Below are 144,179 nucleotides of genomic sequence, written 5' to 3' on the forward strand. Positions count from 1 at the left end.
TTCCATGCAAATGCATGTTTTTATAGGAACATAGGACATAGCTCAAACTTGGTACTTATCCATTTCATTACTTTCCGGTTCCAAATATGTGTACTTTTCCCGTGCGTATTTGCATGTTTTCGACTTTTTAGGGATAAAAACATGGATAATGCATATTTAGGTAATTTTTAACTTAATAATGCATATGATATACATTACATTCAGTTTAAATGCATGTTTTAATGGTTTTGTGTGGACACCTCAGTTTCTCGAGTTTATATTCCATATTTTGGCTTCAGGAATCAAGATTGAAGAATAAAAAGAAAAAAACTAAATAACAGAAAATTTAAATAAAATGTTAAGATTTTCTTCAATAAGGTGTTAGAGGACCTTTCCCTGGACGGAAGTCCACTTTTACAACACTTTACCGACGACCCTCTATACACTGCGTGTCATAAATGAATTTATTACGTTGGATATTTTGAGAATAGTAAGTAGAGAGGAAATATAGAGGGTTCAAGGAAATTGCCGACAAATAATTTAGGTCAAAAGCATCCTCTTTCAGGGAGGTTGTAAATTCTCTTCCTTTTCTAGTACTAGTAGCAATTTAGATTCTTCTAAATTTGGAATCATCGTTAAACTGTGTTTGTTGTGTGTGAATATCGTAAGTTGTTAATGTGCTTGTTTATTCTGTTTGCACGTGTTAATGTGCTTGTTTATTCTGTTTGCACGTGTTAATGTGCTTGTTTATTCTGTTTGCACGTGTTAATGTGGTTCTAATATGTTTCCAATTTAAAGATTCCAAAAGTGTACTCTTTGCACAGTGGATTACTGTAAAGGAAAAAATTTTATTAGATCAGATGAGGATGTCGTATTTTGCGACTGTTGGAGTAAAGAGTTAAGCAATGCTGTTCTGTTTCCGAACATTTTATATGACAATTGTTCTTTGTAAAAAAATTACAAAACTTGTTTAAAATAATTATTAAATTACGATGTCCGTTTTTAAATCGTATCTAGGTAACCGTAAGGTCTATTATAATTTCAGATGAAATGTACTAAAAAATTTCAAGTCGACCAGCATGTCGCATCTGTTTCACATATTGTAAGAATGGAACAAAAGAAAGAATCTGCAAAGAATTTCATAGATCTCTCACTTATGCCCGTGGGAAAGTGGATGTAGCGGCGAAAAACAAATTGGACAGGGTCATAAATGCTAACCCGGACTGCGGATTCTTTTGTTCAGTTATTTGTGGCGAAAACTTGAATTAAGAATTTGACCTGACACTGTCACAAATATGTTCAAGTTTAAACCCGTAACTTCTTGCAATATAGAGAGGTCATTCTCTGCCTACAAAAACATATTGACTGACAAGTGCAGGAAAACCAATTTAAAAATGTTGTTAGGTTTTTAACTGTGCAAAAAAAGTGAAGTGAAATAAGACATTTGAAACAAAAATAAAAGTGCATATTTTAATGTATTTTTCGCTTGATCATGCATATTTCATTGTTTGATAGTGCATGAATGCATGCATATTTTGGGATTTTATAGTGCATGAAATTCTCGTCTCTAATAATAATAATAATAATAATAATAATAATCACTCACCAAAATTTATACAACTGGAGCACTTGAGCACTTTTGTTGACCAGGTTAATGTGCGCGATAGATAAAACCCATTCGCCGATTCTTCTGACTTGAAAATAAATCCATCATTTTTTGTTGAAGTTGTCTATTTTGAAAACAAAACTCCTCAGATCCATCGTGACCTGTTAGTGCTAAATCTAGCGCCCCACAAAATCGTATGCAATTTATTATTAAATTTAACACATATCTGTTTTTATCAACTTGCTCATTGTGTTTTGCAATCGCGAGTCTGTAGTGTGAATTTAACTGATTTTCAATGTTCACTTTACCCAGCATAGACAAACTGAAGACGTTATTCATATTAACCATTGACTTATGATGTGTTTTTATTTTACCCCATTATTGTACTAAATCTGTCACACCCACTTTTGACCAGCTAAGTTCACCACGGAACAGAACACACGGGAAACAGAAGAACGCATTTTTCACATCACATCCACACAACCAGTTGTTTTTTAAATAAATATCTGGGTTGAATTTGCGAGATCTATTAACTTTAGTACTTTGCTGCTTTTGATGAATATTTAAGTGCGGTATAGGTCTGCCTATTTCTTTAACACGAAGTTTGTTTTCATATGTTAATGTTGAAAACGGAGATTTCAATAAAGCGCCAATTGAGTTCATTTTTTCACAGTACATAACACGATAACACGACCACTATTACGATGACAACCTCACGACTTAACACGTTCACACTACAATTGGTACTGTTGTAGAAATAATAAAGTGAAAACTTTCTCAAGCAAGTTTTCAAGAAACCGGGAGAGATTTTATTATCTTATTGTTGCAGTCTTCGCTCTACGAAACTTGTTCCGACAGAGCGAGAGGTAGTAAGGGATCGGCGTAGAAAATGGGGATGTATACAGTTTTACAAGCATTGCAAAAGCCAGCGGCAATTTGTGCCTGGCACATTTTAGATTATGCTTTAGATGCTGAAAAGGACGAGCGAAGTAGGTACAAATTTGCCTGTCACGTCTCGAAGTCAGTCAGATGGTTTCGCTGTGAAGACGCGAAGTTTGAAGTTAAATCACTGTTCAAATTTAGTTATATTGATTTCAAAGGATCCTTTGAATAAAATATGAAAAAATGCTCAAATCCGACCCCTACTAATGGCGAATGAATCTATAATCTGTAAATAGTTAGTACAGGGAATAAATACAATACAATATTAATTTGTAATTGTTTGATTTTGAAACCAGTAAACATGAATGAACAAGGTATGAAAAAAAGAAAGTGCATACCAGTCAAGTGGCGTAAATAAATTGACATGAATGAATATGGTTTAAAGGCAGTAGTGTTTTTTATTTTGTTAATTCCCGTCTTTCAATCTTACTTGATAGACTATATTTTTCATAACTTCAATTTCTTTACAAAAAACGTCTATAATACAAATTTCCCTGTTTTCGTGAGACATTTATGATATACTTATCAGATGAAGTGATGGTGTTTTGTAAACAGATCAGTGCAGTGGTAATATTCAGAAACCGGCCGAATATCACCAAAGGATCCATGTCTGGTAAACTTTATGCCTCAGTCTTGCTAAACTTAGCCTAAATAAGCTTGTGAACATCCTCTAGAGGGATAGAAAAGAGAATCTAGATATAAAACTGAAACTCTACTGAGAGAAACGGCAATATTTTATTTCGTCACTATCATAAATACCGATAACAGATATCTCTCAAGTTGAAAAGTTAGGTTATGTCACTCTTTTATAATATGTGCTGAGAGATTAGTCTTATTTTCGTAACTGGGCGCCATATTTCATGTGGACAGTAGCTGTGGCACGAGTGGCGGGCTGTTGCCATGCCTATTTGAGCTCTCTCAACTTGGGTTGGCGCGCAGTCTGTGTCACGCACCCAGCAGGAGAACATCGAACGGCGAGCATGGCGAACAGAAATCCACAGATCAAGTACACACAGGTACGTGGTGCGATGCCTGATATTCAGAAGCCATCGTGTAATATGCTTTATTCTGTATGAGAGATTGTTCTGCTCATTGGAAAATGGAAGTCTGTACAATGACTTTCAGAGATATTGAATATGCTGTAGTGCAGGTTTATTTATACGAAGCCGTTGATGTCAGTGACTTTCGTGATTCGAAAAGCAGACATTACGTTTGAGGATTTGTATTTGTCTTTATGAAAATTGTTATACGTCAGTGCTTCATTATAGTAAACTTATCTATAGGCTATTTTATGCGATTCGCAATATTCCACTTTTTTTTTTTTTTAAGTTATTACTTGTTATGTTGCGAGTTTTAAATTTATTTTCTCTGTCTATCACTTAAAAGTCGTTCATAGTAAATGAGATTATTTATGATAGAAGATATATTTTCGTTTTCTGGCATCATGTCTTGAATCAGCGATATGGCATGAACAGTGGTTTGAGTCCAGTGGCCAAATCCGATTCCGTAAGCCAGCTATAAAGGCTGTGGGGATTTATTTCAGACTACACGTTAGTCCCGTTCTTGTTGAATTGATCGTTCACCCCCTGCTGAAGCTGAGGATCCCGACTGCACGCAAGATAAATTTCTACCTGTTTTAAAGCGCCCGACTGCGCGCGGCGGTCAGTTTAGGCCTTAGGGTATAGGCACAGTCTAGTACATACAGTCACGAAGCTCAATACGTAGGGAATATGCATCCAATGATAGTTGAACTTTAGTTGCTAACCGCTTGGAGCATTGTATCGCGAAAAATGCAAAAAATCACCTCAAGCTTCTTGACTATGTACCAGACTGTGGTATAAGCACAGTCTAATACATACAGTCGCGCAACTTATACGTATAAAAGATGCCAACATTTGACAAGTGGCGTGACAGTAGCGCTCCAGTGGCAGGGAAGTTAAATGTGTGTGGAGTATATAATATAACACAGCAGAGAAATAATGCTGTGTAGTTTATTTGATATTTAATACCATACAGTACAGTAACCGTATGTTTTTCTTAATAATTTTATTTTAGAAACCTACAGGACTTTTATACCCAGTGATGGGGATGCCAAGTAATATAGGTGTAACATTCCACAGAAGTTTCATTATTGTAGGCTTACAAATAAAAATAATCGGAACTTCTGTTCATTAAATCTAATCTTCTAAAACTTATCAATATTTTCTACTCCTCAAATAAAAAAAAATACAAGACGTAAGGTGGACAAGTAGGCCTAAAAGCAAATAACCTGTATTACTAAAAAAAAATAATATTACACCGATTGCAGCCTACGTTTTTTTTTTTCCACATGCATTTAAACTATTCTTCCTGACATACGAATAGGTAACTGATAACCAATAAATGTTTTATAGAGCATAATACTACCGCCGTGTTGGTTTTGATTATGAGTTATGACTTTATGACCTCTCTTGTTCTTCAAGGGATCTGAATAACTACTGACTCTGAGAGATTTTAGTTTGTTGTTACTACAGTTTACAGCACTATACACATGTATTTTATTCAGAAACATTATTAAACGTTATTAACAAACCACGCCCTTTTCGTAAGAACGTGCTGGCATTAGCAATATTGGTCTGTGGTAACAATCCTATGATCTATTGCTACAATTTATTTGTTAATTGAAATTTTTAAAAAATCTTCATCAAACCTGTGTATTAATTTGTTCGCATGTAGTCTACGTTATATTAGCAGTAAGTGAATGTAAATGTATCGTATAAGTAGGATAAGTTAAAAGTAGCCTACGTGTGGAAATTGGACATGTATTTCAAGTTGCAGTAAACTTAACATAACATATTACTCCTATTGTGGCTTAAAATAATAAAAAATGCCGGTACTTAAGGAAATAAAAAAAGTGAACTTCAAAATACATTCCGTGGATCTCGTATGGATTAAATCTCCCTTTTTGTTATCAAGTTTACATCAGCTGTTGAGTTTATCCCATTTTATGGCATGGAAAATAGTTAATTTCTGAGGAAATAGTGCGGAGTACCTGTTTACAATTCAGTTTCCCGCGCGCAGTTAGGCAAAAACTGACCCTTTTGTGCTCAGTCGGTACCGATCTTTCTGAAGCATGTGGACGTGACTGAGGTGAGGCCAATAGCACAGTCTAGTACATACAGTCACGAAGCTTGAGGTGATTCTGCTTTCTTGTAGTGCATTTCACGAGTAAAGAGGGTTGCCCCGCCAGCAGGTCAGTTTTTAAGACGGACGAGAGAATTACCGAAAGTTCCAAGAGAAACTTCATAGTTCTGTTTCGTGTAGGCGTATCATTTTACGTGATATGAATATATAGTTTGTTATACAGTATTAACCAGTGAAAACAAGGTCACATTTACATAGGCTCTCAAATGAATACTAATCTTACAATATGTTATGGATTTGATGGTACATTTTGTGTGAAATGTATTGCTTGCTTTGTTTTGAATAAATCATTATATATCATTATTATTATTATTATTATTATTATTACTACTACTACTACTACTACTACTACTACTACTACTACTACTACTACTACTACTACTACTACTACATTACCGGTTGTTCTGTATGGTAGTGAAACTTGGACTCTCACTTTGAGAGAGGAACAGAGATTAAGGGTCTTCGAGAATAAGGTTCTTAGGAAAATATTTGGGGCTAAGAGGGATGAAGTTGCAGGAGAATGGCAGAAGGACGTCTTCAGGTAGCTCGAGGCGCACACATCGAGTTGCACTGACCATTGTCCGAAACTCGGAGAGATTTTACATCAAGTTATACAGAAAGTTATGTTATAAAACCATTATTTATACTTGGAATGATACTTATTTCTCGATCCCTCTAAGTTAGACTAAATAATAAGAACAATATACTATTAAATAACACCGTTCTGCATGGATTTTGTTGTTTTGAAATAAATGAGCGTTTCTGATTCACAATTTCACACTGATTGCAAGAATGAAATCCGTTTCCGCGTACCACGTCAGAATTTTTTACAATTCAAAATTTTATGTTTTCAATATTTTTCGTAATATAGTAATATTACAGTGTGCTTGTCGTTTGTTAAAAAGGCACGACAGCTTATAATTTAAAAATGTGTTACTTAAAATGTATCATAATACATTTTATTATGTTTGTATTTGATATTTATTAAAATCTACTGACTGTATCCGCCCTTAGGGGATGTACAGAATTGTACCCTTCCCCTTAAAATGAACCGAGGTTAAGAGATCCGTTGTTTATTCTTGGATATTTTTATCTGTCTGCACCCAACGTTATCTATAAACAGGAAGTTGAAATGTTTTGTGTCTCAGGTCATAAAAAATTGTGAAGGAGATATTTACTCTTACAGATTGCTATTAAAACCAACAATTAATTAGAGAAATGACATAGGGTCCCTGTATATACTGTATATTTATTTATGGAAGTGCAATCGAGCTTACGAGGCTACAGATTTCCTTACTGAGATAATAAACCTAACCCCTTTTAAAAGTTGTTTTAAAATTTGAGGTTCAGTTTTGTGTTGTTGGTTGTCGTGTAAAAGTGAAGTGTGTGAGTTCTCATTTTTCTGCGAGAGTACAACATAATAGTGTTGTTACATAGAAATGTTGAAACTTGGTTGTGTAAATGATCCAAATTTGTTTTGCTATATATATATATATATATATATATATATATATATATATATATATATATATATATATATATATATGTGGGTCATATACGTTAGTAAAACAGAGACAGAATACAACAGCTTTAGTAAAGAAAAAGAATGCTTACTTTCAATATTTTGGCATTAAGTTAGGAGACCAGGACTAATCCTGGTGCCCCCACAAAGTGTGTCGTAGTTGTGTTGAAGAGTTGAGAAGTTGGAAAAATGGAAAAAGCAAGTCATTGCCCTTTGGCATCCCTATGATTTGGTGGGAACCTACAAATCATGGAGACAATTGTTATTTTTGTACAGTTAAGGTAGCTGGATATACTGCTAAAAACAAGAAAAAATATTCTATATCCTAACATTCTCTCTGCCATTCGGCTCATACCTCATGGCCCTGATATTCCCATTCCGCTACCCCCTGAATCAGATACATTGCCATCTAAATCCAGAAGCACTGAAACTGAATCTCCAGTGGATCATACTTATGAACCAGACAATACTGGTGATAGATGTTTTAATCAAAGTGAGCTTAATGATTTAAAGAGGGATTTAAATTTGCCTAAAGAATCAGCAGAACTGTTAGGTTCTAGGTTAAAAGAAAAGAAAGTATTGGCTGAAGGTACATATTTTTAATGTACAGGCATCGTCAGAAAGAACTTGTCCCTTTTTTTGCTGGAGAAGAAAATTAGAAGACATTCTTGCCGTCTTAAAATTCTATAACATAAACTATAATTCCAAAGAGTGGAGGTTCTTCATATATTCTTCTCAGAAAAGTCTTTAAAGGTGTTTTGCTTCATAATGGAAATATTGCGGACTATTGCTGGATGTTGAAAAGGGACTGCTCTGCACAACATGCAAGGAGGTCAAGGAGGACAAAATTTGAAGTGCAATATTGAGGTAAGGTTATGAAAGTGCTTATAATTATTAATTAATATTAATTAATGGTTAATTAGTGACAAATAGCAAATTGTGGCCTAGTTTTTCTCACAAAATTCTTGTTGAAAATAATTTTATGACGTTTCACAAAGCTATAATTTCATTTCTAGTTATTCATGAATTGTCTGAAAACCTGACGTGATGGGGGAAACTGGAGATTATTTTCGAATTCAGCACAAAAAATCCGTTTAGAATCGCCTATCAGATTGAAAACAACAGAAAATAAGTTCTGAAATGCAGAACGGTGATTAATTCATACTACTTTCATGCCGCAGATAACATTTTCTGGCATTTTCTTACAGTTAATTTTCTTTTCCTTTTCACTCTATTGAAAGAATTTTTTTATCTTGGTAATTTAATTACGCTGTATCAACTATTGGGCTATTTATCGTCGATAGAATTAGTGATAGCGAGGTGGTATTTGGCGAAATGAAACCGAGGATTCGCCATAGATTACGTGACATTCACCTTAAGGTTGGGGAAAACCTCGGAAAAGCCCAACCAGGTAGTCAGCAACTCCGGATAATCAGGCAAACGCGCTAGCGCCTCAGCTATACCGGTGGGGAAATAGTTATTATTACCTATAGTTAAAACAGTTAGTGTTGGTACTGCTGATGCGAAGATACTATTATTAAATTGATATTGTAATGGTTTATATTAATTTATGGACTCATATGTACTTAACCATTTGTTCAGTATCGTCTCGCAAGTTGAATGTTTTTATTTTTTATTTTAGTAGGTTATTTTATGACGCTTTATCAACATCTTAGGTTATTTAGCGTCTGAATGAGATGAAAATGATAATGCCGGTGAAATGAGTCCGGGGTCCAACACCGAGAGTTACCCAGCATTTGCTCATATTGGGTAGAGGGAAAACCCCGGAAAAAACCTCAACCAGGTAACTTGCCCCAACCGGGAGTCGAACCCGGGCCACCTGGTTTCGCGGCTAGACGCGCTAACCGTTACTCCACAGCTGTGGACAGTTGAATGTTAAACTGTAACAAATTTTTAATATTTTTGTTACTGCATATTGAAAATAGTATTTGGAACTATTTCCTACCGCTCTGGGACGTATAATGTGGAGAAGAGTAAAGAACTTCAAAGACTCCGCTTTTTCCTCGAGCAGAAGAAGAGTATAGTTTGAAGTGAGATGATCAGATCGAAATTTTGGAAAGCGGATATTTGAATTTAAAAATCAGGATATTTAGAAAGTAAAAAGCGTGACATGTTAAATTTATATTTATTATCTCATAAGAATGAAAACAATTGGCAAATACATTAAATACAGTCAACTCCGGATATAGTGAACCTCTGCGGACTTTCATATTTCGTTCACTATATCCGAAGTGTCTCTCCTCTAACTTTAAATGACAGAAATGAATGAAATTGTGAAGAAGAAAATAAAATATTTCGTTTTTGTGAAATGGATTATACTGTATACCAGCGGTCGTCAGCACAGAGCACCCTGGGGCTAGCGTCTCTTTACCGCGGAGAACACAGTGCACCATGGTGCACTCGTAGCTGCTAGCGGGTATGCTCTCTACTAGAGTCGGGCAAACAGCCTCTTACTCCCGCTCGCTCTCGTAGGTGAGACTAGCACTGCGTATTTTGCGGGCTACCGGCGGTAGCCCAAAGAAATTACAAAAGGAAAAGTTTATAATATAACATAATGTAATAATTTTGTATTATTAGTTTTACCATAGTAATTAAAATTAAAGTAATTGTTAGATATATTTTGTGTAATAATAGGGTCAGCGGTAGCCCAAACCCTTTAACCAGTATACGCCACTACGGCGGGTAGCTGGCCGATAATGCCAGTTCCGAGAATCGTATTCTCGAGATTGGCACTCTCGGGAACGAGGAATACCGGGTCCCGGCTTGTTATCGCACGGCCGACTTATCGTTATGAAATGCGTACACTGACTGCCGGCTTATTAATTGCCGCTCATCACTGCAATTCGTCACTCCTTCTGAAATATTAATGTTCATAAAGTAATTTAAGAAGGCACAGCAGTGTGGTATGCATTAATACAGCACATTATGATTGTCGACAATCTTACAGACGTCACACTATTTTAATGAACTATTTATTTATTGCCTTTCTGGAGAAGCAAAATAATGCAGCACTTTCAGTCGTTACCTAATCCTAAGCTAGTCTAAAACAATAACAAGTTATGGTTGGAGCTATGATATATTTTCTCGCTATCAGCATTTCGTTGACATTCCATATTTCATCATTCGATAGTGTTTTGTATACGCTATAGTAATGGATATCACACGACTGTATTATTATATTGCGCGTTCACATCTGGACGTTTCGTTGTTATTGCGCTGTGTAAGGACGAAATAAAATAATTAATACTTATTTATATTATTATAAGGGACCAAAGACTCTGACAAAAGATATTTTTGTTTCCCAACTGATAAAATGCTGAATGTGAAATGGAAACACTTTTGCAAGAGGAAGGACAGAATAACTAAATAGAGTAGATCCTTTCAAAAATTGATCATAATTACTTACAGACGCGTTTTAAGGAACTCGGAGGTTCATTGCCGCTCGCACATAAGCCTGCCATCGGTCTCTACCCTGAGCAAGATTAATCCAATCTCTACCATCATATCCATTTTTATATTATCTTTCCATCTACGTCTCTGCCTCTCCAAACGTCTTTTCCCTCCGACTATCCAACTAACACTCTATATGCATTTCTGGATTCGCCCATACCTGCTAGATGTTCTGCCCATCTCATACCTCTGAATTTAATATTCCTAATAATGTCAAGTGAGGAGTACAATGCGTGTAGTTCTACGTTGTGCAACTTCATCCATTCTCTATCCCTCTTAGCCCCAAATATCTTCCTAAGGATCTTATTCTCGAATAGCCTTAAGCTCTGTTCCTCTCTCAAAGTGAGAGTCCAAATTTCACAACCATACAGAACAATCGGTAATATAACTGGTTTATAAATTCTAACTTTCAAGTTTTTTGAGAGCAGGGTGGATGACAAAAGCTTCTCGACCGAATAATAACAGGCATTTCTCCCCATATTTATTCTGCGTTTCCTCCCGAGTGTCATTTATATTTGCTATATCATAACAGAGTATAAAAGAGGGAACGGTTATTATTATTATTATTATTATTATTATTATTATTAAATTAATTACTTTACGACGCTTTATCAACTGCTATCGCTATCTAGCATCTGAATGAGATGATGGTAATGCCAGTGAAATGAGTCCAGGGTCCAGCGCCGAAAGTTACCCAGCATTTGCTCTCAATGGGTTAAGGCGAGAAGACTCAGCCAGGTAAAGGCTGGTTCACAATAAACCGGGAACGGAAACGACAACGAGAAATAATGTTAAAATAAATGTATTTAAATGTGAGCATTCACAATTAACGAGAAGATTGCCGGAGCCCGGGAACGGGAACGTGAAAGTTAATTGTGAATGCTCATATTTAAATGCATTTATTTTAAGAATATTTCCGTTATCGTTGTCGTTTCCGTTCCCGGTTTATTGTAAACCAGTGTTAACTTGTCCCAACCAAGATTCGAACCGGAACCCGATCGTTTCACAGTCAGGTGTGCTAACCGTTACTCTACAGCGATGGATTATTATTATTATTCTTATTATTAATTGTTATTAATTATTATTATTATTATTATTATTATTATTATTATTATATTATTATTACTAGTATCACTGTTATCATCATTATCATTATCGTAATCATTAGGATGATCAAGAATATGATTATCAGGATTATTATGATGGTTATTATATGTTATTGTCTTGTAAGTTACCATTAGGTACAACGAATTAGAAATCTTTTTAATTCTTAATTTGTTATTCTCGTTCCTATAACATATAGGATAATTATTGTAAACCATATAGGCCTATATCATTTTATATTGCAACATGGCTACAATACAATAAGGATTGTTCTGTAACAATATTTTATAACGTGCACACCAGTAGAAAGTGTAGTTTTCTATAGTATAGGCTGGTTCACAATAAACCGGGAACAGAAATTAGAACGGAAATAACGTTAAAATAAATGTAGCCTACAGTATTTAAATGTGAGCATTCAGAATAGTTAATTGTGAATGCTTACATTTAAATACATTTATTTTAACAATATTTCCGTTCTAGTTCTCGTTGCCATTTCCCGGTTTATTGTGAACCAGCTTTTAATATTTTCATGTTTCATATCATTGTGTTACAAACTATTTTTTATTTAGTTGCTATAAAAGATAGCCTAATTACTGTAAAGTGTAAATCATCTTGGACTATATAGCCTCATTTTCAAATACCTATATTAAAATATCATTTAATACCATCCGTACAATAACGGGTTTTCATGCGTTGAAGGGTTCCGTACAAATTTTACGGAACAAACGTTTGAGTCATGAGTCTTTCGCAAACAGCTCTTTGGTTAACTCGCCGTTATTCGAGAACCAGTAAAGATTTTGAGTGGCCATTACTTTTAAAAGTAATTTCCATCCTTTCTCAACATTTCTCTCGCTTTGACCCCCCATCTAACGTGAAAAACAAAAAAGTTTTCAGCCTACAAAGGTGAAGTTGCAAATGTCTATTCTGAACACATCAATCTCCATCGAAGTTAATATTTTTTTTCTCACTTTCCAAAAAATATTTTCAGTTCGATTTTTTTCCTATGTTTTCCTTAGACATTGAGCTATCAATCCAAAAAATTACAGCGCGATTGATTAAGTATTATAGGAGCTACGACATGATATATATTTAAAGAACCGGGAAATGTATCAGCCATTGCTTCTTATAGGAGCACGGCCCGAGCGATATCGCTTGCTTATCAGTACTACAGTCCCGCCTAGACCTCCGAGACTGTCGGGAATGACCTGGTATCGGTAATCTCGGGACCAAGAGAATCTCGTGTTCTCTATCAATGAGTCATTTGGCTACGTTAGGTACTCGCGCACCGAGCGAGACTACGATGATTACGCAACCGAGAACGGGCGATAATATGAGGCAGTCTGCCCGACTCTACTCTCTACCTCTTCCTGCTGCACGACGGGGCACACAGGACGGCTCCGCTTACCCTTTGCACATTTCAGCGAGTGCTGACGACCACTGCTGTATACTGTCACTCACAGTTGATTTACTTAAACTATGCTGTCGACCCACGTCCGCTTGCGAAAGACCACGTTCGCCTTACCTTCCAAAGAAAACACTTTACGCTTCAACATTTTTATATAGTAGGCCTACATTCACTGTTGGAACACTAGAAACAGACTGGTCAGGTAAAAATGACAAACGCTGTTATGGTGTGACTGCGTACTTAGCCTTGGAATTTCCCGAATCACTTAATGGAAACTAGAAGAGGGTTGATGGAGATTGAAAGCTATCGAAATCTTACCTTCGTTTATGCTGTGGACATAATATCCATCCCCTTTTAATAAAAGAAGGCAATTTCATTTTCAGTTGCTTCGATGCTATCCGTCATAATGGAAAATGTTTCTGAGAACAAAAGGAAACCCTTTGACGATGGAGGATTAGAAATAAGAGTAGAGTAGAGTGCCTGAGAACAGACTGGCAACCCTTCGACGGTGGAGTGAGGCAAGGTTGCCTGGATTTACAGTACAGCTCATTGTCTAGGAATCCTACCTTTGTCCTTTGACTAAAGGAGTAATAAACTTAGAATGTTATCAACATATTCTTTCAATTTTTTACAAGAAGATCTGACTTCAAATAAGAATTTGTCAGGATAACAACTCCGGTAACTTCAATTTTTAAGGTTCACCATAACCGAAGCGAGGGTTCACTATAAACGGAAATATTAATGTACTTTTTAATGTATGCGGGTCGGGACCAACGATTAGGTTCACTATAACCGAGTTCGCTATATCCAGAGTTGACTGTATATGCATTTTTATTCGCCTTACGATCTTGTTATTGTTTGTACTTTGTGTAACTTTGGGGATTTCAACAAATGGACATAGAATTCAGTACATGTGAAATGTTTAAAATTATAATCCATAGTTGCAATATCTTTTACTGCTTCTACTGAAAATCTGGTCCTATCAAACCATTTGGTGTTGATTAGCGAAAACACCCTTTCAATATTTGCATTATGCGCATGTACATATGAACAGCAATTGCTGGAAACAATGTTCACAGCTTGTTCAAAAAACTTTTTCTGTACTGTGAATCTTCAGTCCGCAAGAAAAACTCTGCTTCAAGATAATTTGTTTTACAGCATAATTACTCACCAAAAAAATTTATATCATCTAATACAGCACATATGTTTTTTTAGATCAAAACTACAGTTCAGCCAATAAAAACACTGAAATTAATCAAATTGAAACAGCCCATTTCTCTAAATATCATTTACTTACATATACAATATAGTAACCTATTATGTAACGTGTTTATCTTTCCTTTGCGGTTTCATGAACTTACAGTGAAAGCAGTGGCGGCTCATAGAATTTATTTCTGGAGGAGAAAAGAGATAACGCCGATTCTATGAAATTATTTACTTAAATTTGTAATGCATCCTCTCTCAGATTCTCTAATTTTTGGGAAGCTTTTATTGACATAAATTTATTTTGTAACCTATTTTCCAGAGACTTTGAAACAAAGTCTTGAATCAGAGTACTGTCCAACAAACGATTGTTATTGTTTCAAATCTTTTACTGTTGTATGAAATAAGTTCATGGGTGAATGATCTACTGAAAAACAGAACTCGGAGAACTCTTCTTTCAAGAAATATTTCAATATTCTTGGGCCACTAGTCTGTGACAAAAAATATCTCAATGCAGGATATAGCTTAAGAATCCTCTAAATAGCTGGAAAAAGACTAGCCAACATATTTTGCAGTGACAAAGCAACTTTTCATAAAAGATGCTGACAAAATCACAGAACTCATGGAGAATATGAATAGGATATTCTATTCTTGTGAAGTCATTTGGAAAAAAACATTATTTAGAAGGGAAAGGGCATTGTTTCCTGAAACAGTTCTGTTAATGTCTCGTAAATTTACATTTACATTGTCCGCTCAAAATGAAATACGCTTTTCACTGGTATCGTGTTTTTCTAAGCCATTAATATTAGAAGATCTGAAATCGTCTTGGCAGTTTCATTCTCAAAGCTGTTTAAATATAGAATTTTAGACACTATCCCTGCTTTACAGTCAAAATATTGTTTTAATAAAACTAAAAAAGAACCATTTTTTCTTTCTTTTTTTTTTTTAGGAACGGATAAATATTTTTTTATCTTTAGATAGAAGTAGTACAAGGATTTTAATTTCAAGCCATCATGATTACTGTCATCTGTTGCTATATCCCAGGCCTGCAGAACTCGTAAGGAGGGGAAATATGACGTTAGCCTCACTCCACTTCTATTGGGGATGATCGATTTCCGCGTAGGGTTATTTACCTTCTCTTGTCGTCAAAGGTCCATCAGTGGCGGCATGTAATTTTCGAAAAAGATTGTAATAAATTCATTGTTTTTATAATGCGTTATCTCGTTTCAAGGTTTACAATTATGTTAGATTTCCTGGCGGTAGTTTCTTTGAGATTTCTTTGCACCTAACCTGTTTTAGATTTTCGAAAACTTTCCTCATACCATCACCGACGGAAACATAAATTTATAGCATTTAAGTAATGAACCTTGAAAGTCACTATTAATTTCAATTCAAAATGAACACAACGAGTGACGTCCTTAATTTTACGGTATATAAATAAATAATCAATATACAGTTCGTAATAATGAACTTACCCGAAAGTTTGTGCATATATGGACTTTGTTTAAATGTGGTTTAATATTGAAATGGCGAGTGGAAATAAATTGGATGGGACACAGTAAACAAGCAATTCTTTCGTCTTCAAGAACAAAATAATCATATTCCCATTTTCTTTGGAAGTAGCATTCCTTCACGGGTTTAGATTTTGCCATGTCCCAGTTCTCTTTGAACTGTAGTACGCGTATTATTTGTTTGTTTGTTTACTTATTTACTTACTTAGTTAGGCCTACTTATTTACTTATGTACTTTTTTACTTATTTATATATATATTTATTTATTTATTTATTTACTTTCTTACTTACTTATTTACTTATGTATTTATTTATTACCTATTTATTTGGCTGGAGTGCGTTACAATGTTGAATGACAGCATTGACATCCGGTCATATAGCTAACACTCACTTATCAACCTGCAACTTATTTATCGTCCTATTACTAGTAAAACCAGTTAAGACCAGTAACACAAGTTTTGTAAAAACAGGAATTAAAACTTTATTAATGCACGAAAAATCATAATAAATTCTTCAAATAAAGTAATTGGTTTGTTACCTGCAAGCAACATTTCGGACTTATTTCATTTTAGTAAAATACAGAGCCCGAAAAGACATGTCGGGGACTGTACTTAACTTATTTTACACAAAAAGTGGATTTAATCGGCTTTACTAGTAATAGGACGATATATACATAGGGAGACCTTTTTACATTATACGCACACATAATTTTTAAATTTATTTTACATGTCTTTTAATTTATTTATTTCCCTCATTAATTTTTCTCTTATTTTCTAAAGGTATGTTTCTAAAAATGTTGTTATCTGTTCATTTGTAATTCTTGATAGCGTATTGTATACCTGCCGAATGTTAATGCAGCCAAGCGTACCTAGAACGTCATGACCGCACTGGTAGAAAAGGTGGGTGAGGTAAGAAAGGGGAGTATAGCAGTCGCTCTCAAGAGCTACAGTTCTGCAGGCCTGCTATATCCGGAAATGTGTCCGAAGTGCACATTGGAGAGAATGCAGCTCCAGACATAATTAACATAGTTTCCGTTTTTGTTCATGCACATATCAGGTTCTTGGATATCTCAGACAGTGAGTCCTAAAAACACTTTTGATAATAGTTCTGACGTAGAGTCCGTAGATCTGTAAGTCTAATGGTGTTTCACAATCCATCTTAAGTTCACTTTCATGTGTTTTCGTGAGTTTTGGTGTGGAAAAAGATGTTACCACGCTGCAGGAAGCTGAACTTTGAAATCGCATACAGTAATGTGTTTGTGACGATCCCAATCTAACACCCCTCTTGATACCACAGGTACAGAACAACCACATCCATGCATTTTGCTTCCGTTTCTACACGATCCTGAGTGAAACATGGTTGTTTAGATCTGAATCTGATAGGATCGTTGAATTTAAACTTCATTCTGTTGTCATCTGGTGTTCGATCGTCTTTAAATGAAAAAGTTTGAAAACATTTCAACATAAAATCGAAAAGTAAATGCAATTAACTAAACAAAGTCACTATTAGCACGCTGCAAAATCATTGCTTGCATAACTGAATTCAGGAAGCGGAAATTGATCTGAACGCCATATCCTGGCGCGGCAACTAAAAACCGGAAGCAATGTCACCGCATGATTTTGTAATTAACCGCAAAATTCCCTTCAGTGTATACGTTTTTCTAATCGCGGCAGAAATTTTCGATCTTAAATTCTATTTTCGTTTCTGTATAGTCAGTTGTCCGAAGACGGGTTAGAACAGCATAAGTGACACCAATGATGCATCACTCATGAGGCAACTAAGCCAGGAGATAATTGGGTAGGGTGGCCAGTTCCTTTCCCCCTCCATTGCGTACAACCCTTACTACTAGCAATACTAATCAGACTTCAGATGTGTACAAACAATTGTTCTTTCTCTGACACATCGTCAAGCGAGATATAGGCCTACTGCTTGATAATTAGACTTCGGCCTAGAGACACAGAGTAACCAGTATGAGGTTTAGAGTACACGGAGTATAAATGACGTCATGACCGTGTGCAGTCACCCGACTGCAACAGCACAGGTGGGTCCGTAATGTGCATTATCGTTGTGTGTATTGCTGCTTGGCTGCGGTACGTGTAACAGGCTTCGGCGTAGGGACACCTGATTGAAGGTTACAACTCACGTTAATACTTTAATGGTAGACATTTATTGTCTACACTAGGAATTTACTGTATATATTTCATGTGTACAGAGTGAAATATATTTTGTGCCGTACTGTGACGGATTGTTTATATGTTGAGACACGAAGTAACGGCGCGCTCAATCTCCCACTCCATCTCCCACTCCACTCGACCAACACAACACTATAGTCTGTACGTTCTGAACTTCATGCGTTTCTGTGTCCAGGACCGAAGCCTGCTGATAATAGATGTACGAATCAGCTTCAACCTCAATCAGAGGTAATTATATTCTTAGGGGTACATTTCAATGCCTAGGACATTATGTCCTTGAAAACCGAACATTTTACTTCTATCGGGAAAAGCCGGCCGGTCGCTTACAAAGACAGCATGTCAGAAACCACATTGTTCATACCAGGAATGCTGAAAAAGTTAACTTCAGTGAAAATTTCGAAATTGATTTTTTTTTTGCAACATCACAATATTTTGTACGGCTTTTGACACGGAAAATGGTCGTCCTGGATGGCACAATCGGTAGTGTGCTGGCCTTCTGTGCCCGAAGTTGCGGGTTCGAACCCGTCCCAGGTCGATGGCATTTAAATGTGCTTAAATGCGACAGGCTCATGTCAGTAGATTTTCTGCGGGATAACACCTGTAACGTGATTTGTCAAAGTATCGTTCGTGTTAACGCAATATTCACACGGTGAAGTAAGCATCGATGTCCAAGATGAAGTTACTAACTAGCAAGTCGTAGCAGCGACATATCTGTATGTCACGAAAATACTTATTCCCTAATGGCTTAGTTTAGTGATAGAGCTCTTTCATCTAGTTATAATTATCGGGCTTCGAATCTCTCTCTATAAAACAAGTATGTAGGCCTAATCACAGCACACACGATGATTCCAGAGCTACGAGTATTTCGAGGTGGGACCACAGTCTACTATATACAGTCACGAAGCTTGGGGTGATTTTTTGCATTTCTCGCGATAGTTGCTAGCCGCTTGGAGCGCTGTGAGTACTAGGAACAATAGATTGTGTCACTGCCATCGTGATATAATACAGGCCGTAAGGCAGACCATAAGACTCGATTAATCCGATCACGAAGGGCGGTGTTTCAACCATATAGGCCTAAATTAATTGGAATGTATAAAGAGAACATATGTTTCTCTAAAATGTAGTGTAATTGCATTAATAAAATTTAAAACAATGATTAGGAGACACTTCAGACACAATTCCTTGCGAGTTAAGGTGTAATATTATTTTTGTGTGAAAATGACGTTGTTCGTATGTGTAATACCTGCTTTTATTTCGATTACATATTGCGAAATTCTTGTACATTCATTTATGCACGATTCAGTAATTTTCAGTTGCACCGCACGAATATTTAGATATGTTGAAATTATAGGTAATGTTTGCTGTACCAGTTGCCCATTTCTGTCTAATTTTAGTGGTCTCCAATGCCCTGCCACTACATATGTGTGTTATGTCATATGGAAATTACAGGTTATGTTTACTATATTTAACTTAGGCCTATATTCCTATATTCGCAATTTTGCATTATAATTAAACAAAATGTCATGTATGATACCCGTCGCATTCTACTTGTCTGTATTTTAATACTACAATTGAGTACTGAATTATTGTATTTATCTACTACCTAAGAGGCGAAGTAACACAATCGTACGTACACTAGTCCACACCTGTGGAGTAACTGTCAGCGCGTCTGGCTGCGAAACCAGGTGGCCCGGGTTCGAATCCCGGTCGGGTAAGTTACCTGGTTGAGTTTTTTTCCGGGGTTTCCCTCAACCCAATACGAGCAAATGCTGGGTAACTTTCGGTGCTGGACCCCGGACTCATTTCACCGGCATTATCACCTTCATATCATTCAGACGCTAAATAACCTAGATGTTGATACAGCGTCGTAAAATAACCCAATAAAATAAAAGTACGTACACTAATTTCATAGGAGTGGTATGGTAAATTTTCTGTCTACAATTAAGGAAGGTAGATGTGCTAAATTAAAATCACAATATAAATTCGTTTTTATTGAACCTCAAAATAGCTTCCATTCTAAACTTAAAATGTTGATGCAAACAGATTACGTTAACACGTAAAATTCTCTTCACATTAAAATAACACAGTTTCGTAATTATTTCTGCAACATATTATGCAACAAGAAGTAAACGGAACTTATGGACACATTACACTAAATAAAACTTAGCAATGATACGCAATAAAGTTATAATATAATAGTATTTCACTGAGCTCCATACACTGAAATAGAAAACCCTAACATATATTACGGCCTGGTCTAGATCGAGAAGGCATTGACTGTGCCGTATTTCGCTTTGTTGTGAAAAGTTGTGTAAACTGTGAAATGTTCGTTATCGGTTGTAATACTAATAAATGTAAATTGCTAAAATACAATGATTTGAATAATAATATGGGACAAGGAGACGTTTGGGGTACTATAAATATTGTAAGAAAAAGAGGTCAGATCAGAGGTATCCTTCTTCCGAAAGATCCTGGAAGGTGAGTTAATAAAATATAATATGAAGAGCTTTTTTTCAAAACTGAACATGTCCAAAAATTACGAAATCGTGTTTTGAATCGATTATGGTAGATCTGTCTGACATTTAACTAGAAGTAAATTTATTTTTCGAAGAAAGTGAATATATCCCATTGAAACAGCATTGTGAATATTGATTTTTACATCAAAGCTGAACATGTCTATCCAGTTCATTTCTTCCAGACATTTTTTCCCAAAACTGAATATCTCCAGTAATTACTATATTGTTTAATTGACTTTTTGAAAGCAAAATTGCACATGTCCAACTAAGTTCCAACAGTTGTCTAAATTTTCTGCTACTTTCAACTGTTCCCAATGAGTGATCAAGGTCATTTTAGAGCATTTGAACCTTCCAACAATGAGCTACAAAAATTTGGTTATTTCAGCAGTCTGCGGCATCGCGTTTCTGCAAATTTCAGTCGGCTTTCATTCCATTGAGAAGTGTTGCTCTCATCGAAACTATTATAATGGATGTTTCTGCCGGAGAAACGAGCAGTGGATCAAGAAAGAAAGGAAGATCAAAATATTTTGCAGCACAGAAGAGAAAAAATGAGAAGTATTGCAATCCTGATCCTCAACTAGTTCAAATAATACAAAAATCCAAGACCATGCTTGCACAACAGTAAGTCTCTCAGAATGGAGAAACTATGGTAAGTGCATATGACAAAATGAAGTGTAATATGTCTCTCAAAATACACTTTTTACATTCTCATTTGGATTTCCTTCCTCCTAATTTTGGAGCGGTAAGCGACGAGCATGGGGAAAGATTTCATCAATAAATATCTGAAATGGAAAGACGATATAAAGAAAGATCACCATCCAGCATGCTTGAAGACTATTGTTGGTTCCTTGCAAAAGAGAGTACCGGGTCTAGTTATAAATAGAAGTCCTCCAGAAAATTGTTTTAAATGTAAGTTCAAATTCCGAGATTTTTCTCATTATATGTATGAAATATTCTTATTTTTGTTGTGTTTTAAACTAAGTAACATCATTTTTGTATCCAGTACACATTTTGCAAGTATTATGAGAAATTTTGAATCCCTAGTGTGTTGTAATTTTATCAGTAGCAGTGAAAAATTAAAAACAAATAAGTCTTGTCACAAAAAATTTAATTCATTTTCTCCGGAAAATGGTAGGTGATGGGGCAAATTTGGATTTTAAATTCAGATTTAGGGCACACATATTGCTAATATTAATCTGTTTTTATTTCGAAGCAAGACAAAAAGTAAAAATTTGTTGTTCAGTGTTATTTAAAAGAATAACCTGGTAACTGAACTCTTACTTAATTTTGTAAAAGAATATCAATAGAATGTGTTCAATGTGTGAAATCATTAATTAATACGAATTGCTATTAGGAATAAATAAGAAATTATAATACGTTCAAATTTTATTTTTAGCAAAACTAAACATATCCATATTTTTATAGCAAACCTGAACATGTCCAAATGTTTTCTTGCAATTACGGGAGTACCGTTGGTCTCAGTCGTCTTAAATTCATTAAACATATCATGCTCTCTGTATACTTTTATTGTGTAAAAACAAAAATCAAAATATTTCTTTGTTTCAGAAGGTACAAGTTGTTTGCTTCTCCTGAAAAATTTAGTCAAGTGGACATGTTCAGTTTTGAAAAAAAAAGCTCTTCATATATACTTTACGAAAATAATATATAAACCTTATGTATTTCATATTTCAATAGTGGAAGGAAGGTGTTAATTTTTTCAAAAGAACACGATATCGAAAGTACAATACATTTTATCGTCTGCTGGGGAAAGGGTCTGTGATGAGGCGATAGTAGAGATCCTGGTGGTTAGCAACTATCTATGGATGCATATTTCAACTGTCTATGTTTGCGTATTTAGTAAGTATTGAGCTTCGTGACTGTATATACTAGAATGTGATGGGACTTGGTTTCTCAACAGAGACCAATTTCATTGTCAAATGGTGTACGTCGTATAATGTTCGTGATTATGGTTATGTGGATAGCGGGTGCATTTCCCAACTAAGCGGTCAGAGCAGAGGTGCTCACGATTTGCAGGAATCGGCGTGCCCTTTGCGAGGTGTGCATCCATCGGGCAGACAAGGAGTTCAGTGGCGGCCATTCAATCGCTAATCTCCTAGTGAAAGTGTTAACTCCTTGGAGGTCCTTGGATGGGCTTCAGGGGGTCCGTGAAAGTCACATAAAAATTAACATGTATATTCAATATATTATTTCAACGTGAAAAGCAGAACTGTATCTGAAATTGTTTCTCACTTTTTTACATTTTTCTAGGGAGGTGTCTACAGCTTTCACCAGATTTTTGAAGGGATCCGTGACTCAAAAAAGATTAAGAACCACTGTCCTAGTGGGATTGACAAGGATATTTTATCACTTTATTTCAATAGTATGTTTTATTTTTAATTATAAAGTTGTATTTATAATATACTTACATTATCTAAACAACAAAATATTTTGCTTTATACATTTTCTTTTATGTTTTTTACAACAATATTTAATTACTTTATTTCAATTTGTCTTTTCAAATATATTTACATTATCTATGCAACGAAATGCTAATATGATTTTGCTTTATGTATTTACATACATGTTTCGTTTTCTGTGTTTTGCAATAAGCAGGAAAATGTCTGAAACAATAATTTACTTTCCTAAAACAACTTACCTCATTGACGACGAATTGCTTTAACATTTCTATTAGGAACTTGCATGCCCTACAGTATTATTATTAATATATGTTCTGAGCATGCCTGGTGTTGTAATTTGCTCACCGATAGGCCTATATATATTATATAGTGGGCACTTGTTCTGTTCTTTTTGTAAATGGTTCTCTTGCTGTAGTATAAAATACGAATTGCTTTAACATTTCTATTAGGAACTTGCATGTCCTACAGTATTATTATTAATATATGTTCTGAGCATACCTGGTGTTGTAATTTGGCTCATCGATAGGCATATATATATATATATATAATATAGTGGGCACTTGTTCTGTTCTCTTTGTAAATGGTTCTCTTGCTGTAGTATAAAATACTTCAATCTCCAATAATTCCATCCCTATATAATATTATTCTACGTTTAATTTGTACTTCAGTAACTAATACTTTCTTTGTTCCTAAATTATACAATATATTGCCCAGTCTTTATTAATCGGGTAATGTTTTAGTACTCCGATTTTATTGTAACTGTAAATTTAATATTAATTGTAATTTTAATTTCAATTGTATTCTTGATATTGTAGTTGTAATCCCCTGAAAGAGGAGAAAAGAAGGCCTGATGACCTTATCTCTACCAGAATAAATAATAAATACATAAAGAAAGAAAGAACGAAATAAATAAATATAGAAAGGAAAGAAGAAATAAAGAAAGAAAAGAAATAAAGAAGTAAATAAATAGGAAATAAAGAATTAAAAAGAAAGAAAGAAAGAAAGAAAGTACCGGTAACTAAATGAGTAAACCGCCAGCAATGTTAAGGCTGGTTCACAATAAACCGGCAACGGAAACGACAACGAAAACGAGAACAGAAATGTTAAAATAAATGTATTTAAATGTGAGCATTCACAATTAACAGTTAACTATTGTGAATGCCCACATTTAAATACATTTATTTTAACATTATTTCTGTTCTCGTTCTCGTTGTCGTTTCCGTTTCCGGTTTATTGTGGACCAGCCTTTACTTCTTGGTTACGCTACGCTTGAATGCGCAACACTGTTTACGTTTGCAACAGGGTCCTAGCACCCGCCCACCGCGCTCAAAATGCAAAATTCCCACCGTGAGCAAGCCTGGGTTAGAGTTTCGATCCCGGCTTGGATAATGAAAGAGATTTACCTTCTGTTCACGGGACTGGGTGTGCGTCCGATGTCTTGTGATGTATCAGTGGTGGCCCTGCATTATGCCGATCCCTTGACCATACTAGTATACAATATATACTGGGTGTTCATTTCAAAGTGTGTCATGACGTCACTGTTGTGAGTCAGCGATTTGAAGCGAGTTTCAGCTTTTATGTCAGAGAAGTTGCCTATATTCAAGGCGTTCAATCTGAACTTGAGAACGTGTACGGTGTAACTTGAACGTCGTAGCAACATATGGCGATCTGTACGGTCTGTGTGCTACCATAACCTCTTTCGAACTGTGTTTTGCGCGGGCAAATCGTACGCAGGATATTTGTTATCATCGGTTGTGTACGGCAACATTCCACAATACAAATCAAATGCTCCGTGTCCACGTTGACCGTCGAAGTTAATGTCAACAAATACGTAAGTAATCGTCTTAACTCTCTCCCCATATCCTGACAGTAAGAAAAAAAACTCACCTCAGTAGACTACGTGTTTCTAAACAGTTCACATTCCTGCCACTACCGGCGTTACCGTACGTATCGGTACGTACTCTTCAGAATGAACGCCGTACTTGCTAGGCAACTTCTCTGCCACATAGGTAATTCGCCTTTGCGGAAGTGTAGGAAGATTGAATTCTCTAGGCTCATCGGCTAGCCACATGACGGCATACAGCGAGCCATGACACACTTTGAACTGAACACCCAGTACTGTAGTAACCTATATATGTAATGCGCTTATCTTTTCTTTGCTGTTTCATGAATTTTCAATGAAAGCAATGGTGGCTCATGGAATTTATTTATGGAGGAGAAAAGCGTGTCGTATTCGAAAGAAGAGCCGAAGCTTCGTCAGTGACATGGCTGGAATTTCAAAGAAAGATTTTCTATATCTTCCCTAGCTTAGCTTTTTTGGAGTTAAACTACCTACCTAGTATTATAAAAAATGTTCCTACGATTTAAATAGTGTGTGATTATAAAGTCCCAGGACATTTTTAGGAAATCGTTAACTAATATTAACAAAATAAATAGTAGTACAGTACAGACGAGACAGCGAAACACAAAATCAACGCTTTCCACTTGCATTCAAGGCGTAGTGAAACATTTTCGACAGTCTTCTGTGATATACCAAGTTCAATTTGACGACGGGTAAACGCCCGAGAACTACGGGGTCTCGGATATTTGCACTTTCTGATTGGATATTGTGGCCGACCTGTGCATTTCTCATCCGCTACGGATCCCGTGCTCATGAATTTGTTTACCAGTAAACGATTTTCCTCGTGCTGAAGCTGTTTTCCTGGAATTCAGGTCGAACATAAGATTCCTAACTTCCTTTTACACGTGTAGACAATAAATTGAAGACCGGTGCTAAAACCAGTCATTCTAGAAATGAAAATTTTACAGAAGATAAAATAAAGCTTTCCACAAAAGTGGAATGCATACTAATTTCAAACGGATTTTTACACGATAATTTAGAAAATTAATAGGTTTTTTATGTGATTACTAGACCTCGAATTTTAGGTTAAATGCGTATTATTTTCTGTAGAGATAATCAGATTAGTTGCTGTAAGTTTCTTATACTCTAAAAATGCCCTTGGTCTTTGACTGGTGTCTCGTAAAAGGATCTTTTCATATGCCTCTAATGAAGTATAGGGGGAGCGGGTTGGCCATTCTCCTCTTCCGATCCACCGCTTGGGGCATGCGAAATATAGAGTTACCATCTTTTTTTTTTTTAACATTTAGGCCCGTCACTGCTCCGGGCGCACCGTAGCCTTAGGCTTATTGTGCTATCTAGTAAAGTAAGTAAATCCATGGCGCTAGAGCCCATGAAGGGCCAAGAGGCAGAGGCAGAGGTGGACGATCATCCAACCAGAATAGACGTATCGTGTGGTTAGCACGATGATCCCCCTAGCCGTTATCGCTGGCTTTCGCAATCTGATTTCGCTACCTATTGTAGCTCCCCAACTGTATCACGATGCTGGGTGAGCACCGGTCCCATACACTGGCCGAAATTTCATGAGAAAATTTCTTCCTCCATGGGGACTCAACCAGCGCGCATTTCGTAACGCGAGTACTAGGCAGGATGCCTTAGACTGCAACACCACGGCGAGGGACAGATCGATTCAATAATTATGTTATATTTAAGCAGTATTTTTCCGAAATATATATATAGGAGACGATATGTTTGGAATTAACTGCATTTTCAATCATTTCTTAACATTTGACTGTTCATATGATGATAATCTTGAGCTACAGTATTGATGAAGTCCATTTCACCTCCAGCACCAACTACAACTACGATCCTCTGTCCAGGACAAGAGAAGTAGAATATTCTATTATTATAATATTCTATTCTACTCCTCTTGGTCCAGGACTCTATCCGTCAGTACACTTGCATTATCGTAATGTTGCCGACATTTTAAAAAAGCAATTCCAGATCTTTCAATCATTATGCATCTCATATAGGGTGATTGAAAACGGTGTGCTTAAACTGAAGGAGCTTACAGAGGTATTGGGATATAACAATTTTACAACAGGAGCTCATAGTCAAGAAAGTAATCCTGATTCAGTTTTAGCTTGTAATTGCCAGGAACTATATGATGGATAAAATACCAATGAAGTAATAGTAATTTGTGCAAAATTTAATTAAGCAAAGGTTACATGAACTTAACACTTACTTTTGTATTAGGCCTACACTGAAAGTTGTTCGAATATGGCGCACTGTCACAAATACTCTTACTCCAGACACTTCTCCAATCAGATTAGACGCTGTAAGTTTCTTATACTCTAAAAATGTCCCTTGGTCTTCGACTGGAGTTTTTGTAAACGGATCTTTTCATATGCTGCTAAAGAAGTACAGGAGGAGCGGGTTGGCCATTCTCCTCTTCCGATCCACCGCCTAGGATAAGCGAAATTTCGAGTTACCATCTGCTCTTGCTCTTCGCCTGTTTCGAAGGAACTATGGAATCCTTGTTATTTTTTTCTTCTTGAATCAATGAAAGCGGAAATGGGAGAATAAACATTAAATGGTACGCGAAAACGCGTCCTTGCAAGAGAGTTTGGGCTGAGAAAAACTGAATATGTGAGCTTCAAGCCTGTTAGCCACTTCTCTCACTCAGGGTTTCGCTGTTCCACTGAAGGAATTCTAGTGAATTTTGAAGGAAAAAGCCGAAAATGGATGCAACCTAATAGCTACAACGTAAAAGGGGATAGTTTTTTCCTCCTTCGCAGAATTTAATTATATCTATTTTTCCTTTGTGACTTTTTTTCTGTGGAGATTGTCTTTCATCTGACGTCCCATTGTGCAAAACTCACAGGTATAATCCATAGCCTCCATAGCCTACATATCATTACATTATGAACAGTCATACTACAGTATGATATTTAGTTCCCATAAATAATTATGTAGAGCAGCAGTCAAAGCCACTCCAAGAAAATTGATAGCATGAGTCGACAAGGACAAAGACATAACGGCTCTCCAACTAATGAGGGCTGGAGTTAGTCTTAACAGTAATACAGCAACGTGTTTTTCAGATGGCGAAAATTATACGGAAAAGTTAAAATAGTGCCGCAGGGCTCCGTATTAGGACCACTACTTTTCTCTATCTACATTAGTGACGTATCAAAGAACTTACAGTATTGCCGATATCACCTCTATGCCGACGACCTACAACTTTACATACATTCCAGACCCTATACGATCAATGAATCGATTGACAAGTTAAATTGTGACCTAGCCACTGTCTCCACTTGGGCGGCCAATTTCGGACTCGCACTTAACCCAAGTAAGACTCAAGCCATAATTATTGGACATAAGCGTGTAGTTAACTCCCTTAATAACAGTAATCTTTCAGTTGTTACCCTTAACAACACGCTAATCCCTTATTCATCTGTCGTAAAAAATCTTGGCTTCTTTTTTGATAATAATCTAAGTTGGAATTTTCAAGTTAAAGAAACGATAAAAAAAATCTGTTCCTCCTTTCACTCTTTGAGTCGCTTGAGAAACTTCTTGCCCCAGCAACTAAAACTTACCCTAGTACAAACCCTAGTAATGCCGCACTTCGATTATTGTGACGTTTTGTTAAGTGACCTAAGTTCTGAATTGTCAGTCAAGTTACAGCGAGCTCAGAATATGTGCGTCAGATACGTGTGCAACATCCGACGGTATGATCACATATCACCGTCCTTCGCAAGTCTCTCGTGGCTCCGACTTAAAGAACGCAGAACTTTACACTCTTTGTCTTTACTCTTTCGAATTCTGCACACCTCAACACCAAATTACCTTTCGTCTCGTTTCTCTTATCTATACTCTAACCACGACGTAAATACCAGATCACTTATCTGTGGCACGCTAAATATACCTCTTCATAGAACATCTTGTTATTCCTCATCTTTTACAATATCCACCTCGCGTCAATGGAATTCCTTGTCACAAAGTATTAGGGGCTGCAAGACAACAAACACCTTTAAGAACAGCTTAAAAGATAACCTTATTAGCATTTCACTCCAATCATACTGATTTAAAATATTACTGACTACACTGTTGCTTTTTTTCTTTAGACATCATCCTGATTGTGCTGCATTTTCAAAATTGTCTCATAATAATCTCTTTCTATTATCTAATATAATTTGAAATATATTAACATTCTATGTATTTTAGTTTAATTCTGCTACCCAGTTTATTTCAGTGTTTAATTAATAGTTCATATTATTTTGTTGTTTAATTCGTAAATAACTCTTGTATACATGTAACTCTCATCTAAATCAAATTGTTGAATTCTTTGTAAGTTCATGCATATGTATATGCACTTTTTGCTGGTTGTGTGGAAGAGAAGGCCTTACGGCCTTAACTCTGCCAGCTAAAATAAATCATTATTATTATTATTATTATTATTATTATTATTATTATTATTATTATTATTATTATTAAAATAGCAATCTATTGTAGTTTCCAAGCTTGAAATTACCACATCGGGACTCTGTTCGTGATTTTAATACATTTCGCGAGACGGATTCAGTGGATGATGTTAGGACTGGTAGGCCTCCTGTGTAGGGTTACCTTCCGTCCAAGAAAAGGAGAACATGTCCTCTTTTTTAATCATTTTATTCTGTCCGACAGGCATTTAAAAATTTTTTGAAATGTCCGGAATTTCGCATTTCATCTAGAATTAATATGAATATTAAATAATGTGCGAATTTATGCATAGAATAAACAAATGGTGAAAACCTATGAAAGAATTTAACTGCTTTCAATAGTTGAAGCTGGAACACATAAAAAAAAAACAAAATATGATGACCTATTGACATGCGTTGAATTCTTACACTTTAAAATTGTCACTATTCATGATTCTAAGCTATTTTATCAATTTTATTCTTCAATGTACAAAGATATGCCAATCAAGTTAATTTGAACAAGGATTTAAGTTTAGATAAACAATGGTGAAAATTCTTCAATTCCAATAGCTCTGCGAGTACTGAAACTTTCTCAGAACTCTTAAAAATATATAAATAATTCTATTTCTCTATCCCAAGTCACAATGGAAGTGCTGAGAGAGTATTTTCCCCAATACCTGCTCAATGGACAAAAGAATGAAATCGCATGCTAACAGAGACAGTCAGAGGTATCATCATGGTGAAATATAATTTCAACGACATGTCCATTGTTATTTGGTACAAGATAAAAGTTTGTCTCTTCAGGCTCTTGTGCACAGAGTGGGCTCCACCGATAAGTAGGGTACAGATGTAATACTGTTCCAGCAACTAGTGAGAAAAGTAAGGTGAGCCATTGCTTTTATCTTTAATTTTGTTCATACCAATTTTTAAAAAGTCCTTCTTTTTTCAGCACTGTCCTGTTATTTTAGATTTCATATCCTCCTATAGAATTTCTTTTCATGGTAACCCTACCTCTATTTCAACAGGCGATAAGCTTTTAGATTTAGATAGAAACTTGAAAGGTTCAACAAAATCTGAAACTGACTCATCAGATAAATATTTAATATTTTGCGACTGAAAAACAGTAAAAATAACTTAGTTTCTACCTTATAAAGTATCTGTCTTGTATGAACGAAACTTGCCGAATACGAGACACGTGTTATTTATTTTGAATTATTCAGATAATGATCAGACGCAATGGTGTTGAAGCAGGGTTTAAGCCACAGTCGCATTTTGCTACTCGACTTCTAAAAATGCAACAAACTTTGAATGTAAATGTGCAAAAATGCGACAACCACATTGGACTTCAGAAACGAAGATGGTAATGGAGAACATGAAATCTGAGATGTGTATGAACTAATCAATCTGGAGAATCTGAATTTAAATGAAATGCTAATGAAATGGGCAATGTTCGAAAAGATATTGAGCAATAGATGTTCAGGAATGAATTTCAAAGAGTTGGTGTAATTCATGTAAGTTAAGTGAACAATTTCTTCTAATTGATTTATACGATTCCATCGCATACTGTAAATTGTAAAAGCTTCTGATCTGCCGTAGTTAATATGCAAGCACTAGGTCATAATATCATACACTACCATATTTTCTTAGTTAGTAATTCAATTTTTAGTGGTAGGCTTGCAATATTCACTATTACTGTTATCATATCAATATTATTATTAATCTCTGTCATTATTGCATTACTATTAGTTTATACTAATTTAGTTTCTGTAAGTTGTCAGTATCGACTGCATCGAGGTGAATGACTTGCTGTCTGCAGCCCCTCACACAAACGACTTTCACTTTTCTGAATTCCCTTCCACAACCTCACCCCCACCCACTCCAGCCACCCCTAACCCACTACCTGCTCCTTCGACCAGTGCCCTGTTAAAATCGTCTTTCAGCTCGCATCCTAACACTTTAAAAGTAGCCCACATAAATTCTCAAAGCCTTCTCTGTCATTTCAATGAAGTTCAATCTATTTTCTCTCCTTTGTCTCTTCACGCTATTCTTATCTCTGAAACGTGGTTGAAGCCTTCCCTATCATCTTCTCTTGTAAGTTTAGATAATTACACCCTCTGTAGAAATGACCGAATCGGTAAACGTGGAGGTGGTGTTGCGATGTATGTGCGATCGGACTTACCGTTTAAAATTGTCTACCAGTCTTCGAATGAAGTCTTAGAACATCCTGAATATCTATTCATCGAAGTCGGTGCAAGCAACAAAAAGTGCCTCCTTGGAGTTGTCTACAAACCCCCTAAATCAGGATTCTTAAGTGACCTTGAAACACCTTTGCTTAATCTTGTGCCTCACTATGACCATACAGTTATTTTAGGCGATTTCAATGCAAACTTATTAAATTCAAGTAATTACGCTACAGTTCAACTTAAGAACATGTTTGAATCTTACAATATATCCATCCTTCCTTCCGCAGCTACCCACCACACCCAGGAATCGGAGACACTTCTTGACATTATTGCCACGGCTAATCCTCAGCTAGTATTAACGAATGGACAACTACCAGCGCCGGGTATCTCAGCACACGACATAATCTTTTTAGAATATTCCTTGTATTGTCCAAAATATAAACCTCGCATCACATCATACCGGGACTTAAAGCATATTGAGCATGATGAATTAATCAATGACGCACTTAGCCTGCCTTGGACTGAAGTGTAGAATTTACCAGACATTGACGACAAAATCGAAAAATTTAACGACCTAGTAATTCAGTTATACGATAAACACGCACCCTTGAAAACCAGACGAGTTGGTAGACACCCTGCGCCTTGGATGTGCGATGCCATAAAATTACTCATGACAGACAGAGACACTGCTTATCGTAAATACAGACGGAGCAAGGACGAATTAGATTTTAATACTTACAAAGTTTTAAGAAATAAATGTAATCAAGCAGTAAGAAATGCTAAATTACGCCATGCACATTCCCTTATTCTACCTTCGGTCAGTGCGAAAGAATTGTGGCGTAACCTTAATAACCTGGGTCTAACAAAAGCAAAGCCTCGGGTAGATAACATCAACTTGTCACTCAATAGTCTGAATGAACATTTTGTCACTGCTCCACCTGAACCATTACATAAGCAAGAGACTCTTGAATTTCTCAGATCTTACCCCCAACCTGTGTGGGATAAATTCTTCTTTAAATACATTAACCCGACTGACGTAATGAAGACGCTGCGACGTATGAAATCTAAAGCCCAAGGTATAGACAATATAAATATCACTCTCCTGTATAAAATAATAGATGCGATCCTGCCGACCGTCACACATATATTCAATGCATCTATTATGACTGGGTCCTACCCCTCACTCTGGAAAATGACATTAGTGAAACCTTTACCTAAATCTAACACACCTTCTACAGTAAACCAATACAGACCGATATCAATTCTTCCCACTCTTTCAAAAGCATTAGAACATATTGTACATGGACAACTTATGAACTATCTCGACGAACACAAACTCCTTGATGACTATCAATCGGGTTTTAGACATGGACACAGCACTTCTACAGCCCTACTTAAAGTGACTGAGGACATCCGTGAAGCTATGGATAGGGGTGAAGTAACGGCACTAACTCTTCTCGATTTCAGCAATGCCTTTGGTTCTGTTGATATCGACTTGCTTCTTGCAAAGATGAAGGCTTTGCACCTGTCAGACAATACCTTGAGCTGGATGGACTCCTACCTACGTGACCGCCAACAGTGTGTTTCACTTGATAATCAATTCTCCCAATGGAGATGCACAAAGGCGGGAGTGCCGCAGGGCTCCGTATTAGGACCACTACTTTTCTCTATCTACATTAATGACGTATCAAAGAACTTACAGTATTGCCGATATCACCTCTATGCCGACGACCTACAACTTTACAAACATTCCAGACCCAATACGATCAATGAATCGATTGACAAGTTAAATTGTGACCTAGCCACTGTCTCCACTTGGGCGGCCAATTTCGGACTCGCACTTAATCCAAGTAAGACTCAAGCCATAATTATTGGACATAAGCGTTTAGTTAACTCCCTTAATAACAGTAATCTTTCAGTTGTTACCCTTAACAACACGCTAATCCCTTATTCATCTGTCGTAAAAAATCTTGGCTTCTTTTTTGATAATAATCTAAGTTGGAATTTTCAAGTTAAAGAAACGATAAAAAAAATCTGTTCCTCCATTCACTGTTTGAGTCGCTTGAGAAACTTCTTGCCCCAGCAACTAAAACTTACCCTAGTGCAAACCCTAGTAACGCCGCACTTCGATTATTGTGACGTTTTGTTAAGTGACCTAAGTTCTGAATTGTCAGTCAAGTTACAGCGAGCTCAGAATATGTGCGTCAGATACGTGTGCAACATCCGACGGTATGATCACATATCACCGTCCTTCGCAAGTCTCTCGTGGCTCCGACTTAAAGAACGTAGAACTTTACACTCTTTGTCTTTACTCTTTCGAATTCTGCACACTTCAACACCAAATTACCTTTCGTCTCGTTTCTCTTATCTATACTCTAACCACGACGTAAATACCAGATCACTTATCTGTGGCACGCTAAGTATACCTCTTCATACAACATCTTGTTATTCATCATCTTGTACAATATTCACCTCGCGTCAATGGATTTCCTTGTCACAAAGTATTAGGGGCTGCAAGACAATAAACACCTTTAAGAACAGCTTAAAAGATAACCTTATTAGCATTTCACTCCAATCATACTGATTTAAACTATCACTGACTACATTGTTACTTTTTTCTTTAGACATCATCCTGATTGTGCTGTATTTTAATTGTCTCGTAATAATCTCTTTCTATTATCTAATATTATTTGAAATATATTAACATTCTATGTATTTTAGTTTAATTCTGCTACACAGTTTATTTCAGTGTTTAATTGATAGTTCATAGTATTTTGTTGTTTAATTTGTAAATAACTTTTGTATACATGTAACTCTCATCTAAATCAAATTGTTGGATTCTTTGTAAGTTCATGCATATGTATATGCACTTTTTGCTGGTTGAGTGGAAGAGAAGGCCTTACGGCCTTAACTCTGCCAGCTAAAATAAATCATTATTATTATTATTATTATTATTATTATTATTATTATTATTATTATTATTATTATTATAAATTGTGAGCGAGGATTTAATTGGATGAATCTTGTAAAAACAGGAATTAGAAACCATCTTTCAGTAAAAGTACTCTGCTAACAATAAATCTTGAAGGACATACTAGTAAAGAATTTTAATGTTTAGAATAAAATAACGTATTTTAATGTGATGTAAATTCAGCAGTAATTGAATCTAAACATACCTACGTCTAATGATTTACTTACATAAGTACACTACCGGTCAGAAGTTTTCAAAAACATATCACAACTATGGAGTTGTCGTTAAAACAGGGATTTCGTTTTGAATATTCCATCATATCATAATGCTAGAGAGAGAAAATACTTATTTTGTTGGTCTATTTACTTTTTCCGATGCGTTTGTACAGTAGTAGCAAAAAAACCAGACCGACGGAATAATCAAAGTCCCCGAAATGAGCCACTGCGCATGCCACGGCCGCATTCACAAGATAGCGAGTAATCTATTGAAATTGTTGTAGTTTCGACTGCTGACGTAGTCCATTTCGAAAGCCATTAGAAAATAAGCTGGTAAAATTCATGTTCTGAGAATAATAAGTTAATTAAATAATAAAAAATCGCTGCAATTGAAAAGTATTGGGAATAAATTTGAATAAGGAACAAAAAAAAGTTTCCTTCCCAGACAGGATTCGAATCACGAAAGTCTTAGTTACCACCATTCTATCGTGGCTCTGGAGTGAACAAGGCTCTGAAATCAGCTATAAGGCTCGGTCCGGTTTTTTTTTGCCACTACTGTACATTGAAATAAAGTATATAGTTGTTTTCGTAGCTGATCGAAGACTTTTGACCGGTAGTATATATCTAGAGTGTGGTAAGATGGATTGAAAGTAATAAAACTTCAAGAAACAAATTACATAACTTTTTGTTTCTGCATACCTTATTAATTTTATCGCTCTGTAAAATTATTTAGCCTATAACATTGCACAAAATTTTCGCAATTTGCACAAATATAATTTTTCATTTGTGCATTTTTGCGACAATTATTTATTTTCTAGTTTAAATTCTGTGTTGAAGTGTCAGAACATTGTTTGCGAAAGAGGAGTGGTTTCATCAGCCGGATTGTAACTCCAAAAATAACCTAATTCGGTAATTTTTAGTTGGTTATTTTACGACGATTTATAAACTGCTCAGGTTATCTAGCGTCTGAGTGAGATGAAGGTGATAATGCCAGCGAAATGAGTCCAGGATCCAGCGCCGAAAGTTAAACAGCATTTGCTCTTAATGTGTTGAGGGGAAAACACCGGAAGAAACATCAACCAGCTAACTTGTCCCAAACAGGATTTAAACTGGGACCCGCTCGTTTCACGGTCAGGCAGGCTAACCGTTCCTGTACAGCGATGGACCTTAATTCGGTTATCTGAAAATTCTCATGCAGTGAAAGAAGCCTAACTATATCCTGTGAAAATAAGCATGTGATGTACAAACTTATAAAAAAAAGTTTTGTCGCACAGATGCTTTGTAAGGGGGGATGTAGGGCGGATATGACCAAAAATCACATTTTTTAAAAAGTGGTTTAAAATAAACTTTATAGTCTTGAGAATGTGTCCACAAAATTTTACGGCCGAATTCCAATTATAAATGGGCTTTAAAAATTTAAAGAGCCATGGCCGCTCTGTGCCATGCCCACTTTTTTACCAAATACTCCAGTCATCCTTCATTTTCTCTCTTTTTGTACATGCAAACGCTTGGAAAGGCTATATGTTTGAGTGTAGATGGCTGTGAGCAGGAGTACCACGTGTATTTTAGGCGGGAAGAGCATGCTTGCTTTAATTTCTTGTTTGGAGGTAGTAAACACGTGTTTGTTGTGAAGTTGGTTTTGTAAGTTTTGTCTTCCACGAGTGTTATTTATACAGTATGCCTCGTTTCAGTAGCAGTGTGTTTAGAAAAGTGAAAAGAAGTATTATAAATAATACAAAAAAGAAACGTGTGTGTGTTCAAGAAAAGGTTAGGGCTGTACCAACTCTCAATGTAGAAGGACAACAGAGCAGGTCTAGCATAAAGATTGGAGAAGGAATTGAATTTCAAAATAATGTTGATGAAAGTAAATTGAACACAGGGTTTAGAATAATTGATTTGTCCATTCTTTCCTCTGCCATAAACAATGCCTGTTGTTGCTCAACTTGTGGCTCCAAATCACTCAAAATTCATGATGATGAAAACAGGTTTGGTGTTGTTTGTACTCTCCATATAGTGTGTGACAATTGTGGATTCGATTCACAATTTAAAACTTCTAATAGAAAAAATAATGCATATGAAGCCAATATTAGATTGACTTACATCATGAGATGTGTTGGTGTTGGGAGGGAAGGAACAAATTTGGTTTGTGGTCTCATGAACATGCCTCTACCAACAATACGTTACACTGATACTAATAATGTGCTACTAAAATCCCTGAAAAAAGTGTGCGATGAGTCTATGACAAAAGCAGTCTCTGTAAATGATTGTGATGGAAATGATCTGTGTCCTGTGATGGTACTTGGATGAGGCGTGGATTTTCCTCCCTCTATGGTGTATCGACCGTAGTCAGTATCGATACAGGTAAAGTATTAGATGCCCAAGTACTGAGTAAGTACTGCACTACATGATCCACCAGAAAGAAAAGTTTAAATAAAAATGAAGAGGAGCAATGGGAACAAAATCATGCTAAGTCTTGCTGCAAGAATTATCATGGTTCTAGTGGTGGGATGGAGGCAGCAGGAATGAAATTAATTTTTCATCGCTCCCAAGAGAAATATGGTGTACGCTATGTAAAGTACTTGGGAGACGGTGATTCCAGTGCCTTCAAAAGTGTGTTTGAAAGTGAGCCATATGGATCAGATTGCCCTATTGAGAAGCTAGAGTGTGTTGGACACGTCCAGAAACGTATGGGTTCTAGGCTGCTGAAACTTACCAAGGATATGAAGGGTAAGAAACTTGAAGATGGTAAGGGGATTGGAGGAGCTGGACGACTAACTAAGAAGGAAATCCAGTCAATACAAATGTATTATGGAGCTGCCATCAGACAGAATGTGGGTAATTTGGACAGTATGCAGCATGCTGTATGGGCAATCTACTTCCACAAGTTATCCACAGATGCCAAACCCCAGCATGGTTTGTGTGGCGAGTGGTGTCCATACAAGAAGGCACGAAACAATGCACAACAATACAGCCATAAACATAGTCTACCAGAGCCAGTCATGAATGCCATAAAACCAACTTTTAGGGCTCTGGCCAAGCCAGATCTCCTAAAGAAATGCGTTCATGGCAAAACTCAGAATCCCAATGAGTCTTTGAATCAGCTGATTTGGAAGCGCTGCCCTAAAACTCTGTTTGTATCTTCTACAGTAGTACAAATAGCCACATTGGATGCTATTTTGGTCTATAATGATGGCAATGTAGGGAGAATAAGAACTCTTCAGGAACTTGGATTTGAACCAGGTGCGTTCACAATAAACATACTCCAAGGTATCGACAGCAGGAGAATCGACAGTGCCAACACTGCTCTTCAAAAAATACAACAAGAGGCACGGCAGAGAAGATCCCTGAAGAGGAAGGAAGCTGAGGACCTTCAGGAAGAACAGGAGTATGGAGCAGGGGATTTTTAGAGGTACAAAAATGGATATGGCATGTCACATGTGTATAGAAATCTTTACAATAAGTTTTCCGTACTTTACATTTTTCTATAGTTAAGGAACATTTTCTCAGAAACTATTTAAGATAAAGTAATGAAATTTTGCACATATATTTATCACTGAATTATAAAAGTTTTCCTGCAGAAAATTTTATTTCACATGTGAATTGAAAGTTTTTACATTAGATAAAGTAGTAACATTTAATAAAACAAATTACCATACATATAAAAAATATATTTTGAAAAAGGTATTTGATATTTTAAACTTCTGTCTGCAGGGATTGGTTAGATATAGTATTGAGAAAATGTACACAAAATTTCAAATCAATATGTCCAATAGATATTGAGAAAATGTTCCTTATCTTCCTATACATCAGGTTAGGATACATTGGCTTATAACTCCGCTTCCATATATGCTAGGATATTGTGAATCGGTACTGAAGCACATACATTCATTGTCAGTTATCCTATCAAATTTCAAATTTATAGCTTCAAAACTATGGAAACCATGATGAATACAAAAAACGGTGCGCTTCCGGCCTACATCCCCCCGTAAGTCCTAGAAAGGAGGCAGTGTAAATGATCAGAGTATAACGAAACAAAACTAATTTTATTGCCTCAACTAGTTGTTTTCTTGCGAACCAGGTCGCTCGTCCTCTGATCATGCGCATTGTCGGATTAATTTTATAATTTAGAAGACATAGGATTATGTATATTACGAGATTATTATTGTATAACTTTAGGCTTTCCCGGCGTTTGATGTAGAATAAAGGCTGGTTCACAATAAACCGGGAGCTGGAACGACACCGAGAAAGAGAACTTCCATTGTTAAAATAAATGTATTTGAACGCTGACATTCACAATTAACTATTGTGAACGCTCACATTTAAATACACTTATTTCAACATTATTTCCGTTCTCGTTCTCATTTCAGGTCCCGGTTTATTGTGAATCAGCCTTAACTCTTCTCGGGTTCCCTGAAGAAGATGGCAGAGCTAGCCGTCGAAAGCTTGGAAGTAAATCTCCAACTCACCTGTTATTGAGATTACTATTGTATTTTAAAGGAAAGAGGATAAGCGTTAACATTTACAATAATCATTGTAACGGTAAGATAAAATTATATACTAACAATATAAAGTTCAAAAATCGTTCATAAACCAGCTATTGTAAACACAATGTATATTTACGTCGAGCCTTAAATATTCTTCAGGAACCGGACATAATAGCACAGTTTAGTATATACAGTCGCGAAGCTCAATACGTAGTAAATATGCAAACATTAGATAGTTGCTCACCACTAGGATCGCTAATATCGCCTCATTACAGGCAATGCAAAATAGTACCGTCACAGTCTATTGTTTCTAGCACCCTCAAAACTCAAGCTTCGTGACTGTATATTGTAGACTGTGATAATAGATAGAAAGCAAAGCATAGAGATCGTAGGTTATGGAGATGGCCTCAGCACAGTGTACTATATATACAGTCACGAAGCTTGAGTTTTGAGGGTGCTAGAAACAATAGACTGTGACGGTACTATTTTGTATTGCCTGTAATGAGGCGATATTAGCGATCCTAGTGGTGAGCAACTACCTAATGTTTGCATGTTTACTACGTATTGAGCTTTGCGACTGTATATACTAGACTGTGGCCTCAATCCAAAGATATCACCACAGTCTAGTATATATAGTCACGAAGCTCAATACGTAGTAAATATGCAAACATTAGATAGTTGCTCACCACTAGGATCGCTAATATCGCCTCATTACAGACAATGCGAAATAGTACTTGCGCAGTCTATTGTTTCCAGCACCCTCAAAACTCAAGCTTCGTGACTGTATATAGTAGACTGTGATATCACACTTGGGAAATGCGAAATTAAATCTTCTAGTAAAATTGAGAACTGGTACAAAGTTACACTGACCAGTATTAATACAAAGTTACCCTAAATGACTGTATATTCTGTGTTAATTTAGGACTGTTCAAACATAGAATTTTCATATGTCCTATATGATCATAAATAATGAAGACATTTACAGCATTCTGTTACTTTGATATCACGGTAACAACAGTCGCGTTACATAACATGGCGTGCGTTGTATTGCCGAAACATGTTATATAATATTAGCTTACGTAACTACTGTTAAAATACAGTATTTTACGATAACTTACTGTCAAGAACATCATTTTTCTTTATTTTTTCACAGTCAAACTGAATACAAAGAGATAGTCTACGGAAACCTTTTAAGGCCATTCAAGGAGGTTTACTTTCATAGCCTATTGCGTGTTTAGGTAGAGAACACTGACACGTTTTCAACGTTATTGATAAGGGAAACAAATGATTTTGGCCGCCTCTTCTGTATAATAGGCCTATGCATAAGTACAGCGTTTATCTCAGTTAAACTATTAGACGGACTTTGTTCAAACTCAACATCTACCTATGCATTATGTATATTAAATGTAACTAGTAGTGCCAGTTCAAAATCAACGGGAAATTCTCAAAATAACAGGCTTTACGCTAACATGACATTTCAACGTTAGCGCTATTTTATAAAATGATAAACATAAGCGAATTCTCCTATTACAGCCCAAAAGACCAATATTATTTCTTTTATAAATTAAGCCCATTCTGCCGAGATTTTCGACGGATCTTTGTAGCTTTTTTGTTCGTTTTCTCGTCGTTTTGTAGCAGGATTTAAGGCCCCGTTCAGACGGTAAGGGAATTAATCGAAACTGACATTTATTCGGCTCGTTAAGTTCGTAGAACTGGCGCAGACTGAAGGGTCTCGGGTTCAATCCCGGGTGGTGGTGGGATTTCTCTCAATGCGAACACTTGAGAAAAGCCCCGGTGTCCATTCAGTTTCATGCCAAATTGAGTACCAGATCTTTCCCGAGGGTAAAAGGCAGTCGGAGCGTGGTGCCGACCATAGGCTACCACAGTCATGTCAACTGATGCCCATAGGCGCAAGCGTGCGCTTTAGAGCTCAGGAGAGCCTGAGTGCTTTACAGTGGAAAGGAAAGAGACAGAGGATAGAGGTAGTATATGCCGCTTGGTAGAGCTATATACAGGGATGGCCAGCACTGATTCAATAGGTAAAGGGAAGAGAGCTTATTAAAACTGTATCCATGTTAATTTTTAGATTTGTCTGAGAAGTAGAAGTTTATTATAAAAATGTAAATTTTAATTCTAACGCTCATTTTTCACAAGTTTTCTTTTTTTTTTTTATTCAAAAGGAGTATTTTCTCAACTTTTTATAGTGAAATTTTCAGATATGCTTGTTTGTACCCTTACAGGAACTGAAACAATGTTTTCGTAAATGTAATATATCTGAAGGTAGTGTATTGAAACTTTTGAAAATATTCGCATGGAAAATGTTTGTAAGAAAATGAATTAACAAAGCAACTACTGTTACATCATAAACAAAAGATATGTGCCCATGTTATGTGAAAACGTCAGCTCTATAGCTGCAGCAGATTTCGAGAAAATAATTTAATATTCTGATGACAGGAAGTTGTGCACCAATATCACCTTAAAATCATAATGCGACAAGAGTTTTGTTATGTAATATTAGTTACAGCTAAAAACATATACTACCTAGGTAACTTTGCTTTGTACTGTAATATTGTTTTGATTAGTTTATTTGATTACTTTTATAAGGCTAAAGATACCACCAATATCAATTCCAACTTATCATGTCACACTCAATCTCTTTCTTTGGGATATCACTTTCTTCATGAATGATTGTTTCATTCACTTAGTACAGTATAGCTGTACTACTATGGAATTTATGTGAATATTTCTTCTTAATTCTTTAGTATGTTATTAACGATTAAAACACAACTGAGTTATTAAGAAATTAGTGTCAGTACTTTTATGTTACAGACAATACAGATAATATCAAACAGAAAGAAGACATATAAAAATAACGACATAAAATTTCACGTTCCGTTTGAAGTTTGTGTACCACTGTTTTCCTAATCCAACAGGCTGCTTATTCATAAACTGTACATAATCCTTCCTCCTTTCATACCCAGAGCTTGATGCCCGCGCACGACGTCAAGGTCAGAAAAATGCGCTTGCTTTGACATCACTGGGCTACCATCTCATTCTATTGCCGAAATCATGAAAGCTTGAAGCTCTAACCCCATGCGTCTTCAAGGTGTGCAAAAGGGATACCTTTATCTTTCCCTTCATGCATTGTCGAGGTAAACAGTTAAAACATTATTCCAAATGAATGAAGAACAATTTGTCACTGATTAACTTTTCATCTTCTTTACTATGTTAACTTTTTAGGAAATTACCTGGCTGACTAGTTTCGAAGTGTTATCCTTCATGGTCCAAAGCCTATTCAGTGATTATAAAAGTGTTGAAAGTGTATGTAGAACAATGAATAATTTGATTGTCTTCACAATCTGACATCTTCTGACATTGAAAAAATGGAAACGAATTGGAGGAAGCCGATTGGAACAAGAGAGAAATTTACTGGGCATAAGTCACGGTTTTGTCAGAACTATTTTACTTTGTCAGAATGACGGCATGGTACGAAATCGTGAAATATGCAATTGAAAGGGCAGGATATTTGTACAAGTAGGATAGGATAGGATAGGGATCAAACATCCATAAACGACACAGCATCATTAATTTACTTGAAAGCACAGGATTTAGATAGATGGAATTATTGAGCAATATTATACATATAGATCAGTGGTCGTCAGCACTCGCTGAAATGTGCAATGGGTGCGCTGTGCCGGCCCATGTGCACCGTCGTGCAACAGGGAGAGATAAAGAGCATACCCGCTAGCAGCTACGAGAGCACTATAGTGCACTGCGTTTTCAGCGGGTAAGAGAGGCTAGCCCCAGCGTGCTCTGTGCTTGACGACCCCTGATATAGATGTAATATATTATCAGAACTTTATCTTAAATCCATTGCATGGGTCTTTTACAATACGTGCTGTGTAAAACAAGTCCTACTTTATAGGTTTCATCCCCCTTACCTATGATTAGATCCAACCACTCTCCAAAAGAACACAGATTAATATAAAAATGGCACAAAGAAAACACATTGTATTATATATCCTAACCTAACATACAAACAAGCATAAAAGTAGTTACCATTATCCCTTCTCAGTTCGCATCATAAACTTAAAAAAGCTGAAGTTCTATCTCGCCTTCAAGAGGAACAATGCAGTCTTTTGTTCGCATTCTCTATTCCCCATGAGGTCAAGACATGCAAGCGACTATTTTGACTTAGCGTCGAGGGTGGTAGATACTTTCTCCGGATATGTTCCATTTCGACACACTGTAGTAAAATGTGTCTCCAGGAGTCCTTTTCCCCGCACAGTGGACAAAGGCGCTTACCTTCTTCGTTGACAATTTTCTTACCCTTCCATGCTCCCAATCTTAGCCACGCTAAACCTGCTCTACTGTCTTTGTTACAAGAATTTATGTAGTCACACCTCCCCCAGTTAAGCATTAGATCTGATTGTAAATGTAGTGAGGACTTTTCCGAACATTGGAGCTAATCTCTTGCCTCTCGATATCAATTAAACGCATCTTCACATTACGCCATACATTTCTTGTATTATTTTCTCATTTTTCCCCACACCCATCCCATTCCTATATGATGTAGCCCTCTCTGCAGTTTAAAAACCCATTCTTTTTTCCACCGCTCTCTTTATTGAACTCTGTAGCAAATCGACCGTAAAAGCGACTGGTCCCCAAATATAATTTTTAACCAGTATTTTATCACCCTGACTTTCATATGAATTGCTTTGTTTTGAAGCCCAAACTCCTTTAGCACCCCGCAATTAGCTGTGCTTCTGTCAATTCCAAGTATTCGTTTCAGGAAATCCGTTTATGTATGTGCTACTTGAGATGATGGTATGTGTACTATGTGTAGACCTACGTATGTGTTTGATGATGATAATAGTAGTAGTAATAATAATAATAATAATAATAATAATAATAATAATAATAATAATAATAATAATAATAATCCGGGGCGCTACAGCCCGTGAAGGGCCCAGACCGACCAGCCGCTTGCTGGCCTCACATCCACATACCGAAGCAGAAGTGGACGATCATCCAACCAGAATGGAGGTATCGTGTGGTTAGCACGATGATCCCCCCAGCCGTTATAGCTGGCTTTCGCAACCGGATTTCGCTACCCAAGTGCATTACGATGCTGGGTTGGCACCGGCCCCATACACTGGCCGAAATTTCATGAGAAAATTTCTTCCCCATGAGGATTCGAACCAGCGCGCAGTCCATAACGCGAGTCCTAGGCAGGATGCCTTAGACCACGACGCTACGGTGCGGAACATATATTTGATATAAGTTATTTTTAATTCGCTAATCACTTCTTCACAGTCTTAACATAATCAGTTCATACGTCCCCCTTATAAACTTATTAACTCTATTTATTACTTCATTTTATGTCGAGAAAGCCTCAAAATTTTAAATAAATTGAGCTTCTCAGGGAGTATTCTTCGGCTTCTAACAAAATCACTGTTCACATTAGGACTTCATATTTGTTAGAACTTTCTATGAAATTCGATAACTGACTCTTGCAATGTTTTCAGTATTTGCGTTGGGAAGCTAATCGTCACTTATACGATATTTGAGCTCTTCTAGCTTAGCTACTCGTGTTTTATATAAAGAAAATCATGGTGCTAATTAATTATTATTGTAGAATATTCATACGGGCAGCCTAAAATACCCTCTTTGCATTTAAATTAATTACAGGTTTGGGTACAGATTTGTGTGTTACATATCTGGTGCTATGATGTACTTCCTGAAAAAAAAATATACTAGTTTTTATGTTTTGTGGAAATTGCATCGCGATGGACTTCACACGATGAGTCTGCCTTATGCAATCCATCCCTGATTAATGCTTATCTTGCTGCCTCAACCGGGGAAGGTGGAGTAGGGAGTTATGAGGTAGTCGGCAGTGACTTAAATTGAGGTACATATTAGTGTCCAGGGCTGGTCTAGCAGAATGCCAGTTATACCCTACATAAAGAGATAATTTATATTGATATTATAAATTATTATTAATATCTTTTGAATATTTCTGCTGATTTCTCTTTCTTAATTCATTCATTCACATTGTTCTGCCAAAGGCAGGTCTTTCACTGCAAATCCAGCATTCTCCAGTCTTTCCTATTTTCTGCCTTCCTCTTTGTCTCCTCATATGATCCATATATCTTAATGTCGTCTATCACCTGATATCTTCTGCCCCGAACTGTTCTCTCTTTTACCATTTCTTCCAGTGCATCCTTCAGAAGGCAGTTCAACCAGTGATCCATTCAGTTCCTTTTTCTCTTTCTGATCAGTTTCACCAGTATTTTTCCTTCACTCTTTCCAATACAGCTTCGTTTCTTAATTTGTTTGAACACTTCACACGCTCCATCCTCCTCCATATCCATATTTCAAATGCTTTTAGCCGCTTCTTCACTTCGTCGTAATGTCCATGTTTCTGCCCCAAACCATGCTACACTCTACACAAAGCACTTCACTAGTCTCTTCTTTAGTTCATTCTCCAGAGGTCCGCAGAAGATGCCCCTTTTTCTTTTAAAAGCTTCCTTTGTCATTGTTGTCCTCCTTTTGACTTCTTGGCAGCAGCTCATGTTACTGTTTATACTACACCCCAAGTACTTGAAACTATCCATCCACTTGCTCTACTGCCTCATTTAGAATACGTAAGTTTACCTTCTTTACTTTTTTTCCTATGACGAGGGTCTTCGCCTTGTTGGCATTTATCTTCATTCCATACTGCACACAGCTGTCATTTAGCTCCAGTAGCATATCCCTTAGTATCATTTCCTCTTCTGCTAAAAATCTTTATACACTTTATTCTTCTTCCTCCTACTATCACTCCTATGTTCTGAAAACAGTTCTTCACCAAATCCTCCAAGTAGATGTTGAAAAGGATAGGTGATAAAGGGCATGTTTGTCGTACTCCTCTCCCTATTTTACTTCCTTCTGACATTCCTTCTCCTATCCTTACTTTGACACGTTGTTTCATATAAAAGTTACTGAACAGCGTCCTCTCTTTCCAATTCACGCCAATTAGGATCCCTATCAGTTTAATCCAATTCACTCTGTCAATGTCCTTTCTAGGTCCACAAATATTATATACACTTCTTTATTCTTCTCTAGGTATCTTTCGCCGATTGATCGTAGCAGTCCGATTGCATCCCTCGTACATTTTCCCTTCCTGAAGTCAAACTGCTCTTCTTCCAATTGTTCTTCCATGTTAGAATATAAACTTCGATTCAGTATTCGCAGAAGAATCTTCGCCAAGTGTGATATCAGGCTGATAGTCCTGAACTCGTTACATTTCTTGGCATTATTTTCTTCGGTATTGGAAGCAACACGTCTCCGTAAAATCTTCAGGCCAACCGCCTTTTTCATATATTTCGTTGCATAATGATAGAATTGCCTTCTCGTCTTTACCCAAGCCTTTCACTAATATTTTATTTTGTGCAGTTCAACATGATACGAGTAGGTTTAATGTAATCATTACCGCATTATTACAAATTTAAAACAATTTAATAGAATGACTCGGCTTTCCATTCTGCTTTATTATCAGTACCGGTAGGCTCTAATTTCTCATCTCTTTCTTGCTTCTTGCTATCTTTCCTTCAATGTTTGCTGTCTTGTAATAATGGGAGATAAGGAGCTCATAATGGTACTGTACGCACATTTCACTATCATCTGTTTTCCTTGTGACAAGAAACTAACAAAACATAACTTACGATTCCTGACAACGCCGAAAATAATTTCATTTTAGAATGCAAGAGTTTTATCGAATTATCAGTTAAATTGCCAAAGAAATTAATTTTTGCTTGCATTCTTGCGGTGTTTATCGGTGTTTATTTTAAGTTGTATCATATTATTGTAAACTAGCCGTACCCGTGCGCTCCGCTGCACCCATTAGAAATAAATATAAAGTAATTACATAATTAAAATAGGACATTTGATCCAGGGAAGATTCGTGTTTGATAGAAGGATAAATCGTTTAATATGTTACTTAATTTAAATTGTATTTAAATAATTAAAATGCGATCATTTTGGTCCAGAGACCACTCATTTGGTGCAATGACAATTCCTTTAACATGTTTCTTAATTTTTATTACATGCATCCATACTGTAATGAAGAGTGACATATTATTTAGATTTAATGTGTATACTTTATTTTACTTGCTATATGTTTCCATTGAATTATGATAACTTAATTTTAACCCTTGTTTTCTACGTATTCAGTAAATGGCGCTTGGGCCACTATGGTTCTGAACCCTTCAAATAACTTAAATAACTTAAATTATATTATATTATATTATATTATATTATATTATATTATATTATATTATATTATATTATATTATATTATATTATATTATATAAAAAATGTGCTGATAACGGATGTACACCGATAAGTAAGTTTTTAATTTGTTATGGGTGCTCTTGAATCTCAGGAGGAAGAAATTTTATTTTACAACAGCGCAACATAATCTGCTTGGCTCATTACCCAATTTTTTTGCATTGCATTTAATGCATATGTATTTTATGTATTTTAACACGATTCAATTGAGCATAGTTAAAATTTGGATTATAAAATAATGGAATGCTAAGCTAACATATTATTACTGCATACTAAATCAATACACTCTTGTGGTTCGTTAATTCTCTGAGATAAACATTATTTTAAGAAATACAGGAAACGAATACACAGAATAGCCTATCAAGTTGTTTGTGCATAAGAAGCTATTTTAATCTTACCTGTCCTCAATTCACTCCGAAGATACTGTAATAACATTATAGCATTATGTCCATATAGAGAAACTACACTTTCCAATGGTGAAATAATTATTAATTACACAAATCGGTTAATTTAGCTTCCGATATTACTTCATACATACACAGAAACATTCTCTGTAGGCTATGATTCATAGCTTTCGATTGTTGTTGACCAAGGCCCCTTATAGACGAATTCATTTGTTTATTTCATTACACCGCCTTAGATGGCAGTTATTTTAATTTTGAAACTCATTTATCTCATTAAATATCAGTCCTATCAAACTTTTTCAAAGAATAAAACTTATCGGAAATAATTTTTAAAGAAATTTTTGTTACATAGCATTTTTCACAAAAATCAATAATAAGCGAGATATTTCGATTTATTTAATTCAGACCCCCTTATAACCCCCCTTTTAAATAATGTATTTTGAATTTCATATAGCCTAAAATCTAAGTTACAACGAACTTAATTTATATTCCAATTTTCATCGAAATCGGTTCAGCCATTATCGCGTGAAAAGGTAACAAACATACAGACAGACAGACAGACAGACAAACAAAAATTAAAAAAAAAAAGCGATTTTCGGTTTCAGGGTGGTTAATTATATATGTTAGGACCAATTATTTTTGGAAAATCGAAAATTACCAGAAAAATTTCGGCTACAGATTTATTATTAGTATAGATAAAAAACTGGAAGTAGTAAGGTCTGATAATTTAGTGTCATTAGCGTACGTAAAAAGTAGAATGCTAATTGTAATGATACGCGAGAAACTTTTGTAGTGTTATAAAATGTGTGGTGAAGAAGCGACCATAAAACAGGGCTAAGGTGAATATTTTTGTAACACATGGTCAGTAGTTCCATCTCGCTTACTGACTTTTTAGGACTGGACCACAGAATGGATCCTTGCATTTAGACTTACATTGGCCATTGTGCACCCTGTACATATGATGATTATCCAAATCCGACAGATGGCTTCGGAGGCATTCGCGAATACGATGCTGGCATGTGTGCCATCCTGCCTCAGCCCTGACAGAGCCAGGTTCCATCCCCAGACGAGTAACTAAAATGGAGGCCTAAGACGGAAACCGGTACTATCCTCTAAAACTTTGCCCCAGGATATTTTTAACTATGGCAGATGATTTTCGTTGGCTGTTTAATGGCACTGTATCAACTACTAGGTTATTAGCGTCGATGGGATTGGTGATAGCGAGATATTGTTTCGAGAGATAATGCCGACGATTCGCCGTATATTACCTGACATTCGCCTTACATTGGAAAAACCTAGGAAAGAACCCAACCGGTAATCATCCCAAGCGGGAATCGAACCTACTCCCGAACGCAGCTCCGGATCAGCATATTACAAATGAGAGGAATATGGAGAGCGTCAGTGGAGTGGCTCAAGTAAATAGGAGTACCCCGAGAAAAACTTTCTACAGCGTATGCTTTGTTCACCACAAATTCCATCACGACCTAGCTGGCTCCGAGCGGCCTGGATGGAAGTCTAGCGCGCTAGCATAGCAACTGTCTGAACGCAGAACGTGTTTTTCTACTGCTAATAGGATGTGCGAGAGTCCCAAATGTAGTGTGGATCATTTCACCGCCTAACCAGACGAAGACCTTAGAACGGAACAGAGTTGACTGCGACCTTGAGTAGTGCTACTAAAAATATTTCGGGAGTATGTATTTGTAAATAAACAGTATCAGTCTGCTGTATTTGTCTAGAAGCTGTGGAGAGGATTTCGCGATTCGGAATGGCCCATCCACAGACTCCTCGACACACCGAACACCAAAATTTGTATTATATTGTGAGGACTTTGAACCAACTTTAAACGTTACAAGTAGCCGGACTCCCTGTTCATGTGGTCAGTTTGACGGAATCCCACTATCTAAAATAACGTAGGAAAAACACAAAACATAGAACACACATTCAGTCGTCTGGAAGGAAGTACTGGCTACTAACTTCACTTTCCTGCGAAAATCGAACCAGATTTGAAGCTAGAAACGAAACCTCTTGAGTCTCAGCTAAGATTGTAGTGTACGCATTGGCGGCCGTTCTTTATGTGCTGTTGACCTATAGTCAGTGGCGGCTCCTGCGTGTTTCTTAAGAGGAGGAAAGACTTCAGCACAAAATGACATAATCTTGAATGAAACATGCTATAAATTACTGTAGTACCTGCATACATGTAAGATCAGATAGTGTTGGGGTTAGCCTTCCCTTTTCTATAGCAATAATCTGTTCTTGTAAACTGAGTTTTGTCAATTGTCCAAAATATAATATGTTTTCAATTCTATTCACTGTTGAATAATTGCACAAATTAACAATTACAAGGAAATTCACAACCTCGCAGCATTTTTCGCGCACACTACAGCGCACACTACAGCATCACAATTAACCGGAAACGTTTTACGGAAGTGAGAATGAGAAATAATCTGTTAGGAAAGGGAGAACACTGCACCCACCCACGTGGTCTGTGTTGCCAAATGCACATTTTAAAAGTTCAATGTCACATGCTTTGAAGAATGTCATTTCCTGTAAAGTCATATTACTATTATTGTTCAAGGTTTCCAGTGGCTGAATAATTTTTCATATTAAAAATAATGTAATTTGGAGTACTTTCAATTTCAAATATATTTCTACAAAAGTCACAACTTGGCTGTTGCCCTGTTTAGTAGACAATCAATGGAAGTGAATTTCAGGGGCCAAAAATCTACGATACTAACGTGGATGGAAAACCAACGCACACGCTGGAGCCACATACGCGACTCTCTATTCCAGCGAAATTCATAACCGAAAATTTATTTGTAGATATTACTTTCTCTACTGATCCGGAGTTGCGCTGGGATGTGGGTTCCATTCCCGCTTGGGCTGATTACACTGAACAGCAAATTGTTACTTTTTGTCTTGCTTCGAAATAAAAATAGGCGAATATTATTAATATGTGTGCCTTAAATCTGAATTTGAAATCCAAATTTCCCTATCACGTACCATTTTCCGGTGAAAATGAATTGAATTTTTTTATGACAAAACTTATTTGTTTTTAATTTTTCACTGTTACTGATAAAATTACAACACACTATGGATTCAAAATGCCTCATAATACTTGAAAAATGTGTGCTGGATACAAAAATGATGTTACATAGTTTAAAACACAACAACGATAAAAATATTTCATGCATACAATGAGAAAAATCTCGGAATTTGAACTAATATTTAAAATAATTTTCTGGTTAACTTCTGTTTATAACTAGACCCGGGACTGCCTTTTACAAGGAACCAACAATAGTCTGCAAGCATGCTGGATGATGATCTTCCTTTATATCGCCTTTCCATTTCAGATATTTCTTGATGAAACCTTTCCCCATGCTCATCGCTTACAGCTCCAAAGTTAGGAAAGAAATCCAGTGTATTTCGAGATATATATTACACTCCATTTTGACATATACACTTAACTTGGTTTCCACAACAAGTTCTATACAGTTCTCTGCCCTAGAATTTTCCAAGGAAATTTGAGCAAACGTCTTTGATAGCGTGCCATGTCATGCTTTCTGTAACTGAAAGTTTTTCCTCAAATAAAAGGTAAGCCATAATTTTGTGAATTTATGGACCGATGAAAATGCCCTCTTTTAATTTGCCTTCACTCAAACTGGTAAACATTTCCTTTAAATACTGAAAACCACTCCCTTGTTTGTTCATTGCATATACCTCACTTTGAACTGTTATGAAATTTACTTAATAGATGGGACCAATATCTGTTTATTTATTAGAAGTACAAAAAACATGCCAACAACCGTAAGAAACCGGAAATAAGTCATAAAATCATCAAATATATTAGCTTCAGTTTTGATTTATACCCCCAACTAGCGCCAGATGTTTCCTGGAGGAGCGCTTATCGAAAAGTGAAACCATGGTACGAGTATATTTTAAAAACCTTATGTGATACGAAGAAAAGAGATGCATTTTCGGATTCACCGCACATCAAACCATAAACGAAAGAAGTTTTTAAGTCGGAGCAAAATTCTTGTTGTTCAGTGTTATCTGTCTGAGTTTTTTTTTCTCCGAGGTTTTCTCCAATATTGTAAGAAGAGCTTCAGGTAATCTATGGCGAATCCTCGAGCTCATCTCGCCAATTGTATCATCTCGCTATCACCAATTTCGTCGATGTTAAGTGATCCAGTAGTTGATACAGCGTCGTTAAATAAACAAGTAGTAATAATAATAATAATAATAATAATAATAATAATAATAATATACAGAGAAAGTTGAAAATCCACTGCCTATTCACATTTATCGCTCATTTTATTTTTGTAGGTTATTTTACGACGCTTTGTCAACAACTCAGGTTATTTAGCGTCTGAATGAGATGAAGGTGATAATGTCAGTGAAATGAGTCCGGGGTCCAGCACCGAAAGTTACCCAGCATTTGCTCATATTGGATTGAGGAAAAACCCCGGAAAAAACCTCAACCAGGTAACTTGCCCCGACCGGGAATCGAACCCGGGCCACTTGGTTTCGCGGCCAGACGCGCTAACAGTTACTCCACAGGTGTTGGACTTTATCGCTCTTTGTTTCACAGTGAATTGAATATTTGTTTTTACAAACCGAAAAGGACAGTTTCACAGGTGTGATCTGTGTGAAGCACATAAAAACAGAAATGTACACGATGATGATAGCACAAAAAATGTGAAGAGCACGTACACGAGAAGGTAGCCACAAAAGAGAAACGAGATAGTGATAGGATGAAGTACAAGATTTTTTTTAAACTGGTACTGTGGTCATATATTCTGTTTTGGAAAATGTATTTTCTCTATCAAAAGCGAACATTTCGAATTTCCTCCATGAAAGGAAATCTGGTGTATATCTTAACAGTTCACTGTTAAATCAATAACACTGCATATTGCGCAATTTGGAATGAAACAATTACAGGAAGAAGTTGTAAAAATATTGCAAGAGTTTTGTATGTAATTTATTCGTACTGACATAGTTAACGAACACAATTAACTTAAAAAATCAATTCTATAGTCCGACTATGTATATTATATTACAATACAAATATTGCAAGCGTGAAACTTAATTTCCAGGCATAAACAACAATGACATTGTACATTTTATTTTATTTGAAACTGCTATCTAAATTGTACATGCCGGTATTCTAAATTACGTTTATATACTTATTCACATAATAATTAAGAACAATGCGAAAGTGTTGTTGTAGTAACGATGCATTATTTGAAGATTGAATTGTTGAAACTTCAATTCATTACTATGGTGAATTGTTGAAACTTCAATTCATTACTATGGTTATACCAAAACGTTTTCAGTTATCCTAACTTTATTGAATGAAGTGAAGATAAAGACAGCGAAAATAATTCGAATAAATATAAATAATTAGATATTTAAAAGGAAGAATAACACGTTTATTCAAAAGGTAATATATGTCTTTCAATATTTCTTAAAATTGCGTAACTAATTTGCATTTAAATTCATTAAACAATTTAGATACTTGTATTGTAATAACAAGACATTTAATTGCCGTATTATGAATAGCTAAAGCATGAGATACTGTAAAGGTTGCGGGAGGTTCACTGAGCGTACATAATCTGAATTCTGTGAGTTGCTGTCGTCTGTTAAGGGAATTCTAGCATAAGCAAATATGCTTATAGACTCCAGTGCATATTGATGTATTTCCCATGGTCCATTACCACAAGCAATCAGAACGGTATGCAATATTTTTTACTACTAAACACTATTGCGCTTTTAATTATATACTGTTGAAAATATTATTGCTTTCGGAATTTCTTCTTACGCTGTTTGTCCATCTACGCGTATAATAACAAAAGTTAATAGGCCTAGACTGTAATATACTGGTACTACATTACAACAGAACTCATTTATGAACTGAATTTTACATTTTAGAAACTAATATTAATTTGAAGACTGATACTGTTTACTAATACCGTACTGTATTTAAAGACAAAATACTTTAGTGCTATAGATATTTGAGCCTAGGACCAGTTATTTTTAAATCATGTCTAACTGTCGTGTCTTGGAAATTGTACCTCATATGATTTAGCCACGTACAGGTTTTCCTTAATATCCGTTTTGATTACAATTCAATATTTTGAATGGGCCTATAATCATTTTAAGAAGCCAATGACAACTGCTTTCATCTCGCTAACATAAGTTCATGTGTTACATTTTTAGACCCTTTCCCTCACATCATAATGCCATCAAATTATGAAACTATGAAATAGTAATTATTTGATAATTATTCCGGGTAAGATAAACTAATTTAATATGTGATTACCTAATTATTTATACAATTACCATAGTTTATGAATATGAGGCCTATGCATTCTTCACAATTAGGCCTAATGAGATTGTTACTGAATTAAACAACATATTCGTTTGTTGAGTCTCTATTAGAGATGGCCGATATTTCACAAACCGATATTTTGTCACAGGTATTTTTTTGTCACAGATAAACCTATGACTGATGACGCGAAATATCTGTGACAAAATATCGCTATCGAAATCTGCTCCGTATTCAGTACTCTGTGACCATTGCAACGTCTGTGACTGATATTTTCTCCTCTACGTCGTGAGTTTGCGCATGCGCATGATACAATACAGCAATCGGGCGGTGGTATTTGATTATTTTTTCGTGATATTTTGTTCAATATTATTTTTTTAAGTGATGATGTGTTGCAAAGTTATTAGCGGCATTATAATAATATAATCATGAATCTGACATTTTGTTTTCATATTTTAGTCTGTATATATGTTTTATAAATATTTTATGTATTCCCCCGAGATCTTCACATTTTCATATTACTGTGAATTTATGTTAATGTGTAAGTATTTTCCACTCAATTAAAACCGAACGAGACAAAACTGGCTAAAATTATGGGCAACTTATTTCGCTAAACTAACCTTGAGGTAGTTTCCTTCGTATTCCTCTTATACACCTTGCATATACGAATCTGTGACAGGTCAGGTTTGGTTGGTTTAAGCTTTTATTATGCCTAGACATATACGATCAACGACTAAACTAGCGTTGAGGTAGTTCCCTTCGTACTCCGCATATACACCTTGCATATAGGAATCTGTGACAAGTTAGGTTTGGTTAGTTTAGGCTTTGTTATGTCTTGGATATACGATCAACTGCATATCCACAAAAACTCAAATTCAACGATTTTCACTTCCGAAATCACCGAAACTACCTCAGCGCTAGTTTAACCCGAGGAACTGTCTCTCCACAAAAAAAAAAAAAAAATTCCTTATAATTTTCACATCCGAAATCGGCGAAACTGCTTCAGCGCTAGTTTCACCATCTTATTGTAAATGATATAGTCATTACACGATTTAAATAATAATACCAATGGTTACCAATACTTTATCTTGTGTAAAATCCTGTCTGAACAACTGTTTTGTTTTGTAATTATTTTCCATTGCTTTCCCGAATACTGATGTTTCGTTAATTTTTATTCTGACTCAATATTATAATGTTAATGCACGACTTAAAATAAATGTATACATTATAGTATATGCAATAAAAGGATCAATTTTTAAAACGATTAGGATAATCACATAACCTCAATTTCTCCATACCCAACTACATTAAAAAATTATCAACTGATTCCATATCTACAATCAACTACGATATAACCTCTTGGTATATGAAGTTAACTTTTTACATGTTACTGATGAGTTAGATTAGTATTTATTTGTTAATGGTACATGTACATGATTTATTTGTTGGATTTTCCCATATACGCGAGAAGCTTTTGTAGTGTTATAAAATGTGTGGTGAAGAAGCGACCATAAAATAGGACTGAGGTGAATATTTTTGTAACACATGGTCAGTAGTTCCATCTGGTTTACTAACTTTCCAGGATCTAACCCAGAATGGATCCTTGCATTTAGACTACATTGGGCCATTGTGCATTCTGTACATGTGATGATTATCCAAATCCGACAGATGGCTTCGGAGGCATTCGCGAATCCGATGCTGGCATGTGTGCCATCCTGCCTCAGCCCTGACAGAGCCAGGTCCCATCCCCAGAACCAAAATGCAGGCCTAAGACGGAAACCCGTACTACCCCCAACACATCGCCTCAGACTATTTTTAACTATGTCAGATGGTTTTAGTTGGCTATTTAACGACGCTGTATCAGCTACTAGGTTATTAGCGTCGATGGGATTGGTGATAACGAGATATTGTTTCGAGAGTAATGCCGACGATTCGCCGTATATTACCTGACATTCGCCTTACATTGGAAAAACCTAGGAAAGAACCCAACCGGTAATCATCCCAAGCGGGAATCGAACCCACTCCCGAACGCAGCTCCGGATCAGCATATTACAAATGAGAGGAATATGGAGAGCGTCAGTGGAGTGGCTCAAGTAAACAGGAGTACCCCGAGAAAAACTTTCTACAGCGTATGCTTTGTTCACCACAAATTCCATCACGACCTAGCTGGCTCCGATCGGCCTGGATGGAAGTCTAGCGCGCTAGCATACCAACTGTCTGAACGCAGAACGTGTTTTTCTACTGCTAATAGGATGTGCGTGAGTCCCAAATGTAGTGTGGATCATTTCACCGCCTAACCACGACGAAGACCTTGATAACGGAACAGAGTTGGCTGCGACCTTGAGTAGTGCTACTAAAAATATCTCGGGAGTATGTATTTGTATATAAACAGTATCCGTCTGCTGTATTTGTCTAGAAGCTGTGGAGAGGATTTCGCGATTCGGAATGGCCCATCCTCAGACTCCTCGAATGATATCTTTATTAAACACACCGAACACCAAAATTTGTATTATATTGTGAGGGTCTTTGAACCAACTTTAAACGTTACAAGTAGCCGGACTCCCTGTTCATGTGGTCAGTTTGACGGAATCCCACTATCTAAAATAACGTAGGAAAAACACAAAACAAAGAACATACATTCAGTCGTCTGGAAGGAAGTACTGGGTACTAACTTCACTTTCCTGCGAAAATTGAACCAGATTTGTAGCTAGAAACGAAATCCTTGAATCTCAGCTAAGATTGTAGTGTGCTCTTTGGCGGCCGTTCTTTATGTGCTGATGAGCTATAGTCAGTGGCGGCTCTTGCGTGTTTCTTAAGAGGAGGAAAGACGTTAACAGCACAAAATGACATAATCTTGAATGAAACATGCTATAAATTAGTCTACCTGCATACATGTAAGATCAGATAGTGTTGGGGTTGGCCTTCCCTTTTGTATAGCAATAATTTGTTCTTGTAAACTGAGTTTCCTAAATTGTCCAAAATATAATATGTCTTCAATTCCATTCACTGTTGAATAATTGCACAAATTAAGAATTACAAGGAAATTCACAACTCGCAACATTTTTCGCGCACACTACAGCATCACACGTGTTGAAAGAGACTATCTACTAACACATAACCGGAAGTGATAATGAGAAATAATCTGTTAGGAAAGCGAGAACGCTGCACTCATCCACGTGGTCTATGTTGCCACATGTACATTTTAAAATTTCAATATCACATGCTTTTGAAGAATGTCATTTCCCGTAAGTCATATTACTATTATTGTTCAAAGTTTCCAGTGGCCGAATAATTTTTATGTTAAAAATAATGTAGTTTGGAGTACTTTCAATTTCAAATATATTTCTACAAAACTGACAACTTGGCTGTTTCCCTGTCTAGTAGACAATCAATGGAAGTGAATTTCAGGGGCCAAAAGATCTACGATACTAACGTAGAACTACTTCCTCTTTGTTTTATATAAACGCGACTTTAAGTTTCAAATATCCTCTAAGTTTAAAACCATGAACAGTAGCCTATAAAAAGTGAAATATAATTAAAAAAATGATATGGTGTCTTTCATAGTTCTGCGTTAAAAGTGTTTTTATAGTGTCTCCTCCTATGCGTTAGGCCTATAGTCTGTTTGAATGCAGCGGTAGCGAGCTTGTTGCACGACCAGTTGGTTTCTGTCTGCTACATTATTTCCCGCCCATGCGCAGAATCAGAGGAGGATCTCCTTCCTATTCGTTCATTTACTTGCATTGACACTAGAGTTGGGTCGATTCGTGAACGAATCGTTCATTCGAACGACTAATAATAAAGAATCGTAAGAATCGATTCGTGGTATCAACGAATCGTCGTTCAAAAGAATCGTAACGAATCGTCGTTCAAACGAATCGTAACGAATCGTCATTCAAAAGAATATGAAGGAATCGGCATGGTATCGTAACCCACGATTCTATTCGTTGTTTGATGTAACCTGTCAACGGACATTTCCGAACCGTGTCGAATGCTCCCGAGCGAGAGTGAAATCAAAATATGTACTGCATTTGTTAAGTATGGAAAATAATGAACACAAACCTGAAATTTGCATAGTTAAATAGAGATGTAATGCAAAAAATGTACTTCATAATAAGGTTCAGTTGATAAATTATAATTTAGAGAAATTATCTTGGGTAATTTTGTAGACTAATGGAGTTCATACTGAATGGTTCCAGCCAATGGGAAAGAGACAATCCAATGTCTCGCCTCTTATGCCATCTATGAGAGAGATGGAGAACTTTTTGTTCTACGCGTGGTTTGCAAAGGAAAGTGTCTTGCGACGATTCAAAAGAATAGTTGGAATCGCAGACTGGGAAGAATCGTGAACTCGTTGACGATTCAAAAGAATAGTTGGAATCGCAGACTGAGAAGAATCGTGAACGAATCGTTAGAATCGATTCGTAATGTGTGATTGAATCGTTGGAATCGACTTCTGAAAAAGAATCGTGTTGCCCAACTCTAATTGACACTGCTTCTTTCTCTGGTTGCTAGTGCGCTGTTGTCTATGTGTGTTAATACAGTAAAGGAGGAAAGGAGTTGCTTTCCTCCTCACAAACAATCTCGCATCCTTCTCACAGTTTTCGCGCGGCACATGAGCGCGCGTCGTTTAAAACTCATCATTCGAGGTTTTCTGATAGCTGTGAACTTAAAAGTTATCGAATCTTCCTCGAATTTCAAGGCACATATTTTATTTGGTATTTACTTTAAAAAGAATAAAAATGTGAAGAGAACGTTCCTCCCTTCCTTCTTCCGAGGAACCGCCACTGGCTATAGTACTGTACTCTACTAGTGATTTTGTTGAGTAACAGTTTTTTTTCTCGCTTGAAGTGCACTATTGTACTTGCCATAAAACGTGAAAAAAGACTTTCACTGCTGTTGTTAGTAGATTCAGTAGTTACGGGCGTTCTTTAAAGGAAACCTGCACTGCAGATTTTCTCTCACATAATTTTCAAATATGAAGTCCTGAAAATTATTAACCTTGAGAAGGATCTTCCTGAAAAGAATCTTGCAGACATACTCTTGAACCTAATACAGAGTAAAGATCTGTTCAGTAGAACCAATGAAGGAAGGTAATAATACAGTAGATTGATGAACATAGCAATAGCCACAAATCCCAAAAAAAAAAAAAAAAAAAAAAAAATGGATCTTAAGATATTTCGCTTTTATCTTATGTCCTGAAAGTGATCATAATACACTGCTCTCTTAAATTGACTGAGCGTATTAGGAATTAAATCAGTGGCTTTCCCAAAACACGCTATGAAATGATTCATGGAAAACAATTTTTGTCTCGAAAAGGAAGCAAAAACGAGCAAAATTGTATTAAACATTTTTTGTTTGAAATATGTCATAGACTAACTCCCTGAAATTAGTGAGATTATTTACAGTTCACTTTGTATTTGTATTAACCATATATGAGCCGTTGAGAGCAGAAGTGGTGTAAGTTAAAAATGGGTAATTAGGGTTAAAGTAAACATTCTGTAAAATACAGCGCAAAGTAGCAATTAATATTCAATTTATTTACACTATTAGTAGTCAGTGGATAGCAAGAAGGACATATTAATCGCTACTTTGCGCTGTATTTTACAGAATCATCATTACCCAATTTTGACTTACACCACTTTTGCTCTGAACGACTCATATGGTAATGGAGCATACTGTGATGAGTAAAATATAAAAGCACATACAAACACGCACGCACACACACAGACACACACACCAGAAGAACGTTTGTTCGGTATCAGGGATGTTGAAGATGTAGAAATTTTGAAACATTATGATTCGTTTAAATTTAATAAAACATCAAAATTTCTGCATTTTCACTAATAAGAAATGCGATGGAAAAGAAAGTCTGATAATTTTAGCTAATATATATTTTCAGTAACAGGCCCTTAATTTTCCATTATTTGCTGAGGCTCTACAAGTATGCTCATATATGAGGCGTTCAGAGCTAAAGTGGATCAAGTCACAAATTTTCATAAATTGAGTTTAATTCGTTTTCTGATTATCTGAAGGTGGATTTTTTCCAAGCAGTAATGGATCAAGTCTTAATTTCAAGCATTCGCCGGTAGTTGACACCAGTTACTTTTGGCTCAGATTATTTGTTCACGATGTTCTGAGCCATAGTGGATCAAGTCACCAAAGTGTTACATCAGTTAACATCACAATTTTTTATATTTTATAAATCTAGAATTTTAAAATAGAGCAATAAAATGATTGCTAGTCAAATTAGATAATCCACTAGAGCAAGTTAACTTTAAGTTCTATTATCTCAAAACTACGTCTCATGGACTTGATCCACTTTAGTTCTGAATGCCTCGTATGTCGCTAGTGCCATGGGTCATAGATCACTTAAGGTACGGTCACACTTCGCTACTTTTGCTGCGCAACTTTTGTACTGCAGCTGCAAAAGTTGCATGTCGTGTTCACACGTAAGCGAAAAGTAGCGCGCTGCACGCTACTTTCCGTGCTGCGCAACCCGAGTGCTGCAAAAGTTGCAACTGGAGGTTGCGAGTCTGTTCACACACAAGGCGCTACTTTTGCAGCCGCAGTCATGCTGCAGGTTTTCATCTCCGTGTTGACTTCTCAATATACATTTTGTGGTTATGTTCGCATTATTAAGAACCTAATGCGAAAGCTTACTTATCTATTATTTGCGTTTCTGATATAACTAGTATTCAGAAAATGGCATTATTTTTACTATAAAGCTTTTAAAAACGCCTATATACTTAAATGATAACCAACAGCATATTCACATAATCAATGTTGGCAACCCTCATGTTTGAAACTACTCTGCGGAAAATTAAAAAAAAAAAAAAAAAAAAAAAAAGAATTATATCGTCAGAAAATATGCTCAGACTGTGTTGTGCATTTAATAACTGTTACAAATAATTTATTTTCATCACATCTAACATTAAAATGTGTCCAAACAATAAAAGTATCATTGGCACATTTGGGTGGCAACACTGGTCGCAACCGCAGCAAAAGTTTCAACAAAACCGATATAAAAAATGCTGCGGCTGCAACCCTGAGAACCCTGTTCACACGCCTCTACTTTTCAGGTTGCACCGTTGTTCATACGTCACAGTACGAGAGTTGCGCAGTTTTTTGTACTGCAGCGCTGCAAAAGTAGCGACGTGTGACCGTACCTTTAGTTTGCTGTGTTGCCTGGACTACAGGCTTGCCCAATATAAATTACAAATTGAGGATGGATCGACTGTGATTTGAACTTGGGCCATCTTCTCATAAGCTCAGTGTGCTGACAGTGAGCTACAGTGGTGATTATTTTAGCTGGTATAGTTAGCTATAAAATACCCTAAAAGGACGAAGTTGATATTGTCAGGAGGAAGTCTCCAGCATCAACAGACATTGAATCTTGCAGGAACACCGAAATTTGCACTGCTTTGTGAAAAAGTGGTCTGCTTTCGTTTATTCTTGACTAGCTGTACCCGTGCGCTCCGCTGCACTTGTTAGAAATAAATATAAAGTAATTACATAATTTAAATAGGACATCTGCCCCAGGGAACATTCGTGTTTGATAGAAGGATAAATGCTTTTATATGTTACTTAATTTAAATTGTATTTACGTAATTAAAATGAGATCATTTTGGTCCAGAGACCACTCATTTGGTGCAATGATAGTGTCTTTAACATATTTCTTATTTGTTATTACATGAAAATAATTAAAATATGATCATTTGGTTCAGAGAATATCCGTTTTTGGTGCAACGATAATCCGTTTAACATTTTTCTAAATTAGTCTTGAATGCATCTTTAATAAATCACTCCAAATTAATAGAGTAGATTGTGTACGAAGATAATTTTTCTGTGTGTAAAGATCTATTTTCATCTTACCTCATTCCTTATATGAAGTATTACATCCATCTAGAGAAACTACAAATTTCAAATAGTGAAGGAATTATCCAAATTAGCTTCTGAGATTACTTCATACAAGCAGACAAATTTAATATTCTCTGCATATTAATATGATAAACGTCAAGCCCGCCTTAAATAGACGGAGTCGTTTGTTTTAATTTCATTATAGCCATCGATGTCATTCCTGCAATAACTCCTTTGTGACATATCGATTTTCAGATTTTTGCTCTATTAAATAACTTAAATAGTTATACAGCAAATAATACAATCTCCTATATATAATTATATTTCTTTCTTTAGAAAATGTAAAAATTCACGATCTTCTATGTACCACTGCCATAGAATGAATAAATCTGTTTTTCTTCCTACTGAAAAATTGTATATTTTGCACATAGGAATTAAGAAACAACGACGCTATAATCTGAGGCGGTGTTGAAAATGCATTGTATTGTTATTTTAAAACTCTTGTATATCCTTAAATATCAGTCATATCAAAATTTTGCCTGGGATAAAACTTATCGGAAATAATGTTTAAAGAAACTTTTGTTATGTAACATTTTTCACAAAAATCAATAATAAGCGAGATATTTCGGTTTATTTAATTCAGGCTCCCTTATAACCCCCCTTTAAAATAAAGTATTTTGAATGCCATATAGCCTAAAATCTAAGTTACAACGAACTTAATTTATGTTCCAATTTTCATCGAAATCTGTTCAGCCATTATCGCGTGAAAAGGTAACAAACATCCAGACAGACAGACAGACATACAGACAGACAAACAAAAATTTCAAAAAAGCGATTTTCGGTTTCAGGATGATTAATTATGCATGTTAACACTAATTATTTTTGGAAAATCGAAAATTACCAGAAAAATTTCGCTTACAGATTTATTATTAGTATAGATATAGATGATAGGATTTACGCTGTATATTAGTGGCTTTCTTTTTGTTTTATTTGGATCGATCTGTGTTCTTTTATGGTCTATTGTCATGGCAACAGTGATGTGTATGTGAAGTGCAGTTTCCTTCAGTGTTAATATCTGTTTCTTAAGTCAGAGGAGACTTAGTTATCTTGTTTTCGTAATATTTATCAATATTTATCTCAGTTTGTTTCTTAATTGCAGTTGAAAAATACTGTCTGTTCTGATATTTTTAGCCAATTTTGTAGAACTTGCGACGAAAGGTAGACTTTTTTTTTGTTGTGACATGGTGTTGCATAATTCTTCACCTGAAAAACAAGTGCCAGTGTTGAAAAGGTGTATTTCATTCTGATCTTTTTATTATTCTTCCCTTATCACATATGTTGAACGTAAACAAGGACATGCTCCTAGTTTATGGTGTGGTGATTCTAGCTTTAAAGATAAAACGAGATAAACACGTATAAATAAAATTCCAGTTTTTATTTTCTTACGAATTTGAGTACCTAGTTATTGTTTAATCAGCTGTCCGAAAACAGGTCTGAACTTCGTAAACTCCTCATACTCATCCTCGTTCACATTAGCCCTGCCAAGACTTTGGAATTCGTTACCTGCTGGCATCAGGGACTGTCGAAATAAAACTCAATTCAAACGCAAACTTACTAGGCACTTGGTCAGTAATTGAGACTCGTTCAGACATGGTTTCTTGTAAATAGTTCTCTTAATATATCACAAAATATTTCAATATCCGGTAATTTCATCACTATAGAATTTTGTTATTCTAGGTTTAATTTGTAATTCACTAAATACAAAAATATTCTTTGTTCTTAACTTCTATGATAAAATGTCTAGCTTTCATTAACCAGGTAATCTTGTCGTACTTTAATTTTTATTGTAATTATAATTGTAAATTTAATATTAATTGTAATTTTATTCTTCATATTATAGTTGTAATCCCCTGGTAGAGGGGCAGAGAAGGCCTGACGGCCTTATCTCTACCAGGTTAAATAAATAAATACTAAATACTAAGGCATCACTCATGAGGCAACTAATCCAGGAGATAAAAGGGTAGGATGACCAGTTCCTTTCCCCCTCCACTCCATACATCGCTGGCTAATTACACTAATCAGATTCAGATACAGTATATATATATATATATATATATATATATATATATATATATATATAAACATTATTGTTCTTCCTTTGTTACATAACGTCAAGTGAGAAGGTGGCTTAGTAATATATGAGCCGTTCAGAGCAAAAGTGGTGTAAGTCAAAGTTGGGTAACGAGGTTTAAAGTAAACATTCTGTAAAATACAGTGCAAAGTAGCAATTAATATGTCCTCCTTGCTATCCACTGACTACTAATAGTTTAAATAAATTGAATATTAATTGCTACTTTGCGCTGTATTTTACAGAATGTTTACTTTAACCCTCATTACCCATTTTTGACTTACAACACTTTTACTCTGAACGGCTCATATTATAATATATAGAGTTAACATATGGAAATCATGTAGGTACCTGAGGTTACCTTATTCTTTTTTAATTGGTGTAGAAGAATTCAAATTTGATATCATTGTAACAATGCTTTGTCATCTGTTTATAAGCAACATTTGAGCAGCGTATGTTTCTCATATATAAGCATATATGCTTCATGTAAAAGAATGTTAATTTTTTAACCTTTTGGGTAAGTGATTAACAGACTTAGGATCCGAGACAACTTAAGAATGAAGTGAAGTTACAGTGCAACAGAGTCATCATATGATGACGCAGAATTTATGCACGGAAATATCTTATGTACTTCGGTACATCATAATAATATATGATATGCGAAAAATAATCACTTCATGATTTAAGACGGCGCCTACTCCGTCGGATCCCAGCCAGTTAGTCACTCATAACGAGTGCACCTCTGCACATGTGTGGACATTGTGGCATTGTCATACATATATATGACGCAGTGCACGAGGGTAGGCCACTAGAGGGAACCCAAGAGGTGGTACTTAAACTGAGAGGATTCGATCCGACATCGGGATGAGAATCTGGTGGGCTTAGTGGATAGAGCGTCAGCACGTAGAGCTGAAAACCTGGGTTCAAATCCTGGTGCCGGAGAGAATTTTTCTCTGTTCCTCTCATCTTACATCACAATCTAAAATGTGTTTACATTGCTCCACTCCCAATCTTCCAAGGTAAACTCAACGATCTGCTATCACTGTGTGATGAAAACACTCCACATTCGTAGTTCGTAGCATTTATAATGGATTCTACAAAGGACTTGAAGACAGCGAAATTGCTGAATATTGTGACAATGATGAATAACAATAAATTTAGCGTCATTGTGGAACATATTACTAAATTTTTTGTAAATGTTTATGCACATCTCTGTTTGTAGCTGTGTAGTTACAATACTTGTAAGCATAAACGGTGACCTTATTGTGCCTTCTTTCACAAACACTACTATTGTATATCACATACAATATTCTTACAGGGAATTCATGTTAACTTATTGGTATTGTAAGTAACAATACGCATACCGTATATGGAATGATTTCAGAGAAAGTGCTATCACTGCAATAGAATAGGACATCCATTTCAATAATGAAAATATAAGGAAAAGAAACCTAATTAAAAATTCTGATTTTTCACAACCATCCAAAGTTGTTTTTAATTCTACTGAAAAAGTTAATTTTGTTAATTACAATATTCTTCTTTGTGTCTGTCGACATGTACTCACTAGTGGATGTGATTCTATGCTAAGGTCACATGATCCAGTGCCCCTCCATGAAAAATTATCTTACCAATAAACATTTTAACAACAGTTTTTTGAGGTAATGCCTTTTTTCAGTCAAACTTGTGTGTGTTCGTAGTCATTACAAAACTTGGCAACATAACCAAATTAACATACTCTTTATGACTGATCTCTTTAACGTTGCTGTTATTGAACCATAACTTTCAGCTGAGATAAGGGAAAGGGAATTTATGGCTATATCTGCTGTTCACAGATGCGTGTGTGACTTGGATGAAAACTTTCTTTGAAATAAATGTCTAAATTGTACCATAATTAAACTCATTGTAACAAAAAAGTAAATTTTAATAATTTTCATTATCATGCTTCGTTATATTGTATTTTTAGACCGAAAGAAACAAAGTATATTTTCTTTTATTTCTATAACTTTACTACATTAAGCCACCACGGTGGTGGCTAGACCGCTGGAATTATAATTCTGTGGACCTGAGTTCGATCCCTGGTGTACACCCTATTTATAACTCTTGTTGGCCAAGCCTGCGGTCCAGATAACACAGGGGTTTTCTCCTAGAGCTCCGGTTCCACTGTGGCATCCTAACAAATCTCTATCACCATCACTATGTTATCTCATTGTGGGTGTAGCGTAGACCAGTCTCCTATGGCGCACTCTGGGCAACGATCCTGTTGGTAAATTGGTCTTCACAACTGGGTTCATATATGTGAATGACGAAAAGTCAAATACCCGCCATTAGGTTAAAAAAAAAAAAAACTTTACTACATTATGTTTGAGAAATTTCTTTTTATGATGTTTAGTCAAAGCCAACTGGACAGGAAACGGGAATTCAATTATTTCACGATTGTGTTTTTTGCTGTATTTACAGCTATTGTTGTTAGGTCTTGAAAGTTAGAATTTTCACAGAGAAACTTGTTGCTAGGGAAACCTTCCTTCATAATATAAAACTGTACTGAAATAGACCCATTACAGTCCACTTATTATTACTTAGTTATCATTACAATGCATTCTTGCGAAGGCTTTGGAATAATATTTGCTCCAAATTTTCAATGCAAAATATACTTACTTACTGGCTTTTAAGGAACCCGGAGGTTCATTGCCGCCCTCATATAAGCCCGCCATTGGTCCCTATCGTGAGCAAGATTAATCCATTCTCTATCATTATATCCCACCTCCCTCAAATCTATTTTAATATTATCTTCCCATCTACGTCTCGGCCTCCCTAAAGGTCTTTTTCCCTCCGGCCTCCCAACTAACACTCTATATGCATTTCTGGATTCACCCATACATGCTACATGCCCTGCCCATCTCAAACGTCTGGATTTAATGTTCCTAATTTTGTCAGGTGAAGAAGACAATGCGTGCAGTTCTGTGTTGTGTAACTTTCTCCATTCTCCTGTAACTTCTTCCCTCTTAGCCCCAAATATTTTCTTAAGCACCTTATTCTCAAACACCCTTAACTTATGTTCCTCTCTCAAAGTGAGAGTCCAAGTTTCACAACCATAAAGAATAACTGGTAATATCACTGTTTCATAAATTCTAACTTTCAAATTTTTTGACAACAGACTGGATGACAAATGCTTCTCAACCGAATAATAAGAGGCATTTTCCATATTTATTCTGTGTTTAATTTCCTCCCGAGTATCATTTATATTTGTTACTGTTGCTCCAAGATATTTGAACTTCTCCACCTCTTCAAAAGATAAATTTCCAATTTTTATATTTCCATTTCGTACAATATTCTTGTCACGAGACATAATCATATACTTAGTCTTTTCGGGATTTACTTCCAAACCTATCTCTTTACTTGCTTCCAGTAAAATTCTCGTGTTTTCCCTAATCGTTTGTCGATTTTCTCGTAACATATTCACGTCATCCGCATAGATAAGCAGCTGATGTAACCTGTAATTCCAAACCCTCTCTGTTATCCTGGACTTTCCTAATGGCATACTCTAAAGCAAAGTTAAAAAGTAAAGGTAATAGTGCATCTCCTTGCTTTAGCCCATAGTGAATTGGAAATGCATCTGACAGAAACTGACCTATACGAACTCTGCTGTACGTTTCACTGAGACACATTTTAATTAATCGAACTAGTTTCTTGGGAATATCAAATTCGATAAGAATATCATATAAAACTCCTCTCTTAACCGAGTCATATGCCTTTTTGAAATCCATGAATAACTGATGCACTGTACTCCCATTTTTTCTCAATTATCTGTCGAATACCACACTGATGATCCCCAATAATTTCATCTACATATGGAGTTAATCTTCTCAAAAGAGTATTGGACAAAATTTGGTACGTCAACAAAAGTGATATTCCTCGAAAGTTACTACAGTTAGTACAAAATATATTCTATTTGAAATTTTAAGAACATGATAGTGCAAAAAATGTTGTACAATACACGTTTGTGAAGTGCATACAAAATCTCGGAAACTGAAAACTCGCTCTGCTGATTTCTCAAACATTTCCTCGATTTTATAAAAAAACACTTCCAAAACTTGTATCATAATATACTAATATTTGCAATGCATAAGTACTTCTATAAAAGACATAGTTTTCTGAGCGATGTACTGTACCATTTTGATATGAATAACGTCTATCTATGAGCCTATACTTGAAATTTTTGTGATCATCACACTGGAGTGATACATTGAGCTTAATTACTAATTACACTTTAATGTTTAATAAGTCTATAACAGTAAGGTTTGGGGTAATAAAACCCATATCTAAATTATTCAGAAAATAAATAGATTTAAATATCTGTAAATTGTTTACTTTACGTTTGAATTTGGTACTATGTAAATTTTACTCATAACAAATACATATCTGCCTCTTCCAAACTGTAGGAGATGGTTCAGAACATACAACGTATGAAATGTGTGGTGAATCACTAGCCTTCAGAATATGCAAATAGATTCTTTGCTATTCAAATGGTTTTCTAGTCACAGTGAATAAATCACAGGCTTGTCCCGTCTGCAGCCAAGTGAAGGAGTGTTACATCATGGTGTATTGCATAACACTATGTTAAAATGTCTTACAAAGCAATGCACAGGCAAAATTAGAAATACAGGGTCCGGCAATTAACGTTTCCCATTTCCTAACACCATAACTGTTACGCACGTTATTGTCTTATATTTACATATTATCATATTTTTTTTTAAATTACATCCTTAAGATGCCCATCCTTAGCGTCAATATATTGTTGTAATATTCTTTGTACACCAGTCATTACTCTATGTAAATTGTTTGGCGTGACACCAGCAATTTCCTCACAAATTGCATTTTTGAGACTGTTGATATCAGGGAGTCTGCGAACGTAGAACTTAGCCTTCAGGTACCTCCACAAAAAGAAGTCTGGTGCAGTGAGGTATGGGGATACGGAGGGCCATTAACTGTCACCGAACATAGAGAGAAGTCGCCTGGGGAAAGCAGCCTCGCTGTGTTGTCATTGAAAGATGTGCTGTGGATGGAAATGCAAGTCAACGTTTAGAATTCTTCCCACTATTCTGTCCGATACATTTAGAATTCGGGAATACCTTGTCACTGAACGACGCAGAGTCTGCAAAGCCATTCTCACACATTCAATATTTTCAGATGTTCACGCTGTTTTCATGCAAACAGGAGGTTTGTTTTGAACAGATCCGATTTCACGTCACTGGCTCACCCACCGACTGATTATTTTTCGTGACGGTGCAATTTCACGTTGTCGATTATCGCCAAACATCCGCCGAAACTTGCACTGTACAGCCACAATTAACTTGCCTGATAAATAAGGTTTTACGCAGAAAATGCGCTGCTGCAAAGGCCAACGTTCCATGGCTAACTAAGTCCAAGATCATTCTGGTCCCAATCACAATGATCAAAGCCTCCCCCCCCACTTAATTGATGCATGCATAATTACCAACTTAAAATGGTAAACGTTGAATGTCGGACTCTGTATATATATTTGGGAATACAGAAAACAGAGACGTTAAAAGTTTGATGATGCAGATGTAAATTCAAATGTTCCTAAATAAACTGCTCAGCCGTGTATAACAATAAAATGTACGATACTCAGTAAGTAATTAATTAAATGTAAGTTTAACCTTGCAAGCATTATTTATGGATAGGACTTCCGGTACCCTAGTTCTACTGCCAATATTTACCGGTGTACAGGGTGGAAGTGAAATAATCCTGCAGATTGAAAGGAATGATAGGATACACTTAAGTGAATAGAAAGCTTAGATTACGTTTTGTGGTTAAATGCATGGTTGGTTAGAAAATTGAGTTTGAAGTTGTAGAAGTCTGGCAACATCGCCACTAACACACTGCTCTTTCTTCTCGTAATACAGATGTAAGATGTCAATGAACTCGGGCCTCTCTGCCTTAGTGAACTATCTCCCACCTTCCTTTCTGGTAACAATGTTGCAAGCTAGTCACATCTGTCAGTGGCTTCAAATTAGATGTTTTTTAATTAAATTTACATGAAAACTGTCCACTCTATTGAAATACAGCAGAGGGATAAATGATTATTAGATTTTTTACCGATATGGATAAAAATCACGATCCTTCTCATTATAGTTACCATAGACAAATAAATAGATCGAATAAGAGGGTGTTAAACATTTAGGAAAAAAAAAAAAAAGAAATTTTTTTTTCTGAGAAAACTATGGACTTGTCACCAATATAGTATTACACTTTTTTTGTTACATACAACATGAACTATTCGCTCTAAAATCGGTAGTTTAATTACTCATAACAGATAAGAGTGAGTATCTCATTATCACTTGACTAGGAAGAAATGAACAATCATACTATATGGTTTGAATTTTCTCTCATTGAGTATTGTTTTAAAATCAGTGACAGTAGTGTATAGTAAGGTTTATTTGAAAATGTACATAACTTGAGTATTTATGTTTTAATATAACACAGAAGAATCAGTCTAAGTTCAAAGTGACATAATAATTGTTTATGCTACAAATAGTTTAATACTCGTATTATGGCATTAATATTAACCGGTATACTGTATGTGTGAGGTTCGTCAGGTTAAATTATCTGCAGAGGAAAACCTTAACTTGTGAGGATTAATTATTAGCAAAGCATCTAGGCTTATTGAACCCAGATCTATTCAGTAGCTCAGTTTATAAGGGTTGACATATAACGTATGACAGTGGTTCCATTTAAGAAAAATGAGGAATGCATGTACAGATGTCCTGTAGAGAATTCATTTTCTATCCATAAAGAAGAAAATTTTGCACAACTTTCCAAATTTTAAGAAGTAAATAATAGAGTAATTTGCTGCAGCAGAAAATAGTAAGTTAAAATTTGTATGCAGAAAGTGAAGTACAGTATTAGATAATGTTTTTATGGCATAATTGAAATTCAAATGTTATATGCCCTGCCCTTTCCAAGACACATGGATCACTACTACTATTAATAGTGTAACTTAATGAGAGAAATCTTATAATGTTAGACCTATAGTTCTGTTCTGGATTCTACATCCCTGGCTTAACCATTCAGCTGAGTTTGAATGTATAAACTTTGCATCTATTGGTGGGTGTTCTAATCACTAAACCATACAGGACAACTTGTGGAATGTTATTTTTCTAAGAAGATTATAATATTTTTTATCCTAGTTTAACCTCTTTTCTGGGTCTCACAAGTCAGTGCCTGTAACAAAAGAATAATCCTTTTGGATCACACAAGACATGGACAATGGATGGACTCCCCTCACAAGGGATCAGTTCGATGCAAAGACTTCCTTCTAAAGACAACACGAATACGCAATAGACAACAGGCAGAATGCTCGGGTTAGATGAAAAGTAAATTCTAATGTGGCATTCACTTTTGCGAGTGGAAAAAAACCCACGAAAAACCCCAAACAAAGATTGGCAGGCCTCGGGATTTGAATGCGGCCCTCCTAAATGCGAGTCTGAGATGATACCACTCATTTTTACAACCTGCTTAGTCATTTTAGTGTACTTTGTAGAAAGATATTACAGCTGAACTGTATTTTTTTAAAAAGGTACAACCTAGGAAACATTTCACAAGATTCTTTATGCCTGGAAAATATTAACATGTTGCACATTATGATTTGGTTTCGTGTGTCTGCTCCAAGCATTGCAGTGTAGGAATTTTACATAATATGGACAGATGACATTGAAAGAAGAATAGGTACTGTTTTACATAATATTGTTCATATGTTGACATTGATGCCAATAGTAAATAATTTCATGCAGTCTCTCTGATGTTATTGTTATTAGTCCTTATCAATGCTTAGTTTGATGTTTATCATCCATTCATTCATAGTGTTCTGCCCAAGAGCAGGTCTTTCACTGTAAACCCAGCATTCTCTAGTCTTTCCTATTTTCTGGCTTCCTCTTTGTCTCCTCATATGATCCATATATATTACTGTCGTCTATAATCTGATATCTTCTTCTGCCCCGAACTCTTCTCCCATTCACCATTCCTTCCAGTGCTCCTTTAGAGGGCAGTTCAACCATTGACCCAGTCAATTCCTTTTCTTCTTGCTTATCAGTTTCAACATTATTCTTTCTTCAGCCACTCTTTCCAACACAACTTCGTTTCTTATTCTATCTGTCCACTTCACACATGCTACCCTTCTCCAGATCCACATTTCAAATGTTTCTAGTCGCTTCTCTTCACTTCATGATGTTTATATTAATGTATTTATCCATTTTTATTTGCAGTTATTCATCAACAATGAATTCGTAGATTCTGCTTCAGGCAAGAAATTTCCTACTTTAAATCCGGCTACTGAGAAGAAAATTATTGATATTGCTGAAGCTGACAAGGTAATTTGCTTTATTTACTGTATCCATATCATATGGGCTAATATGTTGTAATAAGACTGCATCAAAGCTTCTTTAGTAACTTTATTATTTCTTTGTCGTTAACAATTTTATTTTTTCTATTACTTATCGATGTCTAAGAAGCGATACTTCGTATCTACAAAAATGGTTATTTAGTTTACCTACATTATAATTTAGATTAACTACATTATTATGTTCACACAATTGGACAGTTAACTAATATTTTGTCCTCGAGAAGATCTTGTAAAGCAGAATCATATATAAAAGGTTTGTCTATTTTGATAAAAATTAATCTTTAAAACAGTTTTCTGATTTACCTGCAAATTTACAGATACGAGGCATCACTTCTTAGCCATCGTTATAGGTTACTTTATTTATGTGAAAATTAAGGAAGTTATATTGTATCATATTGCTAGTCTTCTGAATTAACAGGACTCGACTGCTGAAAACCTGGTTTGCAAGCTTTCATAAAATTAATTTTATCTAAGACAGGTATTTATAAAATGTTACCAAATTTGGACACATATTTAAAAGTACAGAAAATCTGTAGTTATAAATGAAGTAGTTTGAGCATTTCCAGAATACAAATGAAACAAATGTAATAAGAATTAAAATGAAAATATACGAAATAGGTACAGTAGCGTAAATTCAAATGTACATGCAAATATTAAACCAGGAAACTTAAAAGTTCAGCAGAAACAATAAAATCATTATGATGAAAGTGTATTAAGCATATAAAGTAAGGTTACCAGACATCATCGTTTCCCGGGGACAATCCCTGAATTTTGCTTTCTGTCTCTGGACAAAAGTCGTCCCCAGAATGTCCCTGGATTTAATCATTTTTTTTCTGATATCCCCGGATTTCCATTGTTAATTAATTATTAATATGCTTTAATGATCCTTGCACATTGGTGTGATAAATTTTGCTAATGCAGCTTTGCCACTTTTTATGGTATCAGAATTGAAACTGAAAGTGAGGGCGTAACTGCAGTCGAGTCTTCCTTGTCATCAAAGTTAATAAAAGAACTGAACTCTGGAAAGAAGATACATTTACTCCACCATCAATAAGCAACTTTTTGACATCTTTATTGAAGAAATGGCTCTTATTTCACAACAGAATTCTTAGTCTCATGAATTTTATGAAAATGCTGTTGAATAGTCCAGTGTCTGGGTTATTCATTCACAAGATAAGATATCTGTGAAATTTACTTATATTGCTGAGACCTTCTCCAGAAAGAGAAAATGCCTACCACTGGCCTAATGTAACAGAAAACTTTTTTTAATACTTTCTAACGTAACAGTCTCAAACATTATGTAGAATGATGTGACAAGAAAATTTGGTGACGGTTTTACATCCATTTAATTAAGCTTATGTGGTGTATAAATGATTATTGGATGGAAAAATATTTTGCTTGCCTATTTCCCCATTTCTCCTCCCCTTACCCCAAGTACATGCACCACTAACATTGCATTGGTCTAATAAAGCTAAGATTTATATTTTAAAAAATCTTCATTTTACAGTAATGACTTCAAGAAATTAAATTGTAGTTACTTTACCATTTGGTGCTTACATAAATTAGTTAATTCTATTCTATTCCATTCCTGTTATATATGGGTACTAACTAAATGTGGAGAGCTTAGGAAGAATATTTTTACTGTATGAAACAGATATAGGATATTCACAGCGGAAAATCTCAGAATGACTTTCATTACCTGTTGGTAAGAAAAGACTGAGAGAGTGGGAGAGGGAGTATAAAATTTCATAATGCTTTGAAGACGTGTTCTATATACCTACAAGGAAAAATGAAGGCGAGAGATGTATAGGCCCATGTATATATTTTTGAAAATAATATGGTGTGTTTATTGTTATTTAAATATTATTTTAACGAAATATCTTTGATTTCGAAAGTGTCTTATCTTTTGTATAAATCCTGTTACATCAGTTATTCTGAAAGTGGGGGGAAAAAACTTTATGTTAAATTAATTTAAGCATAATTGTCATTATAGTGAGAAAGTTTAGAAATAATTATGAATTTGTTTAATTTTGAAGTATAAAATATTTGTCCAATCTCTGAACAAATTAACAAATATATTTACATAAATGATAAGTACAGTCAGTGTTGATTTCAGTAAATTATACAGAGTGATTCTCATTGTCGTGAAACCAAAATTTTTATTGTATATCTATATCGAATGAATAGAATAATGAGGTTTTCTTTGAAATGTTGTGGTCGTCAGAAAATCTTTGGATTATTGCCAATGACTCACTTGATGCATCTTGTGCCATCTCGCTGGAGGCAACTCTGTCATTTACACGTCATCAAGTCTATCAATAAACTGTGTAAAAATCAGAAAATAAGCAATGGTATTCCGCATTTTTCTAAAGAAAATGGCGCACCAAACTCCCAGTTTTTGCAGATGAAGCATTATTCGTGGAATCCGTAAGGATTGTCAGTAGCCTAAATCCTGGAATTTTGTGAGCTTACATGTCTTGACAAATGAAACCAAGCTTCATTTGTAAACCATGTGTTCTCGAGTATTCCAGGTGTATAGCATATATCACCTCTTGAAGTCACAAACAATATTGAATCCTCTTCTCCTTATCTAGTTTCAGCAGCTGATGTACACATGGCTTAAGGTTTGCTTTAATTGTTGTCCTCTGGAACGTTAAGCAAGAGTATCCTGTTGCCAGTGAAAGAGTCGCAAGTATTTTTTAGTAAACTGTTCCAGTCTAGCACAAACATCCCATACTGTAGCCTCTGTCAATTGTGGTTGATGTTTGCCTTGTTTATCAAGAAGGAACCTTGCCGTTTCCAAGCTTAATTCTGTGTTTGGATAAGGCTTACTGAAGGCCATATTTTATCCTGAATTGCCATTGTGTTACGAGAAAAGAGGCAATAAACAACACAATAGCTTGGCAAGGTAAACACACATTCTTCCAAAGAGTAGCCTTCATCATTTGATTTCGTGCCATTGTCTTGGCATTTCTGCTGCCTGGCATTCTAATTTGTATAGAATGTCTTGTTATGAAACATTCAAAAATTCACATACTCTTTCAATCGAATTCGTGCTGGCATTTCTCTTCTAAAATACGGTTGCAGGATTCAGTTCTGTATAACACACTCACAGGGGTGCAGTCGTGCCAGGGTGGGTTAGGGCGCCACTCCAATACTTTTTTCTACAACTTTTTAAAATAATAATTGTCTTACATGCTTCTTATTCCACTTTGTATTTATAAATATGGATTAGTAATAAATAGCAGCGGCATTACTAATAAGAAATAAAACTTACTTACAAATGGCTTTTAAGGAACCTGCAGGTTCATTGCTGCCCTTACATAAGCCTGCCATCAGTCCCTATCCTATGCAAGACCAATCCAGTCTCTATCATCATATCCCACCTCCCTCAAATTCATGTTAATATTATCCTCCCATCTACATCTCGGCCTCCCCAAAGATATTTTTCCTTCCTGCCTCCCAACTAACACTCTATATGTGTTTCTGGATTCGCCCATATGTGTTACATGCCAATAAGAAATAATAATAATAATAATAATAATAATAATAATCATCATCATCATCCTTCACGAATTAGGCCTCTGTAGACCTGTTTCGGCCCCATCTAGCAGTCTTCTTAAAGGTCTTCCTGGGCGACGATGTCCTCTAGGTTTATATTGCATCATAATTTTTGGGAATAATAATAATAATAATAATAATAATAATAATAATAATAATAATAATGGTGTGTCCTGGTATTATTTTATTTACTGCCTGCACACTTGACACCTTAAGAGGGATGGAGGAAATCTTGAACAAGTATGGCAATTGAACAACGCCTATAACAGAATGTAAATTAGTTTTAGGGGGTATGGTTTCATATTTTTTGTATAAAATTATTTTTTCTCTTAATTTGAAGGGAAATATATTCTCGTGCAATGTACTGAACTGATTTTGTATGTATAATTTCCTGTTTTTAATTAATTTGATTGTAAATTCCTCCATAAATAATTTGCAGGAGTAATGTAACATTATTTTCAGGCTGATGTAGATCGTGCTGTGAAAGCTGCAAGAAATGCATTTGCAATTGGCTCAGAATGGAGGAAGCTGGATGCATCTGCTCGCGGAAAGCTCATAAACAAGGTAAAATAATTAAATTAAAGTAATATTTATTTCCAGATTGGAATTGGGAGCAATTATCTAACATTTTAAGGCTGGATAGAACAGTTTTTTAAGCATAAGAAAAATAAACATGTAATTTTGTGTATGTACATATTTGTAACATTCCATTTTTTGTGATTCCTAATTTTCAAAGCTCTTTTTCTATTCGTAGATCTTACGACACGTCTTTTCCCTAAATTTCCTTCTTGATTCCTTTCCAAGTCTCTCTCCCTCTCTGTAATTTCCCCACCTTTACTTTATCTTAATCTGTTCACTCTACTCTGAGGCTTTTTGATAGGGTTTTCGTAACATTCATTTTTCAATCACAAACGGATTTGTTTGGTGACTTCACTGCTCTTCAAAAGTACCAGGGTGTGACATCATTGTTTCTTTTTGCATAAGTTATCCCCACCAAAGCTTTGGGGTTTTATCAATTTTGCAATTTGTTTAGGAAGTAGTGTTCCACTTTAAATTTAACTTACCAGATAGGTTAGTGAGGATTTTCCCTCATCTTTTCTAATCTAGGTATTTATTAAGACTATTTCACGAATAGAATAGGGTAAGATGGTAGCTACATTTTCGAACATGGTAAAATTCTGACTGAAAACATCTACAGATAAAACTTCCCAACGGTAATTTTGAATTATATATTTACAGTAGGTATATAGGCTATGTAAGCTTACATTTTCTTTAAAACTTGCATTTGATTCTTTAAGAATTTATTCAAGTTGAACTCCTTCTAAATCCACAGAAATAAATTGAATTTTGTCAGCATTTTTATTAAAGTAAAGAACATATAGTTTTCAATCTCGATTGCCCCCAAAATGGACTGGCTGTTTCCCATTCTGTTACTAATCCCTCACTGCTTCCAATGTGAGATACATGTACAGAGCCTTCTTTTCAATCTTATGGTTAAACTGCAGGATTGAGAGTGTAATTAAATCCTGTCCCAGTATTTAGTCTTACCTTAAATTACAACACTTCACCTCGCCAAAAAATTTTTGTAACTCTTGACTTATTCCACATCTTAAAGCTTTAATGTTGACGTAAGATCTATGGAATACAATAAATGAAATGAACGAATGTTCGAAATGATGTTCATCTGTGTGTCAATAGGCTTCAGTAAATTGTCAGACATTAGCCCCAATTCTTCTTGTGTAATGTTACGAAGAAATTTATGAATGTCATGTAATGGATGCTCATGTAACTGATGAGATGTTTCTGAACTCTAGTAATGATTGTTTTGGGAATTTACATTTCCGATAAAAGTACCGGTAGTCATTTTTATCAGTAAAATATATCGATTTTGAATTGATAATTTCATCATGTATAGATGCAGAAGTCAATATAAAACTGAATTTATAGCACTGTTATCATGAAATCAGTATTTGAATCGCTGAAATCTTATATGTTAGAAATTTTATTACACTGTACTTCTTATTTTAAAGTCTATATCAACTCTGATAATACAGATGATTGCCTGAGTATGGAGAATCATCTGATAAGTACACCATCAGTTTGGTGAGCTGAATAGCTACTGAGAATTGTGTTTCGTACATAGTTTCCAGGAAATTATAAGCCCTGTACATTTAACACATACTGGTAATTTTAAAGGCATATTGGTTCCGTTAAGTTCAATGTTAATTGATAAATGAGTTCTATTCAGTCAATACTTTATGTTAAGTATTGACTGAATAGAACTCATTTATCAATTAACATACTGGTAAATCACGAACATTTTCACACATGCACGCACGCACGCTCACTCATTCATTCATTCACTCACTCACTCACTCTCTCACTCTCTCACTCTCACTTTCTCTCTCTCTCTCGCTCTCGCTCTCTCTCTCTCTCTCTCGAATATCACAGTATATGCAGATATTAATTGAATAGTATTTTATGTAATTTTATTTCAAATTGTTTCTAAAATCGACTTTGACTGAAAGATTCTTCTGTTGCCATTGATACAATTTAATCAAACTTCAATATAAACATCGTAAACTTATTTTGTGAGTACCGGTATTTAATTACATAAGAAGAATAAAAATAAAATAATTTTTATGTTTTGTTTCACCATGCATGCAAGATATAAAATTACTTATACAGCAGAATGTGAAAACAGTACCTGTCAATGACGTAGCCAGACTAATTATTTTGGGTGGGCCAGATATGCAGGATTTAGAAAGTACCTGACCCACCTCCTGACAATGCTGCTGCCATCAACTTTCCTGAAACTCATTCTGGGAAGCCTTATTTAATAACATGCAAAATTATGATAAACAATCAAGCAAGGCATATCTATACAAACGCTTCTTAAGATGAACTGGAGCTGTCGAAATTTTCTAGCAACGAATCTTTCGATCGTTGATGATGGATTCTTCAACAAATCCCAACTTTTCTCTCTCCAATGGATAGAATTGATAGATTACACAGCCTTGTGCTTGACATGGTTGTTGAATTTTCCTTCGTTTCAGAGCTTTGAAAAGTTTTATATCATTGCCTTAATGAAGGACGAACATTTACTAATATCCATTTTTGGAGATTGAGGTGCTTCCGATAGTGATGGTGCAAGAGCAAGAATATCGTCTAAACATATCAAATAAAATAAGGTGTCAAATTTTTCTAGCTGATGTAACAATTCAGTAGCCTCCACGGCTTCCTTCTTTTTATTGCTGCCAGACAATTTTTTATACCCAATCCAACTCAGTTAAATTGGCTCTTGAAGAAATGAACGCATTTTTTATTTCTTACCTTAATGCTATCGACTGTAACTATTGCTCTGGATCCATGGTTTAGTTTAATGTTGAATATTTTCCATAAAAAAAAAGCAAAAATTCGCCCACCTGGCCCACCCACTGGCTACGCCACTGGTACCAGTAAATAATTTCAGTCAAATCGATTGTTTTGTGACGTAACAAACATACTGAGTACTGAATACAGTTCATTTCACTATTATCATTGAATTAATTTCTTTTCACAGATATCCATAACACTGTCACAACAAGAGCAAAACTTCACTATACTTCTATGTTGAACATTTCATGCTTAATGATTAAACACTTACAGTACACATCAAAACAATAAACGTAATATAACCAGACTTGTTACTTCTTGCCATGATCGTGGTAGTAACAATGCTTCTTTTTATGAGCGTGCACCAACCACAATGTTGGACAGTAGTAGGCCTATATTGATGCTTTGTTTACCCTTCGAAAAAAAGAGAATACAAATTAATAGAAAGGAAGGGAATACATATTTTCTATTTCAGATTTATATATTTTGTATATTATACAAAGTATCTTCTTATGGAAAAAAAAAAAATGTTATTAGAGAGAATATAATAACTTCAGTGTAATTTTGTCTCTGAAAAAAAATTGAACATAATTTCTAAAAGATTTGACTTCTTATTGATTTCAACACTTGGATTCAGGAGCCTATTTCATAAAATTATAGGACTAATAATTCACAAGTTACATGTAGAATTTCTTGTAATTTATGAAGTTTATTTTTCTGTTGCACAAAATAATATACAAGTGACTTAGAAATTCGTTCTTTATGATCTAAATGAGAGAGAAAGCATTGGTGAATGGTTCAGAAAATTTGTAGATTGGACTTCAATTGTTGGTAATAAAGAAGAAAATCGTTATGTTTCGAAGATTGGTTCTATCTTTGTCTTCAAATGAAAAAAATGTGAGATGAGAAAGAGGTGCGACTCAACGAGTAGGAGTTCTTCTCATAGCATTTTTTGATCACCTGACAACTAAGGTAGAGCCAGTCTTCGAAATATTGTGATAACCTTTTTCATTACCGGTACCAGCAATGGAAAAAGTCCATTAGGCAACATCTCTTCTAATCTTTATTTATGGTTGAAACAATTGCAAGAAGGTGTGCGGATTTTTGTGGTAATAAACAATCAGTTTTGCTTGTTGTTAGCATAGTTAGTATGCAAAGTCTAGCTGACAGTGTTTTGTTTCTTTATGTAGGTTGTTGTAACTTACAAGTTGTGTCATGCAAACATCATGATGTTGCGTCTTCTGTTCAGTGTTATTGAATGGTGTAATTGTCGTTTATTATATCTCTAAGTACACAACAAATTTCATTATGTTTACCATCACTTGACAACTGTTACTGGACCACATATTTAAATCAGCTAATGTAAACATTTTTTCCAGTAGCAGGGCCCTTAGCTGCAATTATTCACCCCAATTCTACAAGTGTGCTCATAGATGTCACTACTGCTGAAAAGCATAGACCACTTAGTTCGTCAGAGACTATCCAAAGTGGGTTCCCTGCTGTGGAGTAGTGGTTAGCATGCCTGACATTGAAACAAACGGGTTCAAATTCTGGTTGGGACAAGTTACCTGGTTGAGGTTTTTTTCGGAATTTTTCCTCAACCCATTAACAGCAAATGCTGGGTAACATTTGGCACTGAATCGTGGACTCATTTCACTGGCAATATCACCTTCCCAGTGTGGCTTAGTGGATAAAGCGTCAGCACATAGAGCTGAAAACCAGGGTTCGAATCCCGGTGCCAGAGAGAATTTTTCTCTGTTCTATTCATCTTTCATCATATATGGTAACGCAGAATTTCTGCACGAAAATATCATATGTATTTCGGTACATCATAATAATATGATATGCGTAAGTAATCATTAGTGATTCAAGATGGCTCTCATCCCATCGGATCCTGGCCACTTAGTCACTCGTAATGAGTGCACTTCTGTACATAGTGTGTTGGACATTGTGCCACTGTTACATATTCTGTGACATAGTACATGAGGGTAGGCCACCAAAAGGAAAACTGAGAAACTGAGAGATAGAACTTAAGCTGAGGGGATTCGATCCAGCATCGGAACTGGAATCTGGTGTGGCTTAGTGGATAAAGCGTCAGCACATAGAGCTGAAAACCCGGGTTTGAGTCCTGGTGCCAGAGAAAATTTTTCTCTGTTCTATCCATCCTTCATCATATGATAACGCAGAATTCCTGCACAGAAATATCATATGTACTTCGGTACATAATAATAATATTATCATCTTCATCTCATTCAGATGCTAGGTAACTATAGTAGTTGACAAAGCGTCGTAAAATAACCAATTAAAAAAAAAACTCTCCAGAATGTACCACAGGTGCCGGGTCTACATGAGTGATAATGATAATAATGGAATATTGTTGGAATTTTACAAGGGAACCGAGTACTTGGATAAACCCCTGTATTGCCTGGACCACGGACTTTCCCAACACACTTATAAATTCGGAGTGGAATGGGATTTGAACCTGAGTCTCTTGGCTTATATAGGCCCAAACACATTAGTACTGAACCATCATGGTGGTTGATGATGTAAAAACTGTGTATAAAATACCAACAGCACATTAAATATCTTCTTCTCACTGATAGGATAATCTATACAAGATTAAGTTTGCTAATATGTGTACTTTTGTGGAACAGGACAATGCAAATGCCACTTATAACAAACAATTATGTAGTAATTAGTGCACAAGAAGCTTTTGTTGAACGAAGTCTTTCTGATTTATGTTACAAGCTCATTTATTTGTTACATTTAACATCACACTTTTTGTGGAATAAGCCTCAGAAGTATAATTTTTGTAGGCACTAATGATTTGTTTTCTTGTAGTTGGCTGCCTTAATTGAAAGGGATACTGAATACATTGCGAATTTGGAAACTATAGACAATGGAAAACCATATGGAGATTCAGTATTTGATATTGGCTGTGCTGTGGACACATTCCGTTATTATGCTGGCTGGTGCGACAAGATCCATGGCAATACTATCCCAGCCGGTGAGTTAATGTGACATGCATTCGAGATTTTAGGCATCCGGAGTTGTAGTGACATTTACATGTATTTTTGTTATGTTGTAGTGAAAACTGGCTCAGTGTTTCAAAGCTTTTAATTTACAGCTGTCATTCAAGAAAAATGATGAACTGAAGAGTTTGTTTTCTGTAGAAAGGGTGATCATATTTTATTTTTAATTCGGAAGGTATATCTTAATGGCTGAATTACATCACTCCAATCTGGATCTCTGAATATATTGGACCAAAAAGAGTGTATTCATTTTCTTGTGTTAGTGAGAGCACATTTCGCGTTTAAGTTTTATCTAGTTTTTAAAATAGAACAATATTGACGTGTATTAAACATTACAGTGGATATCACAAACGTGTAGTATAACATAAACAAGACCGAGGAGTAGTACTCGTATAAGAAGTGTACTAATATATTTCAAAAATCATCTCGTAACATCAAGTGCAACACAAACTTGTTTGCAACCAGTACCACTTTATAAGATGCCAATAAAGCATAGATTCTGCTTGTGGAAGCAGACTTCATGTAGCACAAGTGGGTAGTCTGTTGTCACTGTTGACTTCGTTCAAAAGACAACAAACTTGGTTTAGTGGTGTGCAACTAGTGGTTTGATAATACTGCAAGCACTTAGTACTATAGGCCTATACATGATGCAACTTGTAATGTATTACTGAGAAAAACGATGTGCATGAGTCTTTATTTTGTTGTAATTCCAGTCCACTTTCTTCATTATTCTGCAATCTAATTGATTGACATAGACAACAACTTGATTCTTGTCTTTTTAGTTATTATCAGGCAGCCCATTTCTGTTCCCAAACGTACAGCGGATCGAGTAGTTTCTTCTAGTACATCTGTTACGTCATGTGAACTGCAAGCTGGTACACATAGACTATGAATCAGAGTACAATACAGGCGCTTCATCGTCAGTAGAGAGAGAGAGAGCGAGAGCAAGAGCAAGAGAGTTATTTAATCCAAAATTCATTCGTATATGTATTTTCAGATGGAGAACTGTTCAGTATGACTCGCAAGGAACCAGTAGGAGTTGTGGGGCAGATCATCCCTTGGAACTACCCAATACTGATGTTAGCCTGGAAGTGGGGACCGGCCCTTGCTACAGGCTGCACCATTGTGCTGAAGCCTGCAGAGCAGACTCCTCTTACTGCTCTGTATGCAGCTGCCCTTAGCAAAGAAGTAAGTACAAGGAACAGAGAAATGTTGTTCTTTTATTTGCACCGTGTAAATAGAGATTATGTTTGTCTTTCACCATTGCTTGTGATGAAATGATTTCATAACATTTCAAAGGTTAGTTCTATCTCCGTCTTCAGATTAAAGATAAAAAAAATCAGCTCGAAGAATTTTCTGCTTGGAGGGTGGTTATAAATAGCTAAATCCAATTGACTGCCAGCAGAGTGCATTGCAATACAGTAGAACTCCGTTTATCCGAAACATTGGTGGTGGAAGTAGGGTGACCAGACGTCCTCTTTTGTCCGAACATGCCCTTTTTAGGCCTTTGTTTCGGGGTCTGGGCGGATTTATTAAAAATCAAGAAATGTCCTCCTTTTCGTAACTTGTATGCTTGGTATTTTTAAATTATCTGATTTGACGCTTTTTTCAATAATTTGCCTGTAGGCAATATACTCTTTGGCAACGATCATAACTCTATTTGCTTACAAAGTAATACTGGTATCATGGATGAATATATAATATTTATCCATGGTAATATTAAATTCACATTTTGTGCGGTCTTTTTATGTATGTTAATAATAATTATAATTCCCTTGGCTTTCATGTAGTTAACTGTAAAATCATTTTATCTTACTAAGTTTTATCATAAGTATTCTGTAATAAAATAGATACTGACATAATTTTAAGTATAATATAGGGCTAAGCCTAAATCTAAATAGATATTTTCTGTCCTCTTTAATAATTATAGTTTCCTTGACTTTCATATGTAGCTAACTGTAAAATCATTATTATCAAGTTTTACCTCGGATAGTAAAAAAATATTCAAAGAGTTTGATATTTTGCCCCTACCTTGTATTTACATGCTTGAAACAGTCTGTTTCATCCACCAAAATTATGATAGTTTTAAAATAAACTCTGATTATCACAACTACAGCACAAGAACATGCAATAATTTACATTTTAATCATCATAGGTTATCCAAAAGTCTCAATAGCTTATCACATACAGGGATAAGACTTTACAACAAACTCCCTGTTGAAACTAAAGCCCTTAGCTATGCTAGATTTAAAAAGTCAGTGAAACATATTTTACTTTTCCACATGCCTTTTACTGTCAATGAGTATCTTAGTTTAGCACTCCAAATTTAGCTTACAGTAGTTAGTATCTCCTTTTGTGTTTACTGCTCTTCTTTTCTATCTGATTCATGTCTGGGGTGAGACTGCCCAAGAGGATAAGGAAACCAAGAACCTTGTACAAGTAATGGTCTGAAGAAAACTGTGGAGAATTGACTTCATTACTGAATGTATTGATTGTATATTATTTGTATATTATTGTAGATATCTTGTATGTCGGAAAAACATGTATGTAACCGCATATTTATTATGTATTCACTCTGACGATGCCATGAAATCATTGTATTTCCTAAGGCTAATAAATATCTATCTATCTATCTATCTATCTACCATAATTATTTTGTAATATTAACATACTTTTAAATATGATATAAGCCTAAATCTGTACTTTAAATATTCTGTAAGAAAATATTGACGTAATTTATAGTATAGGCCTAATATAGGCCTAGTCCTAAATCTAAGTACCGGTACATATATTTATCCAAGGTTTCTGTCCTCTTTTTTCGAACATTTTGAAGCTTTGTGTCCTCTTTTCTATCGATGTGAATATGGTCACTCTAAGTGGAAGTAATTTTTGATACCTAAGCAATTTTTCGGGTAAATCGTAAATTCCAGGAATCCCACTTATCTGTGAAGGGAAAGAAGGGAATATGATTAAAAATCTCTTAATTGTTATCCTGGACCTTACAGTAGCAATGTCTACTTAAAGTAGTCAGATATTTTGGTCTGAGTGATATTTTCGCAACGTTTCATTGCTGCTATGTCCCTTCGCTCCTGTATTAGTAAAACATCTGCTGGTAATGCCTCTTCACTTTCTTCCACAAAAGGTAAAACAATCTATATCAGAGGATTTCATTATTTTTTTATTCACCTCCTAACCTCAACTTTTTCTTCAACTGTAATTGCTACACGTTTCCGTTTACTCAATTGTATAGTATACTGTAATGTTCGCTCAAAACACACTTGCATACTACTGGAATATCCTGTATGTAATGCTTCGAACTGCAGGTAAGGAATCCACACTGTTACTTTACTGATTTATGTTCACAGTTAGGCTACTAATCCTATACTGTACTCCAACCACGAGAGAGTCTTTGCGGAATGAGACGAAGCAGGGTAATGTCACAGTATAGTATATACAGTCACGAAGCTCAATACGTAGTAAATATGCATACATTAGATAGGTAGTTGCTCACCACTAGGATCGCTAATATTGCCTCATTACACGCAATGCAAAATATTGCTGGCACAGTCTATTGTTTCTAGCACCCTCAAAACTCAAGCTTCGTGACTGTATATAGTAGACTGTGGTAATGCTGTGAATGAATGTTGATGTCATAAGATGTCATAAGGTCACACACGTGGATACTCGTATCTCTATTGGCTAGCTCTCACAGCACAAACAATAACATTGATACACACATATTTACACTACCCTAGTTACAAAATTAGATCACTGTTAATCTCCTGATCTTTTAATCTCTCCATACAGGAAATAACATATGCAGGAGAGCACATGGTTTCTAAACTGATGTTATAACGATAATATTATTTATCTACTTTGCTCCAATAGATGACGCAATAGTAAACACATTCCTTTCACGGTTGATCTCCTGGTTGGAGAACAGTACAAAGGGATTTCACAGGTTGACAGTAGTGCCTCTGAGGAGTTGTCAGATGTCAATCACCTAATAAGCAACTCTCTTTAGGAGTGAGAGAGGAGGAAAAGTATTTCTTAGAGAATCCCATTAGTGACTGGCAACCCTGCGGTTGCTTGGCTCTTCCCAAACCTTCCACTACATTACAGTATGTTGAACATAACAAAGAGGCATAAAGGAATCAACAACAGCTGATTAACTTTGTAACTTCTTTACTGTGTTAATATGAGGAATTTTACTTGTCTGACTAGTTTCTAAGTGATATTCAAAGACTTTAGACAATGAAGAATATCACTTCGAAACTAGTCAGCTAGGTAAAATTCCTCATATTAACACAGTAAAGAAGTTACAGAGTTAATCAGTGATTGTGTAAGTGTTAAAAGTATATGCAAAATGTTAAAAAAGTATGGAATATTGCTAATAACTTCTTAAATTTTTATTAAAAAAAAAAGTTTTCTACAAAACCTGTTGTAGATAAACCATATGATATGATATCAGTGTTCGAAAAGTATTAGTTATTCAGACATATAGGGTATCGTATTGTATGGTTTACCTCAAACAGCTTTTGTATAAAACTTTTTTTTGTAAAATTAAAATTTAAGAAGTTATGAGTAATATTCCACACTTTTTCAACACTCTGTATAGAACAATGAGGAATCAACAATTTGTAGTTTTCTAAAAACTTTCCAAATTAAAGAATTTTGTATGTGGAAAAAAAAAAGGGTGTTTCAGTTGACCCAAGTTTAGATAAACTGGGTTTGCGGTTGCTAGGTTCTTTCCAAACCTTACACATTATAGTACACTGAACTGAACAATTAAAAAAATAAACAATCTATAATATTCTCAAACTTTCCCAAATTAAAGAATTAATACTGCAGTATACATATATCTTTTATATGACAAAAAGAAAAGTGTTTCGATTCACCGAAGTTTGGATAAATAGAGTTCTACTGTATGGACAAAGAATCAAGAATTGTATACGGATTTAAAGCAGTATTATTTGATTGAATGTATTAATAAAAATAATAATAATAATAATAATAATAATAATAATACAGAATATATATACGAGTATGGAATAGTGTAAAACAGTATACTGAAAATAAACATCATTGTGTGAAGAGTTTGATGGAAAATAATGGTTTCTTGTTTATTAATAGGCTGGGTTTCCTCCAGGAGTGATCAATGTTCTACCAGGTTATGGGCCAACTGCAGGAGCAGCCATTGCCTCTCATTCTGACATCAATAAAGTGGCATTTACTGGATCCACAGAGGTAACGAATTGCAGTTCTTCTTTTCCAAATATTCTGTTTCGGGAATTGTGTGAATTAAGTAAAATATATATGAGCGGTTCCCAGAGTTTGAGCCGCAAACAAATTTTGGTGGGTCGCAAGACAACACCAGTCACAAATCAAATAAAAGTAATGTACACTGTTAAGTATTGAAACTTTGTTGGTTTACAAATAATGTTTAGCCATTCTGAATTCTGAATGGAAATAAATGTCTGGCAGTATTTTTTGACAGCTGACATTGTAATAGAATAGTATTCTTTTCTACTGCAATGATTCGTGAAGTGAAGAATATCAACAGAGAGAAACGAGTAGTATTCGGCGTTGATGCATTTCCAGTAATTAAAGACTTCTTGGACTCGTGTGAAATGACAGTCAATGTAGATGCCTCAAATCTATCAAAGAGCATCTTGAAGTTTTACCCTCTAGCCTTAGACACTACTTTCCTTTGCTAGACGAGGGTGGAGGACAATGAATAAATATCCTTTTGTAAAAGATAACTTAAAGAAAGTGGATCTAACATCAGCATAGGAAGATTCCCTGATAGAGCTCTCATGTGACTTCTCGTTAAAATTAGCACTTCACGAGACCAGTTTAATCTCATATTGGATTAAATTGAGAAGTGAATATCCAAAAGCCACCAGGATAGCTCAGTCGGCAGAGGCACTTGCCTACTGATCCAGAGTTGCGCTCAGGCATGGGTTCAATTCCCACTTGGGCTGATTACCTTGTTGGATTTTTTTCAAGGCTTTCCCCAACCATAAAGCGAATGTCATGTAATCTATGGCATATCCTTGGCTGCCATCATCAATTCCATCCAAAAATATTGAAAATTGCTTTGAGATACTTGATTTGTTTTTCAACAAAATATATATCAGTATGTACTAGCGTGTTTTTTCAACATTCGTGTAGTTGAAAAATAAATATAGAAAGAAATTTTCACTAGAAAGCGATTTGAGAATGAAACTTACATCTTTCAATCCTGATATAGACTCACCGATTGAAAGCAGTATCACAAATCACAATTTTTTTTTTTTTGTTAAATTTACATCTTGACGATCTTTCATCATGTTTTGTACAATAATCCTAATACATATCTTTTGAATTCTATGCCTTACATGTATTATTAAAATATTAATACATTTTAATAGTATGTTTAGTTAATAAGTAACTTATTAATAAATCATAATGTGTAGGACGTGAAATAATGCAAAAGAATATTAAATTGTAATAGAGAGTAAAAGTGTAAAACTTTGATATAAAAACGTAAGTATGAAGTGGGTAACGAAAATATGTTGAAGATTTTGGAGGGTCCCACGTCATTAAAGTTTGGGAACTGCTGGAATATATTATGCTAGTATCCTAATAAATAATTTCTCTTTCAAGGGTAAGCCATTAATGAGAACTGGTAGTTATACTGAAAAGATGACAGTTTTTCGTGAAGAATCATATTGAAGGCATTAATTATTAACATGCTTTTATGGATTTCCTCTCCTCTTGTAGTGGAATTGTATATTTCTTCTGATGATTCGTTTACCTTCAAAATTTATTTTTATTAATACAGTAAAATCCCTCGTAACTGGCACCCAAATAACTGGCAATACCAAAACAACGACGAAAAAAAAGTTTAAATCTGCCACATTACCACAGTCTGAGCCTTCAGTTTTGCCGCATTAGGAATTTCGCACGAACTTTCATTTTCAGTGAATATTCGAATCTAAAATTAGTGTGTTATTTGTGTTGTGTGATATGTTTTAATAAAGAAAATCCACACAATTTTTATCTTCATTCAGTTATGAGCAAGTGATAGAGAAATAAGCTTCACATGGCTGCAGTTTCAACATTTGGCACCATGAAATATGAACTTTCTTTTTGTATATACCGGTATTTATGCAATTATCTAGCAAAATCTCGTATTCGGAACTAACCTGGTCCCTTTGATGCCGGTTAAGAGAGGGATTCTACTGTAAATCCATTTGTTGAATTTCTTTCAATTACAATAGGTACCAGTATAAATTTATGGTTTGCCCCACAGTTATTACTTATTACACAGATTATTTCTTCGCTGGTGAAAGTAGTTGTTTGCTAATGGTGATTGAGATATGTGATTTTCATCACCCCTCTTGCATCCCAATATAATCCAACCAGATCTTCTCTTTTAATAGCCTATTTAATGAAATTTCAGTCTGTAACTTTGCATCCTTTTTGTGAAAACTGTATTTTACATTATTTTCAGACGAATGTTTTCGCTCACTGACATTGAGACAAAGTATGGTTAAGCAGTGATGATAATTAGTGGACAGATTTTAAGTAAAAATTAATTAAAGACTAAGACATTTTGAAGGTAAACTAATTAAAAATATGCTGCCAATTATTGACAATCATTGGATAAATGGATTTTGTTTCTTTCTTTTAGGTAGGTCGTCTGATCATGGCAGCTGCAGCAAAGTCTAACTTGAAAAGGGTCTCACTGGAATTAGGTGGAAAGAGCCCACTGGTTATATGTTCTGACGCTGATGGTTAGTAATCATTACTTTCGGACGAGTTGCAATGGAAGAGCCTGTATTTATTTCTATAAATTAATTTATTGATAATAATCTTAAGGGAAGTCGTCAAGCTCTATTTCAACTAATGTTAAAACAGCTATATTAATGACCTATTATCTCAGAACATACCAAGTGTAGAAATGTGATATTTTTACAGGATGTTTATGCATTCCTTCTGAGTGCACTGATTCGTTTTGATGATAAAATATCTAATAGAAAAAAATATGATTGTTTTATAAACCTCTAGGATAAAAAAATAAAAAATAATAATAAAAAAATCAGATATTTAATTTTTTTTTAAATAAACTATTACAGGAAACTCAATCAATGGATGTCCACATCATCTTAGTGTTATCTAAAATGTATGGTAAAATTGAGATAAACCTAGTAGTTTCTGAGAAAATGGGTCATTTATGTTGAAAAATGTAGTTTTAAGTAAATCACGTTTAAAGTAAAAATTTCCATAAAAGCTCACCTATTATAGAAAAAATGTTTTAAAACCCTCCTGGTTGGTACTCCTCAGCTTCTTATCCATCCTGCTCACCTAATGTCGCTCTCTTTCTCTTGGATCTTGCCTCTTTGGTTGTGTTTGTTACTGCGATCTCTGCCTTCCATATTTGCAATGTGTCCAAGTTTTCCATGTTTTTCGAGGTATTATATCCTATTTCAATACCCTGTATTCTTTCAGTGCATCCTCATTAAATGTGAGTACAGCATTTAGTAAGCTTACACCAAGTTCCAATGTTGACATACCAAAAAACAGATTTTTTGAGACTCGGAACCATACAACATTATCAAACGTTTCATTAGTATTCTGAATTCTTCCTCTCAAACATTTTTGTAGTAAATCAGGATGGGGAGCCACTGGCGTGGCTCAGTCGATTAAGGCACTTGCCTTCCGGTCTGAAGTTGCGTTCGGACGCAGGTTCGATCCCCGCTTGAGCTGATTACCTGGTTGGGTTTTTTCCGAGGTTTTCCCCAACCGTAAGGTGAACACCAGGTAATCTACGGCGAATCCTCGGCCTCATTTCACCAAATACTATCTCGCTGTCACCAATCTCATCGACACTAAATAACCTTTTAGTTGATGCAGCGTCATTAAATAACCAACTAAAAAAAAAAAGATAGAATGGGCAAGATTTTGAAACACAGGCTTTATGAAGATTAATTTTACTACACAACAAGCCAAATCACAGTCTTCTAAGACAAATAGTTCCTGAGATAATAATTTTTTGTGAAAAGTGGTAATTTTTTTTCACTAAAACATGAATACACTAATATTTTTTAAAATATATTTGAATTAGTAGGCCTAAATATTTTCAAATATTTCAAATATGTTGTTGTTGTTTAAAGTCATTTGACCTCTTGCACTCCAATATTTTTCAAAGATATTATCATGGTCAGCCACTGAAGCACAGATTTTGAAGTGTTCCGAATCCATTTAATTACTCCAATATTTCAAATAATGAACAATACTTTCATAAAGTGTAAAAAAAAAAAAAAAAAAAAAATTAAAATGTCTTTTTTTGGGGGGGGGGGGGTCTTGATGATTTCCTTTAAACACGAGCTGTAAAGTTTCAGTGAGTATTTCATTTTAAGAATACAGTTTGAACTGGCAATTTAATCTTGTTCTGAATAAAAAAATATGAAATATCCGTAAGAAATGTTTGATAAGAATTACTTTTTTATATGATAAAATGTTGTTGTTTTCTAATGCCAGGCGTTTGACAATAAAGTCATTTGACCTCTTGCACTCCAATACTTTTCAAAGATATTATCATGACCAGCCACTGAAGCACAGATTTTGAGGTGTTCCGAATCCATTTCTTGGTTTGAGTTGCACAATGGACAGTTAGGGGACTGATATATTCCAATTCTATGCAGGTATTTGGCCAAACAATCATGGCCTGTTGCCAATCTAAATGCAGCTACAGACTATTTTCGTGGTAAATCGGGAATTAACTGTGGATTTTGATGCAGAGAGTTCCATTTTTTCCCTTGGGATTGTGTTCTCAAAATTTGCTTGTTGAAGTTTAAGTATGTAGATTTAATAAATCTTTTCACAGAGTAATACGTAGATTTAGTAACAGGTCTGTAAGTAGCAGTGCTGCCCTTCTTTGCTAAAGCATCCGCATTCTCGTTTCCCAGGTTTCCACAATGGGATGGTATCCATTGGAATACAATTCTTTTATTGAGTGATATTAATTGAGAGAGCATTTTAGTTATTTCTGCTGTTTGAGATGAAGGTGTGTGTTTAGAGACTATTGTTAGAATAGCTGCTTTGGAGTCTGACAATATAACTGCATTCCTAAATTTATTGATGTGGCATAGAAGATTCCTGAGACTTTCACTTATTGCAATGATTTCACCATCACCATGATAAAATGTATGGCAGACTTTCGAAATTTTCTCAGTTCATGGTATCCATAGAATCTGAACAGTTGTCTCACTGTGCTCCTAGGCCTAAAGAAATACCTAAAATCTTCATTGATTAAGTAGTTAGGTTCTAACAAGTTAAATACATACCGGTATCTTTTAATACTAAATTAAATTAATGAATAGTAAAGAAATACCGTAGTTTCCCATAACTATGGTCCACTTTTGTCACATTTTCCTTTGTATATTCAGTACTATTCATCCAGATTAAGCGAAATTTTGGCTTCGAACTCTTGTAAGTTTATATTAAATAAATATTGACGTATGTGTTTGAAATTATTTAATTACAAGTGTTAAAAAAATAATAAGCATTGGTACATAGTTGTATTCTTAGTTGCCCAACTATGGTCCACTCATATATTCATGCTTGAAAGCATGAATGGACTATAGCTGGATCTGTAATTATTCGTAAATCAATACATTGAGTTTCCAATTTAAGGGTAGAAACATAATCTAGCACAGAAATATTAAAAATAAATGAAAAGTACATGGATTCTTTTTATTAGTACACATTACATAAACACTCAATAAACAAGTGAAATCTGAAAGTCATTTTTCTGCAATAATGAACAACTACACTCACCGGCAAAAAAACCGGGCCACCTAAAGTTTCTCAATTTTTTAAAACTTATTCATTATCATTTGCGCTATTATTTTCAACGCCAAACAATGGATATAATTAAAAGGTGTAAAAACTTACAAATTATATTAATTTTCTTCCAAATGTTCAACTGATTTTGTGGCCACCCAGATGTTGGTAATAGCGGGTATTGCCTCCCCGTGGCTGTATGACTGTTACCATTCGCCGATTCAACCCTTCAATCAGATTCTGGATATCAGTCTGGTCGATTCTATTCCATTCTTTACTTAGAATTTTTCGGAGCTGCTGTAAGTTGCTGTGAGGAGTTAGGCGACTTCTAACTTGCTTCCCTAGCAGTCTCCACACATGTTCAATAGGGTTCATATCAGAACTTCTTGCTGGCCATGTCATCCTATTCAATCTAACGTCTTGAAGGAACTCATCAACGATTCCTGTAGCATGAGGGCAAGCATTGTCATGCATTAACAGGAACTTTCCACCAATAAGTGGGGCATATGGTACCACATGTTAAATTAGACCTTCTTCGATGTATTTTGGAGCAGTTATTAATGAAAACAAGTTCTGTGTGAGCTTCATAGGAAATGCCACCCCATACCATTACTGATCCACCCTGGAAACTGACACGTGTACTGAAGGTACATGAAGAAAAACTTCTCCTTCTCTTCTCCACACTCTTTCACGTCCATCTGTAAATTAAATCTCGATTCATCTGTGAAGAACATTCGTTGCCACTCCCCCAGGTTCCAATTAGCATGATTGTGAGCAAAACGTAATCGTTCAACATGATGTTGCTGGAGCAATTCTGGGCATTTAGCTGTCTTCTGGAATCAGCCCACATTCATCCAGACGTCCTCTTACAGTTCTCTCATTCACGTTAATTTGTCTTATTTTCTGGAAGGCTCTTCTGGTCTCAATAGCTGTGGAATAGCGATTTCTTAATGTGTTTAGGACAATAAAATGGTCACGAGCCGAAGTTACTCGTTTTGTCCCTGAACCGGGTCTCCTGGAATAACCTCCTGTCTCTCTAAAGCGATGGTACACTCATTGTACGGTCGATCGAGGAATTCCAAGAACTCCAGGCACATAATGCTGACTATTCCCACCTTCTATCAATGCAACCACTTTTGCTGAATCGGTAGGACTTAGTGATATTTGTATACATTGAAGTACTCCAATACTGCCTCAAAAGAGCTTACCAGTCTGTAGACATCTTCAGCTTAGCTCGAAATGAGTCCAAGAAGTTTACACACAATATTACAAGAAGAACTAATCTTCTTTTCAGATCATTGTTGGCTATTACGTATTCAGTATTACATTGTTACGTATCACAAAATAAATGAATATCTAAATGAACCTCAGCACTCCTACAATTATTTAAAAAGATCCTACAATTTTCAAAAATTTTAAAGAAAATGTAGTTGGCCCGGTTTTTTTGCAGGTGAGTGTATATTAAAGAACAAAAGTACGGTATCAAAATAAACTAACACATTCTTAGCAAAATATTATGCAAATAAATTCACTGATAATGTTTATTTATCGTACTGAGAACTACATTCATTAGGCTTATTTCAATCCTTTGAATCTCCACTTCTCTTGTAATTCTGAAATTGAAAACAGATCTCTCTCTTTCGAGACGCATTTGGGGTCTTCAATTTGTTTTATTATGTTTTCCTTTCTATAGAATAAAATGTCTTCCATTTCTCACCACCTCAGTAATTGCCGCTTCTTACTATACATGAAACAACAGTTCCATTGTTCTTCACTTCCAAAACTTTCCATAGCCACAATTCCTCCTCATAAGTAACTACCATATAAATATGTGCCTTTAGCATTAATTTAACAGATTTCGTCTTCTTTTCCATATCTGACTCACTGTCTGTAAATATGGAGAGAACACCGGAAACATCATAATCTGAATCCAATTCAATTTCATCGCTCTTATAGCCACTTACAGGGACGGTTGTTTTCCTTCTACCCTGAAGTTTTCGTTTTACCGGACCATCATTCGTGCTAATACCATTGATGCTGGAATAGCCTGTTTCTTTGTTTACTTGACTATAATGTTAAATGGTGTTTTAGAATATAGTAAGATACCGTATTTGCAGAAGTAAATAATCACATTGATCACATTTTATTGAAACAAATATTTCAAAATGAAATACAACAATGGTCCACGAAAAATTGTGGTACATAGTTGAGGACTGACTTGTAGCCTTGGGGTTAAACATTTTTCACGCAGAGTCCTTATAACCTCTGCCAGTCTAATTATTACGTGAAAGTAAACACTATATAGCCAGGTTTAATTGTACATAGAATCATATATCTATAACGTACCAGTTCTACAGAGGAGAGCTTAATAAAACAGACAATCAGAAACTGAATGATTTCGTGTCTTCACACATTCAATTGAACGATGCACACTGACCTTGTTAAGCATCCATATCATTGCCACGTGTAATGGTAGATAGAAGCATCTTTGGGGAACATAATTCCATCACAGTGGCGCCTTAAATGGCAAACACCGAACTCTTGTGAGACTAAGTAGTACATAATGCGTTTTGGACCATAGTTGGGTGCCTGGACCACAGTTATGGGAAATTACGGTATACGAAATGACCAAATAATAAATGGAGCATTACATTAGGCTTACTTACCATATTTAAACTTATTGCTCAAAGTGACTAAATTCTGCTTCCAAAAATTTCTTGAGATTCAATTTCAAGTGCACTCAAATGTCATTAACCCAGAAGTCTGTAAATGTTTTATTTACATCAGTCCCTCTGTTTTATTACACTCATATCTCATAGATCTTCACTTACGAAGAAATTCATAAGCATACAATTATGAAAGAACTCGTGTTTCCAGATACTCTCGTCTAAATCGTCACTTCAATTTCTTGGAACTTTTTTTTCTCACTAAATTTCAATAATAAAAATTCTCTGAGCTACAGTCAAAGCCATTCCTCTTTTCTTATTTGCCAGATATTGAAACTAAATCACAAATAATATCCAAATGAATACAGTCTGCGTCCAGTACATCCCATTCCACTGAAATAGACTGTGGGATGCTGCTGGGATTTTGCACCACACCTTTACATAACATTCGTGATGTTCTCTGCACAGGTGGAAACTCCATCACTCGTTTAATCTCATGGGTTTAAGCAGTTCAAATACAGTAAAACCTGTTCAAGACGGAAGTGACATGTTCCTAATTTTTTTTCCGTTGTGGACAGATTTCCGTATTATTCAGATGTGAAATTAAAATGTAATATTTTATAATTCGTATACATGAAAAACAAAATGGCAAGCTGCAAACTGCAAGAAGTACAAAATATTCCGTTTAACATTACTCACATTAAATCAGTTTTCTGTTGCTTATTCCGTTAGTGAATCATCTTGATTAAAATCTCATTTTTTGTATAAATGTTATCATAACTCGCTCATTAGTCATAACCAGGCTTCGAGACTTCAGACCCAATAGAGCAGTTCAGTGGGAAATCTGCATAACGGCGTACTGAGTATAGTGGTAAAGCGTACAGTGGGTGGGAATAAATGCCAACAAATACGCAAAGGAAAACACTCTGGATTTGAAGGTTCTGACGAATAATTTGGTTTTCATACAAACTGTGTCTGAAACTCTTACACGGTTAGAGAAGTCAGAGCAAGAGATGCCGGAAGCCCTCAAATTAATTTAGAAAATGATGCAGAGAATTAATGAGACATCAAGTACACTGGTTACTGAACGTGTAAAACAGAAGTGGAAATCAATTTTATGTAAAAATTACGGATATGGAACATTGTGTAACATAAACAGCAAATTAGTGGACATAGAGTCACCTGAGAATAAAGGACTGTCTCTTAGAGATTGCAATGATGTTAGGTTTTTTCGTTTTGCTCCTATCACGTTATGCGACGTAGAGTGCAGCTTTCTACAGTACAAACTTTGGCAGATATTGCAATTCGGTACTGTAACTGCACTTCCTAAAGACGACCAATAGGATAAATGAAAAAATTAAAATTGCTACATGATTATTTCCACCATTAACACTGTGTATAATTAAATACAAATGCTTATAAAAGACAGGACAATAAATGCTTTTCACATTCTTTTGACATTATCATTGTGTAATGTATATTTACTTTCAGAATGTACATATGTGTGTTTCCCCATACTACCACACTCTACTCTATATAGCAACGTTGTTACCTCAACACATCTCTACATATCTACCTGCAGCGAGTCAATATCCTATAGTGCATGCACAGTAAACTTATTGTAACGGGTCCAAAGTCTCTTTCTTTCTTTAGTAGGTTATTTTACGACGCTTTTTCAACATCTAGGTTATTTAGCGTCTGAATGAGATGAAGGTGATAATGCCGGTGAAATGAGTCCGGGGTCCAACACCGAAAGTTACCCAGCATTTGCTCATATTGGGTTGAGGGAAAACCCCGGAAAAAACCTCGACCAGGTAACTTGCCCCGACCGGGAATCGAACCCGGGCCACCTGGTTTCGCGGCTAGACGTGCTAACCGTTACTCCACAGGTGTGGACCCAAAGTCTCGAAGCCTGGTCCTAACACTACTTAAGTTTATTAATCTCATTCAATTTGATATCTAGCACCTTACTATAATATTGTACTGTATATCACTGCACATTATTAATTAATTGGATTAGGAGCCATCCATTAGACGCCTTGAATTCTTGTTTATTTAATTTCTTTGCCAGTTCAACGGCTTGCTTCACAGAATAGATCCAGAAATTGGCATGTTCTTTGAAAGGTCATGAAGAACCCACTGCCACAACAGTTCATTTATTTCCACATAAACAGTTTCTTTCTAGTTCCTTTTATGTCACCAATATCGGCCGCAAGCCACTTACTCATTATGATCTTTATTTTTTAAAGTGTCACACATGAGTTTTCCACACTGAACTTCAATATTATTTCACGTACACTTCGTTTCTAATTTTTCTTTAACTCTATAATTTTTACTTCATCACTTAAATGTTAATGTCACATTTTACGTAATATTTTTTTTTACCAGGAAATCACTACACTTGCACTCTGTCTAGCTACGACAGTATACGGTTGTGAAGCATTGAAGATACTGGTCTGCCTAGTCAACAGGGTAATAAGATTTATGACCGAAAGGCCAACACACCCTCATACCCCCTAAAATTTTGCAAAGAAAACTTGTTTTTATCTTACATACTTCGTATGTTCCTTGAAATTACACGCTGTTTCAAAATATAGTTTAGTACATTAAAGCAGTGTGGCCAAAATATTATTTCCATTTTGAACAGTAGCAGGCAATTTCTGTTTTCGTGTTGGGCGGTTTCCGTTTTATTCAGGAAAAATTACACTTAAAACATACGAATTTTGCCAGGACCAATAAATTGTTCCGAAATAGACGGGATCCCGGATTATTGAGGTTCCTATTTGAACAGGTTTTACTGTATCATTTAATCAGTCAAATTAAGAAAGATGTTGAAATGCTTTGCCTTCTTGATCCAAACATTTGTCACAACTGTATAAGAAGTGATGCTTCACCAGCTATAGTTCCCTTTGAGAAACGAAAGCATATGTTTTCCAGTGCACTCTTTTTAGTTCTTTGACATATTTAGGAGGACAGAACAATTCACTGTGATTTCTCAAGCAAAATATCTCAAAGACAGTAGGCCTCTACAATGTTATTATTATACATTTTTAACAATTGGTCCTCTTTGCTATTACAGCAAATTTCACAGTTTTAATATCACAAATCTTAAATAAGGTGTCTGCCTCCAGGCTAGCCGGCCCGGATTCGATTCCCGGTGGGGTCAGAGATTTTCGTGTAAAATTTCTACTTCAGGACTAGGAGAGGTGGTGGTGCACAACTTCTAATCACTAGATTGTGCACAATATGCCTGGGTTAAATCCCAAATCTCTCTGCCGTGCATATGAAGAGAAGGCATATGTCACTGTTGATAGTGATTCGTCCATCGGACAGGGACATTAAGCCTGGCGACCCCCTTGGTGTTACTTGATAGAAGTAGGCTACATGCTGGCACTGGGTTTTCCCTTATCCCTTCCTCATCTTCATCATCACCTTATCCATTCTTTACACTACACTTACACATGCACTCATTCTAGTACACGACATAACTCTCCACAGATACACAACATGCATAGCGTGGCCCGACGAAGTGGTGTGCAACTCTACAAATGGGTCGCAGTCCTGTAATCTTCACGTAAGTGAAGTGAGTAGACATTGGATATACACAAACACAAACACACATATTAAATAAGGTAATAATAAGCAGCTACAAATAAAAGAAAATTGTGACGTAAAATGCTATTACAGAATTGTTGGTGTTGTTAATATTCTGTAGGCCTACTCCCCTTCTTCTTAACACGAGCATCAGTAACTGTATGGTGTCCAAGACATAGCCAAGAGTTCATAAAAGATGTTACATTCCAATCAGTAAGAGGCTTTCCAATAAGTTCCACTATCCTGAAATACGAAATGTTTTCAACAAGCAGAGAAGTACCTTTATCTATTAAAATGTTATTCTTTAAAGTGCATCCTCTGCCTGCTTCTGCAAAGCTCATAGTAATCATTTTCATTATGTTTCTTGCCACTTTTATTGATGCCGAAATTTCAGTACCTCTTGCAGGAACCAATGTCTCTCTCAACAAAGTTTCTAAAACAATTCACAGGTGCTTCAGCAACTTACACTACCCTTCAAGTAGAGATAATTTTATTGCTGCGGAAGGCGTCCAGTAGATTGAAAAACAATAAATGATTCATCATCATTATTTAACAGCCTGCTGTTCATTTTTTTCAATTAAACTTTGAATCAGCTGTTCCCTGTCATATGATTTTTGTTAGGAACAAATTTAATGTTTTTATAATTTTCTAATTTCGTAATTATATGTAGGCTACAAACTTTTCATATTTTCTCTCATTATCTCTCAATAACTACAGTGCTCTTACTCATCTCCTTAATACTATCCTCTGCCTCTATAATACTAACGAAACTAAAGAGAGTTCTTCTAGTGTGTCTATCATAAGAGCAAGATCTTCAGTGAAACAGAATTTATATTCCCACATTTTCTCTCTAATCCTCTAATTATTTGAGAAATGAGCATAATATAATGAATAAGCTTTCCATACTGCTTTCGTAACTCTGGCATTACATATCACCCATCAAGATGCACAAGTACTTTGAAATTTCAGGATTAATATTTCTAAACCTTGGATAATATTATGTGATTTTATTTGGTTCTGACTGGAGGTATGATGTCAATGACTCGAAGTGGTTCCCAGAACTGACTTCATAGCATGTTGCAATGCACACTTGGATTGGCAACATCAATGCAATATAATAATGAAATATTAAAAAGTAAAATAATTTCTTGTTAAATTAATGTACTTTCTTCTTGTAAAAGAGTTGTTTTTTAACTTGACAAATTTAACAACTGGTTCTGTGAACACTAGTAATTTGGGTAGGGTTGCCAACTTCCTTTGAAGAAAATACGGGAGACTAAGGAATCGACAAAATTTCACATATAAAATAGATAAATTATTCGGTTCAGTTACTAAAAGCAACTTTATTCTACACTTCGGCAGTTAGGGTTAAATTAAGAGTATTTTGAGACAGGTTTTGTCTTGCACAATAGTTGAAGTCGACTGCAGTTTTCAGCTCTGATTTGATTAAATGTGTTGTGCTCGTGTTTCGAACATCTGTCCAATTATTGTTCATGAGATATCCTCTTTGTATGAGCGTTACTACTTGCTATGCTTAGAACAAAACTAGCCAGTTTTTTTTTTTTTTTTTTTTTATAACATTAACACGGTTTGATTTTAGACTTGTGAGCCCTAAAACACATTTCTGGCAAGCATTACTTTCTACAAAGACTGCACTTTTTAATACATTTCTTGAACAACAAAATGTATCATTAATCAATCATCATTCACGGCAAAATCAAATGTTTATAATAATTTTTTTTGCGTTATGCAAAAATAATGGAGAAAAAAGCTCGAAGAGAAGAATAAACCGGATCCAGGAGACTGTTAAAAATTAGGGGCAAATATGGGAGATGCCGGGAAATACGAAAGGGTTGGCAACCCTGGGTTTGGGTACACTGGTGTGAACCAGCTGAATGACACCACTGGGCCTCTTATAGCAAAATTGAGGTTGCCAAACATATGAGTTAATTGTCACTTTGTAGACCGTAATCAGTTCATGTGCTGTTAAATTTGTTTGTTGTTACTCTTAAATTATTAGGTATATTAAAACCTTCCACAATAATCATACTTTAAATATGATGAGTACAAACTTAAGGAGTAGAACAAACTTTAAGTTCTGAGCCACTAAGTGGCAAAAGTCTGTCAGCTATAGGCAAACAATACATTATTTTCAGTTCAGTTATTTCAGTGACTGAAAACGAGTAGTCTACATAAGAATAATTACAGTATTATTAAAGATAGTAAAGATAAGAATAACAGTATACTAGTATGTTAATCTAGCAATTGTTTACAAATTGGATCACTCCAAGATGAGGTTGTGCTCTGCCATCACAGCACACTGCTTATGCCTAATCAGCAGTTTAGCTTATAATTGAAGACTTGTCTTTCCAAAGGAGCTAAGTGCCAATTTTTTCGAATTTCATTTTATTCACTCATATAGGAAGTACTCCATATGAGCATATCATACTACCGCAAATGAGCTCTGTTGTAGTGCAACTCTAAGAATTAATTTGTACGCCGAAGACTGTGTTGGAGGTATCTTAACATGCATTTGACAGTGTATTTTTCATCAGTATCTCAGAAACTTGTTTTTGGCACTTGGCCCCTTTGGAAAAATAGGTGTTTAATTACTGTAATGACCAGGGAACGGATTTATATGGACTAAAAATATATGAAATATGTAAATATATATGTAGTTATTTTTACCAAAATATGGAATTAAATATGGATTTTTACCAAAATATGGAATTAAATATGGACTTAAAATTATAAAAAAAGACTATGTACGTTAAATATTGGTACATTTTAATCAAACTAAACAAAAAATATAATGGACGTACCTTATCTTCCAATGTAGTTTCAACAAAACACAATTTTTATTGTCTGTTACCATAACAATAGGTTACAAACATTTCTTTCAAGTGCTGAAAAGTGAATCTTCTTCTATTGTCTCTGAGGATAGATTTATACTGACTAAAAGAGCGTTCGACGTCACAAGAAGTAACTGGTACATAATTCAATTTCACAATGTCTGCTGGGGATAAGTCCAAGTTAATCTTCACTGTTGATTCACCACTCATCACAGCAACAACCTTTTGTAGTTCTTCATATCCAGGGTTTTTTGAAAGTACAGTGTCCACCTTAGCTCTTACTGCATCTGCAACTTTACCTCTACCACGATTCAGTTGTTCCACAGTACTATTTATAATTTCAAAACTTTCAGATAGTGAAAGGTGCCTATTTTGGAGACTTTTGAGCGTTTTTATGATGCATGAAAATGTATGCTGAATGTGAGCTAAGTCATTCTTCACACTTATGTCACAGGTAACTGTTTTCGCAGTATCAATTGAGACTGCATCTTCAGAGTCCAATGCAAGGAGAACATTGTTAATAGAGTCTATATGTTCGGCATAATATTCAACTGCTTCTAGCCATGTACCCCATCTAGTTAAAATTGGCTTTGGTGGCAATGGAATTTCAGGGTACATTTCTTTCAACACGTTAACTCTACTGGGAGCTTTGAGAAATACTTTTTTCACTGATGAAATCAACAAATCTACTTTAGGGAAATTGTCTCTGACCACTTCTGCCACACGATGAAATGCATGCGCCACACAAGTAAAATGAGTCAATTTAGGATATACAACAGATAATGCTTGTCCAGCTTTGACCATATAAGGGGCAGCATCGCTAATAAAGAATAACACATTATCGTACATAATACCCTTTGGCCACAGGATACCCATAGCTTCGTTGAACAGTTTAACTATAGTTTTGTTATTGCACTTTTCTAGAACATCACAATGTAAAAGAATTCGTTCAGAATATTGTTCACTTAACAAACCGATAACTACATTACCAACAAGTCTACCTTCTTTGTCGGGAGTCTCATCAATGGAAACCTAAATTGAACTATCTTTAATTTCATCTCTTATCTTCTGTATTGTCTCATCGTAGATGGATGGAGCATACGTCTTCCTAAGTGTTGACTCATCCGGGATTGTATGTTGAGTATATTTTTCAAGGAATTCCCTGAAGACCTTATTCTTTAGTTTGTAGAGAGGAATATCAGCAGAGATGAGAGAACGGCACAGGTCGATGTTAAACTCAGATCTTACATTCGATGTTGTTGGTTGTGTTAAAAACAATTGTCTCTGCTTGGAATTTAGTTGTTTGTTGGCCTGATGTTTACTAGTTGTAATGTGTTGTTGCACCAGGAACTTTTGTGTAGATGATACTGCACACTGACACAAATTACAAAATAATATTTTATTGTCAGTTGATAAACCATCTTCTTTAAATTCTGAAATGTAACTTGTTAGTTTTGATTTTAAATTGACTGAATGACGTACTTTTGGCATATTTACCGTCTTTATAGTATGATTTACAAAACTGAACCTATGTGTACTCTGACTGGCATTTAACTGTTGAGCTGCACAACTGAAGTCTGTTAAAAATTTTAAATTAAATTAATACAGTTTTGTAACTTACTTTCCCATTGTTGATAGGACTGCTAAGTTTCAAATAACTCTGATGTTAAAGGGATTACTGAACATGTGTTTAAATCTCTATTGTTGAAATGTATTTTTAAAAGTTAATGGAATTTTGTTTTGTTTTATTGTTAAACCTAATATAATATGGACTGTTTTATATGAAATATGGAAAATATATGGAAATTAACGAAAATATGTACTAAACTCTAAAATATGGAAAAATATGGAAAATAAAAGTAGGATTTTTCAACCCTACACATTGTGAAACATAAAGATAATGCAAAATATAAATTATATTAGCTTTATAAGTAAATATGTATTTACATATAAATCCTTTCCCTGGTAATGACCATTCTTAACTTTTGAAATATTTTCAGTGTTTTATTAATCTTTAATTTACTCTTTGCTGTTTATTAGTGGACGAAGCAGTAGAGATTGCACATGGAGCCATATTTAATAATCATGGCCAGAACTGTTGTGCTGGCTCCAGAACTTTTGTGCAGGAAGAAATATATGAAGAGTTTGTAAAAAAGGCTGCAGCAAAGGGTGCTAGTAGGAAAGTTGGAGATCCATATGCTTCAGATACACAACAGGGTCCTCAGGTAATCTATAACTTGAAAACTTACATTGAAACATGTGATTTGTTCGATATATTATGATATGGTGTCTCAATTTCAGGAGAATGTTCCTGAAATTGAAGACATTATTACAAAAACACCCTTGTCAAAATTGCTATTTTTTTCAGGAGAACAATAAAAATAAATACAACAACACATGTCAGCTGTCTCTGTACAACTGGTGTTTATCCTTGTGTCTATTGCACCTGACATGTGTCATTCTTGGAGTCTATAAACATTTGAAATAGTAGCAAATGTGTCCTTAACTCAATTTCATTAAACATGACTAGGCCTGTTTTTGTAATAATGTCTTCAATTCTTTACAACACTGAGCAACTGATTAGTTCTTTATGAAGTTACAACAAATAAACATTCTTTGTTCCGTATTGAATTTCTGAACTGTAATTCAAACATTATATTCACATGCAGAGGAGTGAAATGTGAACACTAAATGTGATCCATTGCGCGAAAAGGGACCTGAAGTTGTGAAAGGAAATTTTACAGGAGAACAAAATAATGAATTTGCGGTGTAAAAACTGCATTTCTATATTTTGAAATCTCGCGCTACCTGTAGGTTTTTTTTTTTACATACTAAACTAGGACGTAGTTTTACACAGTGCTTCTTAAATACCTAAATCTTTCTTATAGTTTCCTAAGAAAACAAATGAAAACTTTAATTGCATTTTTCTCGAAAAGTACATAATGTAATATCAACATTCAGTAAGTAATATACTGGTATTAAAAACTATAACACCTAGAACCATGAATTTTTCTTAAAATGGTCAGTATGTCATCCTCTTTTTGAAACCACAAAAAAATGAAAAATCCGACTTTAGGTCCCACTGGTTGTTGTTGGTCTTGGCGCCACTTGTTCTGTTTCCTGTGAAGGTGTGTTCCTGTGGTATAGTGTAGAGTCAAAGAGTGTGTATGTTTTGAAGTTGAGTTGTGTGTTGAGAATTTTAACCCTTTGTATCACTTAAGAATTTAGTTATGATAACAACTTTCCGGTGTTAAAATGAAAACTGAGAGGTAAATTACCCAGTTGACTAGTTTCGACTTCGTATCAACCATCTTTTAGTTTTAAAAGTTGTTGTCATAACTAAGTTATTAAATAACTTAACTATTTAAATATTGTTTCAAACATTTTTAGGTGGATGATGAAATGTTCAACAAAGTCTTGACATTAATAGAATCTGGGAAAGCAGAAGGGGCCAAAGTGGAGTGTGGTGGAGGCAGATGGGGTACACAAGGCTATTTCGTTCAGCCAACTGTCTTCTCCAATGTCACTGATAATATGAGAATTGCAAGGGAAGAGGTAAGTTTATCTACTCTACTGGTTGTTCACAGAGACTGATGATTTTGTATTAAAAATTGAAATACCTATTTAGATTAAGAGCAAGGATGCGAGTATCTAGATATAGTAACAGAACTCTGTTTCACACATTTTATAATTATAACAGACAATCTACTTCACATTATTTATAAACTGAACTTTCTAAGCATATACCAGTATACCAGTACTGTTCGAATGTTTAATGCGAAATCCCCTCAGAAAGGAGCTAAAGAAATCGACTGTACCGAAATCTTCCAAATCTCTGAGCAGCAGAAGCAGCAGAAATATTCAAGTGACAACACCAAGATATTTGAACTGATTGACTGTTTCAAAAGTATAATTTTTTATTTTAAGGCTATTGGGAATCCTTTTTGTTTTAGTGATTACCATAATATATTTTGTTTTAGTCCAGTTAATATTTAATCCACTGTTTTGTGCTTTTTCCATTAATTCAATAAATAGCTGTCTTATTTCAAGCTCATTTCTTCCTATTAATAATAAATCGTCAGCATGTGCAAAAATTTTATGTTGTCCATCAAGGTACCTAATTTAGATCTTTAAAAATTGAAATTTTTAACAAGAAGCAAGCTAATTACAGTGAATGCTTTGCTGTTCGTGCTTATGACATGCCCTAATTTTTTCAATTTTTATTTTAAAAAATTTTAGGTAAAGTAGACCTATGACATGTTCAACGAAGTTTTCACTTTGATAGACTCTGAAAAAGCAGATGGGGCTTATTATCAGTCATGCTAGACTTCAATAATTTTATTAATAATAATTGGAGAGAAGACAAGAAAATGGTATTTTGACTCTGCCATGTCGAGATGGAAAGAGAGGAAATAGGACATCAGACAGGAGGACCAGAGTTTAATGAAGGGAAGATGATTAAATTTCTTCACTGTTGTTGATTTTCAATAAAACTCATTTTCCTCTGGTTCGCTTAGTAGGCAAAATGGGAATATAAGAGATATAATTGAAGCCCTGCCTCGAATAGGGATCTAAACTCCAATTCTATTCTTTTGAAAAATGTAACAAAAACTAACTGGCGCTAGATCCGTCTTCGACAATGAACGAACTTCGGCTTTGGAATTTCAATCTGATGTAGTTGCCATAACTGCAGACAGATGTCCCCATATGATAGAGAAACTATCGTAGATTCCTATTCCACTAATAATTCGTTTTCGACGATTATGGCACCTAGATCCCCATTTGGGGCAAGGCTTCAATTTATGCATGCCTAGTTGTTAGAACAGAAGGGAAAATGAGAGAGCAGGTACATAATAAAGGTTAGTTTTCTCTTTGGGACTGATGCCGGATGATCTATGGTGAATCCTCGGCCTCATTTCATTCCTGTTTGGTCTGATTACCTGGTTGGGTTTTTTCCGAGGTTTTCCCCAACCATAAGGCATTTTCTTGATTTTACAAAAGAAAGCCATTAGAATTTTATGTAAATCAAACTATCTGGAACATTGTCGGCCACTCTTCAGACAATCACGGATTTTAACAATCATAAATTTGTACGTATATATATGATCTAGTACTTTACACTCGACAAAATATCGACAATTACTCATTAGTGGCCAATATATATGATCATGAAATTGGAAATAGTGAACAAATTAATATTCCATATTGTAGATTACACAAGAGCAACATAAATTTTTTAATTATGGGGATGAAATTATAGCTATAATAAGCTCCCAAGTCAATATTACAAATTACCAATCAATAGCTTCAAAACTAGATTTTACAATTGGTTATTAAATAATCCTTTTTATTCTCTTGCTGAGTTTTTAAACACAAATTTGTATGAAATTGTATTTTAATAAATAAGTTTAATTGCAATTTAGTTAGATTTCTTCAGTTTAAAAGTTTCAAATTATTTCATGTTTTCAGTGTATTACTTAAATTTTACTGTTTCTTTTATTAATGCTTTTTAAAATGTATTTATATGTTTTTTCAATGTATTCTGATGAAGCCTAAAACTGTATGTCTAATGGCCAAATAAATTGAATTGAACTGAAATGCCACGAATCTTCGGGACTCACCTCATCTCACTACATCTCGCCAAAAAATTGTAAAAAATTGTAGAAAATTGCAAAATATTTGTAAAAATTGTAATTGTAATCTTGTAAAATTTGACTTGTTCCACATCTTAAAGCTTCACTGCTAATGTAAGATCTATGGAATATAATAAATGAAATGAAAAAAAAAAATAAAAATAAAAAAACGAGACTGTGATAGTATTGGCTAAGAAATTAAACTTATACTACTGTGTATGAAGATTTAACGGGTTCTGCTTGTGATTAACGTAAACAGAAGTAGGGAAGGGAATTATGCTATTGAAACTTGGATATTTGTGTCTATGAATGTAGGAATTGAATGGACAGATAAGTTAAGGAGAAAGATGCTGAGGAAAAAAAGTCATGGGAGATAGAGCAGTGATCTCGAAACCAAAGAGTTTGTGACTCCTGGTCCAGTGAGTGAATGATCTGAGATCGCTGGATCCCTCAGATTATAAACGCAATTTGTATATAAGGAAGAAAAGGAGTTTGTGGGTTAAGGGGGGAGAGAAATATATACAGAGAGAGATAGAGGTAAGAGTAAATATAGATTTTGAGGGAGATGATAAATTTAATATATCCTTCCTCACTCATGTTGTCATGAAGTTGCCTTGATGAGTATAGTAGGTGATAAAGAAACTGTGAAAAGTGTATTACAGTATACTACATTAATTTGTTGCTCTGTGGCTAGCGAGAAAGACAGGCTATGACACGACGTCACATTCTTAGTCTTGACATGGCCAACATTGAACAAGTTTGTATATAAATGCATGTTTAACATGAGTTTAAATAATTTCAAAGGACCTTTGACTGAGTGTGCCAATACTCTACCGACTGAGCTACTCAGGAACTTTACCAGATACCAGTTCAATTTTTCCCGGTGTCTGGTAGAGTTCCTGGCTAGCTCAGTCAGTAGAGCATTGGCGTGCTCAATCGAAGGTCCTGGGTTCGATACCTGGCCCCAGAACAATTATTTCCTTGAAATTATTCAAATCAGCTTCACAGGGAGTTATATCTAAAAGTCAGATTTGCAACATGAGTTTAATATAGCAATTCCTTTGTTTTTTTAGAACTTTAAAAGTGTATTTACATTAAGTGAGTGTCACAATGGTCATGACTAGGGAGCAGATTTTTATGTGCTAAAAATTTTAAATATATTTATTTTTTATGTGCTAAAAAGTACGAAAATATTTGCAAAAAATATATATTTTTTTAATATGACAAAAATACCTTACTTAGCTTGAAAAAAAAGTTATAGATACTCACCAACCACACTTGAGTGCTAGTAGTTGGCCGAGAATTGCAGTGAACAACAAAGGTCATCTCCAAGTTCTCCATCACAAATGCATGCCGATTATCTCTGAACAACGACTTATACTGTGAAAATGATCTTTCCACATCACAGGACGTCAGACATGCATATTTGAAGAGAGGAATGTCACAAACACATACACCGTCAATTTCACCTACAGGCGCATCCTCCAATACTTGAGCAACATTACACATTTTTTATATCCACTGTTTTTCCCAAATACATTCTTGAATTTGTCCCTTAGTAATTTTGCTTCTGAACCTGGTAGCAATTCTAGTTTAATTTCCACGGCACACACCTCCCTGTTTCAGACTGCAGGTTTTTGGACGTTTCGAGTTTTTTATGGTGTCACACAAAAAGCTTAAATTTGGTAATAGGAAAGCCAAATCGTTTTTTTAAATAACCATCTTTCAGTATACCTATCTTGAAGGATATCGATTGACGAAGCCCAATAACAGGGAATCACAACAAGATTGCCTTACATGACATGAGCGAGAGGCGAGAGATTTGTTTAAATTAAATAATGTTCATACCCGAGCTCTTATCTGTTGTGTTTCACAAACAACCCGTGGAATGAAATCGTCTTCAGCAACAATAAACATTCCTAATTATGTGTTGCAAGATCTCTCCTCCTTGTCCATGTCAATTTATTCTCTAATAATAACATTGATATGCTGCCTAGCAGTTCTCAGAACTTGAGGCGATCCTATTACAAAAATGGATCACGGATACACCACATGGCGCTTAGAAACACGAAGCAACCAAGAATTCTTAAAAAAAAGCTAACATACTTCAGAGTGATATAATGGATTTAGTTTTAAAATATTTAAAAGTTCTTGTAAAAAAATTATTTAAGTAAAAAATCTTCAAGATTTATGTGTTTATGATAGATTTCCTCAAAATATGTATTTACATAATTTTTTTGTGGAAATATGTGTTTTTATGTGAAATAAAATTCGGATTTTAAACTTGAAACTTCATGTTCGGAATTTTTAACTTTGTTAATTGTGTTTTATCACACGCAAAAATAATATTTAATTACACAGGAATCCGCTCTTTAGTCATGACTAGACCAAGATAACCATGCGTCTCTCTGAATTGCGTTGTAGCTGTCTTTCTCATTAGCCACAGTTGCTCCATGTGACATACATGAAAAAACATCCTGTTACCTGAAAATATAAGGCTTCTCATTTCTTCTTTTCTGAAGATCTAACCAGGCTGACTGTCTAATGGCTTGAAGGAGAAAATGGAGAAGAATGACAATGCCACAAAGCAATTGGAATTCAAAATTGACAATTATCTTTGTGTCTGCAGCAATATTTTTATAAATTAATGGCAGAACATAACAGTGAGAGACTTGTTTCTATTTTGTGCAGATTTTCGGCCCAGTTCAGACAATAATAAAGTTCAAGACACTGGAAGAAGCTATAGCCCGGGCCAATGATACTACCTATGGGTTAGCGGCTGGCATTATCACAAAAGACCTCAACAAAGCTCTTGTCTTTTCTCAGTCTGTACATGCTGGATCAGTATGGTAAGCAGGAACATACGAAGTATTGCTTCAGAGTCCTGTCTCAAATGGTCTCGTATTTATAATTTCAATGTAAAAATAACACAGAGTTATAGAAGTAAATACTACTAGAAATGAAAGTAACGTATTATATGCTACGAAATGACATAATGATATCAGATATGATACTATTCAGAATATCATCAACTTACAAGCAAAACACATGAAGTCATAAATATTACTTCTTACAAAAAGGCGTTTTGAAAGATCTTAAGAAAACTGAATCCTCAAAATATTATTTTTAATAAGTTGTTCCTCTTTATGTGTATTTGATTTTCCAATTCTAAGTTTATAAACATACATTATGTACATTATACAGGCTTATGCCTTTTTCTCAAAAGTAATATTTTTGACTTAATATGTTTTGCTTTTAAACCGACGATATGTGGTATGTTGTAATAAAATACATAATATAGTATCAATTAGGTAACCTAGTGTCTATATACCTAGTCTAGTATCATACAGTAAACTCTCGACTTAACGGACTTTGGGGTAAATTTTTAAGAACAATATTTTTAAATATAACACTATAATTTTAAAATATTAATATTACATGTTAAAAGTACATACCATTTTTCTCATGCTGACATCATAATTATTACAGATCACCATGTCACACAGGACTAATGTAAATATTTATCTCACTACATACAGTGTGCTTCAACTGGTGATCAATCATAAAGACAATTACAAGGCATGAAATTGCATCACCGCATCTGACAGAACTGCATTTATTTCACTAGATAAGACACTAGATTGCTTCTGGTGGCGACCACAAAATAATAATAATAATAATAATAATAATAATAATAATAATAATAATAATAATAATAATAATAATAATAATAATAATAATGATAATTACAACAACAATAGTTAAATTAAAATTATAATAATAAGAATGTCCGCAAAAATTGTTGTTGTTAAATCTGAAGTCTGTTGAATCAAGGTCTGTTAAATCGAGGGTTTACTGCAATTATATTATGTTCTATCTGTCATGTGATATATATCATGACACTGTATTGTGCTGAAATTAACTAATGGTAGTGCCAGAGAATCAGGTGTAATCAGAGAAGAGGTCCTTCAGTAATTCTTAACTTATGTTGATTACTTGCAATTTTTACTTAAAATCTTCTTAGTTGAAACGTTGAAAGTGTTATAATTTTGAAGAGGTTATGTACCTTATGACAGACACTCAGTTCGAAAGACATTAAAGATGACACCACACCGGTATCGAAACAGGACCAGTCTGTCATAAGGTACATAACCTCTTTAAAATTACAGTGAGACCTCTCATTTACGGACATTGAAGGGACGTAACAATCTGTCCGCATCTGGGAGGTGTCCTTTATTGGGAGGGAGGCTCCCCAATCTAACAGTAAATTTATAATAATGTGACTTTTATTTCAACACAACAATGTTACTTTTATTCACAACCATAATGGCCTTCTATTTCTGAATTTAAACACTCCCGTCAACAATGGGTATTTCACTCCACACAGCAACACAGTATTCGTTATTGCACTCCACAGACGACAATGACAATTCACTTGGATTATTGAGAACAACAATGTACTGCTAATCTCAACTAATGTTCACAAAGCACTATTTACAAAACAAACTGTCAGTTCTCAGTTCACAGTTCGTTTGCCTTGGCTAGTTTTTCTAGCTCATTCACTCAAGTTCACAGTATATCGAACCCAAGACTTCCAGAGACAGTCCACTCCACTCGAACTCAAGACTTCTGGATACGCCGCACTCGCCTGGTCGCTCACTGCTGCTGGTCTCGAAGGCTGCTTCACAAAAACTGACTGGCTTGCTGTCCAAACTAAAACTGGCTGTCCGGCTCACTCACATCTTTTATTTATTACCAAACCATAGTTCTAGAATGTACTGCATCAAGTGTCTTCCACCTGTTCCTCACGGCTTCTGTTTGTGGATGATTCTCGGTCTCCCCATCACTCGGACTCAAGACATTCCCCTTACGTAGGTCGCAGTCGGTTTTCTCCCCCTCTCCCTTCGCCACTGGCCACGCCACAGTGCCCACCGACTTGCGTCTTTCCCCTCTGCGCCGCCTGTCTTCTCACGTGCCCTCCCTTTTGTGGGACGCGTGATTGACTCCCGAGGCAGCGAGAACTTTCCAGTGCTGTTGCCACAATATGCATTATGTGTCCCTTCACGCTTTAAATGAAATGTATTACTGTAATTTAATTCTAAATATAGTATACTACAGTAAATTCTTTGCAACTTTAAACTACAGTAGATAAGACTGAAAAAAGGAAAATACAGTACTGTGCCATGCAATTTTATTGTAGGTCTACGATTATGCAGTACTGTAATTTACAGTTTTCAACTTAACCTTTACATTCAGGTGCCATGTCTCTCGAAACAATACAACTGATTGAAGTGAAGAGAATAATCCTACTAACTCTATCATGTGTCGAATACAATTTCACGATCGCAGAAGTCTTGGACCCATCAGACAGGTTAAATTTGATGATTTTGTTTATCCACCCATTTCCAGCTAACAAGGGGTAGCTAGCTGGGCTAGTGGTAGCCTACGAGACCCTTATTGTCTTTCTTCATGTTAAGGAATTTTTGTGCAGTTCTCAAAACTAAATTTTCTATTTTTGTAACACATTATGTCTTGAAATCAAAGTTCTGTCCGCAGTCAGGAGGTAAAGCAAGCTTTAGGACTGTGAAACAGCTGTCTGCGCCCGTGTCTATGAGTGTGTCCATAAACGAGAGTTAAATTTATCATTATTTCTATATTATTTCAGCTGGGACATAAAAATCTGTCCATATATGAGGAGTGTCCGACCTTGGGGGTGTGTGTAAGGAGATGTTTCACTGTATAACACTTTTAACTTTTCAACTTAGAAGGTTTTAAGTTTTAAACAAGTGTTAATGTGAACAAGAAACAATGCAATTTTTAGTACCGTAAAATGGGGTAACTTTGTACCATTTTCTAGTTAAATTGTTTTCAGTCTGTATGTAGTCTTTAAATGTCTAATTTTGAGATGGGCATTTATTTTGTAAGTTCTAAGGGCATGCAGGAATGTATTTAGCCAGTCATATCTTCGAAAATAAATGTCTATTGAAATTTATAATCTGACAAAAATTGGTGCAAAGTTACCCATAGTTGGGGGTTACTTTGCACTGCCAGAGTTTTAAGAGGAGTGGTGCAAAGTTTGCCACTGCTGGTGTTACATTGCACCATACACGTATTAAAAAATGAAATATACTGTATCAGGAAAGAAAAAATGGAAACACAGATTCAAAAACTGCTATAAATAGTAACACAGACAAAACTTTTTTTTTAAAAAACTACACAAAATTTCAATGTAAGTGGTCATATTCTTCTAAAATGTTGTTTTAAAAATGTTGTCAGTTCTTTCGAATGACAAGTCGAGATAACAGCACGTGAATAACTGTAAAAAATTACACGTATTATTTTGTGTCAAGTTCTGGAATGGAATATAAGCAAGCCCTTTCTTGATACTTTCTTGGGTGGATTTAGTCTCCCAATTACATCCTCCCTGTCATATTCCATAATGACTATCCTTCTCAGCATTTTCCTTTGGCATAATTGCAGATTGTTACAAAGTTTGGCAGTGAGAGACCATGTATGACTTTAATATGTAATAAAAAGGAAAACAAATTCAAGTAATTCAGCTGTAATACAAAGTGTGAATTATAGTAAGCGTTTTTAAACTTCATTGAAGGTCCTCAAATCAAAATAATGCAATTGAAAATCTCGTTTGTGTTATGGTGCAAAGTAACCCCAATTTAGCCTCAAATTCACCTTGATTAGAAAATTATTCTGTAACACATTTGCCGACAAAACAGCTGCACAAAAGAAACTACAAAGTCTAAATGCATGAATAAGGTACAGAAACACGTATAACTTATCTTGAGATTGTGCACACCATCTGTGATGAAAGATAATTAATTTCATCTATATTTCAACGTTCTGTTGTTGAGGTATAGAAATACCATAAACAAATTCTGTGACCACAAACAGTGGAAAAATACTGAACACATATACCATCTATTGGTGGAAGTGATAAACAGATAAATTTGGTTCACATAAACACCTCTAGACCTATATAAAAAGTTTTTCATAGATGGTGCAAAGTTACCCCTGCAGGTGAAAAGTTATCCCATGTTACGGTATATCAATTTTTTCTTTTTTTAGTTTTCGTAACAGACATGTTGTTACAGCAGTAAAAGTATTGGCAAACTCTTCATTAGCATGGTACTAGCCATTGGTATAGCTCAGACAGCATGTTTGTCTGTTGTTCCAGAGTTTCGTTTAGGTGTGGGTTCGATTCTCACTTGTGCGAACACCAGGAAATTCATGACGAATCCTTGACTTCATCCCGCTATCATCAATTCCATTGACTCTAAATAATATAATAGTTGAAGCTTTGTTAAGTAATAATCGAGTGAAAAGAAAAGAACAATTCTAGTTCTTTGCCTGCTGTCTGTTGAAATAGACAGTTTATTGTTAATTAGGTGACTGTCTCGAATGTCAGGGATTCTAATTTTCTTCATTTGTACTATTCTAAACTCTGTCATCCGTATTACCCTTGTGTAAAGTGACCAACAGAGTAGGCAATGATGGAACCTGTTTGTAATATGTTGGAAATGTCAAATTCCAGGATACAGTGGATTACCCAAAAGCTTAATTCTGATAATAGAATAAACATTTAAAAGTGATTACCTGTTCGCATTTTATGATGCCAACTGTTGAAGCTGCAGTTATGTCAAGCTTATTTCTCAATCACTTGACCATAACGAGATACCATAAAAACTGTGTATTTCCTTTATTAAAACACATTGGACAACACAAATAATACACTAATTTTAGGTCGAATATTCACTGGACTTCGTAATGTGGCAATAATGATGGCCCAGGCTGTGGCAATGCGGCAGATTTTAACTTCTCCCCCCCCCCCCCAGCCAAAAGTGCCATAGTTCTCGTGTTGCCAGTTACAAGGGATTTTATTGTAAATGAAACTGCAACTAATAATTAATAACAATATTTTATTTCAGGGTGAACTGCTATGACGCAGTTGTACCACAGGCTCCATTTGGTGGATACAAACAATCTGGATTTGGCAGAGAATTGTAAGTGTGTCATTGTGACAGAATATCTATATTACTTTCATCACAGTCTCCAATTAGAGAATGTTACTATAATGCTCATATTTCTACGTGTAATGTCCATATCCGACTTACTCTAATAGAAAGAAATGAAGGATTTTGTGGAGTGGAAATTCGACTTGCCATGGAAATGCTTATGGCTGGTATTACACTATAAAATATATATTATGTCAAAGGTCTTTTATAATACAAAATATTACAAAATATTTACAGTACAGCTGTAAGTTTATATCACACTTCAAAGTATGTTAATATCTATTTTATTACAAAATAATTATGAAAAAACTTAATAATATAAAATGATTTTACAGTTAGCTACATATGAAAGTCAAGCAAACTATATTATACTTAAAAATATGTCAGTATCTATTTTATTACAGCATGCTTATAACAAAACTTAATAATATAATAGTACATTATGTAACGAGCCTATAATAGTAGTAATTAAGACGCGAGTATGTTTATGAAACGAGCGCAAGCGAGTTTCATAATTTTCATACGAGCGTCTTAATTACCATTATAGTCAAGTTTCATACGACTTTTTATGCTCGACCATATTTCTAATTTGAAATTATTCATAAGTGTTCATGTTATTCTTATCTGACTGAGGAGCGGAACTGACCTTGTGCAATACCTCGTAAATTGTGAGATGTGCGCAGACGCGAAAGTATTGATTTTTTCCGAGAAACAAATGCCGACATTGACCTTGATATAATCTAGAGAGTAAAATAAACATTAATCTTGATATAACCTTGAAATTGAATTAGACATTGAAAATTCGAGATGACAAATTGAATTTATTTGAATATTATTTACAATTAACGCTAATTATTATAGTAACAGAACTGACTTTATTTCAAATATAGGTGATTTATTGTTGTCTTTCGTTTGCATATCCGAGAATAATCGATACTTGCGCTTTCATATTGCTACAATGGTATTTTCTGATTGGTGGAACACCTGAACTTTAATGAGGTCCATTAAAGGGCTGCTACCAGGTGTATAATTACTACATTTCGGCATGGTCGAGCATAAAATGATTTTACAGTTAGCTACATATGAAAGCCATGGGAACCACATACAGGCAAATTACTTTAAAAAAGTCGTCAAATCGGATAATTAAAAAATATCAGGCATACAATAATAATATTTTTTAATAATAATATTTATTTATTTGTCAGAAACCAGTGTACAAGGCCTGGATATGACATCGTCAGGTTTAATATACACACCCACACATACATTCACACATGCACAAATAAATATAGACAAATAAACAAATAATTATAAGCAAATAAACATACATAGGCAAATAAACAAACACTGAGAAATAACAGAGTATGATGTAGGTTAACACATTTGTATAAGGACAACAGGAATAATTAAGATACAAAGAGAAAAATTAAAATATAAAGAAAGGGTTACATTTCTAAAATACAATATTTGTATCACACTCCATGAATTCATTCACTGAATAGAAAGGTCTGTTTGTATAAGGACAACAGGAATAATTAAGATACAAAGAGAAAAATTAAAATATAAAGAAAGGGTTACATTTCTAAAATACAATATTTGTATCACACTCCATGAATTCATTCACTGAATAGAAAGGTCTGTTTGTATAAGGACAACAGGAATAATTAAGATACAAAGAGAAAAATTAAAATATAAAGAAAGGGTTACATTTCTAAAATACAATATTTGTATCACACTCCATGAATTCATTCATTGAATAGAAAGGTCTGTTCACTTACGTAGTTATGAAAAGGAGGACATTTTTTAAATTTTTTTTTAAATCTGCCTGGACCCCGGACAAAGACCTAAAAATGAGGACATGTCCGGACAAAAGAGGACATCTGGTCACCCTACTAGTGAGCAGATTATAAACATAGAAATTAGAACTTCTCTAAGCTACCTAGCAATAGTAGGAGTATATGCATTAGATGGAGGTTACAAGGAAGAAAACAACGAATTTTATGAAAGATTAAAGATTACTGATATATTTGAAGTCTGTTTTTATCCTCTTTTCCATTTATCCCAAAGATGAGCCTATAGGCTATATACCTAGTTCCTGCTGAGCAATGAACAAAATCCTACTTCTGGCGTAAAATTTTACAACTAGTAATATTGAAAGAAATAAAAGGAAAATGAGCAAGCAATGGGAAATGCACTCAGCTAATATACCTTACAAACAGTGGAGTTCTATTGTACGTATTTCTTGTTATTGTCTGATTTCAGAGGAGAGGATTCCTTGAAAGAATACCTTGAGGTAAAGACAGTGACCATCAAGATGCCTTACAAGATATAAACTCTACTGGGGAAGTGATCATCTCTTCAACCTATGATCATTATATTTTCTTTGTACAATGTCTGACTTGCATAGTTTTGAAATAAAAAAGGTCTATTGCATATTTATCTTATATTTATTCAACAGAGGAAAGAATGAAATGTTCAAAATCCTATTCAAAACAAATAAGAAAGGTAAAGTATTGATAGCATTAAAATATCTGTTAAGTGCTTTTCATACTTTGTTTCATTTCATTTTGATATATAGTAAAACCTGTCGTAAACAATCCGCATCATTCTTTTTAAAAATATTAAGACAGATGGCGACTAAATTAATATGAAGAAATTTTAAATAGGATATGGAAGGTCTTTATATTTTATCGTGTTATTAAATGTATTGTAACGATTATTCGAATGTTTCTTCTTTTCATTTGTCGTCATGGTCATTGTTGTCGTCGTGATGTATATATTGAGTTTTATTATTTAGGTTGAATGTTTAAATTTTTTATAATCTTACATTGCTAACTTTTTCTCTGAGTGTGTATCCAGAAACGTACTTTAGGAATTTCATTTTTATTGTTTCCACCATTCTCTTATGAAATCTGTTCAGATGCTTATATTATAAAATATACAATAAGAATGGTATCTTTTTCTACATTATTTCTCGAGGTTTGAAGACACCTAAACTGCTTTGGAATTTGTGCGATTTTTTTTAATAAAACTTTTGTCATATCCATATGATGTGTCCTGTCCTGAATAATTGAAGTTATGAAACAATCTAATATTAAATATAAATGTTTAATTTTGAAAACCATAACTATAGAGTACAGAACATTCCAACACATTTATTTGTGACTAAACATTTTAGTACTGTATATAATTCATATTCTATGCTCGACCATGTCGAAATGTAGTAATTATACACCTGGTAGTAGCATTCATTAAAGTTCAGGTGTTCAGCCAATGACAAATCACCTTTGTACCATTATAAAACTGCAAGTATCGATTATTCTCGGATATGCAATCGAAAGACAATTAGCAAAAAGTCACGGAGGCTGGAAATCCAATACTGTCGCAGAAGGTTATGTTCTGTTACTATAATAATTATCATTAATTGCAAATAATATTCAAATAAATTCAATTTGTCATCTCGTTTTTCAATTCTAAATCAATTTCCAGGTTATATCAAGACTAATGTTCATCTTATTCTCTACATTATATCAAGGTCAATGACATTCGGCCTCAGAAAAAATCAATACTTTTGCGTCTGCGCACATTTTACAACTCAGGTTAGTTCGCTACTCACATAACCATAACATGACCTACTTTTGAATAATTTCAAGTTAGAAATATGGTCGAGCATAAAAAGTCGTATGAAACTTGCCAATAATGGTAATTAAGACGCTCATATGAAAATTATGAAACTTGCTTGCGCTCGTTTCATAAACAAACATACTTGCGTCTTAATTACTACCATTATAGGCTCGTTGCATAATGTACTATTAAACTGCACATATGTTTTTATTTACTTTTCAGCTGATGATTATTTATTGAAGTGTACACTTTACAAACAAAATGTACGAGGCACTTTGTTTCTTGGATTATGCCACTTCATTCACTGTCACAGGAAAAATTACAAATTTGTTAGTAGGTAAAGAACATTCCTTCATGTACAATTGTAGGGCAAAGTTTCAAGACGTAGCACTATAAATCAAATGATAAGCAATGACCTAACCCCGTCCAATTAAGTAGAATTTCTGGAAAATAATTCTGATGGTCTGTAATTTGGAGATTTCATTTATGACAAGTTATCAAAACAGTTGGTCCCATATAATTGATTTACTGCATGTAGAGGATGAATACAGGCAACATTTTTCATTCAGGCCTACCAGTATGTTCTCAACATCCTGCGCCGTGGCTTAAGGCATTCTGTGTAGGACTCACATTACAGAATGTGTGCTGGTTAGGGCCCTCGTGGGGGAAGAAATTTTTTCATGAAAGTTTGGCCAGTATATGGAACTGGCGCACACCCAGCATCATGATGCACTTGGGGAGCTATGGTAGTGGGCAAAATCCAATTACGAAAGCCAGCTGTAATGGCTGGGGCGATCATCCTGCTAACCACATGATATCTCCATTCTGGTTGGATGATCGTTCACCTCTGCTTCGGCATGTGGGTGTGAGGTCAACAGCCGGCAGGTTGGTCTAAGTACTTAAAGGGCTGTAGCGCCATGGATTATTATTATTATTATTATTATTATTATTATTATTATTATTATTACTATTACTAGAACCTGGATGTTTAGGCATTTATAAAGTTAAAATAGGCAGGCAAAAACGTCAATAAAAACGTAAAATAAAGGCACAATAATCTTTGAAAAAGGCATTATAGATTTTAAAAAGGCATAATATATTTTAGCAATAAATTTAAATTATATCAACATAACTCGCATATTATTTACTTAGTAGGTGACACATGTTCACTTATAAAATACTTTTTTTCCATGATTAACTGTTTTTCACAAAACTTGCATAACAAAACCATTCCATTGGTTGAAAACACATGGGCACCAAATTCACTAACATAAGCATGAAGTTTACTTTTCAGTGGTTTACTGGATTTAGGCATTCTAGCTAACCGTTCTTATACCTTCTGTCAGCTGACAATAACTGACTGTTCCTCACTCACATTTCTTTCTCCTACCATAATAAACACGTGTAGCACAAAATTGTAACAATAAGATTTGAAAATATGAAAGCAAACAACTGGAAATGCTACTTGACAACTTCTATGAGAACGAGCTTAATATTTAAAATTATAAAGCTGATTGTCGGTATCGTGAAGACATGACAATATTATATTTGTAACTGTGGATTGTCGATCATTATTCATATTACACCAATAGTACTAAAGCACGATTATTAGCAGATTAAGCACCGAAATAAATTATTACTTTTATTTACTATTGTTAGTAAAGTTAGTCATTGTTTCAAATATTTAAATTTCATACACATTACATTGCAAATAAACAAGAAATATTGCTTAAAAAAAAAAAAAAAGAAAGAAAAAAAAGAAAGAAAAAAAGAAGCATTTATTAGTAAGAAACACCTTAAAGAGGCAAAATAGGCAAAATAAAAATTGACCCTATCACTTAGATTTACCCCAAATCACATTTATATCTTTGCAAATAATGATTATTTTACTTCCACCCAGTAAAAAAGGCATTTTGCCAAACATCCGGGCTCTAATTATTACTATGCTCTCAACTCTTTAGTAACAAATGACAGTTCACACTTGTGGAGTAACGGTTAGCGCATCTGGCCACGAATCTCGCTTGGAACAAGTTACCTGGTTGTGGTTTTTTCCGGGATTTTTCCCTCAACTCAATATGAACAAATGCTGAGTAACTTTCGGTGCTGGACCCCGGATTCGAACCCCACGATTGTTAAAGTTTAGCCTTAATCATTGTTTATCTTTAGTTAGTCCGAAGACTGGTTGGAACCTCATAAGTGACACAAATAAGGCACCACTCATGAGGCAACCGAGCCAGGAGATAATAGAGTAGGGGTGACCAGTTCCTCTCCTCTATTGCGTACATCGCTGATTAGTAACATACGTAGTTCAATAATCAGACTTGTGATGTTTGTAACAATTCTTTGACAATGTTAAGTGAGATGTAACTGCCTGATAAGAAGCCTATCCTGAATTACTGTGAATAGTACCAGTATGTAATTACTGTTATTATGGATATAAGAATGTTGTGTAAAAGAGATATTATCTTATGAAGTTACAGAAAATCAAAGAGTTTCGACGAAGTGAGATGACAATATCACTACCGTATTCTAGGAATATGTAAGTTACTTATTACAAGAAGTACCGGTACCGTACTATTAATACAGCGAAAATTATTGTAAAATTAGATTGCAAAGAATATTAAGGAACAATGCTTCACGCAGTTTAAAATATGATGGATCAATTTGCATACAGGAGATTGTAGGAACACATTTCTTCTTTATTAATGTTCTGCAAATGTTTTTATTAACGCTAAATAAATTTGCTCCTGTTGATAATGCATTAATAGTAAAGATCTATTCTGAGAGATGGCTCTGAGTGCATACATATCCTGCCATCTCGTGGCAAGTTTAGGTATTATTTGAAGATTTATTCTTCAATTTTTTTTTGTGCGAAATTTTGAGCGCCGCGGCAGTGAAAATGGGCGGTGCTGGCTCAGTGCACGTTTTGCCGCAGCAGATAACAGACGTGAGTGATGTGGTTGTGAAAGTGGAACACAATATGATATCGTGTGCTTGTCGTCAGTGATGGAATTTGGTTTTTACTAAGCGAATGTTACTAAGGACATGTCGACCTACCAATATACGAAATGTGCGTGCTTTTGGGAGTACCTGGTTCCCTTCACCAGATTTTGGGGAGTATTCACATCAGTTAGTAAGTACTCAAATAATACCATGCTTTGCATGTCATGAATAATAAAATAAATATAACTTTCAACTGTAATTATCTTGTGATAATGGTACACGTGTTTATCTTTTTATTATGAAAATGTTTATCAAACTTTTCTCTCAATGGCAAGTTTATAACAGCTGTCATATCTCATGTATGAAGGCAGAATTGTCAGCATCAATCTTAAAATAAAAATAAGTTGGAATTTATTTAACCTGTATGCGTCACATTATGACAGTCAAATGGGTAGGTACGCCGATATGCCATGCCGCTATATTACGTTCTAATTTTTATGGTCTGACTTCTTTTGTTTATTTTTATTGCTTTCATGTTTCATTTTTTCAGTAACACTTTTTGTATTTTTAATCCTATTAAAAATAAACATTGATTGCGTAAAGGAAGTTTCGTTGTTAGTGTTATATTATGGAATTCGGTGTATCCACAGTTTGTTCCGGTTTATATCCATTCATAAATTTCTTCTATTGAGTGTTGAAAAATTGCTATGCATCCTGGTTTGGCGGAAATTTGTTCGATACAATTTTTATTCGGTCGTTATATAATTGTTGTATGTAGGACATGTGTAGATAAGTTGTTTATAGTAAGTGTAGGTACTGTATTAATGACTATAGCTGGAATGCGAATTGTTACAAACACAAAATTATGTAACCATGTTACACGTGCAATTATTATATCTGAAATAAAATTTGAAAATGTATGCATGTGAGGTATTAAAGAATTAATGTATTTCATGGTAAAAAAATCTGCCCTATTCTATTTTAACATCAATTACTTTCTTAAATGTTTTGTAAACAATGTTCATTCTTTACAATATAATGCTACCATTGCCGTATCATGAGTAAAAAAATGAAAGCGTGTATAGGCTTACAATGAATTTCCTGTCCAGAAAACAAATTAACTCCATTTAAAACGGTCGAACTTTTAGTTTGCGTTTGATGTCAGATTAATTTTGATTTTGTTTACGGAAACACACAAGGCGCGTATCCTTGAACATTATCATGGATTTTATACCAGCACACACAATACATACCAATACTGTAGGCACGCACGTACGTTCAACTTTTTTTTTACGAGTGTAAGGTATTGTGAGTTTGGGCGCAGAATTATGATTTAAAATATCGTATTTTAGTACAGGTAGTTAATATAATCGGTTATCTTACACGGAACTGTTCGCGTTTAATTAAAATAGCACGAGTGCTGCTGAATGCTGTAAAGCAAAATTCATAAAATTTGTAACATACAGTACAATAGAAAGGTTACTAAGCACTGAACTCTAAACAAAACTGAAAGTTTTCGTTCACGATGCAGCTTCAATTAGACTTATATTATCATGAAAGTTGCGCTTCTCGTTCACACATACGTTCCTAAGCCAATAATGTCACGGGATTTGTAATTTTTTTAGTTTTGCAGCTTGAAAAATGATACTGCTACAGAAAAAGTTGCATTTCATGTTTATATACAACACTCCATTTATGTGGAGCAACTTAGTCTGTAGTTCTTGGTCAGCTGTTGAGTGTCCGCTACAAACGCTCCACGAGCTACAGTAAATAAATTTAATACGAATATTGAGGAACGATTTCGAATAGGCTATCCGTTTGGAAAAGTAACACCGTTAATACAAAAGAAAGACTCGTTAAAGGAAAAGGTCATATAATAAACAGAATGTCTTATAGTAATGCATCAATGTAATGTCATTATGTGGAGTTATTGTAATTATATAAAATTATTTTTGTTTATGACGAAGCTGAATTACGTAGGAGGACCAATAGTCGCCGATAAATCTGTTTTCTGCTATATCAAAGTGCTCTATTTTACATAATTGCCCGAAGTATGGGAGGTTATTTATGAAAACTTGTAAAAGACTAAAGTTAATGCGGTTTTATTTGGGACTCGTACTGTACATATTAGATGTCGGAGAACACCCATTTGGTATTATAGACTATTTGTCTCGCATACTGTTTTTGTGGACTTCATTTCATTTCTTTCTTTGCGAATCTTACTTTAACTTCGGTATTTTTTGTTTTATATGTTCTGGTGACTTAGTAATCTTAAGTTCAATTTCGTTAATACTATTTTCTCGGTTTTATTTAGTGTCGTATTCCACTTATTTATCTTTCCATAAACAATATTATAATAATTTACAATTTTTTATTATATGTTCTGTATGACCATTAACTCTAGGCCAGTGGTCATCAACTGATCTGCACTGTGAATCTCCCTAGCTCGCTCGCTTGCCCCGAACAACCGAGTGTGTGATAGGGGCAAAGGTTCGTGCAGTGGCGGTGTCCACTTTTTAATGAGCAAGACATTGGACATGATTTGAATAAATTAACATTAACTTTATTATTGCATTAGAAAAAAAAATATATATATATATATATAAAACATGTGCAAACAGATTTAGACATTAAATAGCGGCAGCACAATTGTTATAAATTACTGGCAAAATTTCAGTTATCGGGCTGGGTAGCGTAGTCGGTATAGCGCTGGCCTTCTGTGCTCGAGGTTGCGGTTCGATCCTGGCTCAGATCAATGGCATTTAAGTGTGCTGAAATGCGACAGGCTCATGTTAGTAGATTTATTGTCATGTAAAAGAACTCCCTCGGGACAAAATTCCGGCCACACCGGCGATACTGATATAACCTCGGCAGTTGCGAGCACCATTAAAATTTAATTAATAAATCATAATTTAATTTAATTAACAATTTCAATTAAATACTTAACTTAATATTCAAATTAATAAAAACTTTTATGTATTTCTAAATCAAACGCTGATTGCCACTACAAACATAAAAATATGCAATAACTAAACCATGAACATAATGACTGGTACTATTTTAGGTTTGAAAAGAGGTAAATAATTGAAATGAGAAACTATAAATTGTTTATGAAAGAATCAGAGTAAAAATAAATATTGCTACTATTTTTGAAACACGGATAGAAATCTGGAAGGAATGGTGAACGGGAGAAGAGTTACGGGTAGAAGAAGATCTCAGATCATAGACGACATTAAGATATATAGATCATATGAGGAAACGAAAAGGAAGGCAGAAAATAGGAAAGATTGAGAAAGCTGGGTTTGCAGTGAAAGACCTGCCCTTGAGCAGAACACTAAATGAATGAATGAATGAATGAACAGAAATTTACTCAACAATGGTAGCAATTTTTCGTAATTTTTGGATCCCCTTTTCACCCACCATCATAATAGTTCCATCCAAAGTGTGTCCTTGGATGTACAGTAGTTCCTTCATAGGCGAGTATGATGGGGGGAGCGCGAAATTTTTAATTCCAATGAATTTGCAGGGCGTGTTTCGTTATTAAAAACTCAGTCTGATTTGGTTAATCAGCTTCATTTACATAGTTTGTTCAAATTGTAAGATTGTGTTTATTATTATTATTATTATTATTATTATTATTATTATTATTATTATTATTATTATTATTATTATTATTATTATTATTCCAAAATCCTTGTCATATTATATCTAATTAAGAAAGAATTATACAAATTTATAGGCTATAGGCCTAGCGTAGCCTATTGTATTATGTTACAAAATTTGTATATATGGTAACGTAGTAGTGCAAATGTAGTCCAACTAACCTCAATGTTTATTACAAATAAAATAATGAAGCTTTAATAGAGGCTAATATCACGTAGTACTGTAGTAAATTTCTTTTATTTAGCAGAAGGAGTGATTAAACCATTGCGATGTTTTATAGTTTGTATAAATTACTGCTCTTACATCTGACTGTAACAGTTGCCGTGGTTCGAATTGCATTATGGTTTAATTTTTTTCTTTTGAAAGCGAAACTATTTCCAAAACAACATAATATTTTGGTGATTATTGCGTTGTATCAAACGCTTGCTGTTATTTCGGAATTTTTCTTTGCAACTAGTACTTTTCTGGAACCGGAACGCTCGGAAAAGTTCCGGAAAAAGAACGACTTTTCCCAACACTATGCTATGATAATCTTAAAATCTGACTCCATACATTCAAGTCTTGAAATCGTGAATGAAATTCCTCCCGATGGAGACGACGACCGTTGAGACATATTACTTCTATTCAACATTGCAACTAGTTTCTGTCAAGAGTCGCTACTGAACGGGAGATAGGGTTGCATAAAGGCTGGTTCACAATAAACCGGGAACGAGAACCAGAATGAAAACGAGAAGCAGAGGACGTGAATATGAACTTTTTGATTCACAATAAACCGAGAACGTAGACGACTATGCATATCGATATGCATGTCAATAACGATATGTAAAGTAGATATTACGCATTCTGATGTTATTTGTGTATAATTGATCAATGGCATTCTCTCATGAGTACAAGGCAGCCAACATAAACACAGGTTAACCAACTTCGAAATTTCAACTGAAACATTTCATTAGGTACGGTACTATAAATATGCCCGTGCATCTTTATTATCACAACCTATTTTAAGTCTACCATAACGTAAAATAATTCGAGCAGAAACATTTGTAATAGAACAAAAATTAACACAGTAATTATTGAATTGAAGCATGAATATGTAGTGTGTAATACAACTAATTCAGTAATAAAATATGATTCACTTACGATCGGTGTTCAGAAACGCAGCTATTGAAAGCCACGTATTCTCCTTCATTTTCTCATCTTTATACGAGGTGCGCCGCTTATCGTAAACGTGAGGATTTTCCTCTACACTCAATATTAGAATCTCATCAAATAAAACTTGCTACACGATGCACAGCACAGAACAAAATAATGCATAGGTTATGTCACGGTCTTCTTGTTACAAAATATACGTCGACAAAATAGCTTTTAGATGGAAATAGAATGAATCTAGTGGGCTGTGATCGGAAACGTGAACGCCAAAGTTGAAACTTGGCCAACTTTCCGTTCCCGATCCCGGACTCCGGCAAGCTTTTCGTTAATTGTGAATGCTCACATTTAAATGTACACATTTTAACAATTTTACCGTTTTCGTTTTCGTTCCGATTCTCGTTTCCGGTTTATTGTGAACCAGCCTTAATACCGAAGATGAGGTAATGCCCGCTTGCCCTGCACGGGAGCAGTGTTGAGCGCCCATGCTCGGTTTCGGTCGAATTGATTGATTTATTTATTTATTTATTTATTTTTATTTTAGTGAGTTATTTTACGACGCTTTATCAACATCTTAGATCTGAAGGAGATGAAGGTGATAATGCCGGCGAAATGAGTCCGGGGTCCAACATCGAAAGGTACCCAGCTTTTGCTCGTATTGGGTTGAGGGAAAACCCCGGGAGAAACCTCAACCAGGTAACTTGCTCCGACCGGGAATCGAACCCGGGCCACCTGGTTTGGCGGCCAGACGCTCTAACCGTTAAGGCTGGTTCACAATAAAACGGGAACGGAAACGACAACGAGATCGAGAAAGGAAATACTGTTAAAATAAATGTATTTAAATGTGAACATTCACAACTAACTATTATGAATGCTCACATTTAAATACATTTATTTTAACAATATTTTCGTTCTCGATCTCGTTGTCGTTTCCGTTCCCGGTTTATTGTGAATCAGCCTTTACTCCACAGGTGTGGACTCGGCCGAGTTGATGATCACTGATCTAGGCTAATGATAGAATGATGGTAAAGCTTTAAAAATAATGTAAAAATATATAAAAAGTATTATGTTTTCATAGGGATACAAAGAACGTTACGGTAGTTATATGTTAAGTACTGGCCAGACCGCCATCTTCCCGCTATAGAGGTCCAGGGTACATACCCATTAAGGTATAAAGATGCTCACAATATGTCAGTTGTAAGAAAATGTAGAAAATTTAATTAAAATATATGTCTATATTTGGTAATGTATGCGCCTTGGATCTCTTTTCATTCATTCATTTTATTCCATAGATCTTACATGAGCAATGAAGCTTTAAGATGTGGAACAAGTCAAAATTTTACAATATTACAATTACAATTTTTACAAATTTTTATAGTTTTACAATTTAGTAATTTTCTACAATTTTTACAATTTTGTGCAATTTTTTACAATATTTTGGCGAGCTGTAGTGAGATGAGGTGAGGTCCGAGGATTCGCCAAAATATTACCCGGCATTTGCCTTTTGGTTGGGGAAAACCTCGGAAAAACCCAACCAGGTAATCAAATCAAAGAGGGGTAATCAAATCAAAGGGGTTGATGCCAAGGACTCGCCATAGACCATCCGGCTTCAGTCCCACGGCTGTGGAAAACCTCGGAAGAAATCAAAGACCAAAGGGGGATCCAACCCAAGCTCGAACGCAGCTCCGGATCAGCAGCCCAGCGAGTCTGCCGACTGAGCTACATCGATGGCTCTACTAAAAGTATACAATACATAGCAAATCAGATTATTAAATTTACAAACGCAAACGATCTCTGTTGCGGGAAGATGGTCTGGCTGATGCTTACTACATAATTACCAAAGTTACATGTTCTAGTATCATGATTTTAATTAAAAAACTTCATATAATGCCAATTCAAAGATTTGAATCCCACTTAAATACCGCACTGAGTTTTCTCTCAGACGAGTCAACGAGAAGATAGCATTGTATTGATTGCTTGTAATGGGATTCTGACACATGGCTAAGAGTAATTCCTTTTATAGCTTTAATTATATATCTTATTGTTTACCTTGTTTATAAAATAATTCAGGTTTTAGGCAGGTGCTGCGGATTTAAATACCGTACAGTTTATATTATTTCCGCAACAGTTCAAGACAGTTTTTGCTTTGGGATACAAGATTTTTTAGGGTAGTCCTTATAGGATACATCTGTATACCTCCCTATTTCCTATGTAATTAATTATTTTCCATACCATAATCTGGGGTAAACTTGAGAATAAAAGATAATTAGACCTTTATATCAGGTCATTGAAAAATTTAAATTTAAATTATGGTTTATTTAACGACGCCCGCAACTGTAGAGGTTATATCAGCGTCGCCGGTATGCCGGAATTTTGTCCCGCAGGAGTTCTTTGGCATGCCAGTAAATCTCCTGACACGAACCTGTCGCATTTAAACACACTTAAATGCCATCCTGGGCCGGAATCGAACTCGCAACCTTGAGCATAGAAGGCCAGCGCTATACCAACTACGCTATCCAGGCCGACTGCATTGGACATATTTGAAAATTTCAATATCTTTTCTGCTTTTGTTAAGTACTTTTTAAGCCTATAATTTTAAAGTCACAAATAGCGCTGATAACATGGTTTAATTTATTTCGTTTTGTGGTCGAGTATGCCTCATTTTGCAACGGATTTCCGGGTTACATACATAGGCTTAGTTCTAACTACTAATTCCACTTCCACGATACATAAGCGTAATTTACATGCACTAGATGTTAATATGAAGTAGACACGAACAAATGAACACACACAATATTTTATTGGAAATAAATTTTAATTTAACTAACACACAAAATTGTACTTTTATTTCCAAAAGCCAACAACCATTAATGTAGCAAAGAGTAACGTCTTGTTTTAATTTGAGCAAAGTCATTAAATAGCTCGTATTTTATTTCTTAAGCGTTTATAAAAGTGTAATATTTTAATACTAAAAGAAAGTTCTCGGATTTTGTTCTTTAGTAGTACTACTCATGTCTTTAAATAAAAAAACTCCTCCCTCCAAATGATGCGTCTGTTTCAAGATCCTTCCGCTGTGATAAATTAATACCATGCGCCATTTTTTATTATTACCGCATGAAAAAGTATGACGATTCTATTTTTCGTTTGTCGTCATATGAACGACCTACAGTCTTACTACAGTCTAGTATATACAGTACAGCTTGAGTTGTGAGGGTACTAGGAACAATAGACTGTACCGGTACTATTTCGCATTGTCTGTGATGAGGCGATCCTAGTGGTTAGCAACTATCTATGGATGCATATTCCTTACGTATTGAGTTTCGTGACTGTATATACTAGACCAGCCGTGGCGAAAATGTGACTCGCGAGCACATTGTAGCTCGCAATAGTAACTATGCATTTCTCTTGCTTCCTACCTCCCTAACCCCCACCCTCTCACTCACTGGAGTCAAACTCCATTTGTATTTGTCTCTGACCTGCGAGTGGCGTATCGTCGCAATGTCTCTCTCGAAACCATGTACCTCTACAAAAAACTGAAGTTTCAAGTAGGATGGGAGGACGCATTTTTTTGCTGCCAATATGATGAGAATATTAAATGTATGATTTGTTCACAAGTATTACGAGGAAACGATTGTATAATATAAAACGGCATTATACTACATGTCACTCATGAAACCTTAAAAGTTTGTGTTATTATTATCATTATTATTATTATTATTATTATTATTATTATTATTATTCATTATTTATACTGACAGAGTTAAGGCCATAGGGCCTTCTCTTACATTCTACCAGGTCACGAAGTAGATTATACAAGCAGTGAAAATTTAACAAAAAGTTAAAGAACAGAATAATAAAATATTACAAAAAAAAATAAATAATAATAATAATAATAATGGCATAATAAAAATCGACACTAAACAACATGAAAATAATACCATAATAGAAAAAAAAAGAAAGTAAAATACATTGGAATATAATAAAAACAACTCATTTAGTACAAATAGTTAATATGGAAAACGTAAGGAAGGATATAACAAAATGGAATGTAATAAAATAATAGTAAAAAAGAAAAGAAATACGAAAATTAAATAAAATTCATAATAAAAAGGGTATGATGATAAATTCATCCGGTGATCAAGAGATCTCTGTACGTCGATCTTTTTTTTTGGCAGATGTACGAATAATGCGGTTAGATCTCCAATTTAAACTCACAGATTTACAATGTGATGTTAAATGAAAGCTAGATGTAAGGACTTGACAAATGTTGAACTTTTCAAATCTTTTGCTTGCTCTGTTGAAGCTAAGTTCGCTACAACTTATGTTTGTGAAAAATTATTTTCAACAATGAAAATAGTAAAAACTAAATTTAGATCATGACTGACAGATACCTTCGTAATCAACTACGATTGGCAATAAGTGACATAATTCCAGTTTTTGAAATTCTGTCGCAGAGACATTCTGAAGACAGTTAATTTTAGGTTGCGATAATGTGTCCTATGTTTTCTTATTAATTTCTTCCTTTGTTACACGTACTAAAGATTAGTTTGTAACCTTATGCTGTATAAAATTATATTAAAGTGCTTGACGTAAGGAAAATGAAAATCCGTTAATAAGTCGGACAGTTGCTTCACTTCCCCCTGGGGTGTCCGCCTCCCTCCATAGGTGCTATGCACGTTGCAGGTTACACAGTGGCTCGGCGCACGATCACATTTTCGCCACGGCTGTACTAGACTGTGGTCTTGTTTCTAGAGGAAATCATGATAGGGATTACTATCTTTCCGAGATATACTTTTTTGAGCTTAGGTTAGAGGACGCTACTGTTGACTGATTTTTAAATCATACGGTTTTTGTTCCGCATGGGAGTAAATTGCGTGAAAAACTTGTTATATATTGCTATTTTTAAACAACGCAACAACAAACCAACTGCCGCTTATATCGATGACGACACTTTGTTCCGCCAGCAAACTTTGCTAAGTTTTCAGAATGTAAATAAGGGACAGTTGCAACATTTGACTCGAGGAAAATACGAGAAACTTGTAAGAGATATATTTCAGAGCATTACAGGCCTACTAAAATGTTAAAGCACATCAGTTTTACATGTATAAAACTGTTATATTAATTACTAATCATTAATTTATTTTACTGTTGACATTTACAAGACACATTAATTACTATCTGGGATTCAGATTGGGAAGACTTCATTGCAGAGTTTGTTCCCATACAAATATTAAATACCGGTAAATATTCTATCCTTCTAAGTCCAACACCTACTCTATGTTTCATGTAGTTTGAAATATTTTTCACGTTTTCATACATATCACACAATCCAACAAGAATATTACTGTACCATTAACCATGCACAGCTATTGCTTGAGGATGAAAATATTTTAGCCGAAACAGAAACAACTGGAGGTTGACATTTATTTGCTTCGTTGTCATGTTTCTAAAGACATTAATTATAATAAATATAATAAAGTGACTGTTTCTCATCATAATTGTACAACACGATATCCTTGCAAAGAGTAAGGAAACGTAATAAAATAAAAATTAACCGTTGACCGTCCTTGATATAATGTTCGCAAATACGGGACTTTTTATGTCCCATACAGATTTAAACCATAAACGGAACTCTATAGAAAGTAGGCAATGTAGGATTCATGTTAATACATTAACATCAGCAGTCGGCAAATGTAGTACGTATAGTACTTGTGGAATGCGCCTTTTCAACCCGGCACTTGTAACGGCAGGGTTGGTAGACGTCTAGCATACGAGATGAATGAGCTATTTATAGATAGGTTTGCTGCTATCACTGTAGAACTGCTGAAGGTATAAAATGCCGAACAACGCATTAACTATTAAAAACAAACAGTATTGTACTCGCCAAACTTAGACGATCCCCATCTCGAAGGAAAGAAGTCACATCAACGTGCTGTCGATGTATATAATATGTACACTACGTATATGTTATGCAGCTGGCGCGTCCGATGACTGAATTGCTTTATAACAGCGTTGCCATACCTCGTGGATATTTGTAGTAGCAAGTGGATCGTAGAACTCTAGTTGTCTCAGTTTTATATTACCTCACACAGAATTAACTTCTTTCAATGATGTTATCAGTGAAAGATAAAATGTATAATATGTTTAGGACTTGGTTATACTTAGGATCACATAAGAGTAATTCCTAAAAGACTAATTTGACAGTCTCTTCAGTGTTGCCAACTATACTAGATATCACCAAAAGATGATAAAATCACACAATGCCATGTACTATAATAATAATAATAATAATAATAATTAATAATAATAATGTCTTGCTTTTTACCATATCTCTTCTTCATGTTGGAGAGGTGTTTTCTAAAAGATTCAATAATTTGTGAAAGAGTATATTTTCCTTCTGAACCTCTCGCGCATTATGTTAGTACAGTAGTTAGTATATTACTGTATGATCTAATATTAAAATGTATTTTGTCTGACAACATGAAATTCATTGATTTGATTAAACAGTTACGAATCACAAGACCTAACCTAAAAATGTATTTTGTTTGATCACGTGAAATGATTAGTATGAATTCCGAAAACGAATGTCACTTTGAAATGTATGCTTTAGAATATTTAGGCCTACTCAATTATTGTAATAAAAGTCTAAACACGAAAGAAATTAATTAACATGTGAAATGGTATTTCTATCGTTTACTCAAGGGCATGTATCACTCGAAATATGTTATATTTATTTACATTTAGCCTACCTGACTCTAATCTTGAAATTGTAACCACAACACAAAGTAACACATACAATAACTACGGTATTATGTATTACGATTAATACTGATATTAATTAATTATTAGCATGTTGAAATTTCACTAGCTTCCAGTAATGGGCTCAGAAATCTAGGACAATTTGAATTTTTAGAATTTAAACTACTGACGACTTGTCACTACTGCTAACATAACAGTTATAAAATCACTACCAGCTGTAGTATTTCTCAGTACCGAAATTCGAAACGAAGTTGGGAAAAGAAAATTCAACCTGCAAACTATAAAATCACCATAATCCACTAGCTTATGTAGTAATGGGGGGGGGGAAGTGGTTAGTTTCACCCTTAGGGTATTAAATAAGCTGAGCCGCACTATAGATAGTGAGTGCCCAAGTGATGCAGTGGAGGATGGTTATGAAACAAGTACCTCTCATTTAAAAACTCCGCCAAAAACCCGTCTTACGGAGAGGATCAAAGATGCGAAAACAGACAGTAGATACAGTACAAAATGTAATATTGTCTCTTACTCAGTTAATAAGCGGGAATGGGGGTTTTACCAACACGAAATATAAATAAAGTCTCTTCAATTGCTACAGGAGTTGGATTAACGACTGTGAATAAAATTTATAACATTAAAGACACTGAAAAATATGAAACGCCAAAGTAGAAACATAAGAAAAAATCGAAACAATTATTCGATAAAATAAGCGATTTTTCAAGGGATTTGCTGCGACGAACAATGTTTGAATTTTACTAAAAAGGAGAGGCGCCCACGAACGACAAACTTATTCAAGTTATGCGTGACAAAACAAGAGGGGCAGGTTATGAATTCCGTACAGTAGTAGAACTTTATACAGATTTTGCTCAGTATAAGTTTTTCTTACAAGGTTTTGCAGAGGAAAAATGCTAGATCGGAGTCACAAGAAATTATTGCATGGCGATAGCACTACTATCACAGATCAGGAAATTTAGGCTTGAAGAGTATAATATTGTATACTTGAACATAACACTTACTGACACTGAGTAAATAGTCAGTTGCAATAATTAGTTTCCTTGTTTTATGTATTTTATTCTGTATGTATATATACTTGTAGTGAAAACACTGTTACATATGCAGAATTTCGTCTCTCTGCAGTTTCTTTACGCGGATTAAACTTCATAAATATAATTTTTAAATAATTCAATTACCCCATTATTCGCTCAATAAGACGTGACAACGCAGCGTTACAAATAAGCACGCGACGCACCATAAATCATCGGCATTGAGTTGAGTTATCAGAACTGGTTTTAAGAAGTTGTGTGAGGGAGATCGTCTAAGTTTGGCGAGTACAGTATTCTCCATTCCATAGCAGTATTCGTTTCTATAAGTATGACTGGTACTTTCTTAAGAAAGTCCGGATTTGTGCGGAGAAGCTTTTGCAGGTCTGCATATCGTAATCCTGTTGGTAATGGAGTAGACCTATCTGGAAATTTCATATATGAATTATTCACCGTGTTCCCAACGATCCAGTTTTTATATTAGTACGTACATAAACAGTCGATGTTCTAATACGTATCATACTCTCAATATGAGCTCGCTCAACTGATTAAAAACAACTCATGAACTTGTTTTTCGCACAAAACACAGTTTATCTGAAATTGAAGCACACTGATTTAACAAAACATCTAGTTTCATTAGACGCACAGTTTTGGTACAAAACCAGTCTAATGGGTCAAATGTCTTAACTGATGCACAGTCTGCATCTAAAATTAATTTGTTACCTTTGGCTATTATTTTCTTCCTTTCATTAATCTGGACGCGTTAGAAACTGTCCAGATCAGCGGTGACCAAAACTCGAGCTGCAGTGATTACACGCGACAGACAGCCTATGTATGAAGTAAGGAGACGGAGGAAAGGTACTTGGCATGAAAACTACAATCAGTGGTGATTCCTGTACTAACATCTTGATCAATCCCGCGGATAGAAATCTCAAGCTTTGCTGTATCAGTAATGCCACTGCTGTCGTCAAGAGTCAGTGAATAATATAAGATTTTTCTTGCTTCTTTTTTTTTAACCTTCCTCTTGAATATAATGAGGAATTTTCTAAATTCTTCTCTCGATACTTGGTCGAGAAATTCGTAGGTTTTCAAAATTAAAAAGCTCATATGGACCAGTTATTTAAGCTATTATAATCATTACATTTTCGAGAAATTCTGTTCTATTAAAAAGCTTTAGAGCACGAGATATTTCAAACCCCATTTAGGTAGCTGACTTCCTTACATTTATTTATGTCCCCTTTCTCTTCCTGGCTATGATTTAAGACATGTCAATTCCTGGCGTTTAACAGTTTGTTGGCACAAAATATTTAATCAGTTTTTCTACATTATTATTATTATTATTATTATTATTATTATTATTATTATTATTATTATATGAATAACTAATAAATAGTTACCCTCGTATAAAGATTAAGAAGATTAAAATTGAGATAAAACCTAATAATGTGATCTCTTTTAGGGAGAAGATCTAAAAATATCAGTATTCACGCACGTACAGAAGAATTATAGAAACACATACTTAGTGGTCAATAATAATAATAATAATAATAATAATAATAATAATAATAATAATAATAATAATAATATATTCAGCTTGGCAATTAATGTTTCTATATAGGCTACTTCTAATTGAACTGTGGAGCAAAGTAAACATTACATTTTGTCTGACAGAACAACAAAGAAGTTCTCCTTCTCATTCATTACGAAACCACCTCTTACTGCTTGTAGAGACAGAGTTTGTAGAGTGACATAATACTGCCACTCCTTGCCTTCAGTAGATGACTGAAACACACAGCAATGTACAGGAAACTCGTCGAACCCGTTTGAATATACTGTATGTTATTACACGATGTAATCACGACATCCGCTTTGGTCACACCTGGTCTAGATGCGGATTTATTCTGTAATTTCTTGCTGTATCCCTAAATAACTTTCAAATTAGAATATACATTTTTAATAATAAAATACTATTTGAAGCGAGTAAAAGTTTACCACAGAGGTTCCCACACTAATGAGAATGAAAAAGTAATGACTTCTTCTGTTAATACTAGAATACTACTAATATAAACCCTATTTTTCCATAAATTTTATCCTTTTCTCATATTCCAAAGTACGATGATATGAATGCTGTAGTTTCTATTTTATACATAAAATAATTTACTTTATTTATTTATTTATTTATTTATTTATTGGCCAATAAAAGTCTAACACAATGATGCAATAAATTAATACAATAGTAAAATGAACAACAATTATAAAAATTATGTATATAACTGTGACAATAACAAGTGGAAAACATGCATTGCAGTGTTTAAATTACAACAAACAATACAATTACTGTACATTTTAGAAAGGAGTTAAATATTACAGAATATATTAACGGTTTGTACAGAAAAAGTTTGCAAATAATAATATAAAAACAATTTACATTGCCATGATGTAATACTTCTACACATTGAATGGTTAATTTATTTATTTATTGATACTTATGTGCTGGACAACAGCCCTTGACCTACAAATGTCCAGCACAGTGATACAATTAATACAATAAAATGAACAATAATGATGCAAATTAATTATACAGGATGTAAGGGGTATAAGTGCCGTCTTTTTCACAGTCGTCGGGGGCGGTCTACAGGGTCAAAAAATTTCCATACAACATAGGGTCAAAACTTCATAGTTCTCTTCAGAAAAATATATTTCTTTTCTTATTTGATTTGCGTTATACTGCTTATATCGTTAGTAAAATTACGAGAACAGTTACATCAGTAGGTAGACCTATATCTAGCAAAGCGTTAATATTAGTTTAAATAAATATTTGTGTCTTCTATTACGTTTTCGTGAAATTAAATAATAATAATGTATGTTTAAATTTTTTAATATTCTGGCGTGAGAGACGTGGCAACATTCAGCAGGATTCATGCAGCTGACAGACGTACAGTCAGCTGATTTCAGGCTCCCTGTCCATAGATCTGCCGAGTGGATGGCAGTTCGGTACAGGTATTCGATAAACAAATTACAATGCCATTCACAGTTCAGGAATATCATATTATATTATTAATTTATGGAGAAGTTCGTTGTAATTTAAATACGGGAAGAAGGATGTACAGCTAACATTTTCTGCAAAGGTTACCTAATCTGCGAACGTTTGTAGCAGTTTCTCAACGATTATTAAAAACTGGGAGTCTCTTACCCTGTTTTGAAAATCACACAACCAGAAATTTCTGTAAAAATGATACTGCTTTACAGAAGCGGGTGAGATTGAAATTTTGCATTAGAAAAAAGTTCGTGCGATGTTGTGCAGTAAATTATTATTGTTTCTTTTTTAGACGTACAATAAAAAATGGAGCAATATTGTTAAATAAATTGAATATTTACCATTATGTCCTATTAAGGAGATTGAAAATTTGTACTTGCTGTTCGTTTTATGTTAACAATTACCCTGTCCGCCCCTGCAATAGAACAGAACATCTGCTCACTAACTTGCTTACTTTCTTGACAACGACAAGATGTTTCGTATGTGCAATTGAGCTGTCCGCTTGTCTAATTCTTGTTGTTAGTTGATGACGAAGACGACGGTAATCATGAGAACGCCTGTCGATACACCTGAAAATCATTAAGGATATGGCAGCAAGCTTGGCCTTCTTTGTAGATTTCCACTGCTGAGCACGGTCGACTGATCCCATCCACTTTGCGATGGACGATCTCTATAACCTTAAGCTTTTTGTGTTACGTCACTTTTATTCTACGCATCGTTGAAGTTTGTGTGTCCTCGACATAGTAACAGGAAAAATATGAAATTTAGAATTCTAAACCATTCCTGCTAGCGGTATGGGAACAAGATTTTTTTACGATTCGTGATGTGCAGAATGCAATTAACGCAAAAAAATTCATATTTGATACTGTTACAGTACCATTTTCATAGTTCATAAGACATTTTCATATATATTTTCCATATTTCGTGCGATTTCGCCCCTCTGTTAATATTTCAATGACTACCACTGAACCAGGCTTTCCAGATAATGTAAGGAGATAATAGAGATTTTTCTAGGAAATGATTGAAAAATTCAAGCTCCCATTTCACTCTTAGCGAGTTAGTAAGATGCCTGAAATTAAGAGTCGTAAAATACCAGCAAATTTTAAACTGCCAACTGTAATCAGTGGCGGGACAGCCCATTAAGGGCATAGGCCTATCAACTAACTTTTGGTCTTATTTCCATAAGCCTTGCCAGAGGTGAACGATCAACCAACAATTCCGTTATACTTACAGTGAGCTCAGTGTTGAATAGTTGTGTATGCAGGAGTCGTATACGTGATGACAGGCAATGCAAGAGTTCAGTAAAGATGTAGGCCTACTCTTCTTTTCAACTGAAAAAAGTTGCATTATTTCGCCTAAGGTTTTCCCTTTTGTCCTCAATATATATTTATGCCTGGTCAGTCTTTGGTCCAAAAGTAACTCCCCTAAGTACTTGGAATTACTTTAAGTGCTTGGTAGGACGAAGAGAAAATTGAGAATGTGGAACATTTAAAGAACCGTATCATTGAAGCCTGTGCTAAAGTCACCCTGGTAATGCTACAAAATGTTCTATTCACATTTTCAATTTTCTCTTCATATATCAAGCTCTTTATGTAACTGCAAAAGAAAAATTAAAGGGGTGTTAAATCTGGAGACCTGGCCGGCCGTTCTACTGGTCCACGCCGACTAATCCAATGTCCAGAGAATTGTTCGTCCAGTCTGCTGCAACATTTCTGTGGCTTAACCTACCAGAATGAAGAATGATATCAATTCTTTTCTCGTTCGATAATGCCATCACGAAAATCAAGAAATTTGTTACAGGAAAGCTTCAAATAATCACAACAATGCATTGAAACGGTCATAGATTAACCAAACAGTAAAGGAGGAAAAGTTAATTACCAGAATTGCATAAAAATACCTTTTCCAAAGCCTCCTTAGTACTGTACCATGTTACAAAATATGCAGTAACTAATGTTTGTGTCATTATGACAGTTATCTTTAAATAACTTGAAAACAATTAGAGATATCTCAAAACGGATTGCACCATTGTTTTTCCCAGAAAATTTCACATGATTTTGAGTACCTACATGACCCCCTTTCTATTTAAAATTTCAAAGTTGCATCCAAAATGGCGACTTTTGAGATATCTGAGGGCTATAATCGAATGTGTCACTGGTAGAGCATTTGGTCTTACAAATACTAGTAACACCTATAGTAATCGAAAATAAACCATATGGAAAATATTTGTATGGTTACAGACTTTTGTTTCACTCTGTATAAGAAGGTCGCAATGACTTTACAAAACGTTTTCAGGAATTTAGGTTACCGGATGTCGAATGAGATATTTTCAGTATTGATAGTATATACAGGTGATTCACGAGGATTTACCGTCCTTTACGGAGCTTATTTCCGAAGACATTCTGAGCAAGAAAGTCATATAACGTGCGTCCTATTCTCAATATTTACAGAGTTACGTTTCGTTATTGGAACGCATTGCTGTGAACGCGTGATCTTGGTCAGCGTGTAGTCAGCACCCAGCGCGAAATCAAAGATAGCCGTATGCAGTAACGTAGCGCGACGAGTGCCGTTCACAAGCGTGCGGCCAAGTGTATTCAAGCGGAAGGCGACATGTTTTAAAATGTGTTGTAAACTCTCCAAGGCTGTAAATTAGGATGCAAAATTGAACTGCAAATAATTAACCCTCCAACAGTCGCTCTCTCAAATGCAACGTTAGTGGTCGCATGGATCATAGTTGTGATTCATATATTATTTTTTTCACATATAATTTTTTTTTAACTTTTCTGGTTAATTATTAATGATTACACATTAACAGATTCTAATTACATTCATTTAAAAAAATGTTTGCCAATTAGGGCCTACACATTATTATAGATGCTGTAAAAACAGACATTCAGAAACTGAGAACATCACTTTGAACGGACCACAGTCGTGATCCAGGAACGCACAAACTTAATTACGCGGCAAAAAAAACACTAGCTTAACACTTTTCAATTACAGCGAATAGCTGAGAGGGTAGAGAAATATAGGAACGAAAGTACCTAGAAGATAGATACAATATGTGCTGCTATCTCGTATTACCAATCATAAATGGATCTATGTTGTGATCCACGCGACCACTGGAGGGTTAAGTCGGTGGAAGTGGTGTGATTTGTAATAATTGTTGTGATAAGCGCGTAAGAATAATGTAATTTTCTAGTTAAAAATAGAAAAAGATATCTGTATGAAGCAACTAAGGAGTTCACAGCACATTTTTAACTTCATAATACTTGCCAATCAAGGAAATTACACTTCTGAGTGGTTAATTCTCTCTTTGTATTATTCTTTTACCTTCAAACTAAAGAAAAAACGTATTTTACAAACAACTTTAAATTAGTGTAACTATGAAAATATTGAGACTAGGAACTATGTTTATATGCAATTTTTTGCTCAAAATATCTTCAGAAATAAGCTCCGTAAAGGACGGTAAATCCTTGTGAATCACCCTGTATGTAAGAGGGATTTTTTTTTAGAAAGTTCAACATTTGTGTGTGTGAATTTTTATTCGAATCAAAAATTTACATAATGGCTACTGCAAAAAGTTTGAGGTCTCTAGTGAGCGAATCACTTTGCAGCATTGTTCACTTTAACGCATGCGCGTAATCGTAAGCGACACATGTTTCGTGTATTTATGCAGTAGATATTCCTCTCTCATGTAGCGAAAGTTATATGTACTGTTGTTCTGTTATCTGTATTCGGTTTCATAGAAACAAGTTTTGAATCGTGTCAGATTATTCCGGACTCGGTGTATTACCATCAACGCTGTGCATGGCAGGTAACGGCAGCAGGTTAATACAAAACGCTCGAGGAAAAATATAGATTTTCCAGTTATAGCATTGTAAAACAAATTATTGTAGTATTTTTAACTGAAAAAGCTAAAGAGAATGTTTCTTTGTTCATTGCAAAGTTACAGTTTTATTCCTCCCCTGAAAAATAGACCCAATAGCAAGTAGGAGTACATAGACAACCATTTTTAAGGTAGGAACTTCATCTTTTATGTCACTTCATCGTATAAAAATAAAAAAACATATTCTTCTAGACCGTTTCGGTAAATCAGTTTCGTGTTATAAAACAAGAGTGAATTACTTTTTAGTAAGATTTATTATATTCATCATTCACAGTTTTGCACATGTTGATTCATTCGTTCTTATTTTTCTGCCCATGGCCAGGTCTTTCACTACAAATCCAGCATTCTCCAGTATTTCCTGTTTTCTTCCTTCATCTTAGTCTACTCATATGATCCATATATCTTAAGGTCGTCTATTATTTGATATCTTCTTCTGCCCCGAACTCTATCCCGTTCACCATTCCTTCCAGTATATCCTTCAGTAGGCAGTTTCTCTCTTAGCCGGTGACCCAGGCAAATTTCTTTTTTCTCTTATTGATCAGTTTCAGAATTATTCTTTCTTCACCCACTCTTTCCAGAACAGCTTCATTTATTATTCTGTCTGTCTATTTCACACGCTTCATTCTCCCCCATATCCACATTTCAAAACTTATAGTAGTTTCTCTGTCTAAAGCCCATATTTCTGCCCCATAAAATGCTACACTCCGTACAAAATATTTCCTTAATTTCGTTCTTAGTTCTTTTTCCAATCCGCAGAAGATGCTCCTTTTTACTATATTAAAAGCTTCTTTTACCATTTCTATCCTCCTTTTGACTTCCTGGCAGCAGCTCATTTTACTACTTACAGTACCTACACCCGAAGTATAAGTAGCTATAGATATTGATTTTGGAGGCAAAATAAATCCGTCCACTGGTTTACGAGAAATCACTGAATATAGATGGCTTAACAAAAGCAATTTTTTCAGTGTCAACGTAAAGATATGAAAATAAACTTTTATGCGGCATCACAATACTTCGTGTTTATGCTTAATGTAGCGACAAACTAGGAGGACTAGTAGATTCATTCCCAAAATATTAAAGAGAAGAACTGCAAGAATTATTAACTAAGGTTTATGTTTAAGATATGACCCATATGTTGACAGCGTTACGTTTCTCCCACTAGCCTATAGCTTAGTCAGATCACGATTTCTCATTGTGGAGGACCGAGATTCGCTTCCAAATAGATTATAGAATATTGAAGCGTTGTTCAAGAAAGGAATTTCAAGACAGATTTTGTCAAATTCTGTTTCCCCTGCATTTCATGTTCCACCATTTCTCCTTTATTATCATTTCATTGACTTTGAAAGGCTTTAGTATTTATAACTTGACGTTAAATAACGTAAAATTTCTGTATTCATAAGATCAAATCAACGACGGAATAAACATGCTTCAATTAATTTTTTGTTGTCTAATACTCATTCCATATAGCTAATAATTATTGTCCGTGGTCGGTGAAAATTCTACCGATCATCGGAGAATGTTTTGGAATGATAATGGGGTAAACTTGCGAGACCGCTGCGCACTAGGGTAAGAGAGGGCGAATAGGCCCAGCTAGCGAATCGGGCAATTTTTTAAAATATTTAATATCAGAGCCATTGACACTGGTTTGTAATTTGCTGCCAGCTCATGGATTACTTTAGAATCCCTTAGAAGCTGAGGGTGGTGTGGTCGTTATTGTAGCCCCACGTTGGGCGCCATTTGAGGGTGGGTGCGTCTCGGTGTTGCGTGAGATTCACTCAGGGTAGCCGAGGTACTGTTGTGGTATAGGATGATGTCGGGAATAATACCAAGCCGGCTGCTTATATA

General features: G+C 35.0%; 1 protein-coding gene across 1 annotated transcript; it reads left to right on the forward strand.

The window, feature by feature from the left end:
• The first annotated feature begins 3,038 nt into the window (after positions 1-3,038).
• LOC138709088 (aldehyde dehydrogenase 1A1-like) lies at positions 3,039-118,675 on the forward strand. Its single transcript, XM_069839600.1, has 13 exons — positions 3,039-3,140; positions 3,401-3,543; positions 72,530-72,634; positions 76,690-76,791; positions 82,444-82,609; positions 83,632-83,822; positions 87,768-87,881; positions 90,313-90,415; positions 104,620-104,804; positions 105,970-106,134; positions 110,904-111,061; positions 116,156-116,230; positions 118,505-118,675. Exons 1-13 carry the CDS (start codon positions 3,041-3,043, stop codon positions 118,572-118,574), a joined length of 1,677 nt encoding a protein of 558 aa, XP_069695701.1. The 5' UTR covers positions 3,039-3,040; the 3' UTR covers positions 118,575-118,675.
• The last annotated feature ends 25,504 nt before the right edge of the window (positions 118,676-144,179 follow it).

Source organism: Periplaneta americana, chromosome 11 (assembly GCF_040183065.1).
Source record: "Periplaneta americana isolate PAMFEO1 chromosome 11, P.americana_PAMFEO1_priV1, whole genome shotgun sequence".
In the NCBI taxonomy this organism is placed as follows: Eukaryota; Metazoa; Arthropoda; class Insecta; order Blattodea; family Blattidae; genus Periplaneta; species Periplaneta americana.

Excerpts from the sequence above, each read along its gene's own strand:
- LOC138709088 (XM_069839600.1), top strand. The coding sequence starts at position 3,041 with ATGATATACTTATCAGATGAAGTGATGGTGTTTTGTAAACAGATCAGT. Across the intron at positions 76,792-82,443 it reads GCGGAAAGCTCATAAACAAG|TTGGCTGCCTTAATTGAAAG; the intron begins GTAAAATAATTA and ends GTTTTCTTGTAG. Across the intron at positions 104,805-105,969 it reads ATACACAACAGGGTCCTCAG|GTGGATGATGAAATGTTCAA; the intron begins GTAATCTATAAC and ends AAACATTTTTAG.